At 41.7% G+C, this 130690-nt stretch overlaps 6 protein-coding genes and 1 long non-coding RNA gene across 8 annotated transcripts; 1 reads left to right on the top strand and 6 right to left on the bottom strand.

Annotated features, from left to right (window-relative positions):
* Positions 1-11514: 11514 nt before the first annotated feature.
* LOC124063020 lies at positions 11515-23067 on the bottom strand. The gene is made up of 4 exons (XR_006844036.1): positions 22860-23067; positions 15771-15888; positions 14764-14879; positions 11515-14585 (listed from the first exon to the last, which is right to left on the bottom strand). It is a non-coding gene; the product is annotated as an uncharacterized LOC124063020 (long non-coding RNA).
* LOC124063019 lies at positions 19148-25654 on the top strand. Of its 2 annotated transcripts, none has more exons than XM_046396216.1 (5): positions 19148-19302; positions 22192-22305; positions 23033-23225; positions 24703-24834; positions 25251-25654. In XM_046396216.1, exons 2-5 carry the CDS (start codon positions 22192-22194, stop codon positions 25382-25384), a joined length of 573 nt encoding a protein of 190 aa, XP_046252172.1. In that variant the 5' UTR covers positions 19148-19302; the 3' UTR covers positions 25385-25654. The 2 variants fall into 2 exon arrangements, with proteins under 2 accessions (XP_046252172.1, XP_046252173.1); XM_046396217.1 differs by having other exon boundaries at positions 19149-19302; positions 22192-22291; positions 23061-23225.
* Positions 25655-26735: 1081 nt separating this feature from the next.
* Positions 26736-58636, bottom strand: bcl2l1 (BCL2 like 1). The gene is made up of 4 exons (XM_046396215.1): positions 58486-58636; positions 57923-58127; positions 52728-53477; positions 26736-30948 (listed from the first exon to the last, which is right to left on the bottom strand). Exons 3-4 carry the CDS (start codon positions 53280-53282, stop codon positions 30805-30807), a joined length of 699 nt encoding a protein of 232 aa, XP_046252171.1. The 5' UTR covers positions 53283-53477; positions 57923-58127; positions 58486-58636; the 3' UTR covers positions 26736-30804.
* Positions 58637-58928: 292 nt separating this feature from the next.
* arfgef2 (ADP-ribosylation factor guanine nucleotide-exchange factor 2 (brefeldin A-inhibited)) lies at positions 58929-84671 on the bottom strand. The gene is made up of 39 exons (XM_046396210.1): positions 84117-84671; positions 82205-82235; positions 81599-81722; positions 80639-80785; positions 79570-79749; positions 79013-79304; positions 78699-78857; positions 78414-78541; positions 77443-77576; positions 76407-76641; positions 76133-76232; positions 75556-75695; positions 75288-75396; positions 75007-75196; positions 74782-74893; positions 74492-74697; positions 74226-74310; positions 71759-71930; positions 71436-71587; positions 71173-71301; positions 70833-70991; positions 69591-69738; positions 69168-69264; positions 69035-69075; positions 68771-68940; positions 67428-67579; positions 66709-66881; positions 66377-66537; positions 66090-66220; positions 65461-65590; positions 65190-65325; positions 64514-64652; positions 64193-64250; positions 63927-64035; positions 63675-63814; positions 63352-63529; positions 62246-62384; positions 61577-61694; positions 58929-60729 (listed from the first exon to the last, which is right to left on the bottom strand). The coding sequence occupies exons 1-39, from the start codon at positions 84292-84294 to the stop codon at positions 60565-60567; spliced, it is 5547 nt and encodes a 1848-aa protein (XP_046252166.1). The 5' UTR covers positions 84295-84671; the 3' UTR covers positions 58929-60564.
* Positions 84672-84894: 223 nt separating this feature from the next.
* Positions 84895-104142, bottom strand: pard6b (par-6 partitioning defective 6 homolog beta (C. elegans)). The gene is made up of 3 exons (XM_046396214.1): positions 103745-104142; positions 102000-102222; positions 84895-88828 (listed from the first exon to the last, which is right to left on the bottom strand). Exons 1-3 carry the CDS (start codon positions 103805-103807, stop codon positions 87909-87911), a joined length of 1206 nt encoding a protein of 401 aa, XP_046252170.1. The 5' UTR covers positions 103808-104142; the 3' UTR covers positions 84895-87908.
* An 8936-nt stretch (positions 104143-113078) lies between these two features.
* adnpb (activity-dependent neuroprotector homeobox b) lies at positions 113079-124545 on the bottom strand. The gene is made up of 4 exons (XM_046397103.1): positions 123784-124545; positions 118534-118650; positions 117401-117493; positions 113079-117193 (listed from the first exon to the last, which is right to left on the bottom strand). The coding sequence occupies exons 2-4, from the start codon at positions 118639-118641 to the stop codon at positions 114182-114184; spliced, it is 3213 nt and encodes a 1070-aa protein (XP_046253059.1). The 5' UTR covers positions 118642-118650; positions 123784-124545; the 3' UTR covers positions 113079-114181.
* Positions 124546-125859: 1314 nt separating this feature from the next.
* dpm1 (dolichyl-phosphate mannosyltransferase subunit 1, catalytic) lies at positions 125860-130255 on the bottom strand. The gene is made up of 9 exons (XM_046395623.1): positions 130079-130255; positions 129671-129770; positions 129427-129460; positions 129261-129337; positions 128964-128989; positions 128701-128796; positions 128516-128584; positions 128316-128430; positions 125860-126374 (listed from the first exon to the last, which is right to left on the bottom strand). Exons 1-9 carry the CDS (start codon positions 130207-130209, stop codon positions 126270-126272), a joined length of 753 nt encoding a protein of 250 aa, XP_046251579.1. The 5' UTR covers positions 130210-130255; the 3' UTR covers positions 125860-126269.
* Between the last annotated feature and the right edge of the window lie 435 nt (positions 130256-130690).

The raw sequence follows: 130690 nt of genomic DNA, 5'->3' as shown, positions 1-130690 counted from the left end.
CATACAGACATACATCAATCAGCTACAACATTAAAAGCACTGGCAGGTGAGGTGAATAAAATTAATCATATCTTTATATAAGTGCAATCAATCTTATCACCTGCGAAAAATTAAATAAGTGTATTTCCCAAAATCTCCTGTTTTTCCTTTAAGAAAATGAAATTTGCAACAAAACTGTTACTCACTTACATATTGCTTATGTTTCACTCAGATATCAAAAGACACGCTAGAAGTTAAGCTGTAAGGAGCACTGCATGGTATTAAATCTATAACTGACCTGCCAAAACAACTGCTGTAGTTAAAGATATGTGACAATAGTGCTGATCTGTGCCAAAGGTTACAGAAAACTCATAAATAAGATCAATTTGCCTGCTTTCTACACATCCCTCCCTTTTCACTTCATCCCCGCCTCTACCTCCACTTCCTTTCTTCACAGACAACCAGCTGCTGCCCCACACTTCCATATGAGCGAGGGATGATCCCCAGAGAGGAAAAGAAGCGATGGAGGTGGATGAGGTGGAGGAGGAAGGGATGGCAGGATGGGTGTGACTAGACGCTCTGGGTCGTAGGTCAGGCCTGCATGTGCCAGAATCTTTTGTGCTCACTCCCCTCCACCACCACTACCACTGTTGTTAGAGTACATGCTTATCGCTTGGTTTGAGCTCTGGGGTCCAACAGACACACATTTCTAATGGTCTCTAGAGGTCCCTGCCACGCTTACACACACTCCCCTAACTGCCTTTGGGGGTCCCAGTCCAACAGACCCCCACCCACACACTTATGATGGGTGGTTTAACCACAGACATATGATATAGGGTTTGGGTTTAGCTGCAGAGTCAGGGTCAGAGCCCAGGGTGAGTAAACCTTCTAACCCCAACCTCCACCAGACACACGCACATGCACACATGCATACAAAGGCCCATGGGAAGAAATAAGCCATAATCAGTCCATTCTGTGGTCAATCTCCCTTTTTCTAACCACTCTCCATCTGAAACTATACTCCATTTACCCTTTTTCCTCTGTCTCTCTTAAAGTTTTATTGTTTTTTTTTTTGTAGAAGTGCTACCTCAAATACATTTTATGCAATTAAAGTACAGCAGGGCACACAACTACACTTTGTTTCGACACACTTCCGAGCAGTTGCCATTAGCAAACAGCAATAATGTAAAGCCCTTAAAACACTCACCCAAAATCTTCACCAGACAGCGCTTGAAAACCATTTGGTGCATTTAAAAGAAATGGCCTCATAAAGCTGTGCTGTAGGGAGAGAGATAGCAGAGCAAAACAGTTGTTTAGAGCAAACGTGTATGGAGAAGACGATAGGCATTTCATGTCATCCTCAAGGGAACAGGAGGACAAATGACTGTTGCTGGACACATTGCAGAATTCAAAGTTGTGATATTTAGGACAGGAAAGGACAGATATTCTCCCTACTTGTCAGCATGTGATTCCATCACTCTAATTTGTATCCTTTATTCCTATTCTTTACAAACATATTTGTTTTCCCACCAAGAATTAAATGTGAAGACAGATACTACAATCATATCTACATCAAATATGAGGCTACAGTCACCACATGGTTAGCTTATCTTAATATAAAGATTGAAAAATGGGAGGAAACAGTCAGCTGCGTGTTTTCCAGTGATTCTTTAAAGGATAAATGTTTTTTTTGGCCCAGTGTGCATCATGTGATGACACAAACCTCTGACTGCCCTGGTTTGCTGGTTGCCCAACAAGTGCACAGTGACAGCCAGACTTGAGGAGATCACTGAAACCAGTCAAGAAATAGTCCAGCAAATGACTCCCATATCACCACCACATGTCATGTTAATATGTTAATTAATGCACTTTAGAGGTGCTGATATTCCCATTTTGTTACCTTTGGACAGATGTGCAATGTTAAATCACCCATCTCCTAGCTATCTAAAGGACAGACATGAGACTAATCTCAGTTAACTTATCTAGCTCTTGGCGAGAAAGTGAATGAGGGTATTTCCCAGAATATTGAACTATTCCTTTAATCTTGTTTTTCAGCCTCTTTTCCACCAGTCTCTTCCTCTGCCAGGATGTCCTGTCTTTTTATGTATCCCACAGCTCTGCAAATTCACCTCTGCCACCACTTGATCAGCACACTCACCACTTGCTCCTCACCCCCAACCCCATGCCTCTCCTGTTTCCTCTATGCTTCCTCTTCATCATCATCTCTGATCATCTGGGACACATGATGCAGAGTGTATGGCATGAGCTGATCTGCAGCAGCACTCTCAGATATAAGCATAGAGAGGCACTTCGCCAAAACATGAATTATGGATTGTATGAAAATGAATAATGAAAGGAGGATAATATACATAGCTGGTGCAGGGTGCTGTGCAACGAGGAATAAGCAAGAGATGAATAGTTCCATGGAGGTAATGATTAGATTCAACATAATGTTCTCACTTTTAAAGCCATGTCTACTGAGCCTGACACTGCTCATGATTGTGATGCTGCCATGAAGATTACACCATCACTCTCACATCAAAATGATCTCTTTAATTCTCAATACCAATTTAGAAAGTCAAGCAAGCTTCTGCTTTGCACTGAGCAAAAACTGGCTGAGTGTTGTTTTAGCAAAGAGAGGACTACACAAATTTGATGAATTTTGGCTCAGTCACTTTAGAAAATGTAATTTCTTACCAATATTTGCCTTTTTCTCTTCATGAATTTATTACTTTTGAGGTTGTAACTGGGTCCCCTGTTGACTCAGCTCTAGGATCTGTCAGTAACAAACCGAAATGATGCAATGATCTTAGCTATTTTACATGTACCCAACTTAACGGTGCATGTGTCTCTGCTAATGCATAACTATGCTGCAGGGGTGTTTAATTTAAGGCTCATGGTTCAGGGGTTTTATAGATTAAAAAATAGCATAGCTACTGGAGTTAAAAAACAGAAACACTTCTGTTTGAACTGCTGCAAAAGTGTGAGAGTTCATGGAAATGTCATCTTGCATTTCAGCTCACTCATCTTGAGATGAGTACAGCATAGAATGTGTTTGCGGTAAAAATAAGTGCTGTGATTGTTTCAGGCTCATCTCAACACCCATGACATGGCCAAACCAGCTTATTACTCCCTCATTATGGCTCAACAAAATCACAGCTGTTTTCTGTTTTGACTCCACAATGGAGGAACAAGCTCACCTGCAAATTGGCCCATAAAAAAACAACCATCTTTCGCCATTTCTTATTTTTTGTAAATGCAGCATTGGAAGCAGTTCAGCATATTTGATGAACCTGTTGTAGTAATGATTCTTGCAATTTTTGGGTTATAACCATATACATGAATACACTTGTTGTAAGTTATTTTGAACAAAGAGACAGCAGTCCAAATATCACAAAGTAATGTATCCTGTATATATATATATATATATATATATATATATATATATATATATATATATATACATATATATATATATATATTTATTCAAAATAAATTACAACAATGTACAACAATATATATGTGCTCTGAAGCTCATATATATATATGTATATATGTACTTATAAATAAACAGTAAGTAACAGACACAGAGTAACAGACCCATAAGTTTGACAGTTTGCCAAACAATGCCAAATACTTAAAAGTGCTTTCTAGAGCTCTGAAGGAGGCTTTTCAGTTAGTTACTTGATCAGGTCTATGTTGGGTGTTGGGAGGATAAGATGGAAATGAATGAAGAAAAGCATGACCATGCTCTCTTGAAAACTGTTTTATCTGAAAGATATATCTCTGACCCATGACACCCCGCTGCCAGCTTCTACGGCATACAAACTAATGGTTAACACATCATATCAAAGGTAGTGTTATCAATCACCCAATGAGTCAATCATTATCACACACATTTGATAGAATAAAGTGACGTACTCACCTATTAGGTCAAGATCAGTCATCATAAATGTTGTAATGCTTTAAAATAACAGAAAAAAGATATGAATAGTCAAAAATTATAATTGTTTTGCAACATCTTTGACTTTTTTGTCTTTACTACCAAACTATAATTACAGGTTATTATTACAGGGTTTGTTATGTTGGTTCTTTTAGACAAGCTCTGTTGCCATGACCTTTACAGCTCTGGATTATTCAAAGAAACACAGAGAAACATTCATTCCCTGGGTGATGAGCCCATCTGAAAAAGCTAATGACAAACCAGCATTCTCCCGTTTGTTGAGGAAAAATCATTTGCACCAATTACGCAGATTAAAGGCTGATTCATTCCTGTCACGTTTGGCCAAAGCCCTGGGAGATTTTGGCCTCTTAACAAAACAGACAGAGTTGACAGAGAGCACAGTCCTGTAGATTAATTGGTATTAAGTTAATTAGGGCGTAGATGGGATCCCCATTGGGTGGGGACCCTGGTATTGTATCCACAGGTGATCCATCATGGGAACTGAACCCGAGCTGTCACTCAGAGGAAGGCTCACAGCTTTCAGAACATAGACAAAACTGACCCTTTGCTGCCACAGTAACCCACCAACACAAAAGAGCTAAAAAGTACCCCACAAGAATACTAACAAAGCAAGACAAAACAGTGAAAAACAACTAGTGTGAATAGTACTGATCTTGTGAGCTCTGTGAGATGTTACAGGCAGTTAATTTCATCATGTTACATGAGTTTATACAGATAATTTATAGGGACAGTTTTCTTCAAGACAGGTCTGCAGTCAAGTGACAATATAAATTTTTATATGCTTCACTTGTCAAAAAAGTATTTCTGAATTTACTGAACGTACTGACTGAATTTTCTGGAGAAAGTAAAGAAGGTACTTACTTGAAGGAAAGAGTTATACTGTATACCTTCTATTGACGGTTGAGGAGAATCTGTTGGCAGAAATGGAATATGATATTCAGAATTCACAAAGAATCATTCTGTTTTCCTGTATTACTTTAAAATAAACCTTTTCTACAGAAGCCCAGAATGGACAAATCAAACACTGGCTCTAGACAGGGCCTTTTGAATTCTTGAAGGTGAAAATGAGGGATGTTCAGCTAGTTGCAATCCTAATCCTACACATTGGACCTTGAAGAGAGACCCGGTTTATATCTTCAAGACAGGCCTGCAAGTCAAGTAACAAATTCAATCATTAGATTAGTTTCTTTACTCAGATGAATGGGGATTCATGAAGGGTTTATTTCGGGTTGAATCCATGTGAAGTGAAACAAACTGAGAATTCAGTCCAATTATCAGTCTACCTAAATGGAATTTGGGGTATCTTTGTGATTTCAGTGCTATATTGGTTTTACTTATAATTTCTTACTCATGTGATATCATAAACCCAGTCAAAATCTGAAAGGATTATGATATTTGCATGTGCACAAGAAATATTTGAGGATCATTAACACTTAAAATGTCATGTATAAATACATATATACAGTTACAATATTGCTGCCTTTGTTCAAAAATGTAACAGGGAGTGGAAGTGAAATCTGATTACTGAACAGTTGCATTTAAATCCATTTTACTCTAACCTGGTTATTTAGTGTGTGTACATGTCTCGAATAACCTGATTTCTCCCAATAATCTCACTGTCTTGTGTGCATGTAAACATTGAACAGCAGTGCTGTTCTTCATCCCAGGGCCACAATTAAGCCTGCTTTCCTAGATGAGGGAAATACTAAACTTGCAAACTGGGGACGGGACATCATGTCCAGTTGAAACAGGTCAGTGACAAACCTACAAAAACAGACAATATTATCACACCTCCCAACACCTTTATTTTAGAACTCTCAGTGTTGATTAGGCATTTTATCCAGGTCAGCATCACAAAAACAAACAGCAAAAGCCTTTCATCAGGTGAACATGATTTCTGCAATTCCAATTTGGAACATTGTATTATGCCAAAGGTTCATCTAACGATTTCTCCAGGAAAACTTGCCTGAGTGCTGGACAGGTGATCTGTTCCTACTGACAAACCTCCAGGGTTTCCCATAGATTCATTTATTTATGGCAGTCCACCACAATATCAACATTGCCCAGAATCTACTTTTGGAGTTCTTGGAACTCTCCCCCTCCTCGAGGAAACACTGACCTCAGTAGGAGGAATGCGGATTCCATCCTGGTCGTGGAATGGGGTACCAGCTGTTTGGGCTATCTTGCATGGGGTACTGCAGAAGAAGGGAGTGTCAGGACTGTTACTCTGTGCTGTTGGGTTCTTGTACAACTGGAGTGAGAGGTATGTCTGCATTCTTGGCAGGTAGTCAAGAGTGAGCACTGAACTCTGCTAAGATTGCGTCTCTTCTTTTTGCGGATGATTCTGTGGGATTCATTGTGAATGGCAGGGATGAGGGTCAGAAGCTCCAAGTCCAAGGTATTCTCCTGGAAAAGGTGTTCACTTTTATTAACTGTCCCAAGCTAAGAACTGAGTGTGACAGCATCAGCGTAAAGTGGGTGCTACACTAGGCGAAGAAGGAGCTGAGCCTGAAGGCTAAGCTGTTCATTTATCAATGTGCATTCTAACTCTCCCCTATCACCAAGAGTTTTGGGTAATGACCAAAAGAATGCAATCATGCATACAAGCCAAAATGAGTTTCCCTTGCATGGTGCCTAGGCTCACCCTCACTGTGTGTTGAAGCAGAACATTTCTGAGCAAATTTTAGAGGTGGCAAGATGCATACAAACAGAAATACATTATTAGATACAAATTCTCCTGGGGATGCATGAAGCAACATTTGTGGCTTCACGAATCTGCCTCAGACAGGAAGAAAAAGGAGACAAATGTGACGCTGAACCCTGAGCTCAGTCAGAGGCTGAGCTGAACACACACACCGAAGCTCTTTACCACAGACACGGTCTGTGGCAATGCCTGTACATTTTCTGGTACATTTTCTGTTTTGAGACAACAAATGGTTCACTGCTGCAAGTATGTGCAAACAATGCAAGGCAAAAAACATTGCTTCACTTTCTATCTGAATACACAGTTATAGAGTGAGGATGTCCAAATGAAGGTCTGAGTAGAACAGCTGCACAAGTTGAAGAAAATAATTTTGGGAATCTGATTAGGATGCCTCTTGGATGCCTTCCTGCACAGTTATTCTGAGCATGTCCAACACCCAGAAGCTGTTGAGCAGATTATATACCCAGCCTAATGTGGAAACACCTCTGGATTTCCCAGGTAGAGCTGGAGGATGTGGCTAGGAAAAAGGATGCTCAGGCTACTTGCTGCAACTACAGCCTCAACCTAATAAACAGGAGATGATGAGTATTATGTATGCTCTGCAGTAAATAATCAAATAATGAAATGTAGGCTGTATGTTTTGGCTCTTCCTATGATTATGCATACAGAGCGAGCACTCAATCAGCCTCTTCCCGATCCCTTTCATCCTTAGTCATGCATCGGTGTTCTCTTTGAGGGGTTGCCAGGGCTGAGGGCCCACCAACACAACACAAAGCAGCAAAGGAGAATACTGCAGGAGCGACTGGGAAGAGGCATAGTGAGGAATATTGAGGAAGAGGAGGAGCAACATCATTAGCATGGGAGCATGACCTAGTTACGCACAATGCCTTTAGGGTGGAAGCAGAGTGGAGAGACAATTGTGCAAATTCACGTGCCAACACACACGCTCACATAAATGATCAAATTCTGCAAAGGTCCAGACAAGTTCTACAGAAAAGGGCAAGGTCAAATACAAGCCTGGACATGCTCAGGTTAGGTCGTGACAGATGGTGCCAGGCACAAGTCTAAGGCTTTCACACATACACAGAGTACGAGGCCGAGCAGTGACAGAAAGATCTGAGGCCACGCACCATCAGACTGGGTTTTTGCTATCTGTGACCTACATTCACCATGTTAGAGAAATTAGAGGTTTGTTGAAGATGCATTCTCGTGACTGACAAGCAGACACTGGTTCCTGTCTCCTTCTGTTTCTCTGTCCTGCGGTTTCCCCTCAGCTGAGTGTATGAAGAGATGAAAAAAAAAAAACTTGCCAAGCAGAGCGAAATCACAAGGAACAAGTCACCCTCAGAACCACTTTCCTGTGGGGTAAACTGAATTGAATTTACTGAAACAATGTGACGCAGCATTAATCTCAACAAACAGAGGTGATGAAGATGACAAAGCAACCAAGAGATGTCAGTGTCACTGTCAGCAAGCAGTGGGCTGAATCTGTCTTTTGTCAGGATGTCAGATGGGAAACATGTTTGAGTGGGCTGCACAGATCTGCCGTTAGGTCTGTTTTAAGGAGGCGTATCTGTGTGTGTGTAATTTGGTTAATATGCCAGACTGACTCAAAACTGACTGCTCAGAGTGCCAATCCTCTCCCTTTAATCCTCATTCTCGGTACTTTATTGTTATGAAAGGGGACAGTGGGTGAGCAGCACTTCACAAAGGCGAGAAGAGAGATGACGGATGGCGAATGTTTAGAGAGAGAGAGAAACATCTCCAATTCTAATGGGGCAGCAGAGGGCAGCTGGGTCATAGTGGGGTGAAGCTCTACAGGGGATAGAGGACAAAGCGTGTGTGGAGGAGGAGGGGTGGTAGACTTGGGATTGCACCGTCACGGTCCTCACTTAATTTCCATAAATGAATTAGGGACGTGTGCCCTACTGTTGTTTGTGGTGTACTGGCAGCTGCTGTCTTGTTTGACAAATGCAGTATTTTCAGGAGTACCTTCAAAATGTCTGTTTCTTTCTGGAGGGATACGCGTATTTTATCAAACTTGACTTAAAATCATTTGTGAAGTTGTTTTGGATGTATTTCTGGAAAATGTACTGTACACCAATTACATTTATATTTCTTTGCTTCAGATGCTTTTCCAAAAATGAAAACTGAAACTCAACTGGTGCAGAAAGTGGCTCCTTAATGATATTGACAGACAGCAGCTCGCACAAGAAGCTGGAGCACTCACTGACGCATCTGTGTTTAACATTAATTCAGCCAAGGAAATATTTCTGAGTATCACAACGGAGAATCAAATAGTCTCAAAACAAGAACATCTGAAGTTTCAACTATCCACTAAAAGGTTATTTATTTTGATAGATTACTTAAGCAGTCCTCTCTGAGTTGTTGTCCAAATGGTTACCTGCGGGACTAAAAAACCCTGATTATGATTACACAATTATTATACAAAGAAGGAGTTTGTCCTGTTTTTTGATCCGAATGCAGTTAAGCAGTGTTGAAATACGCAACACCTTGCATGGCCTTTGGATCCATGTAGAACGAAGGCCAAGAAGGCCAAAAGGACACTGCTTGTGTGTAAGATCCTGTAAATCAAAGGGCAGTGAAATTTGATACTAACTGTAAAGCCCTCACTCATCATTGCACTCTTTACGCTACAACTAGATGGCCATCTCTGACCATTCACAGGCCCAGTCAATGGTACTTATTTTTGGTAAACAGGTACATTGGCAGCTGCTTTTATAAAGCCATCCTTGTTAAAATTGCATCTTACATTTGCACTTAGTTGGAACAGAAGTCTGACTGTAGTCAGTGGTTTCACTGTCTGTTCCAAGTGCACAAACTGGTTTTGGAAAGAAAGCTTTCCAGTGCTCTGTTCCCCTCACTTGGAATAGCCTTCAAAAAGATTTGAAAATACGGGCCTTGGTCTCTGTGGCTGATTTCAAAGCTCTCAGTAGTATATTATGATGGTGAATGAATACGTTTTTAACTGTTTATGCATGTAGGTATGTTGCCGTGTCTTACTGTTTAGCTTCTATGTTCTATGTTTCCTTGTTCTTTATTGTTTCCCTGCTTGGCCAGGTCTCCATAAGTTTCCACTTACATGCACTACTTTATACTACTGCTATACTTGCACTATATCTACTGGTACTGTACGCAGATATTCTAGTGCACTGGCTCCATCTGCTTACTTCCCTGGTTACTTACTGTTTACATCTCAATATATTTATTACTACCTGCATGCTTTGGGCAAGTGTCAGAGGCAGAAAAAATATTCCATCTCATTCAAGTGGAACAGGTCCACTGAGATAAACATTTGACTTTGTTTCACTTTCAACTGCCTAACGTACTACTGTTATTCAAAATGCTTTCGTTTTTAAATGTCATCCAAAGAGATTTTAAGGGCCCCTACTGCCACAGATGTTTTGTGTGCTGCTGCTACCTAGTGGACATATGTGGGAATTAAGACATACATGCGAACAGGCAATTTAATGTACAGTCCATAGATTCCCATTTACATTGAAGAGAGATGAGGGTTTTGAGACTTCCATCTCTTAAATGTCTACCTAAGGTGAATGAAAGTTGAGCACATTTAAAAAAATGAATAGAAAAGTTTCTGTTTTCAAGTATAAGTAACAATGCCACATTGTAAAAGCACCCCATTACAAGTAAATGTACTGCAATCAGAAATTCAATGAAAGAAACAGTTCACCCAAAAATAGAATTCAGTCATCAACCACTCACCCCCTACGGAAGCGTATTGCATTCATTTGGAAAAAGAAAAAAAAAAATCAGTTTTTTTCTGAGTGGTTTGTTTTTCGGGGTAATTATTTCTGTTTTTCTGAATAATGTCTTTTTTGGGTTGTTTTTCGGAGTATTTTTTTTTATGCTTGGTTTTTCGATGTAATTTTTTTCCGATTTTCTTTTCAGTTTTTTGGACTACTAGAGCAACAATAGATGCATTCATTCCTTTACTGAGAGCTCGATGGAAACAAACATGACCGGCTTGTTTAGTTTAATCAAGTTTTACTTTGATTTGGGTTTAGGACACTGGGAGATAGTCCTGTCTTTAAGTCCATTCAGATCTCCTAGACATAGCAATGTTTCTCCAGGATCAGCTGGACATATATGGCACGCTCCATGGATACAAGATGATGCATTTGAAATGCATTCAGGCTTGACTCCTTGACTTCTCAGTCTCCCGACTCAAGAGACGATCAGGAGACTGCTGAAAATATTGGATCCCCATGGTATGCAGCTGAGGCGCCGCAATCGCCTTCAGCGGCATATGTACCAGAATCCAGGCCCAAATCAGGCATGTAGACTCTTATGATAAACTCAAACGTACCATACGGGATCTGCATCAATGGTGCAATAGATGGATTTTCACGAATGGTGATATGGCTACATGCCTACTCTACAAACAGTGATCCCAGAATAATCGCGCAATACTTCATTGATGAGGAGTCATCAAGGAATGGAACTGCTGCCCGAATTCGTTCGGACCTCGGAACTGAGAACTGAACAAAGACTCCTTTTCTGGTGACTTTCTAGACAAAAATCTCATTCAGCTCACGTCTTGAAATAATAGAGGTAAGAACTGCAATATGTTTTAGTTGTTTTTTTCCCCCCATAGTGCTATATTATGTCAGAATGATATTGATATGCTCCCTGTCAGTGTTTTCATGTTTTTAATTGCATAATACAGTTTATTATTGCAGATGTTTAAGTTGGAGCTTATTTGAATTACATTACTGGCTAGTTTAATGATTATGTGTGAACTGATTTTCTCACTTTCTGTTTTTATTTATCTTTAGAGAGAACTGGAGGAAATATTTCACCTCTGGAACACTCCAGGGGGACGCCCAGTGATGATGTACACCCTACTGCAACTTTTTGGTGCCAGAGAGTACCTGAAAGACGTATCGCAACCAAAGATAGAAGCCTGCAGAGAGGAATGCCTTCAGAGAGGACCGTATCCCTGCGATGATACAGTGTTTGACATTTGCTGCCTTGCCATGGCAGAAAACAGTCTTCATCCACCCACCTCTCCAGAGGAAGTCATTGAGCTTTACATGTTCTTATGTGCTTACATACAAGCTCAAATTTAATTATCACAACCTGCTCTACTGGATCAAATGACTGGATGTAAGCCTCCACGCAAGGGTAGAAAATCTTATGGACCATGAATTTCTGACTGTGAACTCTTTACTAATGGACATCTCCTATTTGTGGTCTGTATATCCTCTTTCTATTTCTATGTCACTCATAGATTTACGTTAAAATGCAGTTGTCAGTAAACTCTCAGGAAATGGAACATGTCCAATGTTCCATGGATGGAAACATATCATGTCTCACAGAGCAGGACTCCTGAACCACATGACTCAACAGCAAAGACATAATCTGTTTGAAGACAGTTGTACAAAACAAGACTTGTGATTCTATTTGTAAAAAAACAACAACAAAAAAAACACCTCAAAGTACGTTTTAATGTGACGAGCAGATTCACAAACGCTGTCATTATCAACATCTGACATGAGGTAGAGATTCAAATATTATTATGATTTAACAGTGAAAATATAATAAAAGTATTTTTAATGTCCAAACATTCTCATCCTAGACTGATAGCAAAAGTGTCTTAAATCAAAGTAAATTCTTAACTGTTTCTTAGTATGATAGAAAGAAAATATCCAAAATAAAAAATCAATCTGTGCTTATCACACAGCCCCTGAGCTAGTCACATATTCTCCTTACATGCTCTGACAACAAAAAGTGTCTTAAAACAAAGTAAGTTATTGTTTCTTGATATAATAAAACCAAAATCTTGAAATGTAATAAAAGAAATTTTGCACTAATCACACAGCACCTGACATTTTCTCCTTACATGCTGTATCCCACATTCACACAGTCTAAACCTACATCACACCCAGTGATGAGGAAGAGAAAAATGTGTATGTTTTTGTAAGTCACCTATGCAATGTCCATTGCATAAGTGTTGCTGGACAACATAGCCTCCATTTCAGCTCGAAGCTCAGGGCTGTTGTAAGTTGATGGCAGCTCCACAGTTGGGCCACAAGTATGGGCAATTGGCTGCCGCGCTAGCCCTTCCAAAGAGGTGAATGTGACTTGAATTTCTTTTACACAGATGACGTCAGACCCAGTCAGAAATCTCATCAGCTTCCGGAGACCTATTTCATCCAATCCCCTTATGTACTGATGGAAAAACCTCAAACTCAGGTTTTCTGCTGAATTAGCTGGAAAAGCTGTTAATTACCTTTCGTGTTGTTGGTTTAATGTCCTCATACAGCTTCTTCATATCCTGTACACTTGGGAAAAACTTCCTGAGAATTGGTCTTGCAACCTCTGCAATATTATCCAGTGCATATTTTGGGTGCTGGATCATTTGCTTGTGTGCGACCTGGACAAGCATGGCTCTCAAGTTACCTTGTGTTGGTACTGTTCTTACTCCCGTGCAATCCATAAGATCAAGAAGTTCTTCCTCGCCATCCCCGACAACAGCCTCTTGCAAAGCAGTGGACAAGAGATCACGCTCAGACTGACTAAGATACAACATCAGGGAGTCAAACATTAAATCAGGAGAAACAGAGTGTTCACCAAATATGACTGCTGCTGTAAAGGCTTGTGCCAGCCGAAATGGAAAATACCCATGGTGCTTCAGTCCCTTGGCCAATATTCTACCAACAGACTTCCATTCCTCCTCTTGCAATTTTGGGGATAGTGATGGCACCCTCACATCTGCACCTTCTGCTGCACAGTCTAGGAATTCTGTCCAAAAGGCAGCATATGCATCCCTGGACACACCATCAGCATCTGCCCCCATTTCATCAACAAAGCTGTATTTCACAGAGTAGGTCATCATTGCTTCATCCTTGAATTGAGCAATCAGTTCATCTAAGAGAGTCACTCTGTGAAGTTTCACAGTCACATGCAAAAGTCCACTGGCAAGACTTGGTGGTCTAACAGAAGCTGTCTCAGAATCAATAGGAGTCGAGGTGTAGGTGGGGGTGTTTATTTGTTCCTCTTCTATTGATAAGATTGGCTCATGTATGAATGTATCATCAAGATCACTTAAAAATGGCCCACCTGTCAAAGCACCAAAAATGACCTCTGATGTATTAGACAAAGATGTAAGATCAATAATCTGATAGGGTTAGGGTTAGGGTTAGGGCAATAGAGACAACAGCTGACATTGTGGCAGTGCTTTGCTCATCATCTTCGACTGTGTGTATTTGATTTCCAGTGTTATGTCATTTCGATGTCAGCTGCTCAACCCCACTGTGTGTTTATCTTGTCCAGATTCTGTTGTGTTTTCATGTTGCTCATCTGTCTGTATATCAGCTCCTTCCTCTGGGTCATCTCCACTGGTCAGGGTCTTTGTGAACAAATAAAATCTTAACAACCCCAATTTGTGTGTCTCGTAGTAGTCTCCCACACTAACATCCTCATCAACTTGTGCTGTGTTAACTATATCGTGACTGAACTCTTCCCACTTTCCCATCATTGACTTTTCATTAGGAAAGAACAGCTTTTTAGCTTGTGACAGAATCTCAGCTTTAGTGGCATTCTTGCTCAAGAACTCTGGTTCCTCCACCACTGCGTTTTCTGACCTGTCTGTCGTCATATATCCACCCTAATTCTATTTTTCTGGTTACCTTCCAGGCTCTCTTACTACTTCTTAGATGCATAATTGTTGGTTGCACTGTATTCACCCCCTTTGAAACCTTGGTCGCTGTCCTTGTTGCTCATTGTGCCCATTTTTTTTTTAAGCTTTTCAAATAAGGACAGTCTTTTTGTATCATCCCCATCTCTTCTCTGTTTTTCCATACACCAACGCCTTGTCTCAATCCTGTCACCATAGGCTGGAATGTAAGAAGCCATAGTGGCAGCATCTATTTCTCCAATTATCGAGCTGTCAATCTGCAATAAAAAACAAAAAGTATACATTAGACATGACAAAGCTTGAACTATATTATCTCCAAGACTAGTTACTTCTGTGCTAAATTCCAGGACAACCAATTATAAATGTCTAATGCATATGATAACACAATGGACAGCATGAGACAGTACCAAAACAGGTTCTGAAGCTGTGACTTACATGATCCTGCTGCATTTTCTCAATACTCTCCTCAGGAACACCTCTGTTGCGAAGAAATATCCACAGACCATCATCTTGTGGGAGGCTGGGGGTTGAGGATGTAGCCATTGCTGGCACTGCAAAAATTTAGGAAAAAGGCAGAATCTGTATAAATATTTGTTGCACCAACAATTAACACGTTTAAAACTGTCAAGGCCAATGGTATCATGATATTGTCAAATTATATGGAAGCATAAAATAATTTTGTTTGAAATGGATGTTTCATGTCTGACTGTTGACCTATAAACACTCTATACCGTCTATATGTATAATCATTTAAAAGTCGATCTGTCATTAAACATTTAAATACGCTCACTCAAACCACCACTAAAATGATTTGTGTAGTGTCCTTTTGTGATGAAAGCCTTCACTGGTTATTCCTAAACAATTATATTATTCTGATAGTACAGAAGACTAAACTCAGCAGCTCAGAGTGGGCTTTTAGGGTATAAGTAACTTCTTGCACTTTACCAGTAAGCAGGTGCAAAAACGCTTTAAATTTTTAAATTATTTTATTCAACATATGGGCCTATTCAAATAATTATGTACCCAGACATTTCATGCAAGATCCTTCCCCAGTGTGTTTCAGGTGTGCATGCATGTATTAAATACATAGAAAACAACAAAGGAGAGGAAGCCCATGAGCAAACCACAGTAGCCTCAGCAACTCAAAACACTTGTCATGGTCCGTCAATGCTGTCAATATAGTGACTAGCCTACTACATGTTTACGTGCCTCATGTTACACAACTTCTATGTTAGTATTCTCATATTATGTCTCTATAGTGTTAGCGTATACTATTAGCATATAACCTAACGTTATGATGAATGGTTCGTTCTACTTGTGCCAAGCCAATATAATGAAATAAAGGCGATTCATTTTTGATGAGCAACAATAAAGTAAAGTCTAAATAATAATAATAATAACAAGAGTATCATACCCTGTGTGTAACTAATTACATGCCTTACCTTTATTGACCCGGTACGGTAAAAAGTTTGAGATGGGGCATGTATGTGCGGGGCAGATGTCACCACAGATCCCCGGAATCATCTGCAGCTTTGATGTTCTCGCGGGATTTCAAAGTATCTTGATAATTCAGAAAAAAATAAAATAAAAAATTTGTCAGAAAAACAGGGGGAAAAAAAAATTTCTCCAAAAAACAGAAAAACATTAGTCAGAAAAACTGAAAAAAATTACTCCGGAAAACAGAAATAAGTACTCCGAAAAACAAACCAAAAAACAAATTACTCAGAAAAACCAGATTTTTCTTTTTCTTCAAATGAATGCAATACGCTTCCGTACACCCCTACGCCAATGGAGAGTAAAGTGAATTTTTTTTAGTTCACCATATATTTCTTAAGCTTCAAAGCAAAACAGCATTGCATCATTCTCCTAAACAACCAACAACCAATCCAAAAAACAACATAAAATCGCTCCATACAGTTTTTACGACATAAACCACGTTTGCAGGAGCACAAAAGTCTCAAACAGACTCGCATTACACAATTTTTAAGCTGAAATTTTCACTTTAGCACAACCTCCATCTGAAACCGGTGCAGTGTAACTAATGTTTTCAAATCAATTTAGGATCTCCTGCTTCTGGAGACTTGTATTAGGACGGATGAGCAGTGGGGACGAATCTAATTCCATCTCTGATGAAGACATTTTTGTGTGATGCATTTTGGCTATCCCTAACCCACGAGAGAGATCCCTGTTTTGAAGCCTGTGTGAGAGGAGCAGCCAACACCAACACGATGCAGCACCAAGCAGAACACACACACAGCAAAGAGAGCTCAACAGTCAGAAGTGTGGTTAAACTTCACTAGAGTCGATCATGACGGTTCACGTTGCCATAAATGTCACAAGCCTTAGACATGAACTACATGTCTAAACATCTTGAGAAAGTGCATCATGTACAGTGCGGTGAGTAACAGTACTGTTGTCTTGGTGTCAATGGCAACAACAACGATACCACTGTCGTTTTATACCATTAATACCACTGTCCTTGCACTCAATACAAGCCATCAGCATCCCTTTGTCTCTGCTCCTTGTCTCATTTCGTCATACTGTTATAAAAATTGAAAATAGACAAACATATTTCCTGGATCAGAGGTCAGTCCCAGTCCCCCATCAAACTGTATGGACACTAGTGAACCTTGATCTCATGTGTTAAGGTTAAATCAGACTGAATGACTCTATGAAACAAGTAAGAATATTAAATAGGAAGATGTGGCATCTAAATAATGATTCAGTGTATGAATCAAATGTAATATATGAATAACATAAATCATCCAGGAAAGAAAGAATGGTAATAGCTGCAAGCTACAGCATAAAAAAGACATGAAAATCCATCCATTTTCTATACCGCTTATCCATCCGGGTCATGGGGGGGCTGGAGCCTATCCCAGCTGACTACGGGCGAGAGGCGGGGTACACCCTGGACTTTTCACCAGTGAATTGCAGGGCCGACACACAAAGACAACAACACTCTCACACACTCACACCTGGGGGCAACAAAGAGTAGCCAATTAACCTAATGTGCATGTTTTTGGTGTTGTGGGAGGAAGCCGGAGTACCAGGAGAAAACCCACGCAGGCACAGGGAGAACATGCAAACTCCACATAGAAGGGCCCAGACCGGGATTCGAACCTGAAACCCTCTTGCTATGAGGCGACAGCTGACCACTGCACCACCGTGTTGCCCTAAAACCATGAAAATGTAAAATATTAATACATTACCTGCACGAAAGAGTTTAAATGACAAAAGCAAGGAGAAACTATCACAGCAGGTCTAAAGTAGACATTTCTGGGATGTGTGTACTCTGCACTGTTCACCAATGACAAGATACCACTTTGAAACAGTTACAACGGGAAATAAGCATGATAACCTTCATGAAAGTAGGATTTACTGCAAGGCTGTTCGACTAGTGGTTTTCAAAGTGTGGTCTAAGTACCCTCACAAGTCACAGAGGGAGCTCCAGGGAGGCCCAACCAAAGGAGGGGAATAATTTAATCATGGTCATAACTGTTTTGGTTTTGACATGAATACGTTTGGGAACCATTACATTGAATTTAGCAAGGTATGCCAAATAAACTGCCAAGTCTAAGTTCTGTATGTAGAATCTGAACGTGCAGAGTCACAAACTTAGAGCTGCCAGCTAAATGTAGTGGAGAAGTACAACATGTGCCTAATTGGTAGTAGAGTTTACTAAATGTTCTGAATTACTTTGTAACACTCTCGGGCACAGTTAAGGAAATAGTAGAGCACAACTACAATAGAAGCTTTATCTGCTTGGATAAGGCATAAAGATTATATGCAGGGTCATATTTCAGCATTTTTCTGTTCTGCCAAATTGTCAATCTGAATGCACTTTGTCCCCTTCACGGCAGGTGAATATGCACCTGTTCAACTGTGAACTTGGCAGCACGTATTCTTAGGGTTATGTAACACAACAGCAGTGTTGAGCAATGGGACAAAGACACTGACTGACTGCTACTTTTCTCTGAACATTCAAGCACATTCAAGTAAAACTGGGAACACATTCTAAGTGGAATCAGATCACTTGCCTTTTTTTTTTGTTAATTCAAGTTAATATGGTAAACAAAAGTCAAAGAACATCAGTGTGAGCTTTGTTTGAACTTCTAAAGGAGATTTGTGTGCTACTAATAGCTGTTTTTCCATATATAGTTCATATAAGCATGTTTATGATACACCTTACAGCTGTGAAGCACACGCAGCAGCAGTGTGAGGTTACTATGAACACAGTTTGTCCTTATCCGACCCCCGGGACTCCTCCCCTTCTCCGCCTGTCTCTGTGGTGTGGCTGGTTACCGTCGGTTGCCCTGTGCTCCACATACCATCCACAGGCAGCCCGCCCCTGGGCTCATAGCCAACTATGGAAAGATGCTGGCTCGGAGCCAACCTGCACTTGTGGAGGCGTCAGTTAGGGTAAAATCCTGTAACTAATCTCTTGTTGTGTCCAACTTTCTTTACTCTCGCGTATTTCTACAAATAGCCGTCTTTCTTTCTTATACACATACACACACACTCCGGCTTCCTTCCAACTGTAAAATACAGTGTCTTCGGTGCCGTAATGTAAGCTCACCTAAAGTGACCCCATAGTCTCTGCTCTGTGTGGAGAGGACAGGGAGAATGTTAAAGGAGAGGGACATAAGAGATAGCATATCTTCATGTCATCTTCGTGATTACAGATGAACTCAAATCACTCTCTCTTTCTGACTTTCTCTTTTGATCACGTCCTTTGCTAGATTGTTTACTTGGACTTGTTTGGTCTCTCTCATTTCTAAGCTCCCTCCCTCTCTCTCTCTCTCTCTCTCTCCATCCCATCCCGTCTCTTTTCACCCGCCCACCAGTTGGTTCCTGCTCGGTGTTATGTGGTGATAAGAGCAGAGAAGAAACTAAAGGAAGAAGGCATAAACAGTCCTTTTCTCTCAAGATTCTCCTCTTCCAGTCCTGCACTTTTACTCTCTTACAACTACCGTGAGTATGTCTTTGCCGGATCAAATAAACAGACTATAATGGTGCTTGGCAAGGCGCAGGGATGACCGACACCCCCACCACACACACTCCTCTAACCCTACACGGCTGGGGAGAGTGGCGGACGTGCAGATAAGACAGTAAACCATGACAGATCAGAGAGAGCAGAGAGGTTTCTAGAGCTGCATAAATGCGCAGCAGCTGTGTTAGTACAGGAAACTAAAAATGCTCTGGAGGCAAATGGCAGTAGATCACACCTCATGACATTCTGTATAGAAATATACAACTATACCAGAATACAAGCATTATCTTGTGCTTAAAATGATTGCTGCATGCAATTCCATGCATTTTTTTTAACCCTGCATGAAAAAAACCTACTTTGCATTTCTTCACAATGTTGAAAAAAGTATGCAACATGATGGCTTGAATGATATTCTTCACTGAACATTGCTCCTTCCTCTACCTTTTCTTAGACAATAAGCAAAGAATTCAGTGCAGAGACTGTGTGGCTTTAAGTTACTCACTTATACTACAGGAAATGGATGGAAAAGTTAAAAGTTTCTGTTTACTTCCGTCCCTCTCAGAAGGTCAGCTCGGACTCTTAAATTGAACGACTGCCAATTTCCGCCATTTTAATTCGTTGTGTGTGTGGTGTGTGTAATAAAGCCCAAAAGGACAGGAGAAAGGACACACACAAAAGGAACATGAGAGAAGCTTTTTAAACATAATTTCAAGACTGATAAGACGAACATCTCTCTCCAAATTCAGTGCACTGTTGTATGCCGTAATAGGACCTGTTGCATGTCGCTGACCGACAACTTCCACCCAGCTCACAACTGTTTTTAGATCTTAATTTGATAATAATGCCATATCAGCAAGTTCATCTGTCTAAATCCCTGCAACTATCACTGTGACTTAAAGCCATCCCAGTTTCACTGGAGCATCAATAAAGAAGCTGCATTAAATGCTTTTTGAAAGAGCTGAAAGGTCACATCTGAGCTATCAAATTCTGTTTCACTGGCTGCTTTTTCATTTAATGTTACACTGCAGTATATTTAACAGCTAAAGCTAACACAGTATCCAAACTGACAAAGAAGGTGATCTGGCATTCATCCACATCAACATTACAACTGCAGTAGGCTTAATTGGATCTTCTGGTTCACACAGAGAGATTATGTCGACTGTTTGCTTCCAAAATAAAATTAATAGTCAATTAACATGTTCACACCAGCGCAGCATAAAAGATAATGGGCAATAGATACTTAGAGAAGAATCGTCAAACCGAGAGCATCCATATTTGTGTGTGTACAGTAAATAAAAACAACTGAACCGACATCTTTCTTGAATTAATGAACTACTGGTTGTACTTGAGACCAAAAACAGAGAGGTCAGCCTTGTACTTTGCTTTGCTTATCTCTTCCCCTCTCGGACATTCCTGTGGTCACTGTACTGATGTGACTGAGGCTAGGCACATCCCTGGTGCTGTTTATACTGTTTAGCCATCTTCATCTCCTGTACCAACTCTATATTTGTGCTCCATCAGTTTTCTTTTTGTTCTCCCTACGCTAAAAATAGGCACAAGGGCATCATATGTGGTGTACCATGTGAGTTGTATTGTAGCTGATGATGATCCTGTTTTAATATATTTAAAATTTATCCGTATGTTCGTCTTTGAAATGGTTACATTTTTGCATGGTGTCACATTAATTACGTCCACTACACCTGAAGAAGACATGATCGAGCCATGTGCTCCTTTTGGTCTCATCCACATGTATCTGTGAGCTGCAGTTTGTAAGTTCCTTCATAAAAATCTTTTTATATTTTTGCAAAAGCAGGGTGCTATTGGATTTGTGTGGTCTTGTCTTATTGACCATAAAGCAAAGTATAGGTCAAACCTGTCTGACTGTTTTTGGTCTCCTGACTTTAAATCCAAAGAACACCTACATTCATAAAGCAGCACTCCCTAGCCAATCTCTATACAGGTGTTGGTTGTCCTTATCGCTACCTTTAAGTGCTCTTCTGTGACACATAAATACAACTTGTTGTACATTCCAGCGTCAATTTACTTCATAACAAAATTATACTGCATATCCAAAGTTAGCTGATGTATGCGCAAAGAAAATTAAGATATTTACAGCTACAGCATTTTGTTCTGATAAAAGCATCTGCCATGAATAAATGTAAAATTGAGCACTACCTTAATTGGAAGTAATGGTGATTTTGTCCTGACATGTAGGCTACATGTTACACACAGTTTTCAAAGTAAGGTTTATGTCAAGCGAGAACGTTATGATTTCCAACAGGAGCTGAAGGCATTAACGCCAGCTGCACTGGTCGCAGCAGCTGAATTTAATAACTTCAAATCTACAAATACCAATTTCAGTGAATCAGCCATAACTTATAACACAAATATTTTAAGAAGGGCTATTTTACATACTGAAGGACTATTTACACAGTGCACATGTCATAGCAGGAAACTCACAGGTGCATTAATGATTTCACGCCACTTAGAGGAGGTTCTGTTACTGTTGCTGGTTCACTGTCACTGTTAATGGGACACTTGTTGGTACTGAGCCATGTTACTGTTATCCCGATTTTGTTTTTCCTGCTGTGACAGCTCAAAATGTCTGCTGTGCAACCTGTCCATTCAGTTAGAGGTATCCTATCAAAGACCTGAATGTAGGTTTCCCCTCTTTTATCACTCCTAAACAGGTTACTGAAACATTTAACTGCATTTCTTTTCTTCCATCCATCTTAAATAATTGAAATAAGTAAATTGTACTTTCATGTTCAAACAATAATTACTGATAAATGGCTTCTAAGATGCATACAGGCAGCTACATTCATATCTAATAAACGTGTGCATCTCTGTCACTGCTGGCCTGTTTACAGATGCTCCACCTGACATCAGGGCGCCTGGGCAGCTTCATGGCCAGGCGTGCGACGGTGGCCTTGACAACCAGCAGCGCGAGGATGGCGAGCCACGGTCATGGTACCATGACACCAGTGTGTTACTCATGTCCACCACTTATTATCTCTGAAGCAGAATAGTACATGAATATACAGTCTCTTCAGTTAAAGAATGAGGGATTGGGATGTTTTACAAATGTCTTCCATAAGGTCAAAGTTGGCTAGCTACTAAGTTATGCTAGCCACTAGCTACAAAAAATGGTTAATGCTAGCCATTAGCTAGCCAACTTTGACCTTAGCACATATGTTAAACTTTACTCTGTCAACCAGTTAGGCATTTTGGCTGTATTGGTACTGCGAATATTTTATCAGATATGATATGAGAGCAGTTGTTACCAAAAGGTTACCACATGTGAACGGAGGGGTCATAATGTTGATAACAGACTACAGCTTATTGGCCCATTTTTCGTGAAGTCCTCGAACATCACAAAATCTGATGCGTCTCTTCATTTAACACCTGTACACAATTTCTAAATTATCTGAAGATTGTTAATGCTGAAATTGCTGGAAAATACAGCGAAATAATACTGTGATAAATTAAGCTGCATAAAACCAGATTTAAATCAACCAGTGTCAATTTATAAGCCTACCTGTTTCCATTAACGCCGACGTTAACACAAAAGGCAGTCTACAATGGCCGCATACCAGCAGATGGCGCTGCTGCATCATCATGACTAGACAGCCGTGTAGACAGAAGGCTATTGTGTTTGATCAAATGTGGGACATTTGAAAGAAATAAGTTGCAATTTCCTTGGTTTCAAAGGTGACTCTTCCTGTTTCTGTCCATCCAGAGGTGTCAGACACAGTGGACATGTCTCAGCCAATGTACTGGGATCGTAGGGACATCCCCCTGCCTGACAGAGCCTACAAAGTCGACCTATCTGCTGCTGACAAGAGCCTGAAACAGAAGGAGAAAGGATCCTGGACCCAGCTGACCAAAGAGGAGAAGATTGCCTGTAGGTTCTTCTTCTCCTTCTTCTTATACTTCACCTTATGTGCAACCAAACACACACATTACAATTTTAAAAACACTATTTTAGGAGAATCAAGGATCAAGGAACTTTTATTGTCATACCAGCTCACATTTACATGCTTATGGTACGAAATTAGGACTCAGTTCCCAGGAGCAATAGGTAGGGTAGGGTATAAAAAAATATGAAATGAAAAGTTGAAAAAAAACTAAACTAAACATTCTTAGAAAAGAAATAAATAATTAAGAAGCCAGTTTAGCATGTGCAGCATAAATATGCATGTACAGGTGTGTGCTAGCTTTGCTTTGCATAGTCCACTATGCAAAGCAAAGCAAAGCATTCACATAAGACTGCAATCTTTTAAAAAGCAGAGTAACCAGTGGTGGAGATGAACTAAATACAGCTATTGAAGTACTATAGAGCAAATACAAATCTGAAACACTTTAAGTTTCTCTTAGTGTGTGTGTGTGTGTGTGTGTGTGCTTTAATCTCCTGCAAAGAGAGATGAGAGAGAAGAGAGCAGATGATGTTAATACTTTTCCTGCTATTTTAAATTACTGTTATCCTTCATCCACACAGTGAAAACATACATGAAACAAAGGAGGTATCACCACTGATGTTATTAGTCATACTACTGTATATATCCATACATAATCACATACCATATATCTATGTGGATAGATACATGGATAAATGGATCTATACATTCACGTTCCCACATACACATAGAGAGGGATAAAAAAGGAGCCAGCCTGCTATTGCTACTGTTTTCTATTAGTCTCACATGTATTTGCGCAGTTGAATCTTCTCAAAGTTTGTCCTAATAGTTAATTTCTATATAATATAGTTAATCAGTTACCTTTTCTTGATCAGAAGAGAGCTTTTTTCTTATTGATTTTTATTAGTTACCTTTTCCATGCTGTATGTCTGCTACTGTCTCTAGCCACTTGTTTGCCTTGAGAGATTCCAATGTTTTTCAATCTCTTGTTTGCTTGAGTGCTGCCATTCTCAGCATTGAAAACAAAAAGAGTTCTTCATTTTGCATGTTTCTGGGATGCATTCTTCTAGCTAAACCTGTGCAATGTTTAAAGGAAATATTAAATGAGGAATTTCACTTACAGGACACAGACAACATGGCTGTGGTCGAAGAAAGGACCTCTTGCTTTGCTTTCATTTGAAGGCATCTCTCACAGCAGAGATTCAGACAGGAAAGGTTTGACATGAAACAAAGGCCCATCACCAAAATGGGGAGCTTGCAGTTATGTGGGTGGCGACTGAACACTCTGAACTATTCATACTTAATCATTACTTAATACACTTAGTGGACGTTTGCATGCAAGGAATCATAACCAAGAGAAAAGAGAAATATTTCCACATTGCATCACGTGTACGCTTCTCTTCATGAACTCCATCTCACCCATCCCTCCTGTAATTCAATTCCTGCTTCGCCTCTCCCCTGCAGTGTACCGCCTGATGTTCTGTAAGACCTTCCCAGAGATGAACAAGCCTTCAGCAGAGTGGAAGACTGTCCTGGGGGGTATCTTCTTCTTTCTGGGCTTCACTGGCCTGGTGGTCTGGTGGCAAAAAGCCTACGGTAAATCTGCTTTAATATTCTGACAGGACAAAGCCATGTCTTTGAAATGTGATGAGGACAGCACATATGTGGCTAAGAACATCACACACTCGGTTGACATTTTGACTCATCACAGCAGAAAAGGCACAGCTGTAAATAACACTATTAACAATGCCTCTGTTCCTTTTAAGTATCCCAGTAAGCCAAAACCAGTTAGCCTGCATGCACAGTACCAGAGCCACAGGAGTGACTCATCTCAACAGACTTCATGTTTTAGTAATATTATGACTTACACCAGGTCTAAATGCCAGCTATGAGAAGGGTGTACCAGCATAAAACATTGATCACGTGCTTTATTTACCTCATCGGCAGACCTGTTTTTGAGTCTACTGACTGCTCTGCAGAACTCATTAAGTGTTATTCCTTGTTTGCTCTAGTCTGCCCTGAGCGCCCCAGGACCTTTGACGACGATTGGCAGGCCAAACAGCTGCAGAGGATGTTGGATATGAGGATCAACCCCATTCAGGGTCTCTCATCCAAGTGGGACTATGAGAAGGGCCAGTGGAAGTAAAGAACCTGTGGCTGAGGTGGCGCAGAGTTTGGACCGGTCACCTCAGAGACACCTCTGTGAAGCTGCTGATGAAGTTGGTCTCTTTTTGAATGTCACATTGCAACCGTCCACACCACTAGAACGATGGAGCTTATCCGTCGTCATCATCTCTGGGGTCATTTTACTCTGTGCCACCTGTGTCAGCAGCCTCTTGTCCAAATACTGCAGCTTTCTGTCATGGTCCTCTTCTAACCATATAATAATAAAGTTTGCTTATGTCTCTGTCCAGCACTTTTGTGATTTGAAGTAAGCTCTGTGTGACTGCTAATTCATTTGCTTTGTCAGTGCTGAGGCTCAACCTCAAGTATTTTATTTTATAAAATTATATTATCATAAATCTTCAGAAAAGAGTTTAAAAAGAAAATGGATGGATGGATGGATCAATCTACGACAGCTTTATTGTTTCTATGTTTCAAGATGGGGACATTTAAAAAAAAACAACTTAATTTAGATTGAAATATTTACTGGACTTTTTCCATTGATTTTACCAGTCAAATATAATCAAATATCTTTAATATTTGTTTTTTGCAGATTAAACAATCCGTTTTGCCCAATGAGTTACTTTAGACACATTAAAGGCAATTTAGTTATGTTTTAAACCTGAACCCTGTGTTTACATATGTTCACGTGTAAGTGATTCATGCTTACCAAAAGTTTTGGAAATTACATGACATTACACATCATTTAGCAGACACTTTTATCCAAAGCGACTTACAGAATGAGTAATAGCAAGTTTCAGTACGACAGAATTAGACTAAAGCAATAAGAGCTAAAACATAACTGGACAAAAATTGTTTCATTAAAGGCAGAGCTGACCAAATACACTGTGATTGATTGGCTCATTGAATGAATGCATTAACTATTGAAATGAATTAATGGAGTTGACTGCTGCCATATAAAGACACATGAACTATTGTTGATAACATTTAAAGGTAAAAGCTGGGATGTAACATGCCTTAGCTTAGCAACCTCGAATAGATGCTCTTGACTCGTTATAAACTACAGATTGTATGACAGGGCTTATAATGCATTATAACTACCTGTATTCATCTATACAGCCTTCAACAATCAACTCTAGTAAGGACTTAATAAATTTAGTTTTGGATTTGAAAGTAAACTGACCAAATGGATGAAATAAGTGCACTTTATCAGTACTTTTTTTTTTGCTTTTTTAGCTTAAGATTAACTTTCTTCTGGTTGATTTCCTATTCTGGAAATACCCTTAATACTCACCATGTCTTAATGGATAACTCTTCATGCATGCATTGTTTAACACAACCACCCACTATCCAAGACACATATATACAACATCTTTCAACATGGGCTTTATTGAGTTCGATGTAATTTAAGATTTTACAATGGCATTCTAAGACACAAACAGATCATTGGACATAGTTGCAATCTTTAACTCAGTGTTCTTTATGACCAACAAGAATGCATCAGAGATCTAACTTTTTGAAAATATCCTCTTACTTTGCATTTTCTTGTCTAGTGGCAGTCCAATAATCTTAATAAAACACAATGAATGACAGTTCACATCAATGCAACGATGGAGTTTAAGGCCATTTGAAGGGGCACAATTATGCTTTTTACACTAAATATAAATAATGTTTAAAAGCCATCAATTCTGTTTTTCTTAAATATGTTCCTAAGCTAACATACTACTCTAATCAGTTTAAATACCTAGCATATATATAGGATCGTGCCAATGCTGTCACACTTTCATTTGTGCCTCCTTCAAGAAAATTTTGCCACGCAGAAATTCACATACATGCACACACACGCACACACACACACACATATATATGCACACACACACATATATATGCACACACTCACATATATGTAGGAAAAGAACTTGTTTCAGTGAGGGCCAGGACAGCAGAGAAAAGCCTGCGAGCAGCTTCTTAATGGGGCATACACTAGAAAAATATATATATACTGTACTGGAATGTATGAGAGCAGACCTTGGCTAATAAAATGCTCAGGACACAAGCAGTTAGACAATGATGCTCATCAATAGTCAATGCAGTTTGGTTTATATTTGGTGGGATCTCTGTTCCAAAGGTTACCATCAGAAATTCAGAAAGAAAAATCCATGGAGATGCACAAGATGGATGGAAAGTTGACACTGATGAAGAGAGATGAGTCCTGTTGTGACGATCAGGCACAGCTGATAGCTGGACAGTGACAATGTAGCGATGGCCGATTCACATGGTAATCCAGATTTTGTTTTACTCCCTGGGTTCCATAACAGGGATCCAATCTACAGCTGAACCCTTCTTTGATAGAAGGTGAAAAGAACTCAGGTCATGCTATTAGCTGGAGACACACAATCATGATTGACATACCAGCAGTGGAGGGGTGTCACTAGGAACAGGAAGGAGTACACCACTCCTTCCAAGTAAATCTATCTAGCTGGCGGTTGTCAGTGCGTGAAATGCCAGACGACACGACACTCCTCCAACTTCAGCTTTAAATTAAAGATGGGAAGATGTTTAGAAACAAAGACGGGGGCCTTCCTCTCCCCGTCTCTCGTGGACTACATGTGACTGGCAGGTGTGTACGTTACCAACGTGTGCGCGTGCTGAGGTGTGTTTGTGTGAAGCAGCAGGTGGGCCAGCTGTGACTGACACACGTGACTGGGTGCAGTGACAGCCGGGGGACCGCAGAGGAAGAGGTGGAGCTGGATGGAGAGGGGAGAGGAGGAGAGATGGATGGAGACTTGACAGATTTGAGGTATCTGGGGAGGACGAGGGAGGGGCGGACTGTGAAAGCGACGCATGGATAACTTGAAGTGAGCGCGTGCGAGATGGACTGCGATGGTTTGGGTGTCTACTTTCACGGTTCTACAGCCACTGACAGTTGTTGATTCGCTTAAGATGGTAAACAGACAGATCGTGACACTTTTCAAATCGAATCTAACTCAAATAACATCTGATGCACAACTGCGTTGGCTCCTCACAGACAGCTGCTTCATCGGTTTGCTACATAAATCTTCAAAAGGCTATGATGTTCCCTCTGGTGATAACGTGAAGTATTTCTGTGTCACTGATAAATGGATGATTTGAATAAAAGGTTCAAAAATAAGGAATGATTATTGAGTTAGCACAAAGAGGAAAACTACAGGAAAAATATTTTCCACTTTAAGCACATGATTAAGATTTTATTGCAAAATTAACACTGAACTGACTCGCACACTGTATTTTAACCCCCCTTGTATGATTATGGCTGCAACTCAAGATTATAAGTGATGCACCAACTGTGAAGTTCCGAGCTGATGACTGATGTTTAAAATAACTATTTGGCCAATTTCTGACACCAGTGTAATTGTTTTTTATTTTGTTTTTGTTGTTAAGGAAACAAATCTTAGTTACAATAACAAAAAAAACAACTGAACTTTTAAAGTGGTTCAGTCCTTCATTATCCTCATCTCTGAACACACACAAATGCAATCACACAAATTTCTGAAACAAGCTTTCACACAGCCTTCTTTCACATGAAAAAGAATCTTTTTTTTTTGTTGAAAATTAAGTGCTTCAAAAGCCATTTTAGACTGCCATACAAATACCTACTCCAGGAGGAGAACTTTTCAGTACTTAGAGTCTCACAATCTGATTTGTGAATGTGCTACTGGTGACTGCGACTTATCAACAAAGCAAATAGCAGCAAAAAAATCAGAAAGGTTACGTTCATCATCAGTCTTTTGCCCTGATTACTCTATTGTTTAGCTGACAGGATCATTTGCCACAATTTCCCAGCACCAAAGGTGTTTTTTTTTTTAAGTGTCAGATGAGTCCAGATCAGTCAGTTCAAAGTTTTTTAATTCACATCAAATTTATATAATTAAATTAAGAAAAAAAAAAGCAAATCCTCACAGAGAAGCTGCAACCAGTGTATTTTAGTCCATTTTACTCAACAGTCGACCAATTCTTACTGCTCTATAAACTAAAAATTGACAGTCTATAACAGACTGTAACGTAAACTGATACAAGGATATTATTTATATTAACATACTGTTTCCACTATTATAACTTATTAAAAGACCAGTTATGGATGCTTCATAAGGAGAAGTTGACAAATAAGTGAACAAACGCTTGCCTGCTCACAACTATTACTAATGTGTAACCTAACATGTAACAAACCACTTTGTAATTGTCCACATACTGCTTATAAATACTAAACAGGGGGTTAAAATAAAGCGTTACCAAAATGAAAACATCCAAATATCCAACCCTGAAGCCAGTTAAGACTAGAGAGTCTTTGATGCTGACTGTGGCTGTGACTGCTGCTGCTCTGTCTATTGTATGTGCTGCTACAGTATTTGCTTCATTCTTCAGCTACTATGTAGTAAACATGGAGGGTCTGAGGCATGGCGTCCTGCTTGTATATGTGTGTGTGTGTGTGTGTGTGTGTGTGTGTGTGTGTGTGTGAAGTGAGTTAGACTGATTCTGAGAAGTTGCCACACACAGCGGTCTGGCACTCAGAAGGTCAACTAAACACAAACAGGATAAAACCAAGGCCAAGTACGACCATAAAACACACATCAGCGGGGGCAGAGGGGTTTTAATGGTTCACAAATCCAAACCCAAATGCACCAGCAAACACAAACAAACAGAGGAGCTATGTTCCCATCAGGTTTTTACTTTAAGACTCCCTAAAATCTGTTTTTCATCCATACAAAACCGATAAGCATGAAGGACAGAAGGACAGGACGAGACAAAACAATAAGCGTGAGGAGGAGAGGATTATGATGTTATACTATATGTGTCGGTGATCTGGCAGGAAATGGGAACTACAGAAAGGGCAGGTGCTACATCCTCCCCTGCTTTCACTCTCCATATGGCACATACAAAGCTATTGTAGAGCCGTCTGTGGGGAAGAGCAACAACAAGCTACAAGACAAAACGTAGAGCAGCTCGGGCCCCACAGCGCTCCGACTCTTTATATCAGACAGGACCGGAGTCAGTTTCAGCCTCTTTAGAGTGCGATTATGGGAAACCAAAATTTGTTATAACTAATACAAACATGAGGGAAAAAAATAATACAGGAACCAGTGGAGAAAAGAACAACTGGTTCAGTGAATGAAAGAAAAACCTGTGACTTCCTGTATAACCACAGAATTTTCATCAGGGTGGAAGAAGGTGAGCAAACAGTGACTCTTCCTCTTTTCCTTTTTTTTCTCAAAAGTCCAACAGCATTTGAGGATTCCTAGTCCTCTGTGGGACGTGTGAGGGGAAAACAAAAAAGAGTAAATATCATCAGCAGTTCTGACAAGACAAACAGGACCTTCATTTTAACTTCTGTTGTGTGTCGGTTGAGGGGAGTGAAGGAGGCAGGCAGGAGAAGAGTGATAGGAAGGTTGTCGAGGGGCTCTTGCTTCACAGACGTTTCTGGGCAATGAGAGAGCCCACGACCACCCCGGTCACCAGGGTCATCCCCGCCAGCAGCCACTTCTTAAAACTCTCCTGAGACCTCCTGCTCTCTGCCGCCGCGTCCTGCCCGAACATTTCGGCAAAGCGCTCCTGGCAGAGATTAAAAAAAGAGAGAGAGAGAGAGAAAAAGGGAAATGGTTAACTTGAGTATTCTTTGTTGGCTCTGTGACACATGTTCAAAAAAAAAAAATAAAAAAAAATACCACAGACATTCCCTGAAACTCCCCTTTCAAAAGCCACCAGATGGTTCAAGGAGTCAGGTAGATTCCCTTTTGAAAAGGTCTCTAGGCCCAAGACAAGCAGATCACTGCTCAGCCACCCACAGGTGGGTGTCCATATGACTGGCACAGCCCACACATGTGGAAATTTCCATCCACCGCAGCAATCACCCAGGTAAGGCAACATCACGACTAACAAAAACCCCAAAAGCCACCTGCATTGATTCTTAGTAAGAGCAAGATCTCACATCATGCACATAAGTAAATGCATCTAATCCGGCTTTGAAAATGTTTTGCATCCCCTCCTGTCAATTCTGCAGCACATTTCTGTAGAACCGTTGTTGTTGCTGACATTCTTTCCCACCGTTGTCCTCACATTGCCAAGCCTACATTGCCGCCCACTGAAATCATTTCCTGGAAATGAACTGCAGAGCACGCAGTTGTCATTTCTGGCCAAAAGGGGGGGCGCCAGTCAGAATCCAACACAACAAGCAGATCAGCTGAGCTGGACATGGCCCACTGAGTCAGTACTGATGATGTTCATGCTGTTCACATTTAGGAGACATTAAAGATCAACATCTCATTCTGAACAAATGTGAACTAATTCAGAGATTTGCTTATTAGTTTGGGAGGTGAGGGGGTGTTACTGGAAACTCAGCTGAAAAAGGAGACAGGAAGAAGAGAGTGAAAGAACAGGGGAGTTATCAGTGAAAGAAAGAGTGCAACAGAGATTGTTGTTGTTGAAATGCTAGAAGTGAAGGGGAGGGGGCTGTTACTGGAAACAGAGTAATAAAGTATGGGGTGTTCTAGCAGTATTTAAGTCGAAGGACCCGGGGAAAGCCAGCTGAACAATCACAGAACCTGACCCTGAATTCTGTGTTGACTAACCCACAGACGAGATGGGAAGAGAAACTCCACACACAATCACGTGCATGACGACTGGGAAAAAAGCCATCATTAACTCAGTTCCAATACAAGTCACCAGGGCAGAGCCTCTATTTTAATCCAGCTGAGCTACAAGGATTAATGCATGATAGATAGTTCTGAAAACACACTGAAGAGTCAGAGTAGAGATGAAAAGTCAACACTCAACTTTTATTTAATGGATGATCAAGCGGTGAAATCTGAATAAATACTATTTTGCATTTTAAATGCTGTAATGCTGTAGCTGTAACCTGAACTCAGGTGGCACCATCTGTAGATGAAGCACAATACTATGCCACCCCTAACCCTAAGCAGATAACACATATTTCCCTTACAGATCTGTGACTGGAACCTGATATAAGCCACAGAAACATGTCGCTGGTATTCGCTGAGCAGTGTGGATGTGTGTGTGTAAAGGCTGTGTGAATGCAGCTCAAATGTGAAGGACGAGATCACTATTCAAAGACATGTAATGTTAGTAAAGGCAGTCCCGGGGGAATGATCCAATATCCAACCAGGATTTTGATCCCCCTCTCCCTGCGTGAATCTCTGCAAATTAATAAGCTTCTGTATCGACTGGATCAATAAGGAAATGAAGCGGAGGGTGCAACAGCTCCTCCATGCCCTCAGGCAGGGCTGTAGGGGTGGGGCCAATCAGAAAGAAAACCTGGCAGCAAGTTGGCAGGGTAAGTGAGCCTGTGAATGAGTGAGTTCATGGTATCTCTGAGTGGAACAACTCAGGCTTTACAGAGACAGGAATGAAGAGGCCGAGGGGTATCATTCCTGAGTTTTAATTCATTCTGACTTCTGTGTGAACTGTGGAGTCTCATTTCTTTCACACCCCAGTTTATCTTGTCGCCTGACGCGGTGACATCATCACCCTTGAACCACTGCAAATTGAAGGTTGAACCATGAAACTGAGCAGTTCTCAGAAAACAAACCAACAACAAGAGTGCAAGTTACAAAATGATTTCATGCTAACGAGGGTCCTGAGGAGATTAAGCTTGGCTTCGTTCGAATATTTCTAAGAATATGAAGCCAGCCGACATGTAAGTGGAAGATAAGGGAGGGAGATGGTGTGCTGATGACCTCACTTTTGTGGTGTGCGCTACATCCTCAAACAGAAACTGACTGGCTGCTCAGTTTATATATTATCACAGCAACAACAAATATACAATGGTGGTAAACTGAATATAGCAACATGCATACTTAGACGCCTGTTACACAAATATGTCTGAAAGCCTCAGTTTGGTTATATTCGACTCCTTGTTAGCCGTCCCTGAGAGCTCCAGTGTTGTCAAAGGCTCAGAGAGCCACACTGTTACACTGATGGACAAGTTTCTTAGTCATGATGTCATTTAATAGCTGCTAAACCTCTATGCAACTGAACAGGTTTTTTTTACTACACAAGAAGTCAGTGTAAATGGAAAATGACTTGTGTAACTTTAACTTAAATTTGTCCTTTGTGTAACCTTTGGATGACAGAGCGAAGGTGGCAGGTTGGGAAAAACAAACAAACAAACAAAAAAAAACTTTAAATAAGTTTATAAGTATATAATTCACATTCACCACTTTAAAACAGTAAATGTGCTGCGCAGCAAGTTGCGCTGTACTACCACTGACAAGGATTTTTAAAACAGCAAAGAGGAATTCTGTTTGTTACAACCACTAAACATTTTTGCTCATGGACAAAGTTCTGCTGAGACCACTGCCTAAAGGTGCTCTTTGGATCTGAAGAGGACTTTGTGGGCTCTAAGAGGACCTAGCTGATCACATAGTAGCTCTTTTCATTCATGGTTAAGCTCTAAATAAACAGAAACAGGAAAACACACACACACACACACACACACACAGTGCAAAATACTTCCGATTTTCAGTGAACAAACATTTTAGAGAAGCTTTTACAGTTGTGATGAGTCAATGGGCAGAATAGGGGTTGGTAAATATATAACTCTTTCTTGACGCAAGAATTTTTCCTTGGACTCAATCATCATCATTCCTCCCCTCTTACTCAGAGAAATAGTGTGGCCTTGCATACTGGCACTTTGACCCCCTCGACCAAAGCCTTATTAATGACTACGAGGAATAAAAGAGACTCTCTTTACTCTCAGCTCAAGAGGAAGCTGCCAAGGAAGAGTAAATGTTTATCTTTAACCTCACCTTGACTTCCCTCAGGCCTTGATACAGCACATCAACATTTACAGAGAAGATTAACTGGCTTTCTTTCTGGCTTTCAAAGTTAACATTCAGTGTTACTAACGACACAGGAAGGAAGGATAGATGGAAGGATTCACAGGAGTCAAAGTGCGCTCAAACACACCACAGAGTGTGTGTAACGAGAGGCTGGGTTGAAATATGTACGGTGTGGAGCAGAACTGGCCTTAAGCATCACAAAGACTGAGCTGAATTAAAGTAAATAAGGTGCAGTCAGCCACAAGGGATTAAATGGTCTGAAAATAAATGACACGGTGTGATTTCACAGTACTGTGCATAATGTAAATGAGTCAGTGTTTTCTTTCCTAATAAAGACACAGACTGACACTGCCTATCCCTTCCTGTGAGGTATTTCAGATGTTAGCAATGTGGGTGTAGAGAGCTACTACAGCACCTTGTGATGATGACAACACCTGTAAAACTGACAAGTCAAGACATGTTACGTTCGATAGCAAGCCATCCATAAAGAAACACTCTGTACATAGCGGAATCTGGCAATACAACGCCTATCACAGGACAGGGTGCACGATGCAATATATTGCGATATACTGCAATACTGTAAGCAAGGTGACACACTGTTGATACATGCTTTGTGTTTTCCTGTCTCAGTTGATGTGAAATGGCTGAAGTTTAGAGGACTGCTATCTACTGCTCAGGGACTTGAACACAACACAAAATGAATCACTGACACAAATCTTTGAATGTAAACTGTTCATTTAAAATCAATAGTGTTTTTGAAAACTGATACAGAATTCCAAAACATAAAATGACAACATTTAAGTGTATCAGTATTTTCTTATACCCCTAATATAATGATTACATGGTAATAGAAGGGGACGCAAAAGTTTAACATTACCTTTTCATGCTTGCATATACAAGTACTGTAAACATTTTAGGCAGGTATGAAAAAAGGCTGTAAACTAGGAATACTGTCAAATATATAAATAATATTTGTTTATTTTTACCAATTTACAAAATGCAATGTGAGCGAACAAAAGAAAAATCTAAATCAAATCAATATTTGGTGTTACTCTCCTTCCTGCCTTCAAACCAGCTACAATTCTGATATGTATACTTGGACAAAGTCAGGGGTTTTGTAGGATTATAGTCAGGTGTATGTCCAACCAGTTACACCAAACAGGTGCTTATGATCATCAATTTCACATGCAGATTGAAACTCAGTCATTAACTGAAACAGAAACAGCTGTGTAGGAGGCTTAAAACTTGGTGAGGAACAGCCAAACTCTGCTAGCAAAATGAGGTTGTGGAAGACAGTTTCATGTCACACCGTGGCAGGACACAGCACTGCAACAAGACACAAGGTAATTACACTGCATCAGCAAGGTCTCTCCCATACAAAGATTTCAAAGCAGACTGAGGTTTCAAGATGTGCTGTTCAAGCTCTTTTGAAGAAGCACAAAGAAACAGGCAACGTTGAGGATTGTAGATGCAGTGGTCGCCCAAGGAAACTTAGTGCAGCAGATGAAAAATATATCAAGCTTATTTCCCTTCGAAATCAGAAGATTCTTTTACAAAACAAGATTGTCCAGCAGGGCCATAAGCTCAGAACTGGCAGAAACCAGTGGGACCCAGGTACACCCATCTACTGTCTGGGGAATTCTGGCCAGAAGTGGTCTTCATGGAAGACATGCAGCCAAAAAAGCCATACACTGCATTCACTGCATTTTGTTAATTGATGAAAATAAACTTTTCAACACTTTCATTTTTAAAAGCAATCTTGGTTTACAGCATTTTTTAACACCTGCCTAACACTTTTGCACAGTTCTGTACATTTATTAGGGATCTGAGCATTTAGTTGACTAGTTCTTTAAACATTGCTACCCTTTGTACCAGAAATACTCGTCAGTTATTAAAGTAATTATTAACACTAAATATTCCAAGAAGCAGATGTTGGACCCTGTGGTGACCATTAGCCTGTCCATGCAGTCCTCAGTGGCTTGAAATTTAGGCTTAGCTGCTGCAGTACATATTTAAATTACATAACAATAGACTTTACACTGCTTCATAAAAACAAGCATCCTTTACTAATATTAACAACGCTGGTCAACTGTTGTGTCTAAGATGCTCAGGAAGAATGTGATTAATGGTTTTAAATGGCTCTAAGATTTTTTTTGGGCAACGTTTAACCTCAGTTAAATTGTGCTCAATTATGACTGTTTTATGAGTTTTCTTGCTTGCAGATTAGTTGACTAGTCTAAATTTAAGCTTTCTGTTTAAACGTCAGGGAAATTAGTCATTAAGAACATCCCTAATATTTATATCCTCACTCATGATTTAATGGATGCGAGGTATGAAATGACAAATTTTCTCTTTTATCTGATAATATTAATATCCTACTTACTGAATGTCCAAATGAAATAAAAAATGTAGCAACAGAGATAACACAAATATGTTAGTGACAGCTTGCAGTTACAGGTTTTGTTGCAGCAACCAGAGTACATAATGGCTTAAAGGATAAGGCTGGTGGTATGTTATATTTTTGTTACAATCAACAAATCACATTTAAAGGTCAATGCAAACAATGTGTGACCTTCCAGCCAATGGTTTTACCCAAGCTCATTGTTTCCTACTGTGTAACTATGTAAATCTTTGAAAAGGTCACACCTATATGCATTCGTTTATTTGAATGGCTAAATAATTGGATAGAAAAGCTGGTCACTGTAGGGGGGCAGACGACTAGTTTTAGCTGTGGATTAAATCACATTTGGTGTTACAGCGAGTATTTCAGGCACAGGACAGTGTGTGTGTGTGTGTGTGAGTGAGAGTCAGAGTAATGAGGCTACAGGTCACCCAGTGCGGTGAGGACAGAGAGAGTGTTTCTAGCCCTTTTCTTGTGCACATGACATTTAAATGGACACTGCAACACAACCTTTCCATTGGTAGCACAGGTGTCATGAATGGTGCCAGCCTACATTGTGGTTCATTATTTGAAATATCAAATCAACTGATCTATATTTAGACATTTAACAATCTACTCCTCCACCTTTGCCCTAATCATCATCATCTGTTCCAATTGGGCTTTATTTTTCCATTTGCACATTAGTACCAATAATTGTAAATATCATACCAATAATTACTTTTCAATCAGTTATTACATTACAACTCTGTCTATAAACTTCATTTCTTCACTTGGGAATCAGAAGATCTATTTTGACTGTTACTTCAACACAACTGTGGAGTCTAGCTGATTTCTTTTACCAGCATTACCAGTCAGCTCACTGTGCACATGTCAAGGCAGCACTGTTGCTTTGATGTGCTCAATCTCCACTAGTCCCACCTGGAAGGTAAACCCAGTCTTTATCTACTCTTTCCCTTTCCCTTTCACACGGTCACGCCTTTATTTCTTTATCTCCGCTCCGTTCCCACAGGAAATCATGTGCGAGGCAGCAGCCTGCAGAGCACCTTCAGGCCTTGTATGTTTTTTGGGGTTTTTTTTGTCTTTTACTCCTTCTCTATATCTTTAACTTTGTCTTTCTTTGTTAGCAGGGGAGAAAGAAAAAGGATGAGGGAAGGATTAGCTCATGAAAGCAAAAGACTGGATATAAGAGAGAAAAAGGGAGATAAATGGAGAAGTGGGCACAGGGAAGGAGATTCTGTAGTTGGTTACCACGGCTACCGGAAAGCAGCTGATTAGCGTGTGTGGTGTGTGCGAGTGTGTCTGGGCCTGTAGGACCATCCTGTGGCTGATAAATGGCCCAATACTACATGTGGAGAAAGGAGCATTTTAACGATCATTAGCAGCAGCTTCCCATTCATCAGCTCTGACTTGTTGGTTGCTCCGGTGTTGCACCATAACAAGCTGCAACACTCAAATGCCCTGATTGTGAAACCCTCTTTGACCACGACACACACACAAACACAAACACACACCAGAACAACACCTCATATCCTTTTCCTTTTGGTCAAAATGGGGTTGGAGACGAATTGAAATGAAATAACTTGGGTACACTTTGAAAGAGCACACTGTGTTGATATTAGTAATCCTATGTGCAATCATGATGTCACGCTCATGACTGCAAGCCTGTACAGAAATTAGAGGTGTAAGGAAACTGTTTTGTGGATGTGGTTAATTTTGTGTTGTGTTTAAACCCCCAACAGCTGTGTCATCTGTCTTCATCCTTTTGATTTAATGTAACAACATCCACTGGGGCAGGAATAAGTAAGCACATATCACTTGGGTAGACACAAAGAACACAGTATAACATAACAATATGAGCGTGTTCATCAGGTTTCTGCACACCAAAAATGTCACACCTTTGTGTGTGGGGAATAAAATGACAATGTGTTGCTTTTGGAGTTGTTTAAAACAGAGTGAATACTACAGTTTTGAAGCACGGCATTTGTAAAGTCAGCTTTTGTGAGCAGCTGACCTTGATCTAAGCTATTTTTCTGAGCAAAAACTGTGCTCTACTTAACCGGATGCATAAAGTAGCTCCTATTGCCACACAGTGGTTTAGAGACAGTTTTTGCAGCAGAAAGCCTCAGTGCAAGGAGTTTTATGAAGCTAAGGCAGCAGATGACCTGCTCAGAGATCTAAATGACCTAATCCAAACAGCTTCGGGTACATTGGATGAGGGTTTCTGATGTGTTTTGGTATTACATGGACCTGGATTTCCCTCTATACAACAGCTGTGTGTGTAAAATGTGATTTTTACCATGTAAAGATCAACTATGTTTATCCCCCCACTGAGTGTCTTTTTCCTTCCTCTGTTCTAGCTCAACTTGTGTTGAGCACTGTTATACTGCGATAAAGAAATAATTGTTTAAAATCCAGTACGATCTGCATTTCTCACCATTTTCTTGGACATTTTATCGACCAAAAGATGAACTTTTTAATAAAAAAAATAATCTACATTTTTATTGCCAACAAGAACACATGTTAGTTGCACCTCTGATATTAACACCACTGGGTTAGCACTCCATTAAAGTTTAGCACTCTCAATACCACAGAGGAACAGGTTTCTTTTAAAAGGTCAGAGTCCCACTGTCTCTGTGTGTGCACCATCTGAGCAAGACAGCTCGCCTTCAACAGACAAGGGCCGCTTTCTAGCAGCCCGCAGAGCACATGACGCTCAGGCCACACTGGCCACAAGCAGTGGTTGGGAACTGGTTGAAAGGCGCAGAGACGGCGGCTGTGACAAAACTGTGCTGACATTAGAAAGGAAGCTGAGGGTCCCATTCACGAGGCTCCAGAGTGTTCAGTGTTGTTCACTGGAAAGTGCTCGACTGCTACAGAAAGCTCACATATTAGAGCTGCTTCGAGAGAGGGGGGGGGGGGGGGGGGGGGGGAGAGAGAGAGAGAGAGAGAGAGAGAGAAAGAGAGAGAGAGAGAGAGAGAGAGAGAGAGGGGAAGAGGGTGTGTGTGCGCGCTTGTATATGAGTGTGTATGTGCAACACTCCCTCTGAATAGCAATGAGTTGACAAAAACAATCCAGATCAACCAGCTTTGAACCAGTCCCATCCAGAGAGAGGGGACGAATGAGCAGGTGAAGAAAAGTGGAATGCTAGTGAAACCGAGGGACATCATGCTCTGTGGGGAGTCGAGCACTGTGGGAAAGAGGCAAATAAATATAGAAATAAATCAGTAATGGTTTCTTTTTTTGTTTTTTTTGATGAGCGATTTGGGTAGGGTTTGGTATTTTTATTTTCTTAAACACATTTGATTATGTGTTTTTATTCTGGCCCTTGAACTGATAAGAATAATAAGCAACCAGGCTGTATTTTAAAAGAATCTACAGTTCAAATGTATTTGGGATTAAGGTTGTCAAAAGTATCAAAAAGCCATCCTATAACTTTTTTTTTTCTTATGCTGTGGCATCGAAAGAAGTATCAAGTATCTTAGCGTTTTAATAGTATTTTATCGAAGTTCAAAATTCTGGTATCGCACAATTTTATTTGGTATCCCTGTTCTTGATACCACACCCAACCTTGTGACATTTCAGTCATCTGATATACACACACATCTCTAAACTACCGTGAACACGGTTAGAATCTTCCAGGCCAGTGTTAGTAAGGGCACATCGGTATCTGTGTGTGTGTGTGTTTGTAGTGAACAAGTAAGCATGAAAGCCACATCCGCATGGTTAATCACTGAATGGCATGTAAGAAATGAATGACAGAGAAAGTTCTTGCTGTCCGTTGTGAGACTGGTCTAGTCTAAACTAAATCTAACGTAATTAGCAATGACTGACAACGTTTTATAGCGCATTGTGGTCAGAACATCGTCTTATTTCCACGGCTTTGAGAATTGTCGAGCACTTTCACATTTTTAATTTTATTATTTTTATACACTTTCTATTTTACAATATTTAATTTTCACTTACCTATTTTTTTGGTAGCAGGGACAAAAAGAATTTCACTGCACATTGTACCGTGTATGATTGTGTGTGTGACAAATAAACCTATCTTGTATCTTGTATCTTAAGACAGTTCTTAAGAATCTCTGTTGAACCCCTGTGAATGATAGCTTTGTTATGCTGATTAACAAAAGGAGAGACCCTACATGACATGGATTAGAAACCCTGTGAGGGGGCAAAGGGTATGAACACAGGGGGTGAGGTGGGAAAAGAGAAAGCAGGATCACTTTCTGAAAGCTCAAAAGAAACTAGTGACCCAAAGCCAGACGCTCAAGAGTCACGAGTAAAAGGAACACAAGTGTCACCTGTCCCAGATGTAGCTGAGCAGCACTTCCTGCAAGTTGCAACACTTGGAATGTGCACACGTCATCGACACTGCATGGCCTTTGTGCACAAACACACACGCGTAACACGACACATCTTGTATTTTTGTTTATTGAGTAAAGTCACTGTTACACGTGACAGATTAAACAGCATTTACTTAGCTGACATGCTGTCCTGATGTTCAGGCTAATGAAACAAGATGATGTCATACGAAGAATGAGTGTGTATGAAGTACAAGAGATTGAATCTGGTGTGTGTGCTATAATCTCTGCCTCACACTGTGAAAGACAGTCCATGAGCAGATCATAGGATCAAAATGACTCACCAAGACCAAAACCAATAGCAGACTGACTCCCAAGATTCAGAGAAAACACATGAGGGAATACAGACACAATGTATAAACTTGTTGGATGCTGGATGACATATTTAAGGTGAAAGATCCAATCACATCATCTACACTTCAGAAATACCACTGTGACGTATGCTGTTGATCTGGCATTTCAAATATGGCTGCATCTTGTTTAGTTTGATTAATTTGAGATAGCTCTAGAACCTGCCACACAACACTTGTGGCAAATGCCAGTTTACGTGAGAAACTGTCAGAAAGACATATAGACATACAGAAAGACAGTCCAGGTGCCAGGATTTGATGATTTTTGATGATTAAAAATAAATTTTATAATACATATGTCCTCCCAGTCATTTAAGATAAGCCCGGTGTACAAGTGAGCAGACCCGCATGAGTGATCTGACCTCTTCCAGATCAACATGGTGGACATGACGTTGCATGGCACAGAAGTCACTTGGCAAACTCTGTTTTTTGTCACTCAAATTGAGCACAAAGGGTGTTGTACATATAAATAAAACTCACTCGACACAATTGACACTGCTTTAATTTTGCACATCCTGTTTCAAACTAAAAAAAAAAAAAACAAGCAGTATGTTTCAAACCATATATCTGAGCAATAGTATAAAACTAACTATAAAACTATATTTCCAAAGCTTTGTGAAAAGGATGAACCACAAGGGCTATTTATAGAGCTGAACATTTGGCCAAAATCTGTGACTGGGCAGGAAGGGTCTCAGTCATGGTGGTGACCGTGGAGACAGAGCTTCAGAACTCCTCTGTGGAGGACTGGGCGAACTCTGTCTACCAGGTCTTTACGATAGAGTGACGACACAGAATTCCCTCGTAGTAAAAGGCATATGACTTCACACTTGGAGTTCGTCCAAAAGCCACTTAAAGATCTCTGGCGGCAGGAAGAATGATTCCCTGGTCTGAAGAGGCAAACCTGAACAGTTTGGCCTGAACTCTAAGAGCTATGTCTGGAAAAATCCTGTTCAAGTTTAAGTTGTTCAAGTTTAGTTCTCACAGCATTACTGCAACATAACGTCCCTAATCCTGCCCTCATCATCACGTGATCACAATTACTGTACACAACATTACCGCTAGTGCTTTTATCATTCCAGTGGTTAAATGATGTCAGTTATAATCTTTATAGCACAATGTGAGTGCTTGTTCCTCCTTCCTTATCAATGCCTCAATCATCCTCATGAGTTCCAGCTCTTCCTGCCCGTCCTCAAGGACTTCCATCCCTTTTTCATCCTCAACACAAGTGCCAAGATATTTTCAGGAGGAACGGAGTCAGGCCGGCTGCCAAAAATCCCATATGTCCGGGATAGGTAGGAATTACTGTAGAGTTAAGCACTGAGCAGAGAAGCACAGTCAGATCTTGCAACTGAGGCATTTAGTTGATGCAGGGTTAAGTCATGGGTTTTTGAATTCTACTTCAGCAAACGACAAGAGCAGCTGCTAGATAATACAAAGAAGGTCATAGTTGAGGCAAAATACAAGGAAAATGGGAATCAAGTACAATCCAAAAAGATGGACTGCTCAAGCTATACACCCCCTTATGAGAGGAAAACATGAAAAATACATATAACACTTGCTGATGCCTGACGAGGAGTGCATCCATTCGAATCGTGTTGCTTAAAATGTGCATGGGTCATATGTAGCTATTTTATATTTAACATTTGCTTGAATAAATATGGCTCTGTTTGTACTCGATGTAGTTCCCCTCTACTTATTTTTCTGATACAGAATAGGAAAAGGAAAAACGAGACATTTAAATCGACAAGCTGATAGGCAGCAGCTCTATGCACACAGGGCCTCAACTGTCACACAGCTTTAAAACAATATTACTGAGGGAGTTTGAAAGAAAGTGGCGTGATAATAAATTGTCAACATCGCTTCATTCTTCCTCTGCATACCCCTTAAACAGAACAGGAATTCAGGTGTATGAGCTTGAAAACAGTCCAAGTAGTCTAAGGAATGAGGATGAAGAGTTTGACAGTAACATGCCTGAGATGCTAATGTCCATCAGTCATTGGGTTATTTCACATTCCTGTTGACTTAATATTTTTGTAACCTAGTGTAATGCAGGCAACCAGGCCATGATACATGGAGACAACAAAACTGGTTTGAAGTGTGATGGATCGTTTCCAAGAAGTAGAAAGGAGGCAAGAAAAATTAGGAAATTGAATCATTAAACTTGCCCTCAGTGGTGACACTTGGTTGTGTTTGTGCCAGTAACAGCGTGTTTGCGGGTACCCTTTCCTCTCAATTTGGACCTTGGAGCTTGGTCTGTGTGTCTCTGTGCACGTGTTGAGCCGGCGGTGAGACCATGAATTAAAGAGGAGATTAATGAGTCAGGACGTGGAGGCTCAGACTCCAATCTGTTCCCTGCCCCACTCTGGGGGCTGTCTCTATCCACAAAACCCCATTCTGTCAGCAAACACACACACACACACACACACACACACACGTATACACCTCTGAAGCACAGCAGGAAGGCCAAGGACTCAGGACTGTGTGTGAACGTCTGGCACAGAGAGCAGGTTTCGGAAAGTGTAAAGACAGAAAAGGACAACAGAGAGAGGCGGCTCGGCTAGAGGAAAGAAGACTCTCCTCCACCCTATAGGCCATCACCCCATCCAGACACCTCGCCATGACCCTGAGACCTGCCATCTGTCTAGAAGGCAGAGAAACAGGAATTAAGACAGGAACCAGTGAGACTGAGTCAGAGCAGAATACACAAAGGGAGGCAGGGAGTGTGACAAAATCAGAATGAAAAATGAGAGGAACCTAGAACAAAAGGGTAAAGCAGGCTGCAGAGTGGAAAAAAAGGCTGACGAAAATCACTGAAAATTGAAAAGTGGGAAAAAGTATGTGGAGAGAGGAGCTAGTGACAGCAGTGAGGCTCACTGACATGTTTCCTTGAAACTACACATGACATCACTTATTGTACCAGTTTCACAAAGTTTGACAACATGAAAGAAAGCAATTCCCTCAGAATCACTACAGTACAGATGAATATCAATTGGCCCTACGCAAGTCTGTTTTTGTTCTCTCTTTCTGTTATCTACTGTCTCTTATTGCACAGAAGGCATCTTTGTCTTTACTGCTTTACCCCCTTGGCCATTCAAATAAGCCTATGATGAATACAACGATGATGGCCCTGATGTTCTTTATCATCATTTAGTCCATGTGCTATATGAGAGAGGGTGCCACATTACCATGAAATACTCATCAACCCTCTCTATCCATCCCACAGCTCTCCCACTTTAATACATGCCATGAGACTCACTAATCCCATGATATGCCTCATAATCTGATCACAGATATGAGCATAGAGAGAGAGAAATAGCAGGGAAAGACAGATAGAGGAGGATGGAGAAGGATGAAATGTAATCAGAGAGGAGAGAGATGATGCTCAGGCTCTGTGCTCGGCCACATGAAGACAGAAAAAATAGTATATATATATATATATAAAACAAATTTGTCACAGGAGGAAATGTAGGGACGTGGGCTGAAGCAAAGAGGTGAAAAAAAAAACAAAATGAGGGGGCAAGCAGGCAGAAAGAGAGGGAAGAATGGAGAGGGAGATGGAAGGATGGGGGGGGCATGCTCGTGACCTGATTTCAAGACTAAGCCTCGAAGAAGTGGAGCAGCACGTAGGCAACCAATGTCTTCACTCTGCTCCACAAACATCCAGCTGCTCTGTTCGCACAAAATACAGAGAGGTGCACAACTCAGGAACCGCACCATACATGCTGCGTACCCTATTAACCTACATGCTGCACTCTCATCTAGCTGAGTCATGAGCCTCGTCTTCCTCTCCATCTGCATCTACTGCTCTCCCTCTCTGCTCTTGTCTTCTTCGCCAGTTCGACGTTGCCAGACACTTCCAAGAGGGGGAGGCAGCACATAATGGTGCGCTACAGTGGAAGTCTGATGTCTACCAGTCTGGCAGAGCTGCTCTAATAGCTTCACGCTCTGCAGTGTGCTGGCAGTATAGACACAGACGCGCTCATCTATTACACAGTTGGATATCTGTCCTGTATACATAAACAGTGTCTGGATAAGGAACATACGGACGTCCCACTGTTGTGACACCAGTGAGAGTTTCTAAATGAGAGAAAGAAGAGAAAGAGAAAGATCCTGACGTAGTCTGAATGCAGCAAATGTAATTGTTAGAGGCTGTGTTGATGTCGATGTTTCCCTCTGTGTGTGCGTGTGTGGCTCTAGGGTCTTATCTTTCATATGACCAAATGATGTTCTGAGAAATGGTGCAAACACACATACACACACATGTCCACACAGGAGAGTTGTTGTCTTAAGGCCTGCTCTACTAGCAATTACTTCCTACAGAAACGATCAGATGTTCCCCCAAAATCTGAAGTTTAGAGTGTATTTGTTGGTTCTGATGCACCAGTTTGTCACATCTAAAATGGACTCAAAATTGTGGATAATCTTGCAGGAATGGTACAGCCCAGTTTCAAGAACGGTTCAGCCGAGTCCCTCTCCTTAAAGGCAAACAAAAGTCTCTATACGAACACAAACACGTGGCATGTCCCTGATATTCCGGTCACAGGGTTGGAGGCAACTCAATCAAACAATCTGTTTGCTGCCATTTTCAAGCTGTGACTCTGACACACACCACTGACTGCAAACACACGCACACACGTGCGTCGCATCTCACAGATCATGAACCAAAGTGTGAGCTTAAACACATGCATACAGAAACAATAGAGACATGTCCATGGCTGAGCAGCTACATTCATATGAAAACATTCAGAGATCAATCTGCACCACAAAGAGCCATTTACTGACGGAGCTCGAACAAAAGTGTCCACCATTGATCTGATGCAAAAAGGGTTTTTTGCAGGAGAACCTTGTGCGTGCGGATTCCATATGTGTCACAAGTTGAAAAATGAGACAAAGTCGCTTTGAGACCAGTGCATCCTGTTCAGCAATGGCTTTGTCTGCAAAGTGACGACACACCTGTGGGCACAGCTAAAAAGCCAGTAAAGCAAATTCCCGTGTGTGCATGTGGCCATGGGTCCTTTGTTTGAGACGGTCACATGACCAGTCTGACTTGGCGCCGTCCCCTCCCCTCTGCAGCGCGCTACCATACAATAAAACGCTCAAATGTAAGAGACAACAAACTTGCGTCACATGTGTGATTACAAATTAAAAGGGACACAATCATGTTATGAAAAACTTTGCAAAACACCATCCTGAAAGCTAAACAAAGACAAATAAGATATCTCCTAATTAGCCACATGTGAGACATTAGCAATAAAGGGAAGAGGAGGAGGATGGGAAGGAGAAGGCAAAAGAGGGTTGAAGGGAAAGATGAAGGGATGGTTGCAGCTGCACAGGTGGCGATGGAGGTGTGGGGGTAGTGAGCGGGGATCAAGTCAGAGCGAATCGATAGAGCTGATGACAATGTGCACTGTGTGTGTGTGTGTTTTTGATAAACAAACTAACACGGGAAAAGGACTGGAACACGCGTACACAGGGTTAATGGCAAGATTGACGGGACGTGTGGCAGCATGTCTGCTCTGTAATATGCTTAGCCACTGTATAGACCCAAGATAGATGGATGTGGAGGCGGTAGGAAAGGGATGAAAGGGAGAAGAAAAAGGAGAGGAACGGCATACAAGGTGGGAAAAATGATGAATAGAGGAGGAGGGAGGAGGGACAGAAAAATAAGAGACAAAAATCATTGGTGGCAGTGGAGGAGGGCTCGTAGAGGAGACTGCAGGACGTGGGAGACGTGGAAGAAGAAGGGCGGGGGGGGTGATAGCGAGAGGAGGAGAGACTGAGAGGGAGAGAGAAGAAGGTGGAGGCGGGCTGGATAGGTCCCAGGGGTGACATTTCTGCTCTTCTCTGGTAGGCTAGTCTGACAGATGACACGGTGGAGCTTAACTGCCTATCCTATGTGCATGTTAATTACAGAGAGAGGGAGAGAAGGGGAGGCACAAAGAAAGCTCAGGTGTTTCCCTTGTCAAAACAAGTCAATGGACTTGCCACTCCTCAGGCCTTAAATTACAGCCTCTGAATCTAAATACACTTCATAGTATGGACAGCTGTATGTTCAGAATCACACTGTTTATGTTACAGTACTGTATTTCATTTTTATTGTTGTTGTGTTGCAGGCCAAAATATGTTAGTCCATGTCCAGTACATTTGGACCTCCCTGTTCTGCCTGTGGCTCTGGGCCCATTGGTTTCTAATGCAGGTGTAAGTCTTGGACTGCAGACAGTATTTGTTGGGGGCCATTTTAAATTGCAGAAATACACACATTTGGTGCAGGAGGTGAATATGTGATCAACACGAACTTAAACTGCAGTGTGTGTGTGTGCGGTAATGAAGCATCAGTGTGTCTTACTGGTGAGTTTTGGGCAACAGTGGAGTTTTATGACAAAGGAGGATATATATCAGGCTCTGGCTACTAGGGATGGAAGAAAATATCGATACACTTTCTTTTGTGACACTGTATCGAATCTCAAAAACAATACATCAATTTCAATGAATAATTCACATGCAAAGATTTGTGACCCCCAACAGCAAGACGGGAGTGCTGTAATCGTTTGACTCTTCCACTGCAACGGAGCGCAAACTCAGACAGGAAGAACTTAAGCACATAGTGTAAACACAGACAACACAGGCTTGAAAATAAAACTCCTGTAACAGATCAGATCAACAGATTCTTTCCAGTACAGAGCTCAAACAATACTTAATACTACAATATGTATAAAGTTGTAATAATTAGTCAATTCATTGTTTCACTGATTGAAACAAAATCAGCCTATTTTGAGCTCTGATTTATTGTTTAAGTCATTTTTCGAGGAAAAATGTCAAACATTTGCTAGTTCCAGCTTCTTAAATGTAAGGATTCTTTTGTTGTTGGTGTTATTTTTTCTTTTTTTTTGGTTATTGTGAAATTAAATAAAGAATCTTTGGCCTTTGAACCGTTGGCTTGACAAAAGAAGTGGTATAAAGCCGTCACTTTGAGCTCTAGGATATTCTGATGAGCTTTTTTCACCGTTGACATTTCATATACCAAATAATTAATAAATTAATTCTGAAAATAACCAATGCATAAATCGGCAGATGTTTCATTTAAATGCCGGTACTGAACAAACAACATAACAACATGTTCTACATGAAGCCATAAAGTAAAAATCAAGGCAATATGGGCAGACTTTCACTGCTGTCACACAGTTGTAGTTAAGGCAACTTTTACTTGACCTTACTGAGACCGTCAGAAGCAAAAAGCAGAACAACTGGGATAATGGTCTCTTTTTTCCCCTCATTTCTGCTCTGGACAACCCCCCCGCCCTCCTTCCTGTCCTGCTCCAGCCAAGCTTCCCGAGACTGCAGCAGTGTGGTTCTTCTAAATGAGTTTAGCCTTTATTAGTCTGTCAGAGGGAAAAAACATTGTTTCCCCCAGTAGCAGGTTGAGATATTATTCATCTATAATTGGTAATAACCCCATACCCCCACCCTGAGGCGGCTCAATCTCCACTGAGTAATCACTCCATCGCCTGCTCTGCTGGAAACAGCATTATTAGGTCGATGCCACTGTCTCTACCTCTGCTGTCTGCCAAGGTTTATTATCTGACAATATATGGCTTTACCCCCGCTCTTCTTTTTAAACCCACAGGTTTGGGGGGGGGTATATTTCTGTCACATCCTGAACTATTATCATAAAATATCTCAGCACCCTGGACAGTGGAGGCTCCAAAATAAGCTCCGGTGGGATCATTTAGGCTGAGGCTTCATGAGTTTTCATGACAGCAAGGTTTGCTCTGTTGTGCAAAACACCTTTCACTTTTCAATATTTAACTGTCACCTCCAGTATTTTACCAGTTCAAAAACACACCTCACTTTTTCTTTGTATTTATGCACTGAAAAATCTACATGAAAATATCTATGAACTCCCAGAAAATACTGAAAAATGCTCATTATAATGTCACAGAGCCAAGGTGACAGATTAATTATTTTCCCAATTAATACATTTTTGTATATATTTATATATACATACACACACACACACACATATATATATATATATATTTATGATGATTTCCCACAACCCAAGAAGGTGTATTTGCACTCAAATAGATTGTTATCCATCCTAAAACCTCAAACCAAATCTCAAAAGGTTTATTATTATTGTCACAAATAAAAGCAACAATTATTCAAATCTGAAAAGCTGCAGCCACAGAATGTTTGGGATTTTTGAAACAATTAATCGACTGTCAAAGTCAAGTAATCGCCTCACGCAAACAATAGAACACAGAATGGTAATATTGGGAAATTACTGCTTTCCTAATAAGGTTGTGTATGCAATGCTAAAGGTCAGAGCTTGGACAAACACAAACAGTGTAAATTCCCCAACTTCTGGGAAACACCCTGGAGCTCAAATCAACAAATTTAAAAGATTCATTCTATTGAAATCATATTTTATCATTTCCCTTTCATTCTGTCTCCACTTTCTCTGTCACAGTCCTTAAAAAATAAAATTAAAAAACAACAGAGAGACAGAGACAGAGAGAGAGAGGGAGGAAGAGTGACCTTGGAGCAGACTAATATTTCATCAGCTAACACTAAGGGCACACCTGCCTCACAGCTTTACTCAGGTTCCCACATCTGCCAACGGCTCTGTGCTTCATCCCTGCGAGGAGGTGTCAGGGGAAGGAAAGAAGGAAGGAAAGAGAGAAGAACAACCACGTCTCATGTGGCTTTATTCACAGGGTCTGTTCCATTTCAGGGATAGTGTAGGAGTCTTTGAACAGACAAAAAGAGAAAGTAATGATAATGTAACAAAGGAGAAAGCAATGAGTGATGAGAAGAAATGACTAGACTCTAGTGGTAAACCACCTACTGAAATGCGCATTTTGTTCGTCTCCGCAGATATGGGACAACCCCTATGCCAAACGACGAATAACTAACACAGGACGCATAGCAAACTGAACTGGATCAACAACACAATCAAAAGTGAATGATACAAAACTTAGAGAGGAAGGAAGTGGCATCACATGCTCAAGACAAAGTAATTCTGAGGCAGGAGAAGTGAAACCATACTGGTGAATACTTTTAACATGCTGATCCATTCAACATTACAGATGAAGTCATTCACTTCTTCAAGTCTAAGTTACACTGACATGCAAGCCATTGACCACAAGCTGCTATAACATGCCGATGCTGTTAGTCCAAAGTGTTGCTAAGCAAACTATGTTTCACCAATGTGTGAATGTTTTTTGGTTTTTTGGTTTTTTTTAGGAGTTTGAGGAGTGTGTGTGGGTGCTTAGATCATTCTGACTACATGAGATCATGGAGATCACCCACACACGACAGATGTGTAGATTACGCTGTTAAAAACAGTGATGGTAAAAATGTTTATTTGCAGTCAGGAGGCGGAAATAAATTAAACATTAGATCAAACTCTTCAACAACAAATTATTTTAGCCCTGTGCCTCCAGTTTATGAACAAGCACTTAATGTATCTCTACAAACAGATGATAAGGTATCAGGACGTAATATCTGGACAATACAATGATGAGTAAAAGGTAGGATACATAGGATCATACAAAAGTAATCCCTCTGTAATCACTCATGACCCACTCGAGGTGTGGTGGTGTCTGAGACATCTTTTAGCTCCAACAATCAGATAGTCGATTGCTTAGTCTCATTTTCAGGTTCTCAAATACCTAACAACTGACTGTCGGCCTTCAGAATGGCTTACTGGTATGTTTACAAACAGCAAAAAGGCAGAATATCCAGATGGGACATGGGCCTAAAAACTCAAAACACACATCATAAAAAGATTTCACCCAAACATGGTTTCTGTCATTTTAGGCAGTTCTTAAGAAACTGACTTCACATGTTCATTTTTCTTATAACTTTCTTATAAGTTTTTTCTGATGCTATAAAAAAGTTATTTGATGCTATAAAAAGGGGGTGAAACATTATGACTGACAGAAATGGGGTAGTACTGCACTGATAAGACCCAACCTCTGGGAGCTGGTCAAGAGGATGCCTTCGACAATGGAACAAAGAACATCAGTATGTTACAAAGCTTGAGCTTTTACTATCACATATGACATCCCATCACCTGTTTCCATAACCTCATCCTCACATCCTCACTGGCTGCCTCTCCACTGTCTTATCTCCAGCTTTCAGTCCAACACTGAAATAAACAAATAAATTCTATGTCTGTAGTGTAAAAAAAACAAAAAACAAAACACAAAGACACTTTCTGTGGGATTTTCTTTTAGGCAAGCTGTTCAGCCACTGGGATGTCAGTTTCCATAGGACTGACCTCTGACCCGGCATGATACAGCGCTGGAGAAAGTATAAACAGCCCCCACCCCCTTCATACCATCAAATGGCTGCCACAAAGGAAAAGAGCTGACCTTAACTGTCCTGGAAGCACTCCTGAGCACACATACACACACAAACAAACGCAAACTGAGATTTTCTATACCAGGATGGCCCACTCTCCAGCTAACCCCAGATTAAAATAAATAAATAAATAAAAAAAACAGCTTTCATCTGCATGCAGCTGCCTTGGTGATGAAGAACATAGCAGAAGAAAGAAGAGAGGAGAGGGCAGGGCACGGGGAAGAAATTAACAGATAGTGGAAGAAGAAAAAAGCAAAACAAAAAGCATAGAGCCAATCAACTGACCAAAGGAAAACAAAGAGCTATCTGTAAAAGCCCTGTGATGAGAGAACTTCGACTCCCATGCGGGGGGGCTGCAGAGAGCTACAAAGCCCTGATGTAGCCTGTTAAGCTCCCACTTCGATTCAGCTCATCGAGCTCCATGCTGCTGATCAATTAGAGAACAGCTGAACCAGCTGCTGACCACACAAACATTCTGTTTTTCCTGGTTTAAGCACAAATGCTGTTTTTAGACCATGTGTGTCCTGTCTGGTTATCTTGGTCTTCTCTATTGTATCTAATCTAAAGTCTTTTCTCCTCTTCCGTTCACAGAGCCAAACCCACCCCAGTGCCACGTCCTTGTCTCATGGAGGCTGATGCAGCTGAACAGGTAGCATGCTGGCTTATGCAGGGTACATCAGCATAAGTTACAACATGTATGAAGGAATAAAAATTATGCTATGGATTTTCTTCGCCCAGTGAGATACAACTCACCACCCAGGATGTCTATTGCTAGAGGTCAAACAACAGCTGTCCAACAGGCACACAATGCACACAACATACCAAAACTATTGAGCAACTGTGGATTTTTTAAGTAATTGAAAGGACTGAGAAAGGCATTTGAAACAGCATGTTAATAAAACTCATCCATACACATTTTCCAGAATTAGTTGGACAAATAAGGAGAGGATTCTCCACAGACCATCTCAGCATACCTTGCCTATGAGAAGAGCATCATGCACGTCTTCTCTGTGCATGTTTGTGTATTTCTGTATATGTGTATGAGAGACTCACCCATCCTCCTTGGCTCTGGATCCAGGGCTGGATGTGGTTGTCAAGGTAGACAGTCATCCACTCTATGATCCTGCCCACCAGCGGACTCATCTCCTTCTCCACGCACTCGACGCACAGCGCCCCGCCGAAAGCAAAAAGCCCTACTATGCGACCCCAGTTGACGCCGTCCCTGAACACCTCATCCATCACGTTTTCGAAGCTTTGGTAGGCTGTGGCCGGCGTGATGTGCAACTGGTTGTGCAGGTCACTGAATGCGCGGGCATAACGCAGCTCAAACTCGTTGGCCGAGTCCCGGAGGGCTTCTTTCACTGCGTCCAGGTTCGTCGTCGACGGTGGCCGTTGCTGTCGATGCGGGGACGCTGGGGGACTTCCAGGACTCATGCCGTTAAAAGTCCCATTGGCGTGCGTCGCCACTCGCTGTTCCTCACCCAACCCTGCCTCCCCGCCATCAGTCCTGTTCAGAGGCTCTATGAGTTCCATGTGGTTGAGAGGAAAGTTCCTCTGGGAGAGTTTATAGTTTATGTAGAAAACCACGAGTTCTCTGTTTTCAGACATTTTGTGTTGGAATATGCTCTTCCTCTTTGCTCCGTTCCCTCTCTGCTCCTCTGTTAGTTGAGCCTTGCTGTGCCTAAGTGAACACACTGTGCCAGGCTGTTTCCTCTGTTCAGACCACCATGGTCAGCTGATATCCAGAGGACACTTGGGGGGTGAAAACCAAACCTACACAAGGCTGACAAATCAGCTCAGGTCCTGTGGAGAGACAACAATGAAAGGTCAAACTCTAGATAGCTTAGAGAATACTGTGATTAGATGTATGTGTGCGTGTACGCAGGAGGAAAGAGCAGCGCTTAGGGATGGCTGTAGACTTTCAAATTAAATTTGGACAGGTGGGGTCAAAGTGCATCTTGCTAATTGGACTGTTACATATGGAGCAGATGGCCATGATATTAATGAGACGAAAGTAGAGTGAATGTGTGCGTGAGAGGGAGAGAACGAGAGACAGCGATAAAGACAAAGGGAGGGGCGGCGTGACGAAGATGAGGTTTAGGTGAGGAGAGATCAGACAGTCACCATCTCCTAATCAGTGTCCTGTGACCTTCAATCTGAACATTCAGGTACCTTCTCTGTCTCAACTGCAGGCTGTTTCTGTCACGTACACACTTAAGTAATGGTGAGTTATTATAAAGATCATCTGCTGGTTTTTTTGGAAAGTGTGAACACATATTATCTATGCAGGTCTTACAACATTGCTTCCACCCTGGTCTGACACCACTCTGCTTTAGGATGATGATATGAACACAGTGGGGTCTGAAATACAAAATAAACTTTGACCGTACTATAACCTTATAATTGATGTTGGTTGCCAATGCGAGCCCTTCACTTTCAATCATTTGGTATTCAAATAACGTAGGGTTGCACTATATGATAAAAAAATATCTTAATTTTCTCTCTAAAAAAAAGAAATCATGATGATGTGATATGTGTTGTCTTTTATCTGGACATTAAAGTTTGACAGGTCATGTCTGTGATCGTACAGGATTTCATTATAATGCAGTTTAGTCACACATTTTAACCCTATCATGAAAGTGTAGCTTCTAAGGTTTGGATATTGCACTTGCCCATTTTTCAGTTTTGATTATATTTCAATTAATTGTTCGGCCCTAAAATAAAGAAATCCAATAAAGTTATCTACGCTGCTTGCAATGTAGTAAGTGTATAATCCAGTGAACACTTAATGAACTCAAATTTGGAAACTCTTCTATAAAATATCTTAGGATATCTTGAGCAATTCTGTGGTTTAGCGCTGATGTATGAAATAAGTATTCGTGCAGTAAGAGTGACACAGGATTAACCCACGACAGCACTCTGACATCACAGGGTCAAATGCAGGTTGAACAAGTGTTTGTGTGTGAATGTATTAGGAATCCTAGCCCTGTGGGTAGCATACATAAAGTTATTGTTAATCCATTGCTGTTGTGATGTTTAAAAAGCTTCACTTACAAATTACAAGTTAGGTGAGATGATTACCTATCTATTCTAATAAACAAACATTCTTTGATCTCAACTATGATTTGATACTGTGCCATGTACGACAGAAAACTGAATGGTGAGTTTTGAATTTGGTCAAACAAAACATGCAAACAGAATATTCTTGACAAAACAATACATTGAGAAAATAATCTGTAAATTTAAGGTACCGTGTGGGGTCCCTTTTTTTTTTCTTTTTACCACCAGTAGCGCTGTGGAGCAATGTTTTTGTTAGCAGATGCTTGTTTTGTTTTGGTTTATTTTGTGCTGCCTTACCAACGATGTGTGTGTGACACGATAAATATTCAAGGTTTCACACTATTCCTTCGATTGACTTGACAGTTGGTGTGTGTAACATGCCAAGAAAAGCAGCAATGTACCAACTAAGGCAGTTTAGCAAGAAGACTGCTAAAAGGTAGACATGGATGCAAACAATGCAAACTTTACTATATTTAAAATCACTTTTGTAAATGCCTTATTTGGAAGGAACCAAATTCAACTGTAAGCCGGCAAGGACAAGGTAAGTTCTGTGACAGACACCGAAGGTAAACGGTTAAGAAAACTCCTAAGAGCTCCTTTAATAGAATAACAACTGCTATCTACCCCAGGAAAATAAATCAGAATTAATTTGAAAATGCCTTTTTTTAAAAAAAAATTATGTCTGTTTTCTGACGAGGGGTGTTTATTGACGAGAATCTAGCAATGCAATACATATCATAATAAATGGATTACGATTCAGTATACTGCAATATATTGTGACACTGCAAAGCAAGTTTATGCTAAGCCATATGTGTTTACTTCTTCCAGTCTCAGCTGACGACACTATATTTAAGTGTAAGAGTCAAACGGATGAAGACAGATTACAACACTACCACCTACCTGTCGGAGGTATAATCACAAGACAAATTAAACCACAGCCACAAATCTGTGCATGTAGACTATTAATTAAAAATCACATATATGATATGATATATCATATGAATCATGATACTCAAGTGTACTGATGTCTTACTGAACCCCTACTTCAGACACTGTATAAAACATTGTGAACCAGTGTTGTGAACCAATGTTACATTTGGTTAATGATCATTAAGGGAGAAGCATTTTTCTCATAAAATATAATTAATGAATATAATGACTGATGGATGGTAAAAATGGACTTCATTAAAGATTTATGCCAATAACTTGCATCCAGTGCCAGCCAGCCACAAAAGACAATCGGAGAGCGGCTGTGTGACACAGCCTCTCTCTCATTTTTTTTTCCCACTCAAGTTCTTCAGGTATTTGGTCATTAACTGAAGTTATACAAAGAGATGAGGGAGGCAAATGACTTGCTGCTCATCTGCTGCTCAACTGTCTCCTGATCATCATGTGGGAATCTGACCTTTCCTCTAACAATATTGACATTTAAGCTGAAAAGTGGAGGACGTAATACTCTGTCCTCCATGCAAATATTACATAATACATAACTGCTCTTTCTGATAGCACAAAAGAAGCCCGATACACTCTCTACTGGCTCCTGGCTCCTGGCCAAATCAAGAGCTTCCAACCAAGTTTCACCAAAAACTTCAACTTCTTACAAAGAAAAGTTCAGCAGACTGTTTGGGCAACAATTCGAAATCAAAGAAACAGACGAAGGCTGTTCGAGCAGATAAAGAGCCACAAGACAGCAGTGTTTACAATGGCCACATGGTCTCGAGCTACCAACACGTGGCTCGTGCTTTAAGAGCCCAGCACTGATGTAAACACCACGCAGCTCCTACAGCAATACCAGCGAGTCGCAGCGAAACATAGCACCTGAACGCAACATTTCTAATGACAATCGCTCAAATATTAACTCAAATGAAGCACAGTGGAAGCTCAGTTCATGTTTATTGAGGTGGAATCTGAACTGGAACTTACAGATAAAGCACAGGTTAGCGATACTGTACTGCCCCTGTGGGCTGCGTGTGCTGGCTGTATCAGCCCCATCTGTGGCTTCGATGGAAATCTACAGATTATAAATTTATTCACGTTTCCATTTTGATCACCGTCTCTGATTTTAAAATCTATACAAGATAAGAACATTTGCTCCTTACCAGCGGTACTGAATAAAATCACTTAGAGTTATGCTCGGTTCGTTCACCGTTTCCCTCGGTCCAAATGTAACGAATCTGTCGGCCAGTTAGTCTGTCGCTCCGTCCGTACAAAACCTGTCAAAATCCAAGAATGTAAGATAGCCACTTTGTGTACGGAATGTGTTTGCACGTCTCCTCCTATAACTCCCTCCTCCACTTTGCATACCCAGCCCTCCTCTATTACGTAACACGACGCCTTCCGAGATGTCTGAATATCTGTGCCACTATCATGTCGACAAAGCTGCTTTATGCTGGCATTTAAACCCACAGTGATATGATAAAACTCAATCTATTAATATAACTAGAAACGTAATTGTAGCGTCTCCTGTCCTAAACCTGAAAAACAATTACTGACATCAACGTACACAATGTCATATTTCCCCAATTCTGTCCACATAACCAATGCGGGACGTCTAGTATTTGTTCACATTTTATCTGTCACAGAGCTCATTTTGTTTCTCATATTCATTAAAATATAAAAGGATACAACTTTCGACTTATTAACGATTGAACGAGCTTATTAGGAGCCCCTGAAGGCAGTACAGGCCAGTCCACTGTCCTAAAGACCTTTCATCACAATGCATAAAAAATGCCGTGGTACGACACCACTCCTCTGTCCAAACTCGAAATAGATTCAACACACGGGGAATCGGTATTACAAAACTAATTCTTGAGCCATGTAGACACAGCTCCACCTATTCTACCGTTAGTGTAGGCAGCTGCTTAACATGTAGGCTACTGAAGATGGCTGTCACTGTCATATACTGTCCTGTTGCAGTCGCACCTTGTGAAACTAAAGAGGTGTATTTACAGTGCCAAAAGCATTTACTGCACTTTGCACGTAGGCTTTTCATCAAACACAGTGACATTTGGCAAAAAAAGCTAGCAGAAAACAAAATGATGGCTACGCATTCCTCTTCCAAATCTGTCGACCTCCTTCTCCTGAGTAACTGGATTCAGAGAGGAAAATCCACCCTCTCCATCTAATTTCGCCATCGCAACCACCAAAGCCGTTAAAATTACACTCGTACAGTGTACAAAACCTCTTACTTGTAGGGTGGTCTCCATAAAATCATGTCTGCTGGCTCACAATCCAGACTCCGGCAGGAATAATCCTATCCGTCATTGCTAGCCTGTCTGGCTAACGCCGACGGAGATCACCCAGCCAGCTCCTGGCAGTAGATCCACCCACAGCTACGTTCTCTACGTAACTTCACGCCAGGATAGATGACAGCTTTCATCCAGCGTGAGGAACCTACAACAAATGCATAAAGCAGAAAATGTAATCTTCTCACCGGAGAGTGATATTTACCAGTCACTCCCTAAAATCATAAGAGCTAGCTGGACCGGATAGCAGCAATGAAGTTCAAGCTAGCGTTAGCGGTACTTAGCTAATGTTAGCGCTAACTGGTTAGAAGTGAGTCAGTTTTGCTGGGTCGTTTGACCCCTCTAAATTGACAGTTGAGTTCTGCTGCCGCTTTCTTCGTTCTTTGTCAATCTAGTCACTGGTTTGAGGATTAATTATATAGCTTTTTATCTTTAAAAACGCTCCATATAGCAGCTTATCACTTTACTGGCGAAAACAAAGGATGTAAGAGGGTCCCCATGACAACCTTTGTTACCCCAAAACCTAGCGCGCTTCAGTCCGAGGACCAGTTTGAGCACAGCGCCACCCTGTGGACATCTTTATGTAGAAACACTAGAAATCTTTGCTGCACCTCCAACTCACGATAAATTGACTTCTTTTAAACAGAACTCTGTGAGGCAAACTTCAGGTGAAAGAGGCTGTGGCGTCTCACTTCATTTCGAAGCCTAGCACTAGGGCTAGAACTGGCTCTCGGACAGTGATACATGTGATCATCGCAGGAAATTTACAGGTGTAACTAATGACATTAATGATGGTTTCAGTAAGCACTTACCCAGCCCTGGAACTGGAAAACCTTGATTGCAACGGTTATTAATATTATTGGTGACACATGTGTTTGACAAGTCAAAATGTTAAATGTGAGAAAAGCTCTAAACTACCACCAAATGTTTTAATCCATAGTCACCGGAGTGGATCAGAATTTAGGTTTATTGATACTTCACCAAATGCTTGGAAGATTACAACACAATATTATGTATAGAACCGTATAGCACTTTCATTTCTATGTATCTTACATTGAAAACTTTACAGTTTGTATTTTTTTTCATTTACTGTATATATATATTTATATATTCCCTAGCTTTAGGGAAGAAAAGTAGACATCCATAGTTGCAAGGGAAGGAATGCTTTTCAAAAAATATTTAAATGCACTTTAAATAATTACATACATCCTTCTTTTTTTAAAAAAAAAAAAAAAAAAAAGAAGGCATGGAATAAACTACGAATGACCCAGGATGCGGAGTTTTGATTTCACTCCGTTCCTGAACCTTTCAATGGTTGAATGTGACAACACTGATGGGCTTTCTGACCATCCAGAGCAGCATGGTACACTGGGTGGTGTTAATACATGAGCAAACTGTCAGCAACGGATGTGCAAAAATGAGTGTGGGAAATAGACAACAGTGATATCACTGTAGAGGGTCAATTGATGGGATTAGTGGAGGTTTTCATGAGCCAGCTGTAATTCTAAACCCAGAAGACGTTGATTCCATGTTGACTGATTGATGATGATTCCAAGTCCTTCAGTCTAAGGCTCACTAGGGTCAACACGTGAAGGAATGCATGACAAAGGGATGTGTCCGGTCTTTCAACCAACCATTCATTGTAAACCAGCAATTATCATGAAAAAAAAAATCATAAAACAAATCAAAGCAAGTGAGCAAAATAAATAAGTAAAATCTCACTGACGGGCAAGAAATTATAAAGATGACAGGACGGTCGTGCGGCAGAGGGCAGAGACTTCCCAAACAAAGTCAAGCATTAGATCTTTGATAGTGTTGGAAGAGATGCAGATTGTGTTAACCTGCAGCTGAGAGTTTCAGTCTCTTTAACGATGGCTACATAATAACATAGACATAAGGGAACATAAACATTAAAGTGACAAACAATGCTTGGGGTTGGGCACTGATAAGTGAGGGGTCAGATATTACCACATATTTTGATTAGATCACCAAACTCACAATAAGGGTGACACTGACAGTGTCATTTTCTAACAGGCACAGGCGGCCAAAAGAGATCTTCGCAAAAAGTGAGCAAATTCGATGGTATCGTCCATTTGCATTCAGATATAGTTTTAAGTATTAAAGAAAAACTAAACAAAACAAAACAAGCCATCAAAATCAGATGCATGGTTTGCAACAACATCAATAAATTATTTGTTTACAGTTCTCTTCTAGTCATTGCAAGCTGAGATGAGAGTCGGAACAGGGGTGGGGGTGATGAATGACTACAGTCAGCAGGGAGCGCTGGTCACAGTGCTGTTCATCCCCGAGAGAGAGAGAGGGAGAGAGAGAGAGTAGGGAGGAAGGACAAGGTAAAGACTTTTCTACAAGCCGAGTGCAGTAGAAAAGCTCAACACATGAACGCAGAGTCCTGAACTGAGACAGAAAAGCTACAGTCTTTGACGTCTGCCTTCTCACATTGCAGCCCCTCTGTAATTTCTTCCACACCAAAAGAGGGAGAAAGTCTCTTATGTGTCCACTTGTGATCTACTCATCAATGCCAATCTCTCCAGCTGTCCATCTGCCTGACCCCGTGCCCACCCATTCTAGGATGCGGGAGTCCGGGCAAGCGCCCCCTCGGGAGCAGCGATGTGGAAGACGGAGCCGATGCGCAGGAAGAAGCGCCTGAGGACGGCCCGCAGCTCGGGGATCAGGTCAAACTGCATCATTTCACACAGGTGGGGGTAGTAGCAGGAAGCATGGGGCTTAAACTGCAAAACAAGGAGAAAGTGGAAAAAATGTAAAGTAACATTACATATTTGCCAAAGGTGTAACGTGTGTATATAGAAACATTAAGACTATGCATGTCAGAGAAAGGAAGGATGGTTTCTCCGGGATATGCAGGTGCTACAGGAAGGCCAAAGAGTTCACAGCAGGGTGTATGTTTTTTGCTGTATTTTGGTGGGCAATTTCTTTGAATAACAAGGTTGCATTTAGGCAAATAAACAACATTTGTAGCAGTAAGATTTAACAACAACAACCCAGAAGTCACAGCAGGCCTTGCACAAGAGAACGGTGCCGGCCAGTCCACTTTAACAATACCGTTAAAATTTTTGTTTATGCGGTGGCTGGTGTGGTTATTGGCATTCTCTCCCGAAGCTGGCTGTATGGCGCCAACATTTCCTATTGCTTCAAGCTGCATGCTGGGTTGTTTTCCATCTAAAAACTGCCACAGGTTTGGGCCTAAAATGCCCTCAGAAAAAAGACCTGAGTCATAGGCTGCCATGAATCATCTGTGAGTCATGCAGTCACACAGAGTGCATGACTCATAGGTGACAGCTCACTAAAGTGAGTGTATAATCACGAAAAATATGAAATAAATAAAAATAAATACAAAAGTTGAATTTCACATAACACTTCTCATAGTATTTTTACCCCAGGTCCCTCTTTAATTTCTGATCCTGGTTCAGATTTATTCACAGCTATGATCCACAGCACCAAAGTGTTTTTGAATATAGGCAAGTACTGCTTCCCTGCCTTGATCAAACCCTGTTCTTTACATACAGTAAACACAGTACACTTGATGTGAAGGAAGTGAATGTGTGTGTGTGTTCCTGCCTTGTCATCGGGCAGGCGTAGCGTCCTGGTGAGCAGCAGCATCAGCAGACTGTTCCAAGCCTCTCTGTGGCTTTCTGAGGTCAGACTGATGAAGTAAGCCAGAGCTTCGCTACACACCCTGAGAGAGACAACACACACCCAATACAACACTTAAAAGGTACAAATGGTTGGTCTGTATCAGAGCTGCCACACTGTTGTTGTTATTGTTATTATTATTAATATTAAAAAGTGGGCCAACATTACACATTCTGAAGGTTCCAGCAACAGCTATTTAACACATACATATTCTTGATGTAGCAGCACATGAGTCAACCGCTCCCTTGCAGCTGCTCAGTGACAAACACAACAAGGTGATCTGTACCAAGCTCAAGCATGCCAATATATTCCAGTAAATACACACACGGTGTGTGCTTCATAAATATATAATGAGATATGAGAAGTGTCACAGAGACAGCTCACATAACACGTGCTGCACTTTCTGGAAGTGATACAGTTGCTGCTTATTTATCTGAGGTTCAACGTTTAACCAGGCAATAACACACACTCATCATGGCTGAAAATAGTCCCTAACAAACAGATTTCTCTCAACACTTTTGTTTGACTAATCCCCAGCTTCATCTTAGGTAGGTGTGTCAGATCTCTGAGGATCATGTCAGATGTTGTACTCACAGCAGCAGGCGCGTCTGAATGTCAGGCCACGAGCCTTGCAGCTGAGGGTCAGAGTACATCCTGAACAAGATCCTCAAGCTGCACGCAAGACTGCTGGTCTCCTGCTTCAGCAAGTTGGGCTTGGACTTCCCTTTAAAGCCTGAGTGCAAAAGAGAGAGACAATCATTGATTTAAATAAAAAAAAAAAAAAAAAAAACAGCAGTAGAGGACTTTACATGGCCTAGTAGATAAAACACACAAATATGCAACGTCCCTGTTGCATGTTGCACACATGATAGTAAACACGTCTGTCTGTATCAGTCCTGCACCCACACTCTCCACACGTCTTCAGTGTTTGACAAGTACTACCAACATTACTGAAGACAAATAGGTTAAGAATTGCTTCGATTGCACAGAAAGGCGACATCCTCATTAGACAAGCTGTTTTGGGAAAAACCAGCGGAACCTTCCACTGAAAGTGCTGTATTTTCCAGAGCGGTTTATGGGCTTAATGATGTAATGAATGATCTTTATTAACATTCGAGCTTTGCGTGTAACAAAGTGAATGTCCGTACCCGTGAAAGCGTGAAAAGCCTAATTAATTCCACGCTCACTAGAAAGGGTAGGCAAACTCAGTAAAATATACAAATAATTAAAGTAAGTGGAAACAATGAAATAGTGGCAACCCGAATTTGGGCTTTTAAGGCCTAAAGTAATCATGTGACTGACTACTTTTTGCCAGCTGGCTGCTTAGTCCACATCCTTGTGGAAAGTCCTGCTCTCTGATAATCCTCTGTGAATACTCACTGCACCAAAGAAAGCATTACGTCAGCAGAGAGCTCATTCAGCAAGTCACAGATTTTAGGTTCAATCCAGTCACTAGCACAATATCCAGCTGAACTTTAAACTCATAGTGAACAAAAAGTTTAGATTACCTTTGAAACTTTGGGATTTTAGAAGCAGCAAGAGTTTTTTTTTGTTATTTTAAGACACTCTAAGGCTGCTTTAGCAAAAGATGACCTCATAACTTGTAATATTATCTGAAACATTCTACCAAACGTCTCATACATGAAGATACAATTTAATGAGGTGAAGTATCTTCTTTTCTTTTTTTTTTTTGTATTTACCTGCCCTCCACAGTGCTGTTCTCTGTTCGTTGTTGGAGTTGAAGTCCTTGGCGAAGGTATGCGACTCCAGCAGACAGTCCAGCAGTTTGAAGAGGTGTGCAGATGTCATGTGTCTGTACATACCCTGATCTGGACCCGCCTCGCCTCCCTCAGCCTCCCACTCTTCCAGAGCATCTCGCTAACAGGAGAACATTTTTAGACAACTTCAATCAAAAAAAACAAAAAACAAAACACAATACTTCAGCTTCCATGACTCCTTCTTTGTCCTCTTTCTTTGTCCTGAAGGGCAATGTTCACTCCATAGAGCAGCTGTTGTAACATACCTGTGCGGCAGCCATGTTGTCAGCATCCTCCTTCTTGCTGGTTGCCGGGTAGAAGACAATGTTGTCTATGGTTTGGATTAGTTCAAGCTGGACCACACATTTAATCAGCAGCCCTGCAAAGAGCTTCTGGTCTGAAACCCCTAAAGGACAAAAAGCAACAAAGATGTGATAGAACAGTTTAAATCTTTTCTCATTTCCAGATAGATTTTCAGATTGAATTTGAGTTTACAGGAGGCTTAAGTGTGTACTCACTCATGTTGGACTTGCCCTTCCAGGTATCATCGCTGGACATCTGGCTGTGTCCTCTCTCAGACAGAGCTCTGTCATAGCTGCTCTGGGATTGGGTGTCAAAATCAGCGTCCTGGAAACAAACAGCGACGGACATCATGAACATTCGTGGGTTAGTGTCATTCTTCTGATGTGATAGAAAGGTCTTTCATTGTCTAAATCTACATCTGCTGAGCTTTTGTTGCAAAGGCTGTAATTATTGTTAAGAGTGTGTTTATTTATTTTCTTACAAAATGTTTGCCATCTGCGGTTTCCTCTTCCTGTCCAGCCGGTCGCCAAGTCAACAAACTGTGCAAAGCAAACAGAAAGGCAGGTCGGGAATCAGGTGTCATCGCCGCACTAAAGCACCATAACTTTGAAGTACTTTCATTTAATAATTAATCCCTAAATCCCCCTTAACTTTAATCAGTCAGGATGAGTTGAACAATGGACACAATGAAAGCATTCGTCAAGATGTCTGTATGCAGTTTCATGAACATGTTCGAGCTGTGGAAGTGGACTAACTAAACGAACCACATCTCTGGTTGAAAGTACAGCGGTTCAGGACTTACGTGTGAGGGCTGGTGTTCTGGAAGATCTCCAGCATACAGGAGCAGGTAATGTTCCAGACCTCGGGGCTGAACTTCTCCCCGTTCAGAATCACCAGGTTCTCCAGACAGTTTGTCCCCGACCGAGCCAGCTGCTCGTTGTCTGGAGAGGAAAGGTAGAGACTTCAAAACACCGTCAGCTGGTTGGAGACTTTGGACAAAATAATCCTGGTACAACAGCTGAATGTTTGGATTGTGATACACTCATTCACTCCCAAAATACTAATGAATGCATCTCATTCAGTACCAGTGACAATAACAGCTTGTATAATAATTGTTATAAATATATAACAATATAACAATATAATATTGGACCTTCTTGTATATTCAGAAAATGTTATTTCTTGTTCTGTTTAAAGATACTAGTGACTGATGCATTTATTTATTCCTTTGGATACACAGTGAACAGAATGCACCATGTTCTTATTATGTAAACGCTGCCAAATTCCATTTTTGATGTTAACTTTGGTTATTGTCCGCTTAACATATTAAGGTTTATATAAGCATACGACATCTTAAAATGGCAAAAGAAACTGTAACAACCCAATAATGTTACGCATAATGCTTTGAGATACTGGAAGGAGTTGGAATTGTTTTCTAAATCAATAAGAGGGTACAAAGTGCAATAGTGAACACCCACCTTGCCTGACACACCACTGCAGCTGTGTGAAAATGTCAGCCAGCAGGATTTCACTGAGAGGCTCATAAAACTGGGTGAACACATCACAGATGGCGTACAGTGCATGGTTACACGTTGTTGTCATCCACTCGGTTTTCTGGAAGCAAACAAGAAACACACAGAAGCAAATCATTTTTCACTCTGTACGTGTACATTAATCATTGACAGTTTTTTTTTTTTTAAAGGTCAAACAGCCGTGGGACTTGACAGCCTGCTAGCAGTAGCTTCTGACCTCTGTCTGCTGCTCAGGGAGCTTCATGTTGTCAAATATGCGGAAGACGATTCTGAAGAGGTCGTGCCACCAGTGCTTCTCGAAGGTGTGGCCGTAACTCTTCATGATCTCAAACATGACCGTGAGGCCTCTGTCAGAAGCAAAGACGAAACAGTTCTCACATCAGTCTGGTTGCTTTACAGCTCTGAAACCAGCGCCACAATATGAGGGACGGACCTTTCATTTCGCGCAGTGGATGAATGCCTTATTTTGTCTGACCAACAGTCTAAAACTAAACTAAACTAAATTTAATTTAGAATATTCTAAATCACAGAAAAAGAAGCAAATCCTCACATTTAATGGCCCTCCATTTCATCAAACCTATCTACATGGGTAGACAGTACTACAGGTATTTTTGATTTGGGGGTCAACTGTCCCTTTAGGGAACAGCTGGACCCAGTAATAGGCATTTTTTTGCATGATTGATTGAAAGAAACAATTAATCTGAATTGTTACGAATTATGCACAGCATATTGCTTGCGTTACCCAGCAATATCGCTGAAAGGTGTAGTTAAATGTGTGCTAAAAGCTGAAACTTAACACCACAGTTAAATGACAGTTTGAGCTGTTTTTTGTTGTGTTTTTCATACCTGGTCCGGACATCCAGCTTGCAACGGTTGATGATACAAGAGAGCTCAAACAGAATGGGAAACCAGCCACGAACCCACACTCGATCACCAGGGGCAACGTTCATGTCATCGCTGGTGTATTCCCTCAAGGTCTGCACAGGGACACAGGAGGACACAAATTCACTAAGTGTGATAGGACATAGTTATTTTTGGAGACGCCACAAAGTGGATTTTGCAAACAGTAGCATTATATTTCACATAACTGTCTTTTTATTGGACCAGTGTCATCATGACTCTGTTGCTCCCACCTGGGGCCTTTCTGAGACGTATTTAGCGCAGTGTCGTATGAGCCGGATAGCCTCCATGCTGGTGTCAGGAAAAGCTGCGTTGCACACAAACTCTGACAGGCACTTAACTGCATCCTGGAACGAATCAATAGCAGCTGCAAAGTGCTCCTGGAAGGTGTTCACTGAGGGTGATGAAGAGAAGGAAAGAAAGGAAGGAAACAAGGATGAATTCATTGCTGATTTGAGCTGTTGTTTGATTAGTTGAAGTCTCACATTCCTATGAAGGCTAAAGTAGGACTGAGGATATGCCTCGCTTGTCAGCACGAGCAATCTGTGACTGCAGTCATACTCACTGACAATGTGCCCAGTGGTCTGGAAGGCCAGCTCCACTATAGTCTCATCATGGTCGGAGGCTGCCTGGTGAAACACTGAGAAGATGTTCTTCCAACCTGACCGGATATTGGCCGCCTGGGAGTTTACCATCTGAGCCACGCACCTGATCACCATGTCTCTGATAGTGGGGGACCTAAGAGGGGTTGTTACATACATGACTTAATGCTGTGTTTCTTATTCTGGAGTTATTATAGCTTCACTAAAACACACCACTACAATACCACACCAAATTGTAATTGGTCTCTTCGTCCTTGTTGGCTGCTGACTGGAGGCAAAATGTCATTTAGCCTACTTCATGAATAAAGTGAAAAAGAAGAGACTTGAGGAAAATAACTGGAGTCTCTTGTGAGCGATGAGTTCAACAGCAAATAGACAAATGATCCTGTGGTCAATCTTGCACAAGTAAGGTCTGTTGAAAATTTACTTTGCTTTTTGTGTGAACACAGGCACAGCACAAGTGGAGTTATATAAGACAGAAAGATATTGTTGAGTCTAATTCCCTGGTCATCAAACCCCAATGCTTTGGGTTGGTGATGTATGACATCAGCGCTCTGTATGAACTATTTTCAAACACAGATTATTTTCGACGCCAAAATCTTCCAGGGCGCTGTTAACAGCGGAAACTCTGACAATGCAGAAGCACCGTTTCTTAACTTGTCTGCTCAACAATATCCCTTACCTGTTCTTCTTCATAATGTGCTCAAAAGGCCTGAGGAAGTCTTTCTGGAAGCGGAAGTTAGCCAGCTCTCCTTTCTCCAAGAACTTCATGGAAAGCTGCCTCAGTGAGTCCACAGCAAAGATGGCTACATCCTCATTGGGGTTACAGCCCACCTAAAGGACAACACGACAGTCGTAATCAAACGTAAGCAAAACTCGTAAGCAAACTTTCTTCAGTCTTTTCAAGACTGTTAGGTCAGTATGTGGACTGTTTACTCATTAAACTTGCATTTACTGATTGTATTGGCCACTTGAAAGAAAGGAAGTCATCACAGATATTAGGATAATATTATTATTGAGAATTCTTGGCCCCAACAATCATGTAGTGGTCTGATATTGTGACAGCCCTAATTCACAAGCTAATAGCTGAGCGCGTAGTAAGGTAACACAGTGGGTTTACCAGAACTTGTTAGATAGAGGGGGAAAAAAAGTACTGTCAAGAGGTGTGAGACTGGACCAAAAACAGTAAAGCTGTGATTCATAAAAGCTAAATTTAAGAGCTGAAAGTTGCTAAAAATGCTACTCAAAGCTGGAGACAACAGCAGGATTTGGTGATAATTCTCTTGGGGTTCAACTATTTCCACATTACCCATTGTGGCATAGCTTTTTGGTATAAAATATCAATAAGGGGAGTTTAAAATTTTGCCAGTAACTCTGATTGTCAGAAATAATTACTTAGTGACAGATTTAAAATGGCATTTTTTAGATTATTATTATATTGATTATTATACTTGCTGTTAAATCTTAGGCCTAAACATGCCTCACTTGAAGTACATTATGACAAACGACAATGTCAGGTCTGTAACTGCAAACAGACATATTAATTTAATTTAAGTTACTTTATTAATCCCAAGCTGGGAGATTACTTCTCTGCATTTAACCCATCACTGACTGAAGCACACACACATGCAACATGCAGTGAAACACACAGGAGCAGTGGGCTGCATCAAGCGCCCGGGGAGCATATATTTGGGGGTCAAGTGCCTTGCTCAAGGGCACATGAGCTAATAGGGGGTGGGGACATTATCACTCCACCACACTCAAATTTTTTCTGCCCGTCCAGTGGGGGAATCGAACCAGCGACCTTCCGATCACAAGCCACTTCTCCAACCTCTAGGCCATGGTTGCCCCCATTTAATTTAATTTAAATTAAAGAGCATTTTTATATAAATCTGAGTCCTTAAGGGGAGGTATGGGAGAAAACAAAGCGCACAGAGCAGTGCTGTGCCCTCCTGCTGTGGTGAGACTGTAGATCACACGTCTGCCTGCTTGAGAATTTCCAAGTGACAATACGACTCCACGGACCTTATTGAAGTGGTCTCCGATGACCTGCCAAATCCGAGACCACTGCAGCCTGATGCGGTTCATGTTGTAGTAGGAGATTTCCACAATCTTCTGTAAGCTGAACATCCTCGGCTGGTGTGCTGAGGCCAGCTCATCCATGGACACAGCGCACAGCCACCTCACAAAGTCCACTGGAGACAGTTAAACAGCAACACATGATGAAGGAAGTCTCTACTTTGGAATGCACACAAACAGAGATGCACGTGAGGGCGAAGACACACTCACCAATTGCATTTCCATCAAGTCTGGTGGAACCAGTGAAGATCCTGCAAATATCACAGAAGGGAACAGAAACCTTTACCCGTCACAAAGAATCTGTTATTAATGCCCTGTACCTGCACTTCATCTTTTGTCTTACCTGTCCACAGCTACAACCACACTCTGAGAGCTGGTTTCTCCTACTGACTCCTGGATGTGAGCCATCTGTCTCTTGTCCTGACTTCCCACCAGGTTACCTGCAACAAACAGAAATACCACATATTCAGTCAGGTATCAGATCCGTACAACAAATGTGACTTTTAAATGAACAGTAAAAAAATTATTAATGCAGAATGTGTGTGTGCGCTCGCTTTAATTTTCCACTAAGAAAGCCCTTGTTTGTGCACAAAACAGTAGCTGCTTTGGAGTTAATATTGGAGATTATGTGAATTTAGTTAACATGGCTGTTGCTGGAGAAGCACAACAGTAACTTGTAGTTTGGATGGAAATAAGAACTGAGATTTTAAAAGTCAGGGGTTGAATTGTGAATATAAGTTATGTTGTGTGTATGTGTGTGTCTCACCAAGCCCCAGGGGCATGAACTCCTCTGTGCCGGAGGGTAAGCCCTTGATGCCAACCTCCTTGTCCCGGACCACCCCTGAGATGTAACGTGTCTTTACTCCTGTGCCGATCAACTGGGCAAGCTCCAGCTGACTGATACATCTCAAGATCTAAAACACACACACACATAAACCACGATTAGCCGTTAGGGACATTCATGTCCCATAGATTTTAGACTAGCTATGACAAGCTCAGAACAGTTTTGGGCCAGTTTAAATGAAAACTACATTCCTACCATTGAACTAATGCAAAATGTAGCAATACTTTTTATGTGTTGGCTATTCTGTTTATGAACAAATAATATGAATGATCAAGTGTTCTGGTTTGTATGTCCTGACTCAAAAAATAAATTCTTATCTTAAATCTTACAATCATATTTACCAATAATCCATTCGCAATAGGCTGTAAGTAAACACTTGTCCAAAAAAAATACACTTTATATGTACACTTTTCAATTTGTGTGATTTATCCTAGTCAGTCATAGTGCTGCGCCTTGCATGTTTTGTCCATTCGAGTACAAATATATCATCCACTGTCCACCTTTCAATTACACATGCCCTTACAGGTGGCAGAGATCATTTACTTTGGTAATGTCACAGTGTGTGGGGAAATAAGTTGTGACATTATGAGCATATCTTTTCAGTTTATTACTGCTGAAACAGTTACTGTCCAAATCATCCCTGTTGCAAAGCTGTCGTCCAATTAAAAAGGACATTACTCTTTGCACAGAGAGTCTTTGTGTTAGTCTTATACAACAGCCCCTATTTCAGAGAAGGGTCAGTATGTAGTGCTGTGGAACTGTATTGCATTATACTGAAAGGTGATTCTAATATTTTCAAACTGCAGCCTTCAAAGTGATTGTTCATTTGACTTAACATCTCAGTAAAACAAGGAAAACTGAACATTACAACCTTCATAAAGTTTTTTATTGCAAGACTGTTGGAGTAATGGTTGCCAGGCTGCCATTTACAACCATTTTGAGAAAGTGGCAACCACATGTTGGCTTGGTTACCATCAATAATTAGATTTTAAATATCTGTTGGATTAATAGTGTTATTTAAAGACTGCTGTTACAGTTGGAACACAGCAAAGCAAATAACTTATCTTAATTCATCAGTTTAAGGTGTCTATAAAAGGCAACCATATTTTCAGTTTTGGCAACCAAAATCTGATGGCTGTTTGCCAGCCTGAGCTAGGGCCTCACCTCATGCCAGGAGTTGCCCAGGTAGTTTCCATCAGTGTGGGCCACAGTGATCAGGGTCTTGATGGTGTCAATGTTCTTCTGCTTCATCTCTGTGATGCTGGAACTGGCTGTCAGCAGGGTGAATCTGGCCAAGGCCTGGACGTACGCGTCTCGCTCCAACTACAGACAGGACGGCCAGTTACTACACAGTCACAATTTCACGCTTTTAAACGCTAAGAATACAGAGCCTGTTTCAAAATATGTGATTAGTTGAGGAAAAAAAATAGAAAGAAGATCACGATGGACACAATTTAAAAGTTAAAAAATATGAAGCTCGGTTTGTGTGGAAAGATGAGCACACCTGCATGCTGAAGATGCAGGCGATCCTGATGGCACATCGAATGCCCTCCAGACACAGCGAGGCCACCTCCGGGTCGTCACAGTCCTGCAGTCCCACACTGAACGCTGCCAGCAAAGGGGTCCACGCCAGCTACAACACACACAAATGAGACCACATCTGATATTTCACTTGGTCGAACAGGCCGCCTCTCTGGTTACCACATGCATCCCGCTGTTCAAAGATCTGGTTCAATCTAATCAGGAGTGTTATGAACAAAGGGGCACCTTGAACATGGGCCTGACGTGCTCCAGGTGTGTTGCGCTGAAGAAGGGGGCCTGAGCGTGGCTGACGGCCTCCATTAGAGCTTTAGCGGTCTTTGCCATCTGCTCCATCTCCATGTTGTAGAGCAGACGACGCTGCTTCTCACTGGCTACACCTGGAAGGAGGGGGACAGTCTGGATAACACCTCTATGATACATCACTAGTCTGATGTCTTTCTCTTTTCAACAGCCAAAGCATTACGTACTCTTCAGAACACAAACCTCGGAGAAGACCATTTTCTTTAATGCAGATAATGCTGACAGAATGCACGTGAAAGGAGACTCACTCTGCTTGCTGGACTTTGGGGTGATAGAGAACTCTTTGCTCTCCTTCATGGCTATCTTCTTGCCTGCGATCTCATCGTATATGGCAGAAAGATACTCTTCAGGCAGGTCCTTACTGTCGTTAATACCGCGATTCATCTTGATGTACTGTTCCTTTGTCATCTTGTTCTTCACCTACATAAGCGAAAACAGTCCAGAAAGACAGTAAGAGTGATCAATTAAAATGGGAGGCAATTGGAAATGTGACAATGGGACACAGTGAAAAAACATTTCCTGTGAAGACAGTCAAGTATCACACATATTTGAATTAAACAAAAATACGCTGCCTAATGTCTTACCATTGTCATGTGTTAGCTTCTATCATGCTTTGGTCTTTATTTATTAATCTGCTTCAAATGACTGCCAGGGTTGCAGCATTTTTAAAACTGCAATTTTCCAATTTAGCACAGTATTTACTCAAATGTACCCAACCCACAGTTCATCTGATTGGTGTATTCTGTAGCTTAATTTCCAATACGGGGCAAAACAGAAATAGTGCTAACCGATAAAACGTCTTTTCAATATCATCGCAATATGAACATGCCCAGTAAAAGCTTGGCAAGACGGTTTGAAACGTTATAATAAGAAAAATAATTATATTCACACTTAAAATGTAAAGCTAACAATCAGCAAACCTCAGAAGAACTGCTAGTGGCAGCTGCAAGGTCAGCTGGAACGATGGCCGAGGAATGACAGCTAATAAGTAAATACAGGCGTGCTAGCATGTATTTATTTCCCAGTCATATTGTCATTATGACATGAGGCGATGTTAATGCACATATTACGCAGGCCCAAGAGGAAGACAACTGATGAAGTTGTGAAAATTTTAAACTTCTTTTAAACTTCTTTGTTATTTCTGTAAACATAAAATATATTTAACAGACAAACTTATTACAAGTGATCAGATTATACTGGTCTCAATCTGCCATGAGCCACAGCCACAGAGTGGCAAAAAAAAAGAATTCGAACAGTAGAAGCAAACAGAAGCAGACAGGAAGGTAAATGTGTGGTTAAAAAAACAGCCTGTTGCTGGGGTTCTTTTGTCTTTCGGTGCTGCATGAAATATAGTGTATCTTATAATTTGCTTTTGCTTACTGCTGTCAATTTAGTGTTTTCACTGACACCGTTGTTCTCACTTCTTCTCTCTCACAGTGCACAATATATTATGCCTGCGTTTCCCAGGCTTTAAATTTTAGGTGTAATTTCCCCTGTCACAGTGCTCTGTCAGCAGCAATAAATCAAGAGACCACAACTATTTGTAGAAGGCTGTGTTGAGACAGTGCACCCTCCCTCATTCATTTGAGGGACCCAGTCGTCAAAGCAGTCAATTAGGAGGGCTAACCCCAACCCTAAATTCAGGTCCGTCCAGCTAAAAGTCCTGCCTTGTTTGACATTTCCCGTCCGACTAGGCACTGGTGTGACCAATAAGACACACGGAAGCTCTAGTCGATTGCTCTGTGCTGCATTTATATGGTTTACATGTGATTAGAATGCCAAAGAATAGAACAGCTCTGACTGTAATAACTTTCCTGAGTTGTAAAATCCTGTCTCACGGCGTTATAAACTACTGTGCAGTGTTTGAGTGAGTCCGATAAGCCCCATTCACCTGTTACTCTAACTGGATGCTCTGGATGGTATTTCGTCATCTCATTAGTCTGCAAAACAACACAGCCCAACCAAATCAACTCCTTGCGTTTTTTTTTTTCACACAACACACAGGTGTAGTTTTTGGCATGACTCTGAGCCACTGACATATTTAAAGACGGATGACACATCTGCACCTCCTCCCTTCAAAAGTCATTGTTGCACTGGTGACACCATTCAGAGTCAGTGTCTGTGCAGTTGTGACCAGGCGGTGGAGCCACAGTATCAAGTGACTCAGTCCTGAGCAGCACTCAGCTGTCAATCATGACGTTTCATCCCTTTTATATAACATCAAATAAGTAGTTAAAACCAAACTTATCAGAAAAATTAACAACTGAACATACATGTGATAAGAAATAAAATAGCAGAAACCTGCTAACCTGCTAAAACTAAAAAAAAAATAAAAAAAACAAACAAGACAAAAAAAACTAAAACCTAAAATGGCAGAAAACATCAAAATTTATCTGTTGTGTACTTTGAGTGTTTAGTTTGGCCCATGTACCCTCTGCTAACATAAGGGGGGTGGGGGTTTATGACCTGTACTGCAGCCAGCCACCAGGGGGGTGAATGAGATGTTTTAGCTTCACTTTAGGGAAGCTCCCAGGTCATCCATCTTACATAAAGTCAATGGTTGAAGCCCTTTAAAATACATTTTTCATGAGTCGAAACACATGAAACACAAGATGACTCTTCAACCTCTAAAGAAGGACTGTTGATATTCCATGAACAGACAAGACACATTTGTAACCTTGATGGCTCACATTTGGCGACAGTGATAGGTCTCACCTGTGGACTGTGCAGGTCTGTGGTGAGCATAATGATGGAGTATGCCAGCACGTAGGCAGTGTCTGCACTGGCAAACAGAGTCTGTCTGTAGAAGAGGACACATAGCAGATCAACAGCTGACAGCTGCACCGCTCTTTGGTTTCTTTCATTAATTCAATGTAAACTTGTAAAAACTAAAAATAACAATACGACACTGAAGTTATCAGATAAGTACCAATAAATCTCAGAGCATCATATTTTAATAGGTGATCTATGGTGGGCCTTACCCCTGGTTGCACTCCAGGTACCGAGCAGCAAACTTCTCCATCAGCCTGTCAATCTTCTGGGCCTCACCAGGCAACCTGAAGCCTTCCAGGAATGCTCTGAGAGCCGAGACAAAGTCCCGTCCGCAAAAGTCCAACTGGTCCACGTAGCAGTACATCACTTCTTTGTTGAACTTGATGTTCTCGCCCAGGAACTCTCCCACCTGTGTCTGTGGATGCAGAGATTACTAACAACAAATGTTTGTTGTTTGAGAACACAGTGTTGCATATTTGAAGATGGTATAATCCCTTACAGTGTCCAGTCTGTCCTCCTGGTGAAGGAATTGGGCAATGTCCTCAGCCGTGGTACCCAGCATGCCCTGGTCCTGCAGGTACTGGATACCTCGCTTTGGCTTCTTGTTGAAGCTGTGGAGAGGTGAGAGGGGAGAGATGTCTTCTCTAAACAAGAACTGAAGGTATAAAACTGATATGAACTGAGCATTCTGTAAATCCCAACCAGGCAATGAAAAAGGGCTCACAGTTCAATGCCGTGCTCGATGATGTCCTTCTGCTGTTTGATGACCTCGTACTGCTCCGGATGATCCGCCTGGGAAACTGCCATGCTGGAGGACACAGTGGAGTCCAGTGAGCTGATACTGTCTCGACGTCCCGCCAGCTGATCTGGAAGCTTCAGCTCTCCTCCATCACTGTCAGAAGGATGCTCCTGGCCTGGAAACAAATCGCACACGCACACAATAATTATAGCAGTATAGACTCGGTCATGTATTGTTTGCATATTTACTATACAGCACACACTTACCCAAGTTAGCTTGAAGGTTTGGATTGACATACATGTCTTTGCTCCACTCCACCATACATTTCAGGATGGACACCAAACATTCCAGGCCCTTCTTACGAAGGCTCAGCTCCTATGGATATCATACATACACTCCTAAGTGGCATTTCAATGACAACTACATACATGATCAAAATTCAATTATGGTCACATATGTAGTGGAAAGCTTAATAACTAGGATGTCTAATTAAAACTCTTCAATTATGCTGAACCTCTGAATCCTTGAGTCTACCTGCAGAGGAGTCATCCCGAGCTCCTGGCCACTCCTGCCCTGAGCAATCTTTGACAGGTCATTGACAAGGCGCTCAAAGATGTTAGCAGCGTTCAAGTCACAGTCATAGTTCACGTAGATGTCAACCACGCACTGGGCATCTGAGGTGGGAGGGGGGTATATTACAAAAGCTTTAAATCATATTCCTCAGATACAACATGGTAATAACAGCAATACAAGTAAGTATTAAAGTAATACAATACAAGTAATAAACATATATATTTACAGTTCAAGCACATGTCTATGTCTATTTTCTGTTATGTCTATTTACTTCTATTTTGATAAATTTTTACTGCTTTTTCCTGTTTTTCTATATTCTGCATAGCTCTCCATTATAACAACTTGTTCCTCTTGACTTAAGTATGTACACAAGAATGAAGCTCAAAGCCAGGGTTAACAAAGAAACCAATGACATGATATTTTTGACAATGAGGATAATTTCTGACAAAGCCTGGCTATACCCAATGTAGTTCATAGTATACCCCACAGGGCTGTATGATGATGACACTATACACAAAATCTTGTGTCACAGTGATACCTGCACAGATGCGTGTTAGTGTCTGGATAACCATCCATTTGTGCTCAAAGGAGCTGGTCGATGTCTCCAGGATGGTCAGAAAAATCTCCCGGAAAAACACCTGAGGAGCGGTGGACGAGACGAGACAAATGTCAGCACGACTCTTTAACCAAAATGTTAAAATAAAAGTTTTCAAACTATAACGGGTAACGGGTACATTTCTCTGTTCAGTGTGAGGTACGTCAGACTAACTAACTCAGCACAGGAGACACAGTCTGTCACTGTCACTCTGTACCTCTATCTGCATCTTCAGGTGGACCTTGAAGTGGGACAGCAAGGTGAGAAAGATGGCCAGAGAGAGCTCAAAGACCTCAGGCACGGAGGAGACGCCATTTTTGGACAGCGCCACACACAGATACTGTTTGATGGCGTTGACGAACATCTCGTGAGTGCGAAACACCGGCCCGGCGCCCTGCAGCACAGAGAGCAGGAGCTGCAGGGAGACAATCTTTGACCGCAACTCATGAGACCTGCAGAGAACAATCGTATGAGCATCAGTCACACTGTATTGCATGTCTTCTGTGTAAATATAAAAGGAAACATTTGTGGAACATGCACAGTAAAAAGATAGTCTTCCAGTTTATGTTTTATTAAGCTGAGGTAAACACTAGGTACTTGGATATAATTCTGATTGATCATGGTATTTATTTATTGTAGGCCAGAGTGACTTCTATGTGAGCTTCTTTTGGGCTCAGTTTACTGTGGCCTATTCACACTGACTGGCTCAGGGTCTAATGTTACAGTAACGCGAGATGACAGAAGGCACACCAGGATGGAAAAGGGCAAGTTTACCTACGGAGACTAAGATGAAGCACTGTGCATGACCAAAGGCAGCTATATCTGTCACGCACTGATGATTTAAAATGCACGTTCTGTGTTACCATACAGGAAATCATCAAATGCAATGATCCTGGATCAGGATGTTACAGCAAATGTTTTTAATAATGTCTTTAATCTCGTGATGTAAAAAGAAATGTGTCCAACTGATAATAAGGTCTGACTGAAAATAATTTGATATAACGTCATTTCTGGACTATAAGCCGCTACTTTTTTCACACGCTTTGAACCCTGCGGTTTAAACAATGACGCGGCTAATTTATGAATTTTGCCTCAAGACGAAAGTGACATTGACAGTAACAACGAAAGAGAGACTGACACATTCAAAGAGAGAATGGTGCACTCAATAGTCTGGAAATTACGGCACATGTTATCATGGATTTATACATAGGGATTGTCATATAAAAATTAAAATAAATAAATAAAACATTCACTTTGGGTCTGGAGGTCCATCAGCCAGAGGTTTCATGGACAGTTTGCACAGAGAGCGGAACACCAGAAAGGCATCTTTCTGCAGGATGTGTGAGAAACGGGCAGCACTGTGGGGTCCCTGCAGGGCCTCAGCATCCTGGAACAGATGAAGAAAATCAGTCTGACCATGTGTCCACACGTGTCCTAAAGACCTGAGGCTGGAGTTTTATCAACCTGCTCCCATAAAAAGTTTCTCATGTTACTTTATACTTATTTTACTCACCACATTGTGGAAGCAGAAGTGCATTTCACTGCTCACTACTTCTCCATTATATTCAAAGAATTCTCCAACCTGCCTTAACTATGTTCAAGTGTGACGGAGAGGAACTAAAGAGTATTGATGGCCAGTTTTACTTGACAAAAACTGAAGAAAAACAATATTTCTACACCAAGAGAGCAAGCTTTCAGGACATACATTGCATGTGTGAAACATATTTCTTATAGTTGAGGCTGTCAGCACACCTACGCATGCTTACATGCTCATGAATGTTTACAACCAGTGACCCAAAATCATCTATTGCGGGTCACTTTGCTATGGCCACTGATGCAGTCCCGTCAGGACACTAAAGGTAAGAAATGCCAGTAATATTTTGAGATGTCTGTGTTATGACAACTTGAGACCAGTCAAGACAACATAACCTGTCATAAACATATTACAGGGCAAATTATCGAACGTAAAGAAACGAATTAGCTTTGTGTGTTAACATTAATTTAAATGGTAACACTTTATATGAAGACCACATCTATAGTGTGTTGTATTTCAAGCCCCATCAGTCAACCTCTAGTTTATATCTCGTCAAGAGCTTCCAATAGATCCTGCAAATTACAATTCATTGTAAGTCACAGCTATAATGTCTTGTGACTGTTGATAAAGTGCGTTAGAGAGCATTAAAATATGCTTGGACTATATTATCATGTTATGAAACCTGCTCACCAGCATATCTGTGGAGGAAACAGAAGAGCGGTCCTCAATGATGCCGTTCATCTGCTGACCCTCTGTTCTCACTCTGGGAGGGGGCATCTCTGTCTGCTCAATGACACGGTGGGCTGGATGTTCACCTCCTGGACGAGAAGACGGAGTGGACAGATCACGAACAAGAGACAGAACACGCTGTCACCGACAAGTGTACTGACATTTATCAGAAGAAAAAGGGACAGAAGATATAAAAGAGACTCAAACAAACTCAAACAAAAATAGCCGAGACAAGCATGTCCTGACCTGTTCCACTGTGCCTATCTGTGGGCTGATGCTCCCCCTCCTCTCTTTCAGCCACCGCTGACTCTGCTGGATTTGGACTGCTCTCTGGGTTGTCCCTTTCTTCAGCTGGCTGTGCTGCTGTTTGAGGTGTCTCCACACCTTCATCTTCAAAAACTGAATCTGATGTAAACAAATAAAGAGCATAAAGAGTCATCAAGATTAAAAAATGTTTTTATACAAAAGCTGCACAACCCACAGTTCAGGCCTTCCTAAAAAAGTTAGAGGAAAGACTAATTTAAATTGAAAGTTGGAGTTCCAAGCTGACACACACACACCTCTCGATGGGGTGACCGGTGCCCCTACATTCAATGGAGCATTACCGTCCTCAGGTTCTCCATTGACTGATGATGTGTCCTGGTTTGGGCCTGGCGGTGGCGGTGTTGAGTTGGTGGTGTTGATTGTAGTGAGGTCTGGAGAACTGGCTGCTGGAGATGGGGAGCTCTGGGGCTCTGGGGTAGGGGTCCTGTCAGACCGAGGGGAGCTGGACCTCTGATTACCTGGGACTGGAGATGGATTCTGCTGAGGCAGACGAAGCCGATCCTTCTCTTGCTCCTGAGCCTCCAGAGCCTGCGGAGGAGAAAAGTGGAAGAAAATAAATTGTCACCTAGAAAGATCACAATGTGGTAGTTTAATTTAGCGAGTTCGGTCCGTCTTCCACTGCGTTCTGCAAATGATGCTTATGCACTGATATTAAAGTCAGTCATCTGAGGTGGTGCCTGTACGTTTAATGGTGGCACCATTCAGTTTGATTTAAAAACAATGCAGATGAGAAAGCAATACATTCCCTATGTTTTGCCAGCAATGCATGATAAGAACATCAAACTGAACTAACAGCCTGGTTCTCCATTCGTGTGAAGATAACATTGAGCATCTGCGTGAGTGTGGCCTTAGCGGTGGTCTGGTTGATGAGGTTGCGGCTGGCCAGGTAGATGTTGTAGCAGGTCCTGACTGTGAGGAGCACCGTGCCCTCATGAATCTCTATGTGCGGGGAGGTCACAGTTGTCAGCAGGGCCTGGATGGAAAGAAAAGGAAGTGAAAGAATTATCAGACAACACATCTGGTTCACAACATGCTGCTGAATCACCACTCCACTTCCCTTCTTAATGGGTACATTAAGGCTAAATATATTTGGTTCTCATACTCTGCTACGGTGTGTTTGCCATTGTTTATTTTGATGTTACTCAAAAGGTGAGTTTCAAATTAAAGAAAATCATTAGAAAAATGTCCACATGGTTGATTCATCTGCATGGTAATTTGTGATCCAAGTTTGTATAAGTAGGTGTAAATAGACCTCACATGACATTGAGGTCTCCTTCAGTGAACGTAATGCAAACAGTTAAGTTATTAATCTGTACTATAACTCTTTTGTCAACAGTGATAAAACTGTTTCCTTATAAAAGGAAAGACTCTGCCCCTTCAGACAACCAGGATGTATTTCATTCCCTCACAGGAGACGTCAGTAAGCTGTAGTTACAAATACTGTGCAAACACAAAGCAGGTTTTCAAGACAAAGAAGACCAGGAAATGTGAATAAACCTCATTAGGATGTATTAAACAGCTAAACTTTACATAAAGTTAACTCTTTCTCACCAATCCAAAGGTTAATACTGGATATTCCTTTTCAGACTTTAGAGAAAAAATTAATCACCAATCAAATCCATTTTTAAAAACAAGTTGGACGAGCCTGGCCACAGTCACAGAACTGGTTAGTTAACAAAGGATGGCTTTTCTAAGGAATGTGCTTGTTGTTCGAGCTGCATTTGTATGATCACCAGAGTAAAATGATAAGTTGAAATGGCTGACAATGTCATAAACATCTCAGTTCGAACTGAGTTTGATTTCAACAATATGCAAGAACACTGATGGCTGCTGCCAAACATACAAACAGGTGTTGGGTGTACCTTGATGATCTGGAGTTGCACTCCCTCATCAGTCTGTGGGCCCTGGAAGCAGTTACAGATGGTTTCAACCAGCCGGTCAATGAGCCTCTTGCCCGGAGTTCGGCTGTCCGGAGCATTGCCTGTGATGTGGCCGTACGCAATCAGCTTCTACAGGGGGAGAAAAGCGTTTCAGTTTAGAGCAGCAGAGACAGAGTGTAATTCTCAGACCCAGTTTGTATTGTTAAAGTCATTTTGTGGGGTGTAATGCACAGAATTCACTGCACATGCGTTTGTATGGAGGTATATGTGAGAAGCTGAAATTTAGAATTCATTTTTGTGTCTCCATAAGTTTATTTAAGGGTTCTACACATACTTCTGTGAAGCCTGGGGACTTACAAGAGAAAAATGAACAACTTAAATTGCCAAAAATGGGTCAAGCCAAAGTACACATCAAGTAAAATTTTCTGCAAACTGTGCAGACTCTGGCTCCAAATGATGTCACCAGCTATTACAGATATTTCAGTTTCATTTTTGTACAGTGGAAGGAAAAGGAGACGCATTGTCCATGTGTACATGTGTCAATGTTTTTCATTATCAATGTGATAGCGATAATAATATAATAACAATAAGAAGAAAAAAAAATTACGCAGCTCACATGAAAATCTCAAAACATTACTTGAAACAAATTGTGACCCCTGTGCCACAATTTGAAAAATAAAAACAATTAATTAACAAAATTTAAACAAAACACAATACATTAAGTATGCTGTCCATCGACAGCATAGTTAATGTATTATAACCAATGGCATGTGTGTGGAATGCCATTGGTATGGTAGTGTAATGGTAGTGTCACTGTTGTACGTGCACATCAGACGTGTGAATCAGGTGGAGCAAGATTTCAACCCACCCTCTGCCCAGGGGAGGGGGGAGGAGTGTCACAAACCAGTGTACGTGTGTGTATGTGTCTCACTGGATATTAACCTGCAGACAGTCCAAAGAGGTGCTAACTATCCGGGGAGACTTTGACTGACAGGCCAACTCGAAAGGCAGCACATATTTGTCAGCCTCGATGTAGTTGGCTCTGGGCGGGACCACTGTACCATCCCTGCAGAGATGAGAGCAGAGCAAACAGCTGTGACAGTGGCTTGCTATAAACACACTATTGGTTCACGTAATAAAAAAAAAAAAAATACTAAATGCTCCATTGAAACTTCACTGAAAGGGTAGCAGATGATGTGAGTGAGATAAAGTGCAGTGCAAATTTATATGTTCACAGTGCAGGATTTTACAGAGCTTTGAGGCTTTACATTTAAACCTTAGAAAAGCATAATGACTTACTGTTAAAGTAATTTCTTGTCTATAGCAGCAGATATATGACCTGAAGCCTGTTTGAAGGGCTGCTGATATACTCCAAAGTAGCAGTTATAAAAAGCAGCAAATCACCTTAGTCACAAATCAAAGTGAGCAGCTGGAGTTTACTGCAGACTGCTGTGGGGCAAACTTCAGCTCATGTCACGGGAAGCGGGAAAAAAAAAGAAGTCATCTACTACTCGACCCAATCAAGCATAGCAGCAAAGCGATACTTACTTTTGTTTTTCAAGCTCTGCCTTGATTTCATCTATGGAGGGAAACACATGAGACTTAATGTTATTCAAGTCTAAACTTTGACCCTTGCAGCTCATAGCAGCATGACAACATTTGACTCTAGATTTGGACCAGTCACAAAAAAAAAACCTGCAGTACGACATGTTGCTTGTTTCCTTGCATTTTAGTGGCCATATACGTGATGTCACTGTTCAAAGTGTATTACTGGATTGCTGAGCAGGATTCAATCCTATGTTTTGCTGCTAATCACGTTTGGTTAAATTGAACGGCCTCCTTCAGATCTTTGGTCTTATTCCCAGCATAAACATTTCCATCTGCTCTGCTGTCTAAGCTCTTCTAGCTAAATCAGTTTCTAATTCTTCATATTTTTCCTTCAACCCCACATTGATCTGTCTAAAGCCGTACTTAGTTATCCAGCATTGCGGCCTTGGATACACAGTGAGCAATGGTGTGCATTCAGCCATATGTGAATACCATAATCGGTTAGATTCACACACAACGCAGTAGCGAATACTTCTAAACTCCAACAAGCTCTCCATACCACAGAGCTACACAGGAGACTAGGATGGGCAATATTCACCAGAAATCTCACAATCACTGCCACAGTGATGACATGATGACAGAACTCAAATTAGAACCAGGAATGAATGACATGGAATTTCATATAATAAAAGTATGAGCTCAGTTCCTTTCTCCATCGTGTACAAATTAGCTGTGGACCAAGATATACATTGAATCAACATGCTAAGGTGTGCTGCTTCACTTAAAGGCATTAGCAAAAAATCTCCTTTGACTGCATGCTTAATTAAACATGGATGCGACAGATGAAAAGGCCTGCGGTTCACAACATGGCACTTTAAATGTTTGGACAGTGAAACAAAGAAAGATGAGATATCCATGGAGGTTACAAGGAGTTTACCAAAACACCCGACAAACAAACACAAAATAGCTTCTGTTAGGAGTGTGTGGAGACAAATGGGAGTATTGTGTTTTACTGGTATCATGAATAGTGAGAGAGTAGACAAAGCAGCTCAAATACACCGACCTGTTGGGCCACCTTTCACTGACATTTATTTTTTTTGCAGGTAATCATGTGGTCCAACAGCTTAAATGTACTGAAATAATGAAGCACACCTTCGTTTTTGGCCAATTTCTCAATCAACTGCATCAAAACTGAGCGACAAAAAAACCCCCTCAAATGATAACTACTTATATGTGATTAGTACCAGACCACCTGAGTATCGTAGGATTTTAAAGCCTCTGTACCAACAACATATTGTGTACCCACTTGCTGAGTTACCACAACTACAATAAGACAAGGATGTGGGTGCACACAAAATGGGTGAGCAGGGCAGCTTGGACTCAAATCTAACCAGCAACACCACGATTAAGTGAACCGTCTGGTACGTGTAACACTATCCGTGATTGTGATGAATGGAAAAGCACAGGCGTCAGAATATCCTGGAGTAAGATAGCTTGTGTGTCTGGCGGCAGAGCAGGACTGGGCTTTCTGGCTGAGTGACAGTGCTACGTACAACACAGGGATTGGTCTGTTTAGCAAGCTAACCTAGCCCTAACTAGCTAATAACAGCCACATATTTACTTGGTCATCTGTCCACGTTGACAGTAATGATAGTGTTGTGAAGGCAGGATGTTAACACTTCCGAATTTCAGTAAGATGTGAAAGTGACCCCCACATACTATTAGCTACTGCTGCCTTAAAACGTCAACGGACGGCTGAACAGTCGGCCATTCAGAGGCTAACGCTAACGTTAGCTAACAGGGTAGCTCTCGTCTATCTCTCTAATAAGCCACACACGATCGAAATGTTTCAGTGAAGCACTACAGAAAACACCGGGCTCGACAAGCCAGTATTCAAAACAAACCCACTTACCAAGCGCCACCTGACAAGCTTTGCGCAGCTGGCTGTGCTGGCTCCTCTTCACCTCCTTATCCGAGAGGATTTTCTCCAGCGCCCTGGACAGAAACATGCTCTTCGTTTTACTGTTTTCTGCCTTAGACTGCGACTGCTGCTGGTGCTGCTGTAGTGCTCGATGTTGCTGTTGCTGCATCTCTCGGTCTTGTTGCCGCTCTTCTCTCAGGCCGTCATGTTCGGCCTGGCCCTGCGAATAAGCAGGTGACAAGGAAAGCTAACGAAAGCCAGGCTATCGGTGTCAGTCCAGTGGAGCTGTTACCTCAGCTCAGTGCCGCCATGCTGGTTACACGTCACGTCACGTGATTCTCAGCTGTCTGGGTTTTGACTACAGCACCCTGAGGGACAGGTAACCTCAAAAATGGGGTCAAACAGTGTCACATTTAACTCATGGATATTTATACATCATCTAAAGCCGATATTGTAAAATTTGACCGAATCAATATATGGTAGAAGACATTTTAACGATTCAGCAGCGCCAACGGTTGAGCAACAGTTCGCCGTTTTCACCGCGGTAGCAAATCAAGCGCTCCCAAGGAAAAAAAAAAAAATGGTGCAGAAACGTCCTGTAGGTGGCGCTAAAATACCACAATGAAGTTAAACCAACAACGGTTCAGTTTTATGCTACGTACACTGTGCATTATTGTCTGTAGTATACCCTGAGCTACATAGTAGATAAAAAAATACCTTAACTTTACTTAACTGTTTCTATTATACAGATTGACAGACACCAAGCAAATAAGATTGCTACATATTAGTTTATTTTATCCAGCTCCTTCAATCAGCAATTACAGGTGTACATCAATTTATTCAAAACATATCCAGCTGACATTTAAAACATTTTCATTACATGTGATAGAAATGTACATCATATATAGCATTGATATGAAAATACTGACAATCTTCATTACAAATCTATACCATAAGATTTATCTGGCAAGCAAAAATCATTGCTCGATCACTTTAAAAAAAGAAAAAATAAAGGACACAAAACAAAACATGTAGCCTGTTTTGAGGTTGTGCTAATACAACTGTTTCTCTCGCACAAAATAATATTGATAATTCACAGTATGGAGAAAAAAAAAAAAACTGTGTCACATCTTGCACATGTGTTCTCCTGTTGCTGTAGCCAGATCAGTAAAATCACCCACTAAAATCATCTCCTATTGGGCAACAAGATATACCATGAGATTTATAGCCAAAACATCAACCATGAATCAACACAAACACATCAGTTATAAAAATAAAGTCGTAAAATGTGTACAAAGAAAGAAAATATGCAGATGCATGATTAGAGAATAAATAACAATGTAGCTGTGGTTACAATCCCAGTGTCCTGTGGTAAAGTTAGAAATAAAGAAAATAAATTATCACTGATTTCTAAAAGTCTTCCATTCAGAGTACCATCCATCACCGTCTAATGTCCGGAATGAAAGAAGACAGAATCGCACCAGCACTCTGTAGCATAACAGGCCGAAAAAAGACAGTACCTTATGCAAATAGCCTGAAATACAACAGTGGACACACATACATGACCTGTGTGTTGGTTTCCAGTCGTTACTGTCTGATAGGCTCACCAGATAATCAAACAATGAACAATGATAAATATTGCAGTGATCTGTACGAATGTAGTGTTTTGATACAAGTGCGCGTGTGTGTCAACCATGTTTTTGTGAGTAAGATAAAAATCCATGCAAAAGACGACGTTACCACTTTTAACAGGAGACCGAATGCTGTAAATCAATAAGGGAAATTAACAGAGCATCTGCTCTCACTTCAGGGAGGCAGATAACAACAGCACGTAATGTTAATGGATATATACTTCCAATAAATGTTATGGATCCACTTGAAGAACAGGAACTTCTTTCTGTGGAAAAACCTTTCCTGGGATTTGATCAGGAACTCAATTTTTTTTGAGTGATTTAACAAGAAAATTCATTTTAATTAAGTGCAAAAATCCCACAGATATAAATGAAAGCTGCACTATGAAAATCAGTCACTGAATACAACATCACTATTGTATTTACACAGCCTAAAATTACAAATTTGCCTCAGAGGCCACGGAGTTTTAAAACAGGGTATTTAAAAACCGTTTCCAAGTGCAACTTTGAAGGGAAAATTAAAACTAATGACTTCTGAAGAATTTTTACATTTTGATCTAATCTGTCAATCAAGTTTTTCCTGAGAGGGAAGTTCATTACAGCCTTGTTACGGACATTTCAAAGAAAGCAGCAATTTCAGTGGGAATACCAAAAGACAGACCTCACCTTTTTCAAACACAGAAAGCATTTGTGCCCAGTGTACCTGCATGTGTGTTTGTTTAAATATGACTCAGTCTGACCAGGGCTTATTTTAAGATACAGGCGGATTCACTATTGTCACTGTTTCACTCATTCCATCTCACATCTGTTGTTGGATTTGATAACAATGTCACACTCCAGCTTTTGATCCACAATTTAGGCCCACAGTCAACAGCTGTCGTCTGAACATTTTCTAACAGTGTGACATCAGTTGAGAGTCATCGAGAATGAAGATGCGAAAGAGAATGGACAGAGAGCACTTTTCATACGTGAATATCTCAGGACACATCCAAGTGTACTCAGGGACTGGCTAGAAAACAACAGAGATGAATAAACCGTACAGTAATAAACTGTGGAGTCATGGTCCAGAATGAATATAGAGGGGAAAAAAACAAAACAAACAAAAAAAAAAAACAAACATTAAATCACATTCACATTTTGTCATTTGTACACATGCAGCAGGGGAAAGAGCCCTTGTTGTGGAAAGGAAAGGAGTGCAATATGAAGAAATTCTAAGATGTCCCACAATTTTCTGAAGTGACTTACACTTTCTGTTGACAGAAATATATCATACAGCCACTTCTAATATATTGTTTAAAAAAAGTAATGGTAGAGGGATATTCAAAAGACAAGTTGCTCCCAAATATTGGCAAAATCATTAATCTTTCATTATTAACACAGCAGGTAAAACAGCTTACAACAGTGGTTAGAAGCATCTGAGCCAACACCAAGAACCCAGACTTGTATTTTTTTTTAGGTGGTTTCTCCCAAATAAAAACTACAGTGCTATTGCTGATCTGAGCACTTGGTTGATTGTTGTGGCACTGTATTGTGTGGAAAGTACCGCAACTGTGTACCGATCGCATGCTGTGGTCACCTGGGTGAAGGAAGGTGGTTGTAGTGTGGTGCACATTTAGGAATGACAAGGCAAAAAAGACAGATTGTCAACAAATGCTTGAGCTAAAATTCTTCTTCTTTGTGTGTTTGTTGTGGTGGAATGAACTTGTACCTTCATCTGTTTGTGGGACTGATGAAAAGAAATGGGGTGGAAGGGGCATCTCATCTCTGCCCTCTAGAGGAAATTCAGCAACTACAGTTTTTTAAGGGTAAAAATAAGAGCTTCTGAACCGAATCGTATTACCTCTACTCGTCTTTCTTTCTCTGACATGTTTGTACCTGCAGAATCAAGGAGGGTGTCACCACTATGGCACAGGTGTGGTCACTGGCATGTAAGAGAGCCAAGCATGGGGTACAGTATTTGATGAGTTAATGATGGGATGTACAAACATTTAGGTGTCGGTGTCATGTTCAGATTCTATATGTACACATTTCATTGTGCTTCTCTGGTACAGGATGTTTGATTTTCCAATCCATGATTCCCACAATTGTGTGTAGTAGTATTTGAGTGTTTGTGTCTCTCTGATTTCCAGTGTTTGGTGTGCGAATGCCCAGCCTACAGAGTTATAACGGTGCCATCCTCCTCCAGACTCCGCCTCTCCATTGCTCTTTCTGGAGACGGCACGGTCGAGGTGGCGATGCTTAGTGATCCGCTGCTGCTGCTTGCTGGCAGGGCTCCGTTGGCGTTGATGGAGAGGGCAGAGGTGGAGGTGGGACGGAGGTTGAGGTGTGGTTCATAGCGAGGCAGTGAGGGCACGCTATAGTTGGAGGAGGCGCGCCTGATGGGCTCGGCCTCACCTCCTGCCTCGATCACCAGGTCCTCGTCGTCCTCGTCGCTCTCCAGCTCTCCAACGGGGAAGTTCTGGATGATGTGCGATGGCATGGAGGCCGCGGCGCCAACCCCACTGTGTGAAGAATAGCCATAGTAGCTGGCACCACTGTCTGACGAGCGTCCTGAGCTACCTGAAGCAGCGCCTCCTCCTCCGCTGCGAACAACATTGTTCCGCTGGTTGGCAGGCTTGACGGTGATGATGAGGTTGTGGCTGTTGGCGATCATCATGTCCGTCACCTGGTCAAGAGACTTTCCAGCCACCTCGATACCATTCACCTCCAGCACCTCATCATTGACTGCCAGCAGGCCGGTGCTCTCCGCCAGCCCACCGGGCACCATGCGAGAAATGAATATCCCTGGGACTTTCTCCAGGCCCTGCGGAGTGACCCGGACGCTGGAGCCGTCGCGGATGTAAAAGCCCAAAGGTTTTTCCTGGCCGTGCTTGTACAGGCGAACACGTCGGTGCGTCTCAGGCAGGATGTCAACATCTATGATAGAGGAGACAGGGCGGAAGTCCCTCGGGAGGCTGATGATCACAGGTGGTTTTTTCCTGTTGGTGTCGGGCCGCAGAAGAACAGCCGAAAGCACTGTGTTCTTCTTCCTGGTCAGTGAGTCGGTAACAAATGTTGTGTAATCAGCTTCCTCTGGAAAATGAAAGATAGAGGACGTAGCAAAGGAGAAGTACAGAAGAGACAAAAGGGAGATAAAAGGAAGAGAGAAACAAAGAGAACATACGTTAACAAAAGCTTGCCAATTTCCTATTAACATCATAGTAAGTCGTTATTCAGGCTGACATTCGGTTGCATCATGTAGTTTCAGAAGAACAAATAAGGTTTTGCAATGGTTCAGCTCACGGCCTGAGGCATCCCTGGAGCATGTCTGTGCTGAACACACACAAGATGCTGGTGCCCAGAACTTCCCTCAGGTCGTACCGATGTAAAGAAATGCCACACCAGCCAACTGGGAGCTCAGTCCAACTGCCAGTCCTTCAAGGCACCCTTTGGCATGCAGCCACCCGCCTCTGTGGGTGGCTGCAGGTGCACTTGGTGAACAGAAATGCCGTATTATAGTTTTAATGAGCATATGGTTGGTGTTGCAGGCTGTGCGAACTGTCTATTCTACTCCTCAACACCCAATGAAGATATTAATAACAAAGATTGGGAAAAAGTCATATTCCCAACCAAAAGCTTTTTGGATTGGTTTAATATTTGGGGAAATACACTATTTGCTTTCTTGCACAGGGTTAGATAAGAAGACTGATAGCACTCCAATGTGTGTTCTTTAAAACACTTAGCTTGGCTCCGCCCGAAAGTAAACCAATCTACCTATGAGCATCTGTAAAGCTCACTAATTAACACATCTATGTTTGTTTAATTCATATGAAACAGAAGTGTAACAATGACAAGCAGTTTCACAGGTTGTTAGACTACTTTGTGGCCAGGCGCAGTGACGTGCCGTGGTCTCGCCGTCACCTCGTTTATACATTTCGTGCAGAAACTAGGCTAACCGTCTCCTGGCTGTAGCTTTGTATTTAATGACAGAGAGTTATGAGACTGATATCATCTCATCACAAAACTCTTGGGAAGAAAGCAGAGGACCAAATGTTGAAGTACTCCCATCAAGATTATTGCCATCTCTGTTTCAGATGAGAAACAGACAGTTTGACATCCCAACAAAGAATACTGTGCTCACATTTTAGCTGCCCAGGTCACTGGGATGCTGCAAAACCCTGACACTTGTTATGTACATGTTGAGGATGTAATGTACACAGTATCAAGCTACTGCAGACTTTAACCCAACATGGCTGATAACACTAGGACAAGGGCTGGCCAGGTAAGGGGGGGAAAACCTGGACCTTGGCTGGTTAACCAATACAGTACAAGCAGCTAAACATTAACATGTTTCTGACTTTCCTTCTCTTTTATACCTGATAAACTTTACCTTTTTGTCCATATCTGGTGTTATTTCTAACATGTTTCTTTTCAATATGTCCTTTTCCACATTTGGCACTTTTTGCTTTTTTTTTACAGTACTCTGTAAATTCTGTTTTAGATTGTAGTGCTCTACAAATAAAACTCTGACAATCTTAGACTTAACACTTCTCTCCTTGCTGTTTGTCTCTCTCCTTCATGCATTTGTGTGTGTGTGTAATCTGGGAAAATATCCACTCAGGTGGCTGATAAAGATTCAGGGTCTCAGGTTCAGGTACGCACCCCACCACTCCCCTCGCCATCCCTAAAACCAAAACAAAGGATCAACTGTCTCGAGAAAGAGCGGCAGTCTCGCGTTTCAGTTCCCATGAGGCACAAGCTCTGTTACTCCTTACACAGTTCTTCCTACATGCATGTAAACAGTATCATAAAAAGCAGCATTACACACAAAGAGCATACAGGTAGATGTTTCAAAGCGCGCACACACACACACACACTTCTCCCCCAATCATTGACACAAGGGTTATTCTTGCAGTGCAGTCATGCAGAGGAGGAAGTGATGCTCCACATCTCATTTCACTCTTTCTAGACTTCTTTTCATCCAAACCATCCCTCTATCTGCAGTGTATGAAAGATCAGACCTGACAATAGAGTTATAGGTCACTCCCTAAGGGCCTTTCACAAGCACTCACACACTGGGCAAAGCCATGCTTTTCCAGCAACAATGATATGAGCAGGCAATTTCCTGACCACAGCATGTCAACATCTGCAAACACATAAAAGCAGGTGTTAATTTAAACACACACAGAACATGTGGATCTATAAGGTTCATCTCTGGTTAGTGCTGAAGCCTGAGCACTAATGAACAGCAGCACTGAGAAATCAAACACTGAAAAAATCAGAGCCACATTATAGCTCATTAGAGCACAGAGGTAAAGCTCTCAGTCTAATTGGTTACAAAGGCCTGTGGGCACAGGACAATATCAACATACACACAATGAGTTCCTCATTTGTTCAAGTACAAATAACATTCTTTTGCTTCCACTTTTTTCTCTGCACACGGGCTTGAAAATAATTCTACTCCAACTGTATCAGTGATACCAGAAAATAATATGGCAAGTGATAAAATAAAATATTTAATTCCACTAAATGACCTGCACATAGCTGGTGGTACAGAACACCAATAAGGTTCCTTTTGTTGTCACCTTGATGGCAAGCAAAGGCAGCTGAGGTAAAGGGATGGTAGCAAGGAAACACTTCAGTCGAGAAAATGTTAGAACAGTTATTAATAAAAAAAAGAATTCAGTTTTTGTCAGGATGTTTAACAAAATGTTTCAAGGCGGTCCTGGGACTGTGTAGTGTGTGGCATTATTGGAATATCCAAGCACCATTAGTGGTCTACCAAGCAATAGTGCAACAGTCATAACTGGCTAGCACAGACTGGGTGCTTGTGGTAAATCATAATTGATGAGCAATAACCTGCTACCAGGCTTTGGAACAACAACAGCAGATCATTAATGTACACCTCTTATCCCAATTTGGCACTTTTTCCACCAGACAGCCTGACCTGAGCAAGACAACAGGCCACAGTCATCTGAACATGACCCACTGTGAAAGCTGCTTGGCTAGTGGCTGATGCTACAAGGGAGGTTAAGATCGGACGAGTAAAGTTGAGGGTTTTTTTGGTGTCTGCTGTTTCGTTTGTATAGTACAAGTATACCTTTGTTTATTTCTTTCTTTTTGTGCTCTGTAAATGCATGAAGCATGACACAACTGTACAAGTATGCAGCTGCTTGGGCTAATGATTCACTGAAAAAATGTGAGGTCAGCTATGAGTGTGCAAGATAGGAAAGTCTTACGATGCCAAGATGTGAGAGGATATTTCACACAAGGCTGCTGTTTAAAGTGTTCTAACATTTATGGACATATTGGCAACAAATTACTGCAAGTATGAAGAACTCACTGAAATGTTTTCTTCCACCACAGTTTTTCCTCTCCCTTAATGAGCTTTTTACTCTCTTGCCCAGTGAAGAGATACTACACCAATGTTACACAGTTGGCTCGTTTACTCACTTACTGCTTTTACTTACTTTTGTCTTGATTTCAGAGAAAAGTGAATAAAAGCAGGCATCTCATTTCTCCAATGATGACTGTCGGCAACAGATTTTACCAGTTATGGCTAGCTAATTAACCTAATGTCAGCTCACGTAAGAGTTTGGTTGGGAACGTCACTTTTTAAGGTTTGCTGTTGATTTTGCTCCTTTCTCTCCATGGATACTTTAAATAGGCGTGTCAGGCAAAAAGTCAGCATCCTCACTGAGCAGAAGCAGAAGACACTGAAATGAAATGAAAACGCGTTGACATCGTGTTGCAATGTAGAGTTAGTCCTTGTCACAACACACAAGACTCTTTATATACAGGCTAATTACTACTTACTACTGCTCCTTGCATGCATCTTGAGCGTATAGAGAAACCAAGCTTCATAGACCTGTCTATGATTGAACATTTGGTGAATCACTGTTTGGGACAGTAGAGGTTTAGCTAAGGGTCAATTTACTGGACATGGACAGTATCACACAGTCTGTGAAAACATATGTTTAATGCCATTTGTGGCTCCGGAGCTGCATTATCAAGTCTGAGAAGACAACACCTGCTTATGTCTTAGTGACGTCCTTGTGTTGTTAACTCAGTTAGGCCTTTGAGACTTAAGAAAAGTCTGTAATGCAAACTGGGGGACACAGCATTTGAAAAGTGCGGCTGTTCACAAGAGGGTCTGATGAAAAGATGTATTTATGAGAAATGCATGACCCAGTCTTTTTAGAGCTTAATACAGAGTCTAGACATCTCAACCTCTTCTGCTTTGATTGTGACCTTTTTGCTTGTCTCTTGTGAGTTTCCAAAGTTGAACGAAATGCAGGACTAGATTACCCTTTAACTACTGTTAATATGTCTGAAAGTAGCTCTGATTGGTCTCTTGTCTTTCTACTCAGACAATAACATTACAGAAGATACATCGGCATCTGTGTATCAGTAACATACTTAAGGCAAAATTGGCAAACCCTGAATAAAAATCTCCAGCCATGCACTCGCTGCGGCTACATGCAGGTTAGGTATTCCAACTATGCAGTGGCTGCTTTGATTTCCCACACTTTGAATGGAGTCAGTGAGGAGCAAAGGTAGTGAAGCAATGGAGGAGAAAATGACAACCCAACACACATCATCAAATGAGGACAGATGCAGTGATGCTTAGTCATTCCTCTCTATAGTATGTAGCCAACACACACGCAGGGTGAACAACTAACGCATCTCTATCCTGACATTGAAGGGGCTAAGACAATTCTGCCTAAGGACAGGAAACCACTTGTGTGAACTGGTATGCACTGGCTGAACACATCATTTTTCTCAGTGCTCTATTCTTCATACACTCTGGATGCATCATGCTTTGCACTTTAAAAGAGCCGGTGTTAATGGATCAGAATAAGTGGGATGTGCAGGCATTCAGAACACACCACAGCTATTGACACCATTACTGCTGTGTGTGACACTAACTATTTATCTGGAAAAAATGTAAACAGTAAACATGTTGTTTTTCTTTTTACTATGAAAAATGATTCTTGAAAAATGAAAACAAAAAACTACCAAAATGTAGTGTACACTGTGTAAAGTTGCACCTTTTCCAGCACATTAATTACATTAATAAACATTAATAAACTTTCTTCTGTAGCACCACTCATGCAAGCACCTGCTCCAACACTCTCATTACACCTATGTCTGAAGTAACAGCTACTCTCCCAGTTACACCCAATTACAATTATGCTGATGCAGAGTGACAAGGCCCTGGCTTTCCTTGTAACATAATGATCCCTGACAACAATGATGACAGCAACAATCCATTACTTCCTGGTACCTGTAGTGCTGGGCACTTCGTCAGGGAAATCTGATACTGTGGCCAGGTGAAACAAAAAGATCAGGAAGGAGCTACATGACAGTCCTAAGTATCGTCACTACAACTACTTCAACTACCATTACTACATGCTACTACTATATTATCTTTTCACCGTATGGCACAATAACACACAACAACTACACCTGTATAACTAAAACTGCAGTCATTGCAGTGAAGTTAGGGCATTATGAACAAGGTCACAACAGCACATAGACAATGTATCGGTTATTGTTGTATTGAGACATGCATCAGTAGTGTTCTGACTAAAAGCAATTGCCAGTCTTTATCTGTTCATTATGAATAATAATTGCTGCCCAGGACACCAGTCTTCTAAATATAACATGTCTGAAGGCTCTAAGTAAGAAAAACACAAAGAAAAAGACAAGCAGCTGAAGGCTGTCGTGTTCTGGAAACAGTCAGGTTTGTTGATGACAAGCCTGGGCGTTCAACACGCAGTCGGTGCCTCGGTGTTCCTGACACGGAACGATACAGGAGGGGGAGTGCACGTGCGTGTCAATGTGAACTCACGTCAATGAGAAAAACCAGGGGTGGTGTAAAACAAAAGACACAAAACAGGCAGGAGAGACAGAAATACAGCAAACACACAAAAGTGGAGTGGGAGAGACAGTGAGAGAAAGAGAGAGAGAGAGAGAGAGAGGGAGGGAGAGAGAGAGAAGAAAGGAAAAGAGAGGAGGAGGAGATAAGAAACTTTCAAAGGAGTAAATTCCCAGAGGGTTACTATTCCTGGTGTGGTGAACATACCTCCCTGGCACAGCCAAGATAAAAATGCCTTAATGTTGCTGATAAGACCAGGAGAAAGAAATGGAGGGAGGGAAGTCAAAGGAAGAGTGCTGAGAGGAAAGGACAGCACAAAAACCGAGAAGCAGACTACACAGTGTGCTGATGTGAGTGAAGTGTTTGGGAGGGGAAGATGCTGTACAGACCTGCAGAGCTGTGGGACAAACTGAAACAAGGACAAAACCTTGATGTGTAATTGAGCTGACACAATCTGATGAATGACTTATTAAATCCATAATTCAAAAGACTCCAGTAATGAACATTAGCCTCCTCTAGACCTCCTCACATAGTCTCACTGAATTATCTATTACACTCATCAGTCCTGCTTTATTATAGTCTTGACAGGAGCCATTTATCAAAAAATACCACAACTAAAATTTACTCTGTGGGGTAGCAGCTGTGATCTAACAGAATGCAGAGTACAATTAACACAGCCTGCATTTGGGCTTAATGCAGAATAAAGCATTTTGTTTGCCAGTCCACACTCACATACACAAATTTTCTTCCTGCGTCATCCCAGCATTATGAAGCAATTCCAGCAATTTATTTTGTGCTGACACAACACCTCTCACCCTCCTCCTTCCATTTTTCTCCCCTCCTTGCCCTTCACACAGTCTGTCCCTCAGTCATTCTGGTGCATCTATCTAACCGCATGGTCCTTCAAACCAATTACTGTGACAATAGATGTGACACGTGGTGTGGGTATGTCTGGGACACTGGCTGGATGACCAAGACTGGACTGGTAAGACAAGTGTGGATCTGAGATAGCTGAGACATGCTGCTAGCAGTGAGCATGGGGTATGCAGACTGGACTAGCAGTGATGGAGATATCATTTGTGCTTGGACTTGGCCTTGCACTCGGGATAGCTAGGAGCAGGGATGTATCTGGGACTGAGGCTGGATCTGAGCTTGGGGCAGGGCGAGGTAGGGGACAGGGGTAGGGGAAGGAAGCACAGCCACGCAGGCTTAGGGAACTCAAGTATAGCCTCACAAGCCTGTTGCTCATGGATCTGAAGAGGGGCTATTGGGGAGGGGCGAGCAGGTGGGACTCTGTGCTTCCGGATCTGTCCTGCCTTCAGCATGTGGCTCTGGAAGACAACACAGCCAACCTGCAGTTAGATCTGGCCACAGAGGAAAATTTCTCTCACAAAAATCAACTTTTAGCCAACTGCACTAGGCAATAAAACCTGCAATAGAATTACAAATTTGATCACATGCACCTGTGCTTTCAATGTACACACAGAAAGAAACAAATAATAAGCAAATAGGGCATAAACAGAGACAGTAGTTAGGCAACAGCGGAGCTGCATGTCAGCACCTGCTGCAGCTAACCAGGGTAAATATGCTGGAATGGTGTGCTGAAAGAAATTCACAGATAAACATATCAGCTATCATACTCCACATCAGTGTTGTTGGAACACCAATCCCAGGGAATGGAAAGAATGCTTCTTAATTAAAAATCAGCAAGAAATAAATCACTCTGCTTGCAAGTCAAAATAAAAACATACTACCAATTATCAATGTATTCTCATGTATCTTCACATATGGGTGGAAGCCAACTCCAGTCAGTCTTATCACCTTTCATCTATCACTTCTTTTTTTTTCTAAAAATACAATAAATGTCTACCCATTGCACAATAGACAGAGCTGACAATATGAGGAATTCTCCAACATCTGCAAGCATAAACTAGCATTTATGACAAGTTTCAAGAGTCAAGTTTTAAGTTTCATCTGTCCCTGTAAATGCATGTCACACATTCACCTGACGCAATCAGAGCTCACTCTTTGGCTGCATTTGTGCAAAGTACGGCTTCACTCACACGTACTTTCCCTCCCACCTTTCTTGTTTCTCCCTTATGGGTTCCAGTAGTCAACAGTCCAATTTCTTGGTCGCTTTCACTTTGCCAGTTTGCCCACTGCCTCACCCTCCCCTTCACCTCTTGCGTTCTCTTTCCACATTGATCCAAAGTGCTGTTTCTCCCTCCTTCATGTTTCTCATCTAGTCTGTGGTTGTTGTCCTTCTTTTTCCAGAGCTCCCTGTTTTCTTCCCTCACTATATCCATTCATCTTCCCTAAGTGAGCTGAGAAAGTCTGACAGTTTCTCTAACAGAGAGCCTGGTCTCCCACTGCCCCCCCTCCTTACTCTTCCATCTAAGCCAACCTTACTCCATCTTCTCACTAGCCTGAATAAAGTCACATCCAGCCAGGTTTCAAAGGTTGAACAGTAAGACTTGCCAGGCTATGCACGCTCTCTCTCTCCCTCTACTTTGTATAACTTTTTCTCCTTTGCTTTCAAGACTGTTCACCATCACTTTTTCTGTCCCTCTATATTACTCCTTGTTGATCGAGTCAGGCTCTGGAGCCGAGGGTCCAGTCTGGCCTGCTGTCCCGTCTAATCTAGCCAGCAGACGTGATCAGAGGCTGGCCACATTCCACCCAAAATGCCCCCTCCCTCCCTCCCTCCCTACTTTCATCCATCTCTCTCTCCCTCTCTTTATTTCTTTCTCTTTCTCCCCACCCTCCCCAGCTTGGGCCTCAATCTACATTCCTCTTGCACTAATACTATTCCCACTATCCTTCTCTCTCTCTCTTGTTGCATTCCAATCACACTTACACTACTCCCTCTCCTTTCCCCACATCTCTAATTACATGCCTTGCCTAAACAATGCCTTATACATTACTCCCTCTTTAATACTGTTTACTTTCTCTCTCTTTCATCCTTCCATCTCTCTTATTAGGCCTAAGATGTGTTCCTCCTCCGCGCATTCCTCCTCCAGCGCAAAGAATTCATCATTCCCTAACCCATTACATACAGCATCCCAGGGAATAATTCATGCTCTGTGGTAAACTTGAGATCCAAAGCAGGGGTGTCTCTGTTATTTTCACAGATCCTGGCCCCTAAAACTTCACTCCTGTGTGTTCCTTGGGGAAAAGGACATCCATTGCACGTGCCAGTACTTTGTTTCACCCGGTTTAATCCTTTCATCTCAAGCTCACAGTATAAATCTCTCTTTCCTCACAAGTTGTGACATCCTCGCTAAGACTTTTCATGCTTTGTCTCTTCTATCCAAATCTTTTTCCTTCACCACGCCTTCTTCCTTGTTTCATCTGAGTCACTGTGACTGTCACATACCTGTCACTATGTACCTACACTTCCTCTCCCTCAGTGCGTTGCTTATCACACTCAGACCTGTGTTATTATCCAGCTCTAATGCTTGCTTTGCAGGGTGCGTAGACTACTGTGTGTTGTACTTTCACACAGTATATTCCCTTTTCTCGGGCTGGATGACTCATTCACAGGTTACTAATTACTAACACAGTCCCTTCTGAGATAGGCAAATACAAGCATATCCGATCCAGTCCATACGGTTCTTCTCTACTTTACTGCTTAAGAGTTATGAGCCATTCAGGATTGAAACTGTGGGAGAAATGAGCAATGTACTGAGACAAATTATGCCCTTGAAAAGATACCACCACTACATGGAAACCTGGATACGCAAATAATGTTCTGGATGACTGATACAGGCAAACATGATGTCATTCAAACCCAGGAAAATCTCTTTTACCGCCCCTTAAACACAAGGCTGGGTGTGACTCACAGTTTCACAATGTCAGTTTTGCTGGGATCAGAAAGTACACCTGAACATTCAACATTTCTTTTGAATCGAAGTCCACAGGTTAGAGCTAGACCGAGAAATAGGCCAGGCCCCTTTAACAGCTGATATCAGCTTATTGCAGATATAGCTGCACCACCATAGTCAGCCAACAAGTAATAAAAACATGTTACAGAGTGAAATAAAAGAAATGCTGCTTTGAGGTTATTTAGAAACAACATCATCATACCAGTTGATTTTTTAACTCTAAATCTAAAGGGAGCTGTATAAAGATTGTTGTTTATGTTAAAAACAATTAGTCCAAAGTCCATACTGTACTCATAATATAGTTGGAGAAGGATCTGCATATCAACCAACTTAAATGTCAGCCTCAACAGACTGAGGCAGGGTCTGGGAAAAGATGAGATCTGGAGCTTTTAAGAACTTACAGAAACTTAATGAAAGCTCCTATTGTAACAGTGTGCCCCATTTCTCAACTTTTTAATACTTTGTGAGATGAAGTATTGTTGTTCTTCTCTTGATATTTTGTATTTGGTTTGTATTCAATACACTGTAAAGCAAGGTATTACATTATCATATTTCTGACTCCCTCCTATACAAGCTAGAAGACAATGAGTTGTGACAAACAACAACTGACAGACTGACTGTGGTCTAACAAAAGGAAATATAATTAACAACCAACTGGGAAAAAACTGCTTCTGTCAGCATCTAAAACAGCAGACATTGATATGACAGGAGATAGAAACTCACATCAACATTATTCAATAGACCGTTTTGTCTTCAACAGCTGACTAATGACCACAGCCTTCTCAACTTACACAGAGCTTAGCAAAAACAGTGTGGACCAGGAAATGGCTCTCACTCTGCTGTATCAGTGAATCATAATGTGCTGCCCGGACTGAGTTTCATTTAGGTTTTATTGATTCTGTCTACTCAGAGTAGCTACAGCTACATATTACTATCACAAACTCAAATGGCAAAATTGTAGAAGGATGGATCATACAGTCTGTGTTTTCAAATGCGAACTGTACTGCTCCCAGCATGCTGTGCAGCCTCCATCAGCCTTAAAGAGACTGCCGCACTGTTAATCCACCTATGAACAGACATCTTCACTGCTGTCATGACAACCAGTAAACAGTGGACATCTCACTGCCAGCTCAGTAGTCATCACCATATTGTTCACAGATGGGTGTGAGGTGCATGGGATACGCAATGCTGCTCAGTTGTACTGGTGTGTGTTGAAGTAATTTTAAAAATGCCCAGCAGTCTGGTGGTCCACACACGCACACATACACATACACACACGCGCGCGCTTAGCCCATTTTTTAACAGTGAACAATACAACACTGATGGCTGGTTGGTGATGTAGCCTTGATGCAGAAACAACAACAATGCGGGCATTATTCAAGAACCAGACTGCCACAATGCGACAACAGACACTCACAGACTAACATCCATCCAACCATCTGCACACCAATGACTGAACAAAACCCCCAAAACACCTCAACTAGGACATATGTGGCCTGGATTTAGTCATCTAGACAAATAAAATGCAGTGCCAAAAATAACCTCACAAGACTAAACACGACTTTTTAAACACTCACACACACAAATCATATCAACTGTATTTGTTGGAACTGGAACAGTCACTGAGCACAGCTCCAAACTCATTTCCTAGACCTCTGTATAATGCACTATTCATGAACGCCAAGACGTAACAAACTCTGGCCCACAGTGCTGCCTGTTCTGAAGTCCCGCTCTTACGCAGTAGCGACCAATCACATCACATCTGACCAGTGACCATCAAGACATTTACATAATCGTTCAGTTGCCATCTCAAAAGACACAGTAGTAGAATAATGGCATTAAAAGTCAGCTTTTGACGGAAACTCCAGTGCACTAAACAGATTTATTGAAATTACTCAGCACTCAAAACCTGAAAACTATCAAAGGACTGCACAGATGTGACTAAATGTGACCCACTAACTATGACCCCATGACCCTCCACTATGACCTTCTCCCTGTGCTGTTTGCAGCATAACAAGTGAACGTGAAAGAGTTTGGGGTTGACTCACTGGATTCAATGACGGTTTGAAAAAGCATGAACTCCTTTTGGTTAATGCTGGTGCAGAAACTGCCATAACAACAAACAAGATAACAAAGGACCTTGGTCTCAACATAGAGAAGCAATTAACAGGCTATACTGCCATCACTAGAGGTACTAATTAGTGTCTCCAGATGTATATTAAATAATCTATAAGCTACCAATTTGCTGCAGCCGCAAAATGCAGAGCCTTTTAAGCTGGGACCAACTGGTGCTTAGCAGTCAGATGGGGGGGTAGACAAATCAGGCGGGAAACCAGGGTCTGAGGGCAATGAGGTCTGCAGGGGGTTGTGGCTGCATTGCTGTACGTGTGTGTGTGTGTGTGCATGCACATATCCTGCCTTCGTACCATCTTATATAAAAGGCAGTGCAGGACTGATGTGTGATCGCTGTCCGACTGACTGCATTTTCATGTGTTGTTGTGGGAGTGTGTGACCAGCAGTGAGCCCAGCATGAAGCTAGTGTCTGGAGCGTGTAATTGAAACACGGTCCCATGCAGTGCTACACAGTGACCCCACTAATCTCCTCCTGACAAAGTGGCTTAACTTCTATAGGGTCATATGGCACAGCGAAACAGCTTAAACACAACAGAGCGCACGGCTCCACCTGCCCTGGACAACAGATCCTGGGGTCTTCCCTGCATTCAACAGGTCACACTCAGCAACTCATCAGATAGAAATACATCTCAAAAATAAATTCAATCAAGAGGAGTCTGACAGGTTTATGCAAATCCCCATTGTGCCAAAATGAGAAGCAAACCACAGTCATGAGCAAAAATTGCAGAAACAAAAATTTCAAGGTGCTACAATTATCTACTTCCCCCAGCACCTGAAAAGACAAAGGGATTGCTTGTGATACAATACACCGTATTAGCAGAACAATAATTATAATTTTTATTTATTTTATTTTATTGGTAATGATTAAACATGAGCCAGTGGGGAACTAAAAAACAATAGGAATAACGCATACAAATAGTGTAAGTGTGTGCTGAACTTGTCAGCATCACATGGGCAGTTTATGCTGATTTATTTCTGTTTAGTCCAGCTCTTGCACATGGACAAAACAGACAGTGCTTTTCAGCAATGTCCCTGACCTTTTCGACATATGGGTCAGAATAGGATACCAAAGGACACAGGTAGAAGACAGGTGTGTTGAGTAGCTTGTTTCAAATGACAGCTCAAAAATACATGAGCATCATTCAGCCTAAACAAACCGATATTGTAAAGTAATAATGTGGTCATTATAATTCTATCCTTTTGGTTATCTAGACAAAAATCTTTGACAATACTTTGCTGTTCAAAAGTCTACCACATGTTTATATGCTGTAATATACAAAACTACCACAAGACCTTTGTTTGTACACACACAGGAAAGAAACACGTGGAAATTAGATCACTGTTCAAATACTTGTTCTGTGCTTACCTTTCCTCTGCAGGAAGAGCCTGAGCAGAGGGCTGGCTGTGGAGATGGCTTTGTGGTAGTTGTCATCATTGTTGATGGGCAGCAGGTCACCATGCACGTCAGCGTAGCCCACCAACAACTCAACATTGGGGATGCGGTGAACGTGCTGCAAGAGGCCGTAGAACTCATCAAAACGACCCGGCTTCGACCGATCCAGCGAGAACCGACGAAACTCTGCACCAAACTGCGATGAGGATATACACAAGTCAGTGGAATCACACAAACGCAGACAGACGTGAAGAATGTGATTATTTAAAAGCCAAAGAAAGCTGAGATGTAGTGCAAAACATATGCTTGCAATACACGTACACAGTATTAAGAACATCTCTTCAAAGGATCTGATTTGGGGCTATGAGTAAAAAGCACACAGCCTTGCTCCTTTCAAAACCACTGCAGGCTATAAGAGTCTGTCATCCATGTGGACAAGCTGACACATGATGAATTATTAATGTAGTAATGTTGCGATGTGTACATCTCTATGGTTCTGTGTTTATGTATGCCCAATGTGCAAGACTGAATAGCACAGTTTAATGAATCCACCCAACAGACTGTTTGGTGCAGTCATAAGAGTATTTTCAGCACTCAACATGCATTCCCACAAAACATGTTGCTGACTTATGAGTAACACAGTAATCAGTGTGGTCTGACTGGATCAATGGCTATAGATACCTAATCATTAGGCAACTGCTGAGACAGATAGTTGAAACAGAGCACAATGTGCCATTGGTGGTGTTGATGAGACGTAAGTGTTGTGGTTACTGTTGCCCAGCACTGACAAAAGATGATCTACAATTCGCTACCAAACCAGACAGTCATCATCTTATTCATGAATACAATCCAGAACTGTATTAATTAGAGACTGCGAAACAACACAGGTACCTCGCACTGAGGTATGTAAAGATAACACATTGAAATGCTCCTGGATTGTGTGTTTTGAGAAGGAGCTGAACAAAGCAAAACAAAAACTGTTATTACTTTGTGCTAAGCGCTTGGGGGGACTTTTAATGCGACTATTAACTAAAGAGGTAGTGGTACCGACAGCTATGTCACAAACTGTGTGAGGCTATAAAAAAAGTTTTGATCAGCACTAATCGCTCTGAGGCCCCATTCCTCAGCATGCGCGCCACAGGCAGGACGCAGGCGATCTGTGGAGGAAGGCGCCATGGGCCTGTCGCAGGCCGTGTGACACCTGTACGAACGGTTAAATGATATGACAAGCAGCTATTAACACGTCATATCGGGCTAATTTGACATAGCTGAGCGTCTTATAGCTTTTGTAAACTCCCCTTGTGCTTATGCTAAACCGACAACTTCGCTCAAAGTTCGAGTCAATATTTGGTAAATGAGCAGGAGGAGGACGGAAGGGGGGGGGGCGACGCTGTGACAGGTGACACTGGCTCATTGTGGCGTCAGCTGACAATAACCTCTGCCTTCAAACTTACTAGCTAGCTATCAAACTTATCAGAAGAATCAAACTACACCACAGTTTTAAATCGAAATTTTAAGTGTGGCGAGCTACACTAGTCAGAGTAACGAAACCCGTGTCGGCTAGTTAAGCTTTAGCTTATATCTATGGAATTTGGACGACATCATAACTTGCTATCAAGCCACTTAGCAGGCTAAATTAGCCCGAGTAATCATCACGGGTACAGTGAAGACTACAAATATAGCAAGTACACTAACAAAGTCTCCTTATGTAAAATTACCTTGCTCTTGACCTCCACGGCGCTCAGAGAACGGCTGCTCGGCACTCGGTGGTTTTTGTTCATGTTTCGCTAGCAGCGGGACCGCCGCCAAAGCACACACTCGCGCTGCTCCTACCGCTGCTGTCGCCGCCGTCGCCGCTGTCGCTCTGTATCCAGAAAACCTGTGTGTCCACCAGTTATTTCCCCTGTAACACAGATTGTCCCACCACTTCTCGACGTTCAACGGTTTGCGTTGTCTCTTCGAGACTGCGACAGCGGCTGCCAACCAGCCTACCTCACCCTATAAACTTATCTCCTCTCATACTTGATGCTGCTAACGTAGCTACACCACTACCGAATATTACTCTGAACATGACACTCTACTGCTACCTCTACCTCTCTCTCTCTCTTACTGTGCTCGGAGAGCTGGCGAAACTCGACTTCAAAATAAAAGGCTCAGCCTTTGTCTTTCGCCCTCTCTTGTCTCCAAAATAAGAGCCTCTCACCTTCCAACTCTGACGTAGACTGTCCTAGCAGGGCTTCCAACCTTGCCCTAAATAGCTCCATCAATATTAAAACCTTATTTATGGTTTTAATTTTTATTTATTTATTCAGCAAACCCCATCTTTGTACAAAGTTGTCATGATTTGGTTAATATCTACACTTGTTGCATGATAATGTTGACACATTATCTTAATGTGTTAGTGAAATGATTATGACACGACGAAAACTGAACAATCCAAATTGCACTGGACAACCCACAGACCTCTGTTAATGTCCTCTTTTGAAAGCATTTCCTACACTGTAAATTCACACCTTTCATTCTATAAATATTAAGACTTCATTTGTATTTCCCTAATAAGGCTATCAGTAATCATAGCGGTCATTATCTAATTCCCTTTTTATTACTCACTGCAAAAATATTGCAATATTGTTCAAAAATCCAAAACCAAACAAATAACAAACTTGGCATTATACCTTAGACTAAACCATGTGTGACATCATTTGTATTTTGTTTACACAGGATGTAGGGGAAGTGGTGCAGTAAGTATTTTAAAATAATTAGTTAATTATCATTATGATGTGAAATACGGATATAAAATCTAAATGTTGTAGAAGGCTGAGCCTTGTTTTTTTATAGTATAGTGACATCTTCTGGCCAAACGCCATAAAAGCCCACTGCTGCTGACTACCAGCCCAGTCTATGCACACACTTATGGTATGCACTGCATATGAATACACTGTAAAGTTCAAATATGTCCCACCATTAGTTGTAATGTCATATAAGTTTTTATCATGTCCCAGTTTTAGTGATGAAGTGGAACACAAAAAGATGTCTGAGCTATTCCCCAGAGTCAGTGGTCAACATGAAGCATCAATATAAACGACAATAAAATGACACTAATGAGACCACATTATGATATGACAATATCATAATATATCATGTAAATATAATATAATAATAAATAATAAATAATAAAACAACAAAATATATAATAATAATTTTGTTGTGTGGCCTCGTCAGGTACAGGATCATGTGATTAAAGGCCATTCTTGTTTCATTAGACAACATTACTGAAATCAGTGAAATTAAAACCAACCTACAGAAAAGGGCGTTCTCACACATGTGCCTGATTAGACGTCAACCTGTGCATGACTGACATCTCTCACACTGTTTTTAGTTTTGCTGCAATGCTTAATTTTATAAAAACAAAAAGTGTATAAAATATTCAATAGAGCATACAAAAGATAGCAAAAGCATGATATTACATAAATCCTGCAAATATAATAAAAGCTGAAGAAAAAATGAAGAACTCCCTTTGCTGATTACAGCAAATGCAAAAGTCAGTGTTAACATGACTCACGGTCTGCACAGGAATTTCGACATTTTATGTCATTTACATCATACACGAGCACCAGAACATAATCACAAGAAAATGACCTCTTGGAACAAGTTTGGTTTGATCGAAAAAAAAAAAAAAAAGAAAAGAAAACAACACGCATATGCATGTATTTCCTTTTGGTTAGGTGAACACTTAAACGGGTTCACAACACATGATGTGTCTTTAAATCAAAAATGGGATTCGGCAGCAAAACACAACAAACCATCTTTAATGTCTTTAATGGCGGAATTCAGTTCTTTAAAAGGAATGGGTGTTTCAATTTTGTGTATAAATTGTATATGTAATTACATCCAATATATAGTGTATACACACATATACTATGTCACAACAGGTACCACTAATTTTGTGGTAGATATATGCGATCATGTGAAGTTCTGCATAGAATTAGGACACCTCAAATGCCTTTTGAATCAGTTTATCTTAAATGTGTAGGTACTTATACCATTGTCAGTTGTATTGGTAAAAGGGGTTTGGTGATATTTCAGCATGATTCTTCCCATCTTGATCAGAGCAACATTCCAATCACCGAGAACAAGTATAAACACATGTGAGGATGTACAGAGTCTTTGAAATATTTTGCTGAGGACACAGAACTCCCTGAATCACTCCCTGAATGACCCCTGGTGGCCCCTGGAAACCAGGAGGAACCACTGTTTTAAAACAGTGTATACAACGCTGACGTTAAAGTAAATTTTTTCGACTGTTTGTAAAGGATGAAATATTAAAGGTGGCTTCAGACTCAGAGTGTAGTGTAGTGTAGTGGTCTCAGAGTTTGGTGTTGTGAATGTTGGCTCACTGTCACACTGTAATGTTTTTTTTTTTTCCACTGGGACACTTAAAGAACAGATGCATTGTTAAAGCGCTTGTGGTACAATATGCTTTCATCTTCATTTTTCCTTTTGTAAAGAGAATGGTAGGACACCTGGCCAACAGGGAAGCACAATAACACTGTTATAGCTATATTCAAAAAGGCTTTTTGTCCAACTCCACCCTCACTGTAGGTACAGATGTAGGTAACATCTGTAGAACTGTATTTTTTGAATTCTGATGTTGTTTTCAATGATAGTCTTATGATTGTTTTTTATGTAACTCTTTCGTTGAGTGACAGTTTTTTTTCACTTGCTTCAATGCCCTTACGACATTGTCCGGGATGAATATTTTAGTGCCATTATTTTGGATGCCAATATTTAAAGTCACTGTCCCGGCTCCATTAAATAACTATCGCTTTGGCCATTTGGAGCATGATATAAACACAGCAGACAGACACATTATCACCTTTAAGGTTGATATGGCAAAGTTAGCTAGTCAGTTAGTTAGTTAGCTGCTAAATTGGTGATGAGGAAGATGCATAGTGTGGGTTTTTCGCTTTTTCACCAAGAGCTGCCTGGAGCAAACGAAAAACGACAATATGATAACGGTGAGACCAAACAGAAACAGGATAGGCAGATAGAGCCATAAGTCATGGTGTTTTACTCACCATGACTTAAACTTTTCATTTGTGAGCATTATATTTTGCTGTTTCTTCCTCCCCAGAAGTTACATAGTTTGGCTTTAATTTTAAAAATTAATGTTATTTTGTACTTTCAATTGTGACTTCACCAGCATGTACTAACCAAATAGTCACTATCACACACTTTCCAAAGCAGAACATACAGATTTTTTATTCTTTTATTTTCTCTCCCCTTCAGAGAACCATTGCTTTCCATACATACATATGTGATTTCAAGTGACAAGAATCATACTGGAAGCCTCGAGCCTCTTAAGACTTCAATCTTACATAAGATCCAACACTGTAAACACTGTGATGTGTTTTCATTTTTGTAAAAGTTACATTATTCTGTAGAAATGCAGCATGTACTCATGATACTTAAAAATGTGTGTTTTTGAGGAGTCTGTGATTCAGAAGTGCCAGTTGCATTACTGAAAAGAAGCAAGAAGTAAATTTATTCCTTTTGCACTGAAATGTATTTTCATAGCAGGGTCGCACGTTATCTAAAGATGCTGTTCTCCAGAGGGACAGAACAGGTTCAGATGCTCTGTTGGCAAACAATTTGTCTTCCTGAAATTACACTGAACCTGACTCAACACATTCATTATTTAAATACATTTAAATAATGAATGTGTTGATCTTATAGGTGTTTTTTATCAAGTCAAAATTTGAATGGATCTTGATGAAAAACCAGGAAAAAAATATTTTATAACAGGCATATCAGTACTTAGTCCCCAATAGTTTGCAGCCCCCCCCCCACACACACACACACACACACACTCCCTTTGGTCTCCCTGTTACAGACTTGCAGTGAACACAGCTCTGTAGAAAAAGTTCCTGACCTCCCAGCAGATTCCTCACTCCCCTGTGCCTCACCCCTCCCACAAACCCCCCTGCAATATGTGATGCAGCAGACATCCTCTTTCCACCTACAAGGAAAGCCAGTAGCTGCCTCATTGTCACCATACTAAGCTTCTCTCAGCTCCTTGTCCTTTCAGTGGAAATATTACTATAGGTAGCCCACTGACACACACACACAATCCTACTCCCCTTCATTCTAGGTCTCCTCCCTCCTTCCCTCTACCAGCAATGCACACACTACTGCAGAGGAGGCGCTCAGTCTGCCGGGTCTCTATTTCTCTCTGTCCAGTGAGATGATGATTGTGTCACCACATGAGTTTCTGTAGCTCTACTTACATGTTGACAGGCATATTGGAGGTTCTTTTCAGCATGTGCCTGTTGTCATTTAAGGATGAGACGAAACATACAGCCGCCATAATCTGCCCAAATCGGAACCGTTCCTTCGTTCCCAATATGAAAAAAGCAGGTTGCATTGTTTGCAGATGATGCGGTTCTGTTGGCTTCATCAGACTGTGACCTTCAGCACACATTGGGGTGGTTAGCAGTAGAGTGTGAAGTGGCTGGGATGAAAGTCAGCACTTCTTTGTCTGAGCCTGTGGTTTTATGAAGGAAAACAGTTGATTGCTCCCTCTGGGCTGGGAGTTATTTATTACCCCAAACAAGGGAGTTCAAGTGCCTAGCAGTATTGTTCACGGGTAAGGATAAAACAGAGCAATATTCACAAGTGAACTGGTGTGGTAGCTGAAGACAAAGCTTTTAATTTATCAGTCAGTTTACATTTCAGCAATCATCTATGGCCCTGAGCTCTGGGTAGTGGCAAAAGATTTAGATCATGGATACAAACAGCCAAAATGAGTTTCATCCGTAAGGTGGCAGGGCTCAAACTTAGAGATGTGGTGAGGAGCTCAGACATCCAGAGGGAACCACTGCTCCTTCACATTAGAAAGGAGCCAGTTGGAGGAGTTCAGGCAACATGCACCCTGGGCCCATTCATCTGGAGGATTTCCAGTCACATACAACTGGTTGGAGACCCCAGGTGAAACACTTCACCACTATTTTGAGTTATCCTTAATAAATGACTGTCTTTATTAAAAAGTTACTGTTTGATGTTGCTGGGCAGAAGCCACGACGTCAACAACTTGCTGTCTGAAAGCACCTGTTTTGAAGCTGGTAGACAGACTTTGTTACTTTTGAACAGAACCAGACAAGCTGTAGTCTCTGTACTAAGCTAAGAAAACTGGCTGTAATAGCTTCTTATTTAGCAAACAGGTGATAAGAAATTTCTCATTTAATTCACAGAAAGACGGTAGATAATCAGATTTCCTAAAATGTCACTTCCTCTAAAATAAAAAACCCTGACTGCTCTTCAGGCCCTTGCACTGTCCTTGACCACAACAAGCCATAGCCTGTATTGAGGTGCCACATAAGGCCATGGCCTTCACCTTGACCCTGTACAGATCTCTCACTAATGGATGTTGCATGATGCACTCATGTGCTATAAAGTGCTGGGTGGTGAGTGTCATCCCAAATTAAAAGTCTAGTTTCTTGCCACCTCTCTCCACTGTGGCTTTCTTTCTACCTTCATGTCTCTTCCTTTTCTTTCTATTTCCTCCCCTTTTCAGTCTCAGCAAACTCTGGCATCACAAATGATTTCTCTCTCTCACTGCCCACAGATCTTGCACTCTTTTTGCAGTCCTTTCTTCATTTCATTATCTCACTTTTCTTTTCCCACTGAATGATTCGATTTTACCCTATTCTTTCCACAAATCATTTGCACTCTGTGGGTGCATGTGTGTGTGTTGCCATGCCATTCTAACTGCAGGAGGCGCTAGTAGTGGGGTATGTCTGCAATGTCTCTCTCTGTCTCCCCCTCTCTCTTTCCAGTCCCTTTCCCTGTTGTGTCTGTACCTCCCTCCTCAGCCACCCACTCGCACCAGCACCCCCCTCCCCTCCATCACCCAGCACTGCAGAAGAGGCCTCTTGTCTCCCCCACAGTCTGGAAGGCCTTTCTTGAGCCCACCCCCTCTCCCTCCTCCTCCGTCACACTTTCACTCTCTGTGCTGGTGTTATTGTCCTGGTTTTTGTGGCACTCTGATCTAGATGACCTCTATAGCAACACGCAATATTCAGTGGATGTAAAGCACGTGATGAGATTTTGTACCCACAACACCACAGAGTCACTTTCGCCAGCACAAAAACTCTCACAAATTTGTTGTTATTTATATTTTCCCCCAGTTTGTAAAACGGAATCTCACGATGGCTCCCGCCTCTTTCCTACAGGAGGCGCCACCACAGGCTGCTTCCGACCCCCTCCATATGTCCTCTTTTATCTCTTCCTCCCCTCATCTGTCTCCCTGCCCCTCTTCTCTCTCACTCTGATTATCATGTGATCCCCACACAGGTGGATGCAGGCTGCAGGTTAGGTGATGGCAAATGCTAGACTGACCTGTGGCCTGTTCAACCAATTAGCCTCCCTCCTGTACAAGAGCTGTTTAGTCCCTCAGCTTGCACCTCTTTGTGTCTGACAGCACACACACACCAGGGCCTCGCTGTCTCTCTCCTCCAGCTACAGGGGGCGCCAGTCTCTACACCACTATCACCTCCCCTCCCCCCACTCCTCTCCTCTCTCTACCCCTTCCTCTCCCTTCTTTCTCTCTCCTCCTCCTCCTGCCTCTGTGACTTCCTCCTCTTTTTCCTTGCCATTCTCCATTCTCCTTCTCTTTTCCTCTCCTCTCTCATGCTCCTGTCCCTCTCTGACTCCCTCTTCCTCTCCTCCCCTCCCCCAGCTCCTTTCTCCACCCCTTCCCTTGGTCTCCCTCTCTCTTGCCTCCCCTCCCCTTCCCCCTTTGAAAGGCTGTTAAGCGCTCCTTCTACACACAGCACTGCAGATGAGGCCTCCGCCTCCCCCACAGTCTGCCAGGCCTCTATCTCTCCTCCCAAACACTCCCTCCCTCCCTCCCTCCATCCTTCCCTTCCTCCTTCTCTCTCGCTCCTTCCAACAGCATAGCAACACTGACTAGGCAGCCAAGGAGAGTCTTGCCTCTCTCTCACTCTCCCTCCCTCTTGCACTGGGGTAATTTCCCTCCATTTTAGATTCCTCATCCCAGGGCAGCAAAGGATGGGATTTTGATGAGATAAAAATACATATAGCAAATGCACACATCCGATGTCACTCAGTTTACCTGGTTTGGTAGAACAGTGTGACTCACTAAATGTAACTCAGTCAGATCTGATTGATCTTTGGGAGCTTAGGCCTACCTGTCATCTAGCAAATTAATGCTTGAAAAAAAAACAAACAAAAAAAAAAACAATGCTTGTGAACATCTAATCACTTGACTCAGACAAGGTCTATTTGGTATAGCTGTATAACCAGAAAAATGTACTGTAGCCCTCTGACAAACACATCACATCACATATTCTGTTTCATGTTTTCTTGAAACATCTCATTGTGCACCTGGAAAAGGGGATATTGAACGTGGGTAGCAACAGTATGTATACATGCTGTATTTAGAGGACGGACACCTTAAAGGCAAAACTCATCAGTCATCAGCATGTTGACACACAGGAGTAGAATCTTTTATCATGATAATGTCTGTGACTCTTTCAGCTGTAATATCTAAGGTCAAAAATATACTGATTATCTGGCAGTGAAATCATCATTCTGCACATTATTCCTCACTCTCCGTTACACTGGAGATATAATAACACTCCGATATTGTGAGACTAAATTTGTGGGCAACTTAAGTTTGGTTACTAAGCAATGCTGGATATTCCTGGAACTATTTTTGGCTCCTCAAAGATCAAGGTGTGCATCCTTTATGTGGGGATGGAAAGAGAATACATATATTTCTTTTAGAAAAGAAAAGAACAGAGAATAATCCTATCCTAAACTGATATTCTCCACTGTTTTCTCAAATTACAAAATCTCATCAAGGTGGGGCTACCTGCTGATGGATATGGATACATGAAGGTGATTCAACTTTGGCTGGTAAATGAAATATAAGATAATAAATTGATGAAATTATTGGGGATTGCATGCTTTACTTTCTTGTATGATAAATCAGGATACTGTCACTTATCAACTCTGTACAAACCACCTGTGACCTACAGAGACAATAAATGAAAAAATGACAACAGAAAATCCAATGATCTTTTTTTCTACTACTGTATGTATATGTTCAAGAATTTCCCTCCAGGGATTAATAAAGGAATTCTGATTCTGATTCTGATATATAACCATGTTTGATCCCTTCTTTTTATGGCTGTTGGCCCAGATTTGGTGTCTGCATGGTTAAGGCATATGTTAAGTTCTCAGACAAAAATGTATGCAGCTCCTAAAACCATACTGAAACTAGCTGTTGGCAGTCCAATGTATCCATATAAAATACAATTTTAAAACTTTCTGTATTTTTGCCCAAATCTTTGGTTTGCTTGTTGGAGAAGTGGAAAATCTTGGTGGAGAGTACCGTAACTGTATCAGGAAGTAACAAAATGGCCAGCATCTTAACATCCCATTGGTTTACACTTATGAATAATCCTTCCTCTGTACATCACTGCCTGTTCCATGTCAAAAAATGAAAAAAAAGCACACTGGTTGCATTAATGGTATTTTGAAAATCAAAGCCTCAAATGTTTTTGGCTTGTGACCCTAACAATGAAGCAGCATCCACCCATGAATTCACTGACAACAAGCAGTGATTTTTTTCTTCCTTGAATTTAATTTAAAGGACTTTTAAAAGCCTGAATGGGTGGATTTTTTTCTACAGTTTTTCAACTAACTGGTGTTCCTGGAACTGCTGACCTTGAGGCTGAAAACCACTGTGCTACAGCATTTCAGCTACCAGTGCACCGTGGAAGGCAACTCGTGTCACTAACAATAGTCTTCACTTCTACTGAGAAGGCTACACTTCAAAAAACAAGATGATTGATAAAGTTTAGACAATGGCATATAAAAGCAGATACACAATACTCACGATAATATTAAAAATGAAACTGATAATTTAAAATTTAAAAAAAAACAAATTTGACTGCTGCCCTGCATCAATGTTTGCACCATCCTTCTGTTCCTTAGGTTGAACAAAGAAGCTGGCAAGGCCAGTAGTTCTGTGAGAAGCACAATTACAGCACTTTATTGTTCATAAATGCTTAAGTGAAAAATGAAACATAAAACAAATACGCACAATTCAAAGAACACATTAAACACAAACCTCTTTTTTTAAAAAAGAAAAAAAAAGCTTTCACCTTTGTGGATGTCAGTATGGTGGTTACTGTCCAGTCTTGTGGGGCAAAGAAACATCAAGTTCAAATTGTGAAAATACAAAGAAAATACAGTAGAGTCAAGGCTAATGAGCATAAGGCTGCAAAAGGTTGATGAAATGCTCCTTTATACTGTAAGAGAATTCGAATAGGTTGGCGCCACTATTCTTTCAGAAACAGAAACCATAAGAGGATAAAATTAAAAAAATAAAATCTAATCAAGTAAAAAGCCAAAACAAATCAATTCTGTTATTTCATTTATATATAGATATATTATTTTGGAAAAAAGAAAAAAACAAACAAACTAGGTTTTTGTTAAAAAATAAACTTAAACATACAAGAAAATACCAGCCACCAAAGCGACACCTATTGTTAAGCATACCAATGTAGAACATATGAGGCTACCTTACACGCAGGTAATAGCAAATATTTAACGGTACACGGCAACATGTGTCCAAACATGTCTAAAAGACTGTACAAATTTACACTACCCATCTCAGTATAACTACATGAAAAGTGATGGATTATCTGGTCAGCTTAAAAGCTTTCACTCACAACAACTCAATATTTTAAGCCACACTAACAAGTTCAGTGGCTAAATGAACATTAATAACTCCCTATGTCAAGGTAATAAAGTATATAGAAGGCAAAAAACTTTCTCTATTTGTTTGGTGTCACTTCACTGTTGTCTTTACATCTCCCCTTCCACTTGGGGAAGAAATATTAAAACTTTCTTTACAAATCTTTACATCAGTCCTTGTCGCTCACTGAGCCTTGCCTTTAAATGTCATTGGATGGCTTGTTTTGAGTTCTCTCCTTATCACTCCCTCCTTCACAGATGCCCACTGTAACTGTGCAGTGTCCTTCAGCTCAGGCGAGGCAGATTTGTTGGCATGGATCAAATCTAAAGTGTCTCTCTGACTGTGTGAGTCTTTTTGATTTTATCAGTCAGACCTGCTGTTTGCCCAGCTGGGCCCCATCACTCCTGCTTCTAGCAGATGATGGTACAAACTTAGGAATAATGATGGGTAGACTGTCTCTTCCTTTAGCAGTCTGTCTTCCCGAGCCCTCTGTGGGCATGAAGCCATTCTCTACAAGTTCCCCTTCATCTTCATCATCATCATCGTCGTTGTCATCATCATCATCGTCGTCGTCATCGTCGTCGTCGTCCTCATCGTCATCGTCGTCTGACATGTCTACATCTGAAATGATCTTGGACCCTGTTCTCTGCTCTATTCTCCCCTTAGCTTCAGTCAGCTGTTTGTTGCCATGGCGATGTACCTCTTCCTCCCATTCACTGTTATCCTTCTGCAGCTCTTCCTCATCACTGTCAGAGTCAATGGCAATGGGCTCAGAAAGGTCTAGAGGCATTTTCTGTGGTAAGGTGCTGTTGATTGTCTTGGTTTGGTCTTTGCTGGACTTGGGGGCAGATGCTCTTGCTTTAGTACCTTTCAGAGTTTCAGTTGGCTTTCCCTTTCGTGGTAGGGCCACACCACCATTAGCAGCTACAAGCTCCCTGTGTCTTCGGAGAGCCTGCTCCGACAACCCCATACGTGTCCTCGACGTCCGCCTCTTGCTGCGTCTGCCCTCGTACGAGCCACCCTGAATGAACGCCAGCTCGTGAGTCACTTTGCTCAACTCGTGCATACTGAAACCCAGCAAAACACTGGCACTCTGTGTTTCGCATTCCTGTATGCATTGCCTCCTTCTGTTGACAAAGTGACTTGAGATGTCTGACTTCCACAACCACAGACTGGCTGCCAGCTTCTCCACCTCCCGTTGTGTCGGATATGGTGCTTGATTGAAATACTGCGTTAGAAATGCCTTCCTGGCTTCATACGACTCGTTTTCGTGTCCTTTGGGGTCAAGAGCCAGAACTACAGGTTCATCAGGATTTTCCACAAATGTAGATGAACCATTGCTATCGTGTGGGTGGGCTCTTTCCCCAGGGGGTCCCGGCCTTCTTCGTTTTGGCGCACTAGTGTCTGAGTTATCAAAACCGGCCCGTTTGAGAGCGCTGCTCTGGGCCTGGCCAACCCGAGAGGAATGAGCTGCCCGGCTGTCCTGCCCATTCTGGGATTTCCCTACACCTCGACAGTGCACCAAGTGTAGAGTGATGGTGGAGGCCGTCATGTTACTAGTATAAACACCCAAACAGTGAATACACTTATAGGTCAGTTTCTTTTCTACAGGGTGCACTGTCTGAATCACCTGGTGCCTCTCTCTCAGGTGGTGGGCCAATGAGTCTGAGATTGGGCCCTTAAGGATGGAGAAGCAAAGAGGACACAGCGTCTTGCCCACATCCCTCTTGTAGGGCACAGATGCCTGCGGGGCACTCTTGGTTGGTGCACCATCAGCAGCCACTGAAGGCGTTTTGGGTGGAAGCTGAGGCATTAACCTCTTGCCTGATATTAGGGAGGCAGACAGGGCTGATGAGACAGCAGTGCTGTTGTTCTGAGCGTGAAACGCCACCGACTCCTCTGGGGCGTCTCTCATGTTGTAGGTAGTGACAATCAACTGGACATTTTTGGGGTTGCCCTGCTGCAGCGTGAGGTCAAAGGTCAAGGGGGAGTCTGTGCGTGGGCCAACACTCTCGTCTGGGTGCGACAGCCGCATGTGGGCCACCATCTTCTCAACGTCATTGAAAGTTGCACGGCAGTGTGGGCAAGACAGACCATGAATCAACATGTGGTTTAACAATGTATCACTGGGGAGATAGCGGTTGCAGTAGAGACACTTGCTGGTGAAGTTGTGGATCTTCATGATGTAGTTGGCTACAGCAGGCACCTTCTCTGCCTTGTGCTCTTTCTCAAAATGAGAACTGTACACATTCTCTGGGAAGAGCTCATTGCAGATGGTGCAGATTTTCCACTTCTGTGTGTAGGATGTGCCGAGCACTGAGGAGCCACTTTTCTTGGCCGTGACAGAGGCTACAGTAGTAGCTGCTGCCTGGACACGTGAGCCCAGGGGGTTGGATTTGAGGGAGGACGAAGCGCTGACCACAACTGGGCTCCTCAGGCTGCCACCAGAAATGAGCTGCTTTGCTGCATGTGACTGCTGGGGAACAGAAACCTGGGCATTCCCTGGTAAAGTAACCCTCACCTGCTGGCTGCCCATGGAGAACGGCTGGGTGCCCCCAGCCTTTAATCTTATTGCATCATGCTTCAACCCAGATAGTAGACTTGAGTTGAATCCCGTCTTTGGTGCAATGACAACTCGACTAAGCTGCTGTGAGCCAGGAGTCCTTGTAGTGGCCATTACTGCACCTTTAGGGCCCATCCCAATGATGGTCTTGTCCCCTTGAGTTTTAGGGGGCATCATGATGATGGGTTTAGGACGGGGGACTATCACACTGGTGTGTCCAATCATGGCAGTCACCTGGTAGCCTATCCTCTCATGGTCCTCAATGACGTGCTGAACTAGTGCCTCGTAGGTTCTTGGGACAAAGAGACACTTCTTGCAGTGAATCTGGTTACTATTAACATTGTTTGTGTTATTATTACTCTCTGTATTCCCTGCTGTGCCACCATTCTGAGTACTTGTCCTCTCTCCTGGTTTCACAATGTAGGGCTGGGCCACTTGCTGGAAATGTTCCCTGTAGATGTGCTTCCGCACTACATTATACAAAGGGTCCCTGTAGGTGCACTTCTTGCAGTAGTACACTGCCTGTTCCACACTGTCCCCCGTCCTCTTCAGCACCCCGTCTTTCATCATGATCCCACCAGCTCCCGCCACCATTCCACCGGGGCCCTGCCGCACAGTGTTGTTAGGCATGTGGAAAAGTTTGATGTGCGTTTCCAGAGTCTTTTTGTTCCCATTGTAAGTGCAGTAGGGGCAGTTGAGCAGAATGTTGTTCTCAAAGTCCTCGCTGTGGACATTGCGGAAGTGGCTCTTGTATGCAGAGAAGTACTTGGATGAAAAGAGGCACCCGGAGCAGCAGAAAGGCTTTGATCTGTAGTCCTGGAGACACAGAGGTGAGAAAAAGCTTTGACTTGACACATTCCTTGTCTGAAGGCATTAAAACTGTTCTGATGCATTTTTATACATTTGTTTTCTGATTTTGTGGTGTGAACAAAACATACAATTTAAAAGAAAAGCTCAAATATCAGAGCTGCAGGAAAAAACAGGCTATTTATGTGAGAGTGTGCATCTGTGTGTGTCACATACCTGAACTTTGGTATGCGATGGCTCCCACATGCACACATCTTCCCATGTAGTGTGCTTTATATACACCTCTGGAGGAGTAAAGTCTTTATAATCCTATACAACAAAAGAATTTAAGATTACTGTTTGACGATGATTAAAGAAAGGCACAATCAATCAGGAGATGATTATATGAAACATTTGAATACGGTATCTATGGACACAGGAGTCTCATGTATAAATGGTGGAATTACTTCAGCTTTCTTGCTTCTGGATCAAACTCTCTAGCTAAAATTTTGCTTCAGTGATGAGATACACCATAAAGACAAAGGTACTGGGACATGTGACCATTACTACAACAGCAATTCAATTACACTGCATTCTAAATACAAAAATAATGTAATAATATATGATGATACAGTTTAATTATCAGGCCTGTTTGTTTTGAAGGGAGATGAGAACTCTGGGGAAAATTCAGCTCCCAGTAAAAACCTCCTGAACAATGAAGGAACCCTAGGCTAAAACCTCAATTGTGATTGTTCAACAATGAAAACAACAGCACCCATGATCCCATGCTACTGCATGACATCATTAAACTCTTTGGTTGTTGTTTCGATTGTGAGACCCTAGTGACAGAAGATTACTTGAGCACTGATCTGGCACATGGGTACCGAGTTATGTCAAGTCTGTGGTTTCTGCTTTTAAGATCGAGGAGCGTCTTCCTCCTACATTAAACTAAATATAAGAACATGGTGTCAATAGGGTAATTATACTGGATGCATTATGACTTCAGTTCTCCATATATTCCTATCATCATATATTCTCAACAATATGCCACAGTACCAGACACCCTACTGCTGAAACCTTAATTCCCACAATGAGCCAAACAGAAGAGCAAACTCCTGAACCTCACCAAACCAAAGCAACTTTCTCATATGTACTCCAGTGCTATATATAACAAATACTATTCTTAAACCTCTGCAAAATGTGAAAATAAAGATGGGAATATGAGTCTGAAGACAGTCAGATTTGGCAAGCTCAAGGAAAAATCTGCAGAATGCATACAGTGTATCATTCTTACAGCGAAGCCATCAGCACCAAGGTACAGCAGAATGTGTGGTCTCCTTGTAAAAACACAAAAGTCTGGGCATGCTCACCTCTAAGTGATCTCTACAGAACTCCAAGCCGATGTCTCCCAGGACCTTCTTGACATTTTTCCTTGCTTTCCGCAGACTACCTAGGTTATTGACAGGGAGCTGGAACATTCTGTCCACCTGACGAGAAAAGACACATACAACATGTTAGCAACAGGTGGAGGGTAAAATTTGGACAGGTGTCTGTTAAATGAACTCAAGTCAGGAAATGAACTAAAAAAAAAGGACATTTTACTTGAATTTTAAATTGAGCTTAAGACCTAAAAAGGGAAGAATTGATCAATCAATCTTTCAGATATGACATACACAACAATGAAGGCTTTGGCTATCTGTTAAATATCTTCTTGGTATTAAGATATGGTCGTCTATAACTTAAATGTTCATTATAGATCTATTCAGAGTTATTGTCACATCTATATCAAGAGTTATGTGGCTAAAAGTGATAAGCTGATGCCCCAGGAGATTATCAAGTCAAAGAGCAGCCCTGTGTAACAGCAGCACACGGGGCTGCATTGGTGGGTTCATGATGTTTTGTATACTGCTGAGACAATGATTAAGTCCAAACTGAATAACAGTTTGTGTTTAAAGGCTTATCAGATGTCAAAGCACTGCACAAAAGTTTGCAATACTCACATACAGGATATTACAACTGCGTAAAGTTATCACAGCGGCAACTATTTTATCTTTGACCATGATGATCATGAGGTAAACAGTAACACATGTACCATTCATGGTGCAAAAAATAATCAGCATAAAAAGTAAACCAGAAGTATGTGCTTGCATGGATGTGATTGGCCAACACGATGCCTTGCTGGATAACATTATGTTGCGGTAAAAGCTGAACCTGGTTCACCCTTTCGCTATATAACCCTGTGTTTTGTTGGATCCCTCTGTGTTGGCTGGCTGTTGGACTGGCTCACGCTGCCAGTGTGACAGAAAGCCAGCACACACAAGACCATGACCCTGTACCTGAAGCAGCTAAATGGAATTAAATATGGTGTACATCTGCGCTGTCCCTACAGTGACATGTTAAAGTGTCTCCTGTGAAAGAGGCCTGCTAGGCTTCAGCTAACTAACAGACTTTTAACAGGCTGGTGAGCCTTAAAAGAAGCAAACATTTCAAGAATACCTTTAAGACATAATGATCTCATGCACAAAGACACACATACATGTGGCCAACTCCATGCACACTCCTGACAATGGTTTCACACTATTCCACTGATTGATGGGTGGTGGTAATGTACGAAGGCGCAGCATCGTGCCAGCAAATAGTAGAAGGACACCTCTACTCTGTAAATATTGTTGTAAACAATGTAGGATTACCGATATTTTACGAGGGAATTGTACTTAATATGTTTCTCAAGCATACGCACAACACCTAATGTAACTTTTGTTTGCTTACTAGAACACCCCGGGGGACCTGCGCCTGTCGCAGGCCCAGCGCAAAATAAACCATATTCATACAGCAATCATTTTTGTCTGATGTCATGCTGAGGGGGGAAACTCAAATAGTGAGATAATGTCATATTATTGTGTTCCATGTTGCAGGGCATATAACTGTAGGCAATCTGACAAGCCATTATCTTTTCATTGCTTGACAACTGATCAGCAACTGAAAGACAGTGGCTAGTGAAAATCAAGAGGGACATGGGCCATAAAATGACATTTGATAACCAGATCTATCGAACTGGTCTCTTCATGCCACACAAAACAATCACTGCAAGTGCTTGGAACACTCTTTTGTGTTGGATGTAATCTGCAAGAAAATTAGACAGAAATATGTTCTCCTGACCATCATGTCGCATCATGTTACTGACTCAACTAGAACATTTCTGAGGTCTGGTGAAGAGACAGGGAGACAGTTGACATTACAAAGAATTCTTGATTTCATCTAGTGCATTTTTGTGTCAGCATGGGCAGCTGGGCTCAGTTACCTCCCAGTGAACACAGCTGGACACCAGACTGGGACAACCTCCACCTATGGAGGCCAGTTTGGATAACACTGTGACTCCGGGGACAAGAAGACACAGCAGGTAGAGACAGGAGGACAAAGCAGCAAGTGAAAACGGTGTGTAGTGCTGGAATATTTTTTGTATCTTACTTGAATTCAGGATTTATTTTGAATATATCAGAGGCGACTATGGAAAGACAAACCAAGACAGTTTTGATGAGTTTTATTTAGTTTATGTCTCATTTGAATGTAGTGAGTTTTACAGCGAGTTAACAAGGCAATTAAGCTCATCTTAGTTTGGTAAAAGAAAAAAACCTGAAGGGGTACAGCTGTATTTTTCTGGACATTTTGTGAGTTTGTTTTGTTTACTTATGTCACTAAAGGCTAAAACTTGTGAAACTTAGCAAACGTGCTGTTCATATACATCTCCCAAGTGAGACTACAGGGGACCTATCAGACTATCGTCTCTAGAGGTACAAAAGGGTATTCTGAAACAGGATGGTGCCAATGCTAGCAGGTTAGCATGATAACTTCAGTAGACATTTCTACAACACAATACACTGACATCTTTAAGATAATGTTAGCACTACTGTTTCTTCACATTCTCTTGACAGTGCAAGTTCATTTTTTAATGTTGATGACTAATTTTTACAGCCATGTCTTGCAAATTGCAACTATAAATATGGCCTGACGTCACTCCAGATTTTCACTATCCATTGTGTTTTCAGTTGATAATCAATTGGGAAGCTGAACTGACTGACGATTTGACAGTTTATAAGACCTGGTACCTAAGACAAGCAGTATGAAATATGGCTGCTGTGTGAACATGGTCTATGGTTAACAACACAGATTTTTATCTTGTGTGCCGGGTATGAACTAAAGCTAAAAAACTTAATATCAAAATTAGTGTGTAAGTCTTGATTTGACCTAGGCAAACCTCACTTAGCTGTCTGGGGTAGAAAGTTAGTTTGCCAACAGACAGACAGAACCACTGGTTCCTTTCAAAACGGTTCTATACAAAATACAATTAAACCTCCATCCACCCATTTGTTTATGTGTTACAATCTACAATAGGTTTAGCATTAGTAAAGGCCAGAGAAAGTAGGGGCTGTTAATTCACTGTCCAAAGTGGCTGGTCCAATGTCTCTAGTCAGATCAGAAATCCATGTAGTGAGGTCAAAGGTCACTGATGTATGATGACAGAAAGGCAGCTCAGTTTCAACAAACAGCAGTCCCAAACAATTCCTGTCAACACCTCAGCTTATTTCTCTTTTAGAAAACACATAACAGAGAGGGTGTGTGTGTGTGTATGTCTCCACCAACTGTTGACCTAGTGTAAAGCTGGGAGAACCAGACAATTCTGTTCATCTGCCTGTCTGTCTCACTGTCTTGCCTGTCTGCTGTATGTCTGTCTTCCATTCAAAAATGGGCTAGCGTGAAAGAGACACACATCCTTGCCCACTTCCCGTCTCCCTTTCCTGCTTCCTCCCATTACATGTAGATGGCGCTAGAGAGGAGCTCCATTATGTAAGCCTCCCTATACTCTGCCTGGCCCCTTTTTCCTCCCTGTCTCGCAATGCCATCACAGAATGGCGCCTCCTATTGAGTCAGCAGCAGCTTCTACAATATGTCTGCAGTGGAGGGGGGAGGGTGGGTGGGGGGGGAGGTGAGGTGGGGGGGTAAGGGAGGAGAGGAGGGAGGGATGTTGGAAGGGGAGGGACAGAAGGAGCGAGAGAGCTCAACGAAGGGGGAGGGTGAGTGTGTGGGGGGCAGCTGGGAGGAAGAGGAGGCAGGGAGGGAGGGAGCGAGAGAGGGGAAGGGAGCAAGTGAGTGAGGGCAGAAGAGGAGAGATGAGAGGAAAGGAGAGAGGACAGAGAGTGAGTGACGGAAGTGAAGGGGGGAGGGGGAGGCAGGGAGGTCGGACAGACAGGATCAGAGGAAGAGAGGGAGGGTGAGGAGGGGAAGAGGCTGGGGGGGAGGAGAAAATGGGAGTAGGTGAGAGAAAGAGGGGGCGATGGATAGGCACGGAGGGGAGGGCAGTGGGAGGAAGAAAATGAGCAAGAAGAAAGCCAAGGAGAGGCTGAGCAGGAGGGAAGGGAGGGAGAGAGAGAAGGAAGAAGAGGAGAGGGAGGAAAGGCAATAGGAGGCTGCTCTGCTACGTTGTGCTGAGGGCTGCTGGCAGAAAACAGGTTTCCCCCTTCTACTGTGTTGTGAAAAAGAAAGAAAAAAAAACCAAGAGGCCTACAAACCTTCAGCCACAGATTTCCTCAGACTCGCTCAGTCCACCACTGGGACATGATAACCTATGTTCTGGTTGACTACTACCTTCTACACTTCTTCAGTGTGAAGGGGACCAGCTGCTGGTGACATTCATATTCACACCTGAAAAGTTTGGGATGCTTAAAATCCACTGGTTGTGCCAAACACCTGTCAGTAGACCTTAACCACAAAGGTGGAGGGCTGTTTGTATATGAGGATGTGGCAGTGATCATAATATAACACTTGTCCTGACCAAGTGACAGCTCTCCTCCCCTCCCCAGATCAAACACGAGGTACGAGTGCATCACATCCCAGTGTCACCTGGCTGAACTCAGATCACATTTTGATCACCTCTGAGGTTTTGGTGAAAAGGAAGACATGCATTATTTAAAACACGGTTTTATGATTCTATGCCACAGTCTGTCTGTGTTTGTGAATATGTATGAGTGTGTCCCCACGACAAAAACTCTCCAGTACATTACTCTGTTCAGTAATGTAGGTGCACTTTCAATATTCATAGCATTGCTCGGATTGAAAACGTTAACGCGTAAGATCTGTCGTGATAGTTTTAGCTGAGCACATAACAACCAAACTGTGTTCTGTGGCGACGTGTGTGTCAGTGAATCTAATCTTAGATCAACATCTGGTAATATCCAGATCGATAGCTTTGGCAGGGAGCTGCTGCCGCTGACAAAGAATTGGGGACACACCGCGCTAAGTTAGCATGCTAACCTAGCCAACTCACACCAACAACATGGGCTGTCCAAAAACTAATGCTGCCATTTCTGTCTTTAATGGTCCACAAAGGATATCCGGTTGCATTTTACCGGGACTGTTGTGAACAAACATACAGGAGAAGTCATTCAGCTTGAGAATACGTTGAATCCTCCTGACTTACACAAACATAACGTTGGCTATATCGACAGCCAAGTTACCTTAGCTGTAGTTCACCACCACCCATCGCATCACCGCAGGTAGCCGCGGCTAACAGCAAACTATCTCCCTTTGACGGTTAAACCGAACATTATGACAGACAAGTTTACCTGCTTTCACATCCAGTGCTCCCGTCTGAGCGAAATGTGTCACCTCAGGATGTCTGAGGCGAGATGTAACGGCAGACACTTTCACTTCTTCCAGACAGCTTGTTAATATCCTTTCAGGTGATAACTAGATTCGTGGGGGAGAACCAGTCACCCGGCCGTCCGTCTATCCTTCAAACTCGATTCTCCCTCGCCGACTAGAGCTATCCTCTCCCCTCTGGTCGGCAAACGGGTACAGAAAACCTTCGAGACTCATTAGACAATTAAATGCTCCATTCTCGGTAGTGGTGCAGGCAGGCACATGTCCTATTGTTGGGATTAACTACCGGCGTATCCACTCTTTCAAATAAATTGCCAAAGTGAGCCTATGAGTGCCTGGCAGCCGATAACGCTTTAACCATTCTCTTGTCTGACAGACAATACACATCCAGCCTAGAAACTACCCTATCCAAAATGGCGCAAATAAAAGGGGCGGAAGTGACATCGACTTGATTAGCATAAATAATCTCATTGTGGGATTCGAGAGAGTCCGACTCATTAAAACTCTTAATTGGTGTGTCAATCAATTTGGCCAATTAAGCAGATGTCTCTTTAAAAAACCTACATTGCCTCTCAACACGGCTTGCCCTTGGTTCCTGTTTTTGAGTATGTGGGGTAAACAACCCGGCGAAGTAGTTGCAGGATCAGGCCGATAGCGGGCGTCCTTCTGGAGTGGGTCGCTCCGATAAATGCGCATGCGCGGTTTGGCTACATCTGTCTCCTCCCCTCCCTTCCCGTGAAGGGTCGGATGTACACAGAGCCTCAGCACTCAGCTGGAGCGGTTTCAATGGTTGGGTTGGGCCGGCGGTAGGTGGCGCTGTACTGTGCTGAGTTAGTAACTGCCCATTTTCACCAAACTGACCGGGACTACTTTCCTGTACAGTGCTTGGTGATGGGCAGTCCCAAGCACAATCCTGTTCAGTGAAGGCACTAAATCCAGCAAGACTCTGCCTTTAAATGGTTAAAGTGATGGTGAAAACTCTCCATCAGCTGGAGTTAATTGCTGCCTTCCTGCCATCATCATCATCATTCAGAGTCCTAGCGACCTAAGACCCACTCCCACTCTGTACATCGTTTATGTTGTTGTTGTTTTTTAACCCAGCTTAGTATCTGCTTGCTTTGTGGGAACTATGTTGTATGTTGCTTGATTTTGGCACCAGGCCTCAAGACCATGTAATGAAGCAGGATCCACCTTTACAGCTGTTGCTGTGCTCTTTTCGCCAACAAACCTTCAACATAACAGACACAAACCAATACAAAACACAAGGAGCGGTTAGCAATATCACCTCACAGCAAGAGGGTTCCAGGTTCGAATCCCGGTTTGGGCCCTTCTGTGCAGAGTTTGCATGGGTTTTCTCTGGGTACTCCCCCTTCCTCCCAAAAACATGCACGTTGGTTACTCTACATTGCCCCTAGGTGTGAGTGTGTGGTTGTCTGTCTTTGTGTGTCAGCCCTGTGACTGACTGGTGACCAGTCCAGGGTGAATCCTGCCTCTCACCCGTAGTCAGCTGGGATAGGCTCCAGACCCCCGTGACCCTGACAGATCAGTGGTATAGAAAATGGACGAATGGACATATATTCATTATGTTGTGACACTTGGATCTATTAATAAACATGAGAGAGGTGTCCAAGCTGATACCTGTTGACTACTACTCTCTCAGCAGTATTGTTCTGAGGAAAACCATGAGATGAGAGCGAAAACTCCAAAAGAAGCTCTGTCTCCAAGGTCCAGAGTCTACATTTATCTAAGTAAGCCTCTGCTGAGCCAGGACCTTTGGCTTTAATTTTAACAGGTTACATTAGTGGTAGACATTACCATAATCATCCATGATGAGCTTGAGGTCATCTTTGCACAGAGTTTTGAGTGAAAACTCTTGAAGGTATTGTTTTAGATGACTCGCCGGTGTTCAGAAAATCTACAGTCTCTCCCACTTCATTTAGGTTTGACCTTGAGCAATGACTAATGATAAGAGTCTGTCATTTTAGGTTTTGACTCATTGTAAAAACAATAAAAAAGAAAAACAATCAGAAAAACAGAAACAACAATAGAAAGTGTTTAATTTTATACAAACAATCACAGGTGTAGTAGCTAAACACATTCTTAAACCCATCTGAAATGTGTTTAATGCAGAGTTCAGTCAGCTGTCTGGACTGGGAATGATGAAACACTGTGCTTCGCTCAAAATTCATTACAGAGGATGATGGGAATGTAACGCACTATGTTCCTTCAGTATTCAGGACAGCTGCTGACAGGGAACTGTTTTATATTTACGGCTAACAAGAGGGAGATGTCTCCCTTGTCATTTGCCATCATGTCGCTGTCTGACCAGAGGCGAGTGGAGCTCCCCCCACCGCTAAAATTCTGTTAGAAGCACTGTTAAAGACGGCGACTTTACGAGCAAAAGGCATACTAAATGACCACGGGACATCCAAATTGAGTATATCACTGATCATGTTGTGGCGAAGAGCGTGAGCAGTCCTTTCACGAATGACACAACCTCGTTCCCTCCAAGTTTGGACTCTCCATAAACTCGATCCACAAAGGAAATGGGTACCTGTTTGGAAGCAAAGAGAATTGATTTTCAGTTCAGGGATACAGGCTCACAGCATTAAAGCTTCCCATTCAGAAGCTAAAGCGATGAAACAGCCTCAGCCTACAGAAAACATCAGCAATTAATCATTCTTAAAGACCCCCTTCACTGAAGGTTTTTGAGCTTGTTACCATGTCCACATAATGTCTTCATATACTAAAAGACACATCATTAGCAAAAGTAGCAGTGAATGCCATGTCTGAGCATTTCTGCCTTGGAAGAGCAATGTACCAATGATAGAAACACAGATTCAGACAGTAAGGGTTTCACATGTAACATATGTAATAAATCAATCCTGTGAACTACCAATGGTATAAAGGAGAATTCAGGTGTAGCTGTGCATCAGAGTTTTGCAAGCTAACTTTCACTATTTTCAAAACGATGGCAGGGATGTGTTGAGTTTTTGGTTACAAAGAGCTGTAATTGAAAAAAAGGTTGGGTTTTACAGCACACAAAACATTTTATATAAGGTGTGTTGACTAAGGAAGTAATGGTAAATATTACTAAAAAAACATTTGTCAGACAGTCAAACTACTGAATTACACTATATAAACGACGACTGCCCCAACAGGCACTTTAATGACATCAGCTTCCAAATACACAGACAGCTTTGCAGCTATAACAGCTTCCACTCTACTGGGAAGGCTTTCCACAACATTTTGGTGGTGTGCAGGAATTTTTTCCATTGCATTGCACTTTTTCATGCAGGAGAGCAATTGTGAGGTCAGGTACTGATGTTGGATGAAAAGCCCTGGCAACCTCAGCTCCAGTTCATCCCAAAGGTGCTGGATGGGGTTGAGGTCAGGGTTTTGTGTGGGCCAGTCAAGTTCTTCCACACCAAACTCATCCAGCCAAGTAACTAACTTTATGGACTTTTCTTTGTGCACTGGGACACAGTCATGCTGGAATAGAAAAGGGCCTTCAACAAACTGTTGCCACAAAATTGGAAGCATAACACTGTCCAAAATGTCTTGGTGTGCTGAAGCATTAAGATTACCCTTCACTGAAAGTAAGGGGCCCAGCCCAACAGCCCCATAAAGAGGTGTGTCTGGATACTTTTGTCCCTATAGTGTAGATCGATTGTTCTGCCTGATGAGTAGGCCTGAAGCTGCAAGTGAGTGACATTGGTTCTATATTTTTACAAAATGCACGATTATAGAATTTTGGTGAACAGAAACAAGTTTTAAATAATACCAGAAGAAGAACATTAACGCATGTCACTGGGTCCTGTTCCCCACAAAATCAAACAATACAATTAAAGGTCACAGCAACCACATGAGCCTGTGTTTATAGCTTCCCAGACAAAGTTTTTCAGTGCACAGTATGTTAGCCAGGAGCAATTCTTCAATAAATTTTATTCTTGATGTATATTGTGGATATGACTGATCCCTTGGGCAGAATTAGCAAACAAAAAAAAAATAAAAGCATTGACATTAGTCCTTAGTGTTTTTTAAGGTCTGGCCTTAAATCTGAAACTGGCAGTTTACTCATGATCTAGTCCAGATTTTTAACCATACAGATATTTGAGCTCGACCTGGTCTAATGCTGTCTCAATGCAAAACAGCCTTCTTTGTTTTCATCAATATAAAATGTAGAATCTGTATGTATTGAGAATATCTGGGTTTTTAAACAGCTTGCTTGTTAATCCTGTTCACCTTAAGTATGCAGATTTAACAGTCTCTGCAGATGTCAAATCTGAGGGTGGATCTGAAGTTATGTTCAGGCTTTTACAGGGATTTGCAATACTTTCCAGATATAAAGAAACACCATCATTAAGTTTCCTCTACATCGGAAGACAACTTCAATTTCATTGCAGGGTTCACATTATGAATAAAAAGCATTTCTCTGAAAACTATGCAGTATGTTCAAACAGAAATATAAATGCATGAATGAATAAATTCTCACTTCTCCAATTGTGTAGTTGAGCTGTCTGGCACGGACGATCATCTCCATCTGAAAGACATATCCTTTGGACACGCACCGCTCGACCAGATTCTCCAACACCTTCTTCTTGTACAGCCTGACATCAGCGACAGAACACAGCAGGAGTATGAGACAACACAGCCAAACGCGCACGCACATTTCGCACCACTCGCACCACTTACCTGAAGCTGCCTGTAAGGTCTGAAGCACCAGGTCTCAGCAACACTTGAGTCAAAAAGTTGGCCCCCCGACTGTGAATGAGAAAAGGAGACAGAAAAAATCAAACCTCGGCCTCTTGCCTGCTGAAATTATGGTCAACGCAAGATGGGTGAGTGAAAATTGAAGAATGGCGTTCACTTTCAGCTACCTGATGAGTTTCCTTCGCAGATCCCAGCCGTACACGCCTCCGTTCCCTTTGTATCGAGTACCGGACACCAGGTCGTAATTGCCTGCCTTCTGCTTTCTGACAAACAAGGCAAAATGGTCTTAACTAGGGGATACATGCACGATTTCTCTGTAACTGTCATTTGTGGCAATTGACAAGTTAAATTGACTTTTTTCTTTACAAATGTAAAAAGGGTCAATAAAACTAAATCATGTGATAGGAAACGGAAATTTAAAGAGACTTACTCAATAAATTCTGGGATAAATTTGGGCTGAAATAAAAAATGAAAATCACAAAGAACTATCAGTCCAAAGTGAAATATCACACAACCTGGTTTAGTACACATAACGCTACATTTACATTAAAGATTAAATAGAAGATTATGAAGCTGTCATGTTGGGTTTTAGGAAATTACGCTGTTGTTGGAAAGTGAAACATGTTCACTGTGTCCTAACATTATATAGAGCAAACAAATTGTTAGTTATAGTCCTACAATCAGCTTCTTGTGTCGGTATACACAGGATGAAACAGGCATCGCTCACATGGTGGGAAAGATCTGCATCCATGATGAAGATGAAGTTCCCAGTGGCATGCTTCATACCGTGGATGTAAGCGGTGCCTTGGAGAGAAAACCGGGGCTCATCAGTCCTTAGCAAAGGTTACTTGAATGATTACACAAATTTCGTATTCCACCAGTTTTGAACTTACCTAGGCCTAATTTTTTCGCTCTTGGTCTCAGAAGCTGTACACCAGAAAAGACAGATTAAGAGTCTGTATAATGACCCTACGCACTATTCATTTACTAAATCCAACTGTTACACGGTACGTTAGACAGCTAAACACTGTAAGCAACGCTTAACTAATCTGTTCATTAATTTGTGAGTCATGATGTATTGTTTGGCTCTCGTCAGAAGTGTCTGCTGAGTGAACCTAGTAACGATTCATAACTTACTATTTTATCCTCTCCATAAATCTTCTGCAACTGCTTTCCCACCTCCAGTGTCCCGTCTGGGCTTCCATCGTCAATGACAATGATCTCGTAGTTATATCCACTGTAAATACAACAAATTAAACGGAACGTAGTGATTTGGTTTTACCACCACTGACCCACACATATCTTGTCAAGTACATTAAGCTACATTAGCTAACTAGGACAAGCTATCTTAACTTTGAAATAACCCATTTATACTGTGAGTTAAGCTTGACATAATAAACTTTGGAAGCCTACATTAAGTGCATTACTGAGCAGAGCTGTCATTTTCTCACAGGATTAGTGACAGCTCATCACTGACTGGCATTACTACAGTAGTAACGTAAGCTAGCACTAGCCGGACAGCTTTGTTGGATCCCCGGAACTCACCTTTCATCGAAGTATTTCACCAAAAGCCACACAATCAAAGGTAAGTTTTCCCTTTCGTTGTAGGTAGGTAATAGCACTGAATATTTGTCTTCAGCGTCCGGGATTTGGTGCGAAGTTTTTCGACTTGCCATTGTGACGTGAACGTACTTTAACCACAACGTAGAAATGTGCTATACAACATCCTGTTACTATCAAAGTAAATTGCGTATCGATGTAACTTATCTCAAACACGACAGCTGTCATACATGCGTTTTTACTAAATATTTCTGTTTTATTAAATAACGTCTTTTTAACATCAGTTACAAGGAAATTTCACGGAAAAATGTGAAAACATTATCATACACCAGAGTTAGCCCCAGTTTGTCCCTCTCAAGCATGAACGCTAATTAATGCGCCCATAGTCATTATAATACCAAACTTAACTCAGCGACGTCCTCACAAACTCATTACAACTAATTAAGACGATCGGTACTCCTTTGGCACCAGATTTAATTCACGTTCTCCAAGGTGGTGAAGAAACATCGTTCTCCTTTATTTTGAAAAGTAAAAGCACAAAACCGGAAGTGAGCGTACCAATGAAACTAACTTAACGAAGCCGCTGGTATACAGCAA

The sequence above is a fragment of the Scatophagus argus genome, chromosome 8 (assembly GCF_020382885.2).
Source record: "Scatophagus argus isolate fScaArg1 chromosome 8, fScaArg1.pri, whole genome shotgun sequence".
In the NCBI taxonomy this organism is placed as follows: domain Eukaryota; kingdom Metazoa; phylum Chordata; class Actinopteri; family Scatophagidae; genus Scatophagus; species Scatophagus argus.
Note: the sequence above shows the minus strand (reverse complement) of the source record. Positions and strands in the feature narration are given on the sequence as shown.

Coding starts and splice junctions, on each gene's coding strand:
- LOC124063019 (XM_046396216.1), top strand. CDS start 22,192: ATGCTCCACCTGACATCAGGGCGCCTGGGCAGCTTCATGGCCAGGCGT. Junction 22,306..23,032: donor GTCATGGTACCATGACACCA/GTGTGTTACTCA, acceptor TTGGTTTCAAAG/GTGACTCTTCCTGTTTCTGT. Junction 23,226..24,702: donor CAAAGAGGAGAAGATTGCCT/GTAGGTTCTTCT, acceptor TCTCCCCTGCAG/TGTACCGCCTGATGTTCTGT.
- bcl2l1 (XM_046396215.1), bottom strand. CDS start 53,282: ATGTCTGAAAACAGAGAACTCGTGGTTTTCTACATAAACTATAAACTC. Junction 30,949..52,727: donor TCCAGAGCCAAGGAGGATGG/GTGAGTCTCTCA, acceptor AATCTCTGCCAG/GAGCGCTTTGCCGAAATGTT.
- dpm1 (XM_046395623.1), bottom strand. CDS start 130,209: ATGGCAAGTCGAAAAACTTCGCACCAAATCCCGGACGCTGAAGACAAA. Junction 128,797..128,963: donor TTTATCCCAGAATTTATTGA/GTAAGTCTCTTT, acceptor CTTGTTTGTCAG/AAAGCAGAAGGCAGGCAATT. Junction 128,431..128,515: donor GACCTTACAGGCAGCTTCAG/GTAAGTGGTGCG, acceptor CGCTGATGTCAG/GCTGTACAAGAAGAAGGTGT.
- adnpb (XM_046397103.1), bottom strand. CDS start 118,641: ATGTTCCAGCTCCCTGTCAATAACCTAGGTAGTCTGCGGAAAGCAAGG. Junction 117,494..118,533: donor TCTGTAGAGATCACTTAGAG/GTGAGCATGCCC, acceptor TTTGTTGTATAG/GATTATAAAGACTTTACTCC. Junction 117,194..117,400: donor CATCGCATACCAAAGTTCAG/GTATGTGACACA, acceptor CTGTGTCTCCAG/GACTACAGATCAAAGCCTTT.
- pard6b (XM_046396214.1), bottom strand. CDS start 103,807: ATGAACAAAAACCACCGAGTGCCGAGCAGCCGTTCTCTGAGCGCCGTG. Junction 102,223..103,744: donor CCGTGGAGGTCAAGAGCAAG/GTAATTTTACAT, acceptor TCCTCATCGCAG/TTTGGTGCAGAGTTTCGTCG. Junction 88,829..101,999: donor GCTCTTCCTGCAGAGGAAAG/GTAAGCACAGAA, acceptor TTCATTTTCCAG/AGGAAGCTGATTACACAACA.
- arfgef2 (XM_046396210.1), bottom strand. CDS start 84,294: ATGCAGCAACAGCAACATCGAGCACTACAGCAGCACCAGCAGCAGTCG. Junction 71,931..74,225: donor CAGACCTGCACAGTCCACAG/GTGAGACCTATC, acceptor TCGCTTATGTAG/GTGAAGAACAAGATGACAAA. Junction 71,302..71,435: donor ACGTCAGGCCCATGTTCAAG/GTGCCCCTTTGT, acceptor TGTGTGTTGTAG/CTGGCGTGGACCCCTTTGCT.